The sequence below is a fragment of the Diabrotica undecimpunctata genome, chromosome 1 (genome assembly GCF_040954645.1).
Source record: "Diabrotica undecimpunctata isolate CICGRU chromosome 1, icDiaUnde3, whole genome shotgun sequence".
NCBI lineage: Eukaryota > Metazoa > Arthropoda > Insecta > Coleoptera > Chrysomelidae > Diabrotica > Diabrotica undecimpunctata.
The window spans coordinates 121,211,605-121,329,466 of record NC_092803.1 but is presented as its reverse complement, the minus strand read 5'-3'; the positions used below and the strand labels follow the sequence as shown (position 1 = coordinate 121,329,466).

Here is a 117,862-nt window from a genome sequence, read left to right as displayed (position 1 = left end):
ACATCGTAAAATTTTTATATTCATAAGGGTTACAACTATTATTTTTTCTAAAACTACTATTTTGTGGAATATTGTACAATCTAAGGTTTGAAGTGAATATATATATTATTGTGATATTTAAAGTCTTGGTGCGCCAAGCAATAATTAGCTAATTAATTTTTTTGATTAATTAAAATTATTTAAATGATATGATTATGACTCTATCGCAATTTTTAATTCTTTTATCTCAGGGTTAAATTCGTGCTTCAATATCTATGCTATTACATGTGAAAGGTAAGGTCCAGAGAATACCGGAATAATAAAAAAACACATATGATCTAACACTATATATTGAAATAAAAATAATGAAATAATTCACACTCAAAAGTTTTCAATAAACAAATCTCATATAAGGATTCTCAAAATTTTGTTCTCCGTACGTGAACAATCAAAATTAATGGTACAAACAATATTAATTGAAAACTCAAAATCCCAAACTATTCTAACTCTCCTAATCAAAATATTTATATCCTTTCTAAATTACGTGTAAAAATTGTGTTATCAATAAAAGAAAAAAACTGCAGAAAACAAAAATATCTCTCTCTGATGATGAGTGGTCCAAATCCTTGTTCCTTGTAGACTGTATTATCTCCTCTCAACCGCTCCCTATTTAATCAGCAATCTTACAACAGATTGTTGCAAGTATATCGTCCTTAATGATCTCCTTCAAAAGCAACAATCATTCAAATTATGATAGCCTTTCTCCTCTCGATAAACTGAATCTCTCGTTGGCCCGAGTGAAAAATGACTCTTGGAATATCTTCTCTTTACGATAAACTGAATCTCTCGTTGGCCTGAACAGTGACTCTTGGAATATAAGTAGGAAAATATGACTTACAATATTTTGCTGCTTCAGCTCCTGTCAGATACACTAACTCCACAAAAACTCACTAACATTCAACACTACTGCTTGCTACTCTTGGGAACCACCAGAGAACAATCACTGTTCGTCTTACAGACTTGGAAAACCAACTGATTATCTTTTCTCTCTCCTCAATCTCGCTAAACTTTTTCCTACATACTTCTCCCACCTTTTTCAATCTCCGCCAATCAAAACTCATCACAATTCCCCCATTTTTTCATTTCGATAACAAACAAATTTTTACCTAAAATTATAAAATTTCCTAAAACTTATTTACAAATAATATTTTCTATAATTCTTAAAAACTAACAAAAACCTCTTTCTAAAATCTCTTCTATTTGTCTCTAATCACTGCATTAATGTATTTTGGAAAACCCCGTTCAATTGTCTTTGGATTTCACTTAAAATTATGCGGGTCACTCAAGTATAACAAAGAAATAATTTATGCAAAGCTTACATTTTGTTTAGTACAGGTAATCCAAGAATTTAATAACTTTCCTTCTTCGAAATGTTTGTTGGATATTATCCTACTTATCTGAATTATTTTAATGTTTTTGAACTTTGAAATATTTTTAAACAAACCAATATTTTTCTCGATTTTACATATCATAACAAATCCCCGCCATTTGATCTGCCGAAAACTCTTTGTTAAATTTTAAAAATGACAAAAGTTTTCTAGGATCAAATTATTTCACTATGTTATTAAAATCTACTTATGATACTGATAAATGTCGTGAATGTTAAAACACCCCGTATATTGCCTGTCTTTATACGGGATTGGATATATTTTCGTTTTACATTTTTCCAAGTATTTTCCCTTAACAGAAAGTTCATAATTTTTAGCCACTCGGTTTACTTCATTAATAAGATCTCCATGGTTTCCTAAAATCTTCTCTATTTTCTTTCCCCTGTTTTCTCCACAATTTATTTTTCTTTCATCCTCCTTTTGTTCACATGTGTTCACTGTCCATAATACTTCTTCACAAAATTCTGGATTCTCGTCCATCAGTGCCATTTTTTTTCTGTTTTCTTTTTATCCTCTAATTCCCTTTGGTATTCCGAGCACCATGTTTCTATTCCTTTCATTTCTCTGATGATACTTTCTTTTTCTTCCTGCTTCCATTCTGTTTTATCGTCGGTTGCCAACAATTCTTCTGTACCTTCTATTTCCTGTTTTTCTCTGGTCTCCATCTTATTTTCCTGCTTTCTTTTCGAACTCTTCTTCTTTTTCTTCCTTCTCTTTTTCTATCCTGTTAGATCTTGTTCTTGTACTTTCGGTTTATCCTCTACAGTCATATCGATTTCTTTGCGTTTTTCCTGTGCATTGATCCTTCCAGAATTTGTTTTCCTATCTGTTTGCTTTTCTTCTCCTGTGTTGTCTGGTTCTGCTCTGATTTCCAGTTTATTTTCCGAAAAATTTATGGTGATATCTTTTTTCCTCTCCATTATATTGGTCATGTTGTCTTCAATTTCTCATTTCTTTTCTTTTCGCTTCTTTTAATTGAAGGAATTGGCACAAACTATCAATATCTTGATAGTTTCTCAAAATCACGTGATCTTCCAACGTTTCCTCAAAATGTCTGCTGATCATTTCTACCAGCTGTTCGGTAGAATATTTGTATTCCAGATATTTTGAATTGTTATATATCTGCAAAGCATATCTTTCTTCAGATATTCCCATTTTTTCGTGATATTTTCCATTCTGTAGCTCTTGGTTGATTTCTCTCTGTTTATTTTTCCCCCAGAAATAGTTGAGAAATTTATTTTCAAAATCTGTCCAATTTTCAAACTCATCTTCCTTGCTTTCATACCATAACGCTGCTCCTTCTTTCAAATGGTTTCTAATTGTTTCTTTGCAATCGTCAAAATATCTAATATGTTGTAATTTGGTTTTCAAATTTTTAACAAACGGTACTGGGTGTGTTTTCCGAATATCCCCGCCAAATTGTATTTTCGACTCGCTTGTTCCATGGATGATAACTTCTTTTCTCTCTACCCCTCTTAGTTCAATTTCTGCCATTTGTTTTTTATTTTGCTTTAATCTTCTTTCTATTTCCTTCCTGTCTTCTTGTAGCGCCATTTCAAATTTTTCTTCTAACTGTTCTAATTCTTTTTTCTGTACAGTCTTAATATCTTTCATTTTAGTTTCTATTTCTTCTCTCTGCATCTCTAGTTTCCTCTCTGTTTCTTCTCTGACTTTTTCTAAACAGACTTTTACCTCATTTTCATATTTGTCAAAACGCTTTTCCATTTTTCTATCATTTTCTTCTAATTTTTGTTCTATTGCTAGCCTTGTTTCCCGTTGGTTTTCTTCCATTGTCTGTTTTGTTTCTTGTTGATTTCTATCAATTTTCTTTGATGTTTCAATTTGGTTTTTCTCTATTGTTTGTGTCTGTATTTGCATCATTGCTAATAATTTTTCCAGCATCCCTGTTTCTTTTCTTTCCTCCATTATTGTAGCATTTCCTTCATTATCCGATCCTTCATCAATAATTGTTTCCTCTTCTCTGTTATCCTCCTTCCTTTCTTGCATTTTGCTTTGACTCCTTGTGGTCGACATGCTGTTTCTTTTCGTTACTGTTTTTGTCCCCGCCAAATGTGAAATTTTACAACACTCTATATGTTTCAGAACACGACAATATTTCTCCCCAAATGTATTAAATTTTCACGACAAATATCAAATATGCAATCAGTAAAATTCAAATAATTCAAAATAAATATCAAATGTACGATTGGTAAAGAAAATAAAATCAAATAATTCAATAGCAGTAAATATCCACTAACTACGATCAATCAATAAATCAAATTTATATTCCCTGGAAAAATTGTCAAAATACTTTCAAATTCAAATTCCCTCAATGTTATATGTTTTTATCTCTGGATCACCTGTACTTATTCCAGATCTCTTTCCCTTCCTTCAAATGTAAAGCTGCAATATTTTCAAGCCCCACGTTTTGGAAGCCAGTTATTGTGATATTTAAAGTCTAGGTGCGCCAAGCAATAATTAGCTAATTAATTTTTTTGATTAATTAAAATTATTTAAATGATATGATTATGACTCTATCACAATTTTTAATTCTTTTATCTCAGGGTTAAATTCGTGCTTCAATATCTATGCTATTACATGTGAAAGGTAAGGTCCAGAGAATACCGGAATAATAAAAAAACACATATGATCTAACACTATATATTGAAATAAAAATAATGAAATAATTCACACTCAAAAGTTTTCAATAAACAAATCTCATATAAGGATTCTCAAAATTTTGTTCTCCGTACGTGAACAATCAAAATTAATGGTACAAACAATATTAATTGAAAACTCAAAATCCCAAACTATTCTAACTCTCCTAATCAAAATATTTATATCCTTTCTAAATTACGTGTAAAAATTGTGTTATCAATAAAAGAAAAAAACTGCAGAAAACAAAAATATCTCTCTCTGATGATGAGTGGTCCAAATCCTTGTTCCTTGTAGACTGTATTATCTCCTCTCAACCGCTCCCTATGTAATCAGCAATCTTACAACAGATTGTTGCAAGTATATCGTCCTTAATGATCTCCTTCAAAAGCAACAATCATTCAAATTATGATAGCCTTTCTCCTCTCGATAAACTGAATCTCTCGTTGGCCCGAGTGAAAAATGACTCTTGGAATATCTTCTCTTTACGATAAACTGAATCTCTCGTTGGCCTGAACAGTGACTCTTGGAATATAAGTAGGAAAATATGACTTACAATATTTTGCTGCTTCAGCTCCTGTCAGATACACTAACTCCACAAAAACTCACTAACATTCAACACTACTGCTTGCTACTCTTGGGAACCACCAGAGAACAATCACTGTTCGTCTTACAGACTTGGAAAACCAACTGATTATCTTTTCTCTCTCCTCAATCTCGCTAAACTTTTTCCTACATACTTCTCCCACCTTTTTCAATCTCCGCCAATCAAAATTCGTCACAATTCCCCCATTTTTTCATTTCGATAACAAACAAATTTTTACCTATAATTATAAAATTTCCTAAAACTTATTTACAAATAATATTTTCTATAATTCTTAAAAACTAACAAAAACCTCTTTCTAAAATCTCTTCTATTTGTCTCTAATCACTGCATTAATGTATTTTGGAAAACCCCGTTCAATTGTCTTTGGATTTCACTTAAAATTATGCGGGTCACTCAAGTATAACAAAGAAATAATTTATGCAAAGCTTACATTTTGTTTAGTACAGGTAATCCAAGAATTTAATAACTTTCCTTCTTCGAAATGTTTGTTGGATATTATCCTACTTATCTGAATTATTTTAATGTTTTTGAACTTTGAAATATTTTTAAACAAACCAATATTTTTCTCGATTTTACATATCATAACAAATCCCCGCCATTTGATCTGCCGAAAACTCTTTGTTAAATTTTAAAAATGACAAAAGTTTTCTAGGATCAAATTATTTCACTATGTTATTAAAATCTACTTATGATACTGATAAATGTCGTGAATGTTAAAATACCCCGTATATTGCCTGTCTTTATACGGGATTGGATATATTTTCGTTTTACATTTTTCCAAGTATTTTCCCTTAACAGAAAGTTCATAATTTTTAGCCACTCGGTTTACTTCATTAATAAGATCTCCATGGTTTCCTAAAATCTTCTCTATTTTCTTTCCCCTGTTTTCTCCACAATTTATTTTTCTTTCATCCTCCTTTTGTTCACATGTGTTCACTGTCCATAATACTTCTTCACAAAATTCTGGATTCTCGTCCATCAGTGCCATTTTTTTTCTGTTTTCTTTTTATCCTCTAATTCCCTTTGGTATTCCGAGCACCATGTTTCTATTCCTTTCATTTCTCTGATGATACTTTCTTTTTCTTCCTGCTTCCATTCTGTTTTATCGTCGGTTGCCAACAATTCTTCTGTACCTTCTATTTCCTGTTTTTCTCTGGTCTCCATCTTATTTTCCTGCTTTCTTTTCGAACTCTTCTTCTTTTTCTTCCTTCTCTTTTTCTATCCTGTTAGATCTTGTTCTTGTACTTTCGGTTTATCCTCTACAGTCATATCGATTTCTTTGCGTTTTTCCTGTGCATTGATCCTTCCAGAATTTGTTTTCCTATCTGTTTGCTTTTCTTCTCCTGTGTTGTCTGGTTCTGCTCTGATTTCCAGTTTATTTTCCGAAAAATTTATGGTGATATCTTTTTTCCTCAATTCATCAATTCCCGCTATCATATCATGATTTAAATCTTCAATCACCACACATTTCATAATATGGAATTTGTTTCCCACTCTTATCTGTACTCCCAAACCTTCGTTTACTGTCGTCAAATTTTTATTGTTTGCACCCACTAAATCAACCCTAGGAATCTTATACACAAATCTGTCCAAATTTAATTCTTTTACTAGTTTTTTATTGATTAGCGATATCTCCGAGCCAGAATCAATCACAATTTTAATCGCTTTATGTTTTATAAATGCGTCTAAAAATATTAGATTAGAATTAGAAATTTGTCTTTCGTTTCCTATTGCTACATGATTCATCTCCCTTCTATTTTGTCGTTGGAATCTCTGATTATTTCTATCGTCCCTTTGTTCGTTCGTATTCCTATTCGGAGGATTTTGTGCATCTCTATTCCTGTTGTGATTTTCATTTGTTCTATTTTGTGTATCATTCCGGTTATCGTAATTTTGTTGTCTATTGTAATTATTGTAATTTCTCGGCCTATATTCGTTTGTTGATCTGGGATGTCGGTTTCTCTGGTCATAATTTGATGAATACCTTCTTTCCGCTCCATTATATTGGTCATGTTGTCTTCTATTTCTCATTTCTTTTCTTTTCGCTTCTTTTAATTGAAGGAATTGGCACAAACTATCAATATCTTGATAGTTTCTCAAAATCACGTGATCTTCCAACGTTTCCTCAAAATGTCTGCTGATCATTTCTACCAGCTGTTCGGTAGAATATTTGTATTCTAGATATTTTGAATTGTTATATATCTGCAAAGCATATCTTTCTTCAGATATTCCCATTTTTTCGTGATATTTTCCATTCTGTAGCTCTTGGTTGATTTCTCTCTGTTTATTTTTCCCCCAGAAATAGTTGAGAAATTTATTTTCAAAGTCTGTCCAATTTTCAAACTCATCTTCCTTGCTTTCATACCATAACGCTGCTCCTTCTTTCAAATGGTTTCTAATTGTTTCTTTGCAATCGTCAAAATATCTAATATGTTGTAATTTGGTTTTCAAATTTTTAACAAACGGTACTGGGTGTGTTTTCCGAATATCCCCGCCAAATTGTATTTTCGACTCGCTTGTTCCATGGATGATAACTTCTTTTCTCTCTACCCCTCTTAGTTCAATTTCTGCCATTTGTTTTTTATTTTGCTTTAATCTTCTTTCTATTTCCTTCCTGTCTTCTTGTAGCGCCATTTCAAATTTTTCTTCTAACTGTTCTAATTCTTTTTTCTGTACAGTCTTAATATCTTTCATTTTAGTTTCTATTTCTTCTCTCTGCATCTCTAGTTTCCTCTCTGTTTCTTCTCTGACTTTTTCTAAACAGACTTTTACCTCATTTTCATATTTGTCAAAACGCTTTTCCATTTTTCTATCATTTTCTTCTAATTTTTGTTCTATTGCTAGCCTTGTTTCCCGTTGGTTTTCTTCCATTGTCTGTTTTGTTTCTTGTTGATTTCTATCAATTTTCTTTGATGTTTCAATTTGGTTTTTCTCTATTGTTTGTGTCTGTATTTGCATCATTGCTAATAATTTTTCCAGCATCCCTGTTTCTTTTCTTTCCTCCATTATTGTAGCATTTCCTTCATTATCCGATCCTTCATCAATAATTGTTTCCTCTTCTCTGTTATCCTCCTTCCTTTCTTGCATTTTGCTTTGACTCCTTGTGGTCGACATGCTGTTTCTTTTCGTTACTGTTTTTGTCCCCGCCAAATGTGAAATTTTACAACACTCTATATGTTTCAGAACACGACAATATTTCTCCCCAAATGTATTAAATTTTCACGACAAATATCAAATATGCAATCAGTAAAATTCAAATAATTCAAAATAAATATCAAATGTACGATTGGTAAAGAAAATAAAATCAAATAATTCAATAGCAGTAAATATCCACTAACTACGATCAATCAATAAATCAAATTTATATTCCCTGGAAAAATTGTCAAAATACTTTCAAATTCAAATTCCCTCAATGTTATATGTTTTTATCTCTGGATCACCTGTACTTATTCCAGATCTCTTTCCCTTCCTTCAAATGTAAAGCTGCAATATTTTCAAGCCCCACGTTTTGGAAGCCAGTTATTGTGATATTTAAAGTCTAGGTGCGCCAAGCAATAATTAGCTAATTAATTTTTTTGATTAATTAAAATTATTTAAATGATATGATTATGACTCTATCACAATTTTTAATTCTTTTATCTCAGGGTTAAATTCGTGCTTCAATATCTATGCTATTACATGTGAAAGGTAAGGTCCAGAGAATACCGGAATAATAAAAAAACACATATGATCTAACACTATATATTGAAATAAAAATAATGAAATAATTCACACTCAAAAGTTTTCAATAAACAAATCTCATATAAGGATTCTCAAAATTTTGTTCTCCGTACGTGAACAATCAAAATTAATGGTACAAACAATATTAATTGAAAACTCAAAATCCCAAACTATTCTAACTCTCCTAATCAAAATATTTATATCCTTTCTAAATTACGTGTAAAAATTGTGTTATCAATAAAAGAAAAAAACTGCAGAAAACAAAAATCTCTCTCTCTGATGATGAGTGGTCCAAATCCTTGTTCCTTGTAGACTGTATTATCTCCTCTCAACCGCTCCCTATGTAATCAGCAATCTTACAACAGATTGTTGCAAGTATATCGTCCTTAATGATCTCCTTCAAAAGCAACAATCATTCAAATTATGATAGCCTTTCTCCTCTCGATAAACTGAATCTCTCGTTGGCCCGAGTGAAAAATGACTCTTGGAATATCTTCTCTTTACGATAAACTGAATCTCTCGTTGGCCTGAACAGTGACTCTTGGAATATAAGTAGGAAAATATGACTTACAATATTTTGCTGCTTCAGCTCCTGTCAGATACACTAACTCCACAAAAACTCACTAACATTCAACACTACTGCTTGCTACTCTTGGGAACCACCAGAGAACAATCACTGTTCGTCTTACAGACTTGGAAAACCAACTGATTATCTTTTCTCTCTCCTCAATCTCGCTAAACTTTTTCCTACATACTTCTCCCACCTTTTTCAATCTCCGCCAATCAAAATTCGTCACAATTCCCCCATTTTTTCATTTCGATAACAAACAAATTTTTACCTATAATTATAAAATTTCCTAAAACTTATTTACAAATAATATTTTCTATAATTCTTAAAAACTAACAAAAACCTCTTTCTAATATCTCTTCTATTTGTCTCTAATCACTGCATTAATGTATTTTGGAAAACCCCGTTCAATTGTCTTTGGATTTCACTTAAAATTATGCGGGTCACTCAAGTATAACAAAGAAATAATTTATGCAAAGCTTACATTTTGTTTAGTACAGGTAATCCAAGAATTTAATAACTTTCCTTCTTCGAAGTGTTTGTTGGATATTATCCTACTTATCTGAATTATTTTAATGTTTTTGAACTTTGAAATATTTTTAAACAAACCAATATTTTTCTCGATTTTACATATCATAACAATATATATATATATATATATATATATATATATATATATATATATATATATATATATATATATATATATATATATATATATATATATATATATATATATTGTTAAGCGCACCAAACAAATTATTGCAAAATATAATATCAAGCACTCCTAGTGTCCGTATATTTTATTGATAACATAGACCGCATATCCGCATTTTTTTTCTAATTCTCAGCAAGTTACAACAGCGTTAAGGCAAGTTATGAACAAACGAATTGAAAAACCATCGCAAACACGATGCACAGTGAGACCAAATGTTGAAAAGGTGTCCAAAAGTTCCGGAAACAAAGTACAGAGATTTTTAACTATTAAGTTGTCTACAGGAAGGTTGGCACTATTGAATGCTGGTCATAAAAACAACCGGTGGTCGATTGAGATTCAAGTTGAGAGTCTAACAGGGCATGCATGTCTAACAGGGCATGTTTTAGTGCGTCTTTAAACGTTAAAATATTTAAATAAAACGAAAATTTCTTTTCAACTAATCGACTAATAATAGGCCGCATTTCAACTAATATTAGGCCGCATTCGGCTAAATGTTAAATATTTCTATAAAGTAGGTATAACTAATTAACTTTCAAGATAACTTAGAAACCCGCACTACTAGCCAGTACTCCGTTGAAAATTAAATGTTAAAGTGTCAATATGTATGCAATGTTAATAAACTGGTATAAACGTAGGTATAGTTATTGTTTTATTTCCGAGATTTATGAGTTCTGTATTCTTCTAGCATAATAAAGGAACCGACATGAAATTTTTGGAACATCACTGGAACAAAATCTTTGCGTCGTTGTTACTTACACCACCCTTATACGAAGCAACATCCTCTAAGTTCAATAATATTGGCGTAATGTTAAAAACAGCCGTAAACGCTGATCATTATAAACTACATGCATGGATTCGGGGATTCGAATGTTGCATTCATAATAATATATCCTATCAAAGTGGCACACAACAATTGCAAGCGTGCAAAACCGATGACAAAGATGTGAAACAAAAAAAGAAATCTTATGATCCAGGATGGTTTCAAAAAAGAATTGGGACTCCTCATAGACATACCAGAACCCGGTTTTAACAATAATATTGATGGGAACATAGCTCCACGTTTCTTTTAGAATACGAATAGGTATATCAGCTCGTACAAGCGGAATCAACGAAGATATAATCCATCTTTTCTATATCAATCAAATTGATATAGAAAAGAACCGCAGAACACTGAACTCAATTTATTCTAAAGATAACCAACCTTAAATTATGAAGAGGCTATCTAAAGAAAGAAAAGATACCTACAGAGATATAAGCACCTATCATATTAACCGATCTTTCATCAGTGTTCTTTCTTATATTCCTATCCAGTTTTAGTACTTATATACCTACCTATTTTCCTAAATTATTCACCATTCTACCTTTAAAAAACATTGTTTTTTTTATCCAAAAAACCATTCTTTTCGGTTTTCGCATGTATTCAGGTTCCTCTTCAAAATAACATTTATTAATTATTATGTAATTAGGTATACATAATTTATAAGTTATAAATAATTGTTAATAAACAATTTCCGCTGTGGAAATCGAAACGTCAAATAAAAATTATAAAATGTAATTTTTATTACACTTAATTGTGACTTAATCCCATATAAACATAATTTTTAATTTCTTTTTTATCTTTGTAGGTAAATAAATATTTTTAAAAATTAGGTAAGTGGGTATTATCTATAGTTTTTAAAACGACGAAATAAAAAGAAATAGATATTTTAAACATAGGGTTTAATTTAAAACTCTACAAAATCGCCTATCTATGTATTAAAAAGGTAATTACACAAATGTACCGGTACAGCATACCGGTACCACATTAATGAGTCAGTGAGTGAGTCCGAGTCATTCCGAGTCCAGTGAGTCTATGAAAAAATAATCTACAGTGACATTGACGGTTGACATTTAAATGTCGGAATATTTTGGGGTGAAAACAAAAAATCTTACTTTTGTATTTTGTGTTTCAACGTTTATGATGTACTTTATTATAATACCTACGTGCACAAAATAAACATAATGTAGTTAAAGTGTGGATGATAGCTTTTGCGATAAGTTAAAACTTATTAGTTTCATATATATTATTGATTTGCATAACAGCCGTTAATATCTAATATAAATAAACTAGGAACATCCATTAAGTAAGAAATTTTATTACACGTTTTTCGTAAAACTTTAATAAGACTGTTAAAATATTTAGTACAACTTTATACAGGATTAACAAAATTTGGCTTAAGCTTTTTTACGAGTGTGTGATCTGAAAACATAGTTTGAATTCTATTGGAGTTTCCTAAAGCCATAAATATATCTGATATAACTGTAGAGTCTCCATAAGATACAAACATTCGATAAAATATTTCTAAAATGCTAGGTAACCAAAGCACTGTAAATGTTAACAAACAGATGTTTTGTTGTTGAGCCTTTTCAAAGTTTGTTTCCTTGGCTAATGTTTGTGTTGTCTTAGCATACAAGATTGCAATAAAATAACAAACTATGAATATAAGAAAGTAATATACCTTTAAGAAAACATTTGGTTTTGAACATAAGTTGGTAGCATCAGTAACATTTCTTGACTTTTGTGAAACAAAATAAATTACGTCTGTCATCATAGGTGTAAAGTGAGTTGTTTTTTGATCAACTTTTTCTTGTACTTCACTAACTATATCATAAATTTGGTTAACCACTCTATCTACTTCTGAAGAAACATTTGCTGAACTATATGCCTGTGGAATTGCATTAACATCCATAGGGGTCATAGTAAAGTTTGCTCTGGATAAAATGTTTTCTTCATAATTAGGGTATTTGTATTCCATTCTACTTGAAAAATATAAGATTGTGACTCCTAATATAGGTAGCAACCATGTTAACAAAATCTGTATAATCAATCTATGATTTTGATAAAAATTAATTTGTTTTTTAACCTCAATATTAGATCTCGTTGGTGTTCCTCTTACTTCAAATAGCTTCAAGTTTGGACCAGTTTGTGAACTTCTACTAGCTCCGCTCTCAAAAAGGGGACCCACTGGAGCTGACATATCATTTTTTTCACTACCACTAATATTAAGCACTTCACTGTTACTATTGCTATTATTGCCACTCACTGATGTTGTTTCATTGTTACTGTCCTTTCTAATACACTCACGACACTGAATAGTATTTTTTATTAAAGTTATTAAACAATGTACAAATGAAAAAAGAAGTAAAGCATTTTCAATAAAAAAGTTGTAGTTACAATTGTTTTCTTCAGGTTCAAGCTTAATAGCTCTAGAAGTTTTTATCATAGGAGGACCATACTTCATATTGGCAATAGTTTGGTTTAGTATAGAAGAATTTGTCCTTCTATGTTTAATCATTTCTTTAATAAAGTTTTGATAGTTTTTAACAAACTGTTCAGTTTTGTTAATTTCTGGAATCTGTATTGGTTTTTGAGTTGTAGTAGTACTTGTGGAATGCTCTGCAGTTTGTGTTTCTTCTTCCATATTAGCAGAAAATAAATCAATTGTGTAGTTTTCTATATTTTCTTCCATTTCTTCATTGAATTGGGTATATTCATGATTTGCAATAGTTTCACTTGTTGTTATATCTGGTTTTTTGGTGACAAAGAAAAAGTCAAAAGTGTCATTTCTTATTAGTATATCATCTATAGTATTAGTAAAATTTACCAGTTCTGTGTGTGATACATTTGATAAAGTCACAGCTGAATAGATATAAAAAATACCTATGACAATTGTAACTAGTGCTTCTGACACTGCAATAACCACTTCACTATTAGCTTTGTTTTCCAAAATATACTTCACAAATATGTAGACATACGCAACACCTGCTAATGTCAGGACTGCACCAATAACAGAGTATGTTTCTAACATTGTGCACCAAATACACTGCTGAATGTCTTTACTCAATATTTAAAATGTTTGTACTGTTCTTGTTAGGCACCCACATAATCTTTCTAGAATAATGGGGGTATATTTATCTATATAACTGTATGATTTATCAAACAAAGAGTACAGCTACACACATGTATAATTATAAACATTTTACTGATTTTAGTTAAGGTATTCCAATAATCAGGAGAAAACTGGGACATGGGTAGATAATAAAAACTCATTGCCACCTGGAGTTATTGTTTAAATTTATTTAAAATTACATGGAGAGTCTAAGAAACATTACATTCCTATAAGACAAATGCTTTTATTTTATAAAAGAATTAATAACTTTAGTGGCAAGTGAGAGATTTTAGTGGTGACCTAATGTTTTTATGCAATGGTATTTTTCCATTAATGTTATTTGACCTATTTTAAGTCTTTAATAGTTGTTACTGTGTCCCTTTGACTTAATTGATTTATTCACATTATCTCTCCAGCATTTTATATACATGTATGTTATTATTAGATCTTCTTGATTGCCTGTATGATCTATTTTTGTCTTTGTTAATGGTTACATGGTTAATGGATGTTAGTGACATCTTCTCCAGCATTGAATTCTCAGAATATTGATCTTTTGGGTCTTGTTATTATAATAATATATTTGTTTTTTTTTTGTTCTATTTTCTTTTACCTATCATTACAAAGTTGTTTTAACAGATTCTTATTTAATCTGTTATATGAGATATTATTGATCCTATATATAAAATTTGTTTGTGGATATTTTTGTCACTATATCATTAAACATTTTTGTTTCAAAGCTCCATTTAGAATTTGATTTATTATACCTACTTGCATTTACAAACCTATATTTTATCAGATTTCATTCAAATTCATATTCTATGAATATGTTAATACACTTTTAAAAAGCATCAGTAAGGTTAGATATATCCAATAATTTTGAAAAGTCCTTTACCATAATCTTACCAGGAAGCAACAAATGATAGTTAAATAAAATGAATCTCATAATGGCAGATCTGGTCATAATATCCTATGCTGGTATACAGATCGCTCTAAAACCGATGAAGGTGGAGTATGTGGAGGGAAACCAAGGCTAAGCCTTAGTAAAAGCCTAGGTAATCAATCATTCCACAATCTTCCAAGAAGAAATTTGTTCTATAGAGATGTGCCTGCAGGAACTAATAAAGAGAAACTGCAGGGACATATCTATAAAAATTTGGAAATGTCTTCAGAATCTAATTCAGATAAGAAAAAGTAACAATCTAAGTTTACTTTGGGTGCCTGAACATAACGGTATTGAAGGAAACAAAAAAGCGGACCTACTAGCTAGGGGAAAGGCAAAAGAAACATTCATAGGCTGAGAACCTGGAATAGCAAGAAACATAGACAGAAGAATGATATTAGATTTGCTATGATGGATGAAATGTAACCACTTGTAGAAACAAATGGGTCTTGAAACATTCAAAGGCTTTTGTACATAAACTTTCGAAGAAGAGATCTAAAGCTTTACTAGATATGAATAGGAATGATCTGCAAATTATCGTAGGTCTCCTAACAGGACACTGTCACCTCAAGGAGTACATGAATAAAATCAAACTGATAAGATTGCAGATTCTGTCAGGCTGAAGACAAGATGTCAGAACACTTCCTGTCCAACTGCCTAGACTTGCATAGAATAAGGCTCGATACATTTTAGCTTTATCAACCAGAGCCCTCCAAACGACAACTTTAACATAGAGATGAGCCATAATAGACCTCTTAGGTCGAGTAGAGGAGTCGTTAAGGGCCCACTCATATTTAATGTAACCTATCCTAACCTAGATGTATCCAGAAAATAGACTTTTACTCCAAGAGTCAAATGTTTTCACAAAATTCCCATATGATTATTACTTCATCTTTATGTTAATTATTGTATTCTAAAGTCAATGTGCATGGATTTTATTATTACTGTTGGTTTTTACTTTTTAATACAATCGAAACCTAAGTTACCTATTTTATTACACTCATGAAGAAGCTAGTCATATGTGTAAAGAAATGTTACCCCAGTGATAGTAATCATGATTATTTAATTTTTAGAAATGACCACTAGGAGACAGACTGATCCCATTCATGTAGTTAGAATATGGAATGCTATTAGAACAGCAAACCATCAACGCATCGCTGCAGATGTGACAAAAATCACAAAGTTTTTGCAAAACTTAGAAAGTGGTTATACTGCAGAAAAAGTTGATCTCTATATCAAACAAGTACTGAATGATAAGCTAATTTGGTAAGTATACAGTACATATAAAGATTATACCATAAAATTAATTATAATACAAACCTTTTGTGGTATGTATTGTCTTTCCAGTTTTTATCATGAGTATGATAGGAAAGAATATAAGTTTCATCCATGTAAATTATGGGCCGATTTCCTTCCTTATAATGTTTAATATTCATAAGAAACTTCTTTGAAGCACTTGTATATCAGGTTTTTCCATTAGAATTTTTCTGTTATTCATCGCTTTCCTCCTTCGAAATCGCATATCCACCATCACTGTTCTCAAAGTTTCATGTGACCACATATAAATATTATAGTTACTAATTTTTTTTGGAATGTGTCACAAGGTAGGAATGGTTTCTCTTTGACTTAAAAATTTGTTATTACATGACGATGTAAACCTAAAATTATTATAACTTCAAGACACCACAATCAATTTAAATAGCATGAAAACTGATTATGAACAAAAGCACTTTTTATTTTAACATCAAAACTCAAGCTAGAGATGTTTTGAAAACTTGATGTATCTTTGAAATATGCATGCCTAAAAAAAAAGAAATCTATAAACATTAACTATTTTAATCTCATACTGAATTCAGTATAAAGTATTAAAAATGACTGTTAGCAGAAAACCAATAAATACGCCATTTTACTAACGCAAAAACGATTCTGTCTTTCTATGAGAAGGCACTGCAGACAATTAAATGTTTTCATTAATGTCGGATTTCATAGTTTGGTTCGTAGATTGACGTTACCAAATTAATGACTCATTTTCATGGAATTTTGTAATATATATACCAGTATCAATCACTATCGTTTATTATACTTATACTACATCTTTGTTTAATCTATTCTCTTGTGGACGGAAAACAACTTACTTTAACATGCTGCCTTTCCACTTTTGTGTGACCTTTGTAATTATAACCATCTAAGAACTTTAGAGATAGATCTACTGATTCGATTTTTGTATATGTGCATAATAAATCTAAATATGATTCTTTATAAAACTGAATTTTAAATTTTCCTTTATGTGGATTCCTCCTAACTAATTCAAATTTCCGTCGCAAGTCTACGAATTTTTGGTCATTGATATCTGTCTGTCAATGTGAAAGATATGCGGTAGTATTTTAAGATTCGTTTGTTTGAAACTAAAGCGCCGAAGCTTGTAGTTTTTTCATCTACGTTTACTACTGTTGTCATTTTTGTTGATCGGTCCAAATATTTTTCTACCAATCCATAATTCATATATCTTTCCATAAAATTTTCATTTACTTTTGGAAACGAGATATGCGAGCGGCGCACGCCCAAATAGTATTTTAGTATTCGATAAAACCATAACTCGCTGGCAACTATCCAAAATGTTTCATAATAAGAATCTGCACTATTCTAAATATAATTTTTAATTTGAGTGGGGGAACATGTATGGTCGAGTGGAAAGATGAATTCTACGACACCTTAGACAAAGAATATGATCGATGTCCACGTCATGACGTGAAAATAATTGCCGGGGGCCTTAATGCAAAATTTGGCAAAGAGCAATTTTTCCTGCCAAGATGTGAAAGCTGGCATGAAGAGTCAAATTATAAGGGGTTGAGACTAAGAAACTTTGCAAGCACCAAAAACATGATAGTAGGAGGAACAAGACTTCCCCATAAACCAAATCCAAACATAGATAGTGAACACTTTCTTGTAATTACAAAAATCAGAGGAAGAACATCAAACCTAAAGGATAAACATATGAAACTCAAAAAACAATTCCACTCAAGAAATATCCAAAAAAGAACTAAAATTATTATATACAAAACATTGCTGAGGCAGTGGTCACATATGGCGGAAACAAGTACTCTAACCCAGAAGGATGAAAGACTTTTGGGAATATTCGAGCATAAAATACCCCCGCAAAATATTTGGAGCTTTAAACGGCCAAGGGCAACGTTGCAATAGATATAATTTCGAATTATATCAACTCTTTCATGAACGAGATATCGTAACGTTCATTAAAACACAGCAACTTAGATTGCCTGGACATATAATACAAATGACAGACCATACGATTGCTAAAAAACTAACGACACGAATACCTATAGAAGAAGAAGCAGAGGCCGGTTGCGAATTAGGTGGTTACATGGAGTTGAGACCACTTAGGGATACTAAAAATCAGAAGATGGCAACACGTCGCCAGAAACCGAACAGAATGGCGACGAATCTTAGAGCAGGCCAGAATCCTCAGAGGATTATCGAGCCAAAGATGATGATGACGGGGGATTATGTAAATAAACAAGAAAAAAGCAAATATTTAGATTTTTTAATTTTAATGAAATATTAGATTTAACTTGCGATATCTCTGCTGAGTTTAAATATTTAGAATTCTTATTTTAATATAATATACTATGGACATTTCCGCGAAAAAATGTACCTGAATTTGTAATTTGGATTATGAAGAAAATGGCGATTTTTTGAAAAAATCGTATGCTACTTGTCGGATATTTTTTTTCTAATTAAAAGTTTGTGTTACAAATATGTAACTTTCTCTTTTTAATAAATTTGACATTAAAATTTGATATTTAAAAAAGTATTCTGGAAAGTTTTATTTTTATACCTTTATTCATAGTATTATCTGTAATACGGGCAAGGAGAATGATTTCATGTTTGTGCGAAACTTGTAATTCTTTGATATTTTAGTAGACTAAATATGTGTATGATTATGATAGTTTGACAGTTTTTAGTCTTTGTTTTAGTTTTAAATAGTTCTTGTGAGAATATTGTAGTCTTCTTGAACGTGACTTTTATTTCAACATCATTCAGAGCATGTACATACACCGCAGCAGTCTAATTTTAAATTGATGCAATGATGCATGGACATGGACAATTATTTCGTCCGAGTTTTTTTTCTCTTAACTGTACAAAAATAATTTTGTAAATACTCCGTTACAGTATTTTGTTCGAAAAAATTCGGATGTATAGTCGGCAGTCGGCACGTAATTTCGTTGGAAATTTTATAGGCACAAGAGCGAGTAGGATACTATCAAAATGGCAACAATGTTAGAGTGACCAATACTTTACAGTTTAAATAAAAAATATCGGTGTTGTTAACTTCTGTGATATATCTAGGGAGCCACGTTTCTTCTTCTTATATTTCCTTCAAGGAGGAAGTCTATGCACGGTATGCCCATTACTGCGAGTACAGTTATTAACAACATATTCCTTTTGGTACTGTCTACTATAAACAACCTCCAACAACTGCTTTTTACTATATGATGCCTCAAAGTACAAATCTTTCTCAAATAAAAATTCTTGAATTTGTAATTTGTTTCAAGTAATATTTGGAATTTTCTCATTAATCTTGAATGATATGATGCGTTGTCCATGACAATCACACTATATTTAGGTAATCTCAGAAGAAGAGATTTTTCAAACCAGATTCAAAAATTAAACTTTCCATATCCTCATGATAATCTAGAGACGCGTCTTTAATTTTTTTTGCAGATATTAATAATTCATCGTCGATCCAACTAGTTTCTCCACCGCAGTGTAAAATTATAATTCTCTGTCCTGTCATGAGTATCACACCAGGTCTCATCTAAATAAACATTTCGTTTCATTTTTTGATACTCAGTTATCTATCTGATAGAATTGTTTCTTAAAGAAATAATTCTAGTACTTTCCATTAGTGTTTGGCGCTTGTCTATAGTTTTTTCTTAAAATTATGGGTTTTAAGAAATCATCAAAGTGTTGTTGCTGAATATGAGAGAATGTCATTTCGAACCAGTTCACTTTGAAGGCTTTCAATAGTTGGAAAAATATTAGCCGCATCCATTTTGTATATTGTTCTGATTGTAGGTTCCTTTAAGTGCGGTTCTATATGTCTGAATTTGCACAATCATTTCTCCTCTGTCTAGAAGAAGATGTTTCTCTTATAATCTTGTAGCAGGTTGCTTTTGGCACTCTGATAAACATGTTTCTGCAATTGCCTTTGATTTAGACAATTCAGAACACAATCCTTCATAAACATGTTTCAGCATATGTTTGGGATCGTCAAAGAGGTATTGAAAATGTCGCTTACGTTTTACTACACAGCTTTGTAAATATTCCAATTGATTATAGGGTTCCACTGGCTCTTCAGCTGCAGAATTATTATCACACCACGGGTGCCACATTTTAAAAGTCTCTTCGTAAAATTATAAAGTTTACTGTTTTTTTACAAATTTTTACGTACTTTCGTTCTTTGTGAGTTTTATAAAAACTAACTTCTGTTTTTTCTTCAAAAAAACATTGAACGTTTACATCTATGGTTCCTGAGTTCCTAAACTTTTTTTATACTTCATTTCCCTCATATTGATAGCTGAAAATTCTTTTGTAAGTTATTCTGTGTAATTTTGTCTATGGTTGTAACTGAATTAGAACACTTTTTGTTATTATTCGTCCAACTTTTTTTCAAGGTGTCATGAGTATCATACCACGTCTCATCCAAATAAACAATATTTCGTTTAAAAATAAAGTTTATAATAAAATAAAATATACCTACCTACCCAAGTGTAAACCACTGCGCGGTCGAAACGAAATTTTTTCGGATAAACTACTTTATGGTTTCGGTCGCTCAGGCAAATATTGTTATCTTACCCAAAGAATGCATAAGTTTGCCGATATAAGATAACGGATTGTGATTTGTCATAATAGCGATATCCGATGTTTTTATTGGGTCTTGATCCACGTGGACTGATCAACAATTCGATGATAACTTTAAGTGGGTGACTGCCCATAGTGCCCATATTTTCAAACATAATACCAGGCACATCTGAATGTAAATATCGATGAGAATATTAAAACTTTGTATTATTATACATCTCAGTAATTGATAATTTTGCAGTTAATAACTACTCCTGGTAGAGTACTTTCATTCTAATTTTTATTGCCTGCTTTTATTACAGATAAATATATTATTTTTACACAGTCTCACCGAAATACGAGGCGAGTATAACTTATCGTGTTGTTGAATCCATCCATACTTCATTACTTAATATGAATTAATTAGTGGCAAACTAGCCTGGTTTGACTCATTAATTTGCCAGACAGACCTTAAATATGACATTTTAATGCCGATTTCGAGGTAGGCAATTTATATATATATATATATATATATATATATATATATATATATATATATATATATATATATATATATATATATATATATATATATATATATATATATATATATATATATATATGTATTTTTATATATATATATGTATGTATTTTTTACAATAGCTAAATTGTACCTAAGTGACGTTACACTGTATCTATCTGTTTTTGATTTTTTCGAAGGGCTATATGTGAAGCTGACATATAACTAACAGTTCTTATATCTTGTCCTATCAGCAAACAGAATAAGCATTTTTTATAAGCTAAATAAGCTGTTTTCTTGCTAATTGAAAAAAAAACGGGATATAGTATCACATCCGCTTAAAGCAGTGGTTCCCAAACTTTTTTGTACCACGCCCCCTTTTGTTGAAATTCTCGCCCCCCACCCCTCTCAACAATAAATTGTATGGGCCTAGGAACAAAGCAAAAACAAATAAGTATTGCATTGAAAACAAAACATTTATTTATACTGCCATAAATAAGATACAAAAATATCAGTTTTCATAAAATACAAAAATTATTTTTATTAATAAAAGAAAAATAGATTAGGTTGGTTAGTGAGATGGATGGGCATGCATTTTCTTTACTAGTATACATATTCGTGGTTGAGTTTTAGTAAGTGCACAACGCAAGTCCCTAGCAACAGCAAGTTTATTCCGATACTTTGTTCTAATTGCCACAAGTGTAGAAAATGCTTTTTCGCACAAATAGGTGCTTGAAAAAGGCAAATATCAACGAAGATCTTCCGTGATACACTTTGAAATATTTTAACCAAAATGAAGGTTTGTCGATTATATTAAAGTTATATTTGGCATAGGAATTATGTTTTACTATTTGCAAAGCATCTTCTTGAAGTGATTCTGGTTAGGAGTCATGTTGACATGGAATGGGTCAGTTGACATTCTGCAAATACTGTCGTCACAAGTGTTTGGGAAATCTTTCTGAAACTCTTCAATTATGCTCTGCAAATAGCTTGATATTTAGATTTTCAAACCGGATCCTTTATAAATGTCCTTGAAGCGTGCTTCTTCTGAGATTGACTATACTTTTGGCATATTTGAATAATTGTAGGGGTTTGCTGATATTTTAGGCCTTCAAAGTTGCAATTTCTCAATATACATTTTGATCGCATTACGATGAGTAACCATTTTTGAGCCTCCAGCCTGCAGTTTGAGGTTAAGGCGATTCAACGAGTCAAAGATGTTAGTTGATGATAAGCCAATATTACTTGGGTACAATGTTTTTTGAAGGCCACGCTTAGTTCATTTTGCTTTTGATGTTCCAAGAAGATGATTGCTCTATCTCTAAGGTCAAATAATCTTGCCAACATGTTTCCTTTTGAGAGCCATCGTACTTATGTATGAAATAACAGTGTTTTGTGATCACTTCCTAAATCTTCACAAAGAGTTTTAAACAGTCGAGTATTCAACGCACTGTTTTTTATGTAATTGACTACTTTAATACACAACTTTAAGACAACATTTAATTCATTTTGAAGGGTTTTTGCTGCCTAGGCTTGTCGATAAAACAATGTATCCCAGTCACATCAGCATTTTTCTCTCTTACCAATTGCACAAAGTCTGAGCGAGAAGCCAGCATTGAAGGCGTGCCATCCGTACATACACCTATCAGTTTTTGCCAAGAGATGTTTGTTAAAAAAGTCTGACACTGCTTTCATAACATCAATAGCTTTTGTCGTGGTCTACAACTCTGTAGAAAAGAATAGCTCGTCTTTCATTCTTTCGTTTTCAATATACCGAACATAAACAATTAACTGAAAACATTGTGCTATGTCTGTACTCTCGTCTAGCTGAATAGCAAAAAATGACGATTATTTTACTGCATCAACTACCTGGTTTTGTATGTCTTCGGCCATATCATCAATGCGACGTTTCACAGTGTTGTCATGAAGAGGTATTTGAAATAACTTTTGCTTACTCTGCGCTCCAAGAATAATATTAGCTGCCTTTAACAGAAACGGTTTAACAAGCATCTCTCCAATAATATGGCACTTTTTTTCTTTAGCAATAAGAAGTGAAGCTTCATATGAAGTTTCAAGCACTTTTTTAGATGACTGCGCAGTAGAACCAGTACTATACAACTTTATCTGTTTTAAATTTTCAGATTTTGTAGCAAAAAATTCCTTTGGTTTGTCCTTAAAAGAGTTATGTTTGGATGACAAATATCTCTCAAGACGATGAAGTCTCATTGCATCATTGCTTAATACTTCATAGCAAATTACACACTGAGGGTGTTCGACATTGTCTTTGAGCATACAAATAAACCCTTCTTTGATATAATCATCATTATACTTGCGTTTCTTTGCTGAGCTCATCTTGACTATAATATCTTCTCAAATCACGCTATATTGAAAGTCAACTACGACAATTAAAATCTTACAACACTTACAATGCAAGAACACATACAGGCTAGGCCGAGGTATCTCAAACACTGAGTCACAATTGATTAGCTGGCCTGCGTCTGAGGGTGGCAGGGAAGGAGGGAGGTAGTGCATGGAAACGCTCGGTTGCCACATTGAACGGTTAACATTCAATTCTTCCAAGCCTTCGATTTTAAGTTTTTGATATAAAGTCAGATATTACAGTGGTTTGTTTTAATTTTCTAAAGATCATGGTTAATTTAGAATTTATAAAGACTACCTAAATTTAATTTATTGTTCAACTTGTTTCGTACCCTCCCTAACATGTTCTCACGCCCCCAGGTGGGCGCTCCCCCCAGTTTGGGAACCCATGGCTTAAAGCGTGTAAAGACAGAAGTGCGTCAATGATAGTGAACTAAGTTTTTTGCTAAAGAATGTATTATATTTTGTACAAAACTATATTCTTCGACAAGTTTTGAAGTTTTTTATGTATGTCAATTGTAAAAATACGTCTGTGCCAGAAGAATTTATTATAATTGCTTCATTTAAACGTATGTATTCAAGCTGTTTTGCTTGAAATAACAGCTGGGTATCTCCATCTATGTGGTTACATAAATCTGTATTGGCTCTGGGGATCCGGTGGTTGATAAATGATTAGTGGATTAAATCGTTTCCAGGGAACCCCGATTGTTTAAAACTTTAGTCTCCTTCCTTATCCCTCAATATGATAAGTAGTAGCATAAAAATATATTGCAAAAGTTTTCTATCCTAAATTCTCGTATTGACATGTTTATAATTTTTAGCCCAGTGAAGAAAAGTGAACCAAGTAACACATACAAAATTCCTATGCAGGAAGAAGTAAGTAAACATTTATTAAGACAAAATGTATAAAAGCCACACATTCTCAACCTAATAAACAAAAGCAAATGATTTGAAAGCTCCCAAAATTTAAAAACAAGAAACGCCCTTAAAACTTTATGGGGGGTTATGGGAGATACATGTTTTTTTAAGATCAAAAGTTTTTTTTTGGAAGTGTTCACTTCCTGTTTCTTCGAATTTGAAGTTTTCTTTATTTCTGTAGTAATATAAAAGATTACCTGATCTTAAATTAATACTGTTAATATTGATATATGTTTAATTTTATTATTTTATGACTAAATGGATTTGAATAATTTTTAGAGCTTTTGGCCCAAACTGTTCTATCCACTTGGGGCACAATCACTTTGGTTTTTAAAACTTGACATATTGCTGTAATGATAACGTTAATAATTATAATTATTACACAATATGATTGTGTCGTCTACTTAGTCCATGGCATTATTAAGACAATACAACAAACTTTGAGTTTTCTGTTTTGTGTCGACCATATCCTATGTTATTATTCGTATTCGTTCCGTACAGCTGAACAAGTATCGCCCTCTATAGGTTATTATATCACGATAAGATTTACACCATTGAAAAGAATTATAAATCTGCAGTAATTGTCAAAAAAATTGTCATTAATCGTAAATATTGTCTGTATATTAGTTGTTTACATACAAATAACGTTATCGTAGTATTTATGTATTACAAATAAATTTGTTGACAGTTCAAAATTTGGATATTTGTACAAACACAAGTTGAATTTATATATTATAATCATTTTACTAGCTTTTATGTATGTTTTGTACAATAATATTTAACAAAAAAGCTCATTTCTACATACCCCATATAACGGTTGCATTTCTCAGAAGGATGACGCATGTTCGGGAACCTACGAGATAGCGAGCAAGGTATGGCGAAACAGGATGTCGACTATTCCATATGATTCTAGTATTAGTATTCCTGTATATAAGAAGCGCTGTTATTAGTTTTATTGAATTGACAAGATATTATCGGTCTGTATGCTTATAAATAAATATCTTTGCTAAAAACGAGTTAAAATAATTATTTCAATAAGGATTTTTTGGGATAATAATTCTAACCTCACTTTTTGTGCAATTGTAAATGCAGATTTACTCTTAAGTATATAAATTACATTTATAAATTATTATAATAGTATTATTGTTTGACAGAAGCGTTTTATAAAACTAGTTATAAGTTTATAGTAGGTTGTGACAATATGTGGAATTTAATTTATAGTAATCATTACATAAAAGTTTCTTTCTACGAGTATATAAATTAGACGTTATAGCTGTAATCCACAGTTCACATTGATACGTTTTAAGACTTTGACTCGGAAATCGACAAAAAGTGCAACCACTTTTACTATTACTGTAGCAGTTTTCCATGGGACAAATATTACCATCGTTTTGAACAATAATTATATATATATATATATATATATATATATATATATATATATATATATATATATATATATATATATATACAATTATAAGTTATAAAAATCTTACGGTGATGACAAATTTGGCCGATATATCCACTCTCGTCAGCTGCACAGAACGAATAGAATTTTCTCTGTTGTTTTAAGTTTATTCTACAAATTGTTTTTTAGCCAACCAGTGATGGTAAAGACTGGTACTGTTTTGAGTGTCATTTGGCCGGTGAAGTGATAGAATGCACCAAATGCTGCCGTGTATTCCACAAAAATTGTATTAGGGCAGCCAGAAGGAGATTTGACACCCATAGAGGAATATTGAACTTTGCCAATCATGTAAGTTAACATTTTTTAAATTTGCTCATAAAAATTTATATAAAATGAATGGCTTCTTATAGAAAGAAAGAAATTGGTTCATAGTGAGAGCAATTTTAAGTAAAATAGTGAAATTTGTAAAACATATTAATTACTATTAACTTTAAAATACATTTACTGCTAAAAATGTATGCAAATTTGTGGGTTAATTTCTTTTTGCAAGATTTCTAATTAAAGATACTTTATTGTCGGTGGAGATACAGATTAAACAAAACACAAGGTAACTTTCACGATTATTTGATAATTCCACTTCAAAATCTGGCGTGCTAGAGAAGTCTTTTAGGTGCAATTCCATGCTATCAGTGCCCGTAATATTCCTAAAAACGGCTTACAATTGTTCTGATTATTTATTTATTACATTATGTAATATATATATATATATATATATATATATATATATATATATATATATATATATATATATATATATATATAGATGTCTCTTCCTTAAGACAAGAACGAGAGTCTAGTAGTACTCTTCCCCAAAAATGAGACAAATGTGACCTAACGAATTATAGATCTATATCGTTACTCAGTCAAGTATACAAACTGTTTATGAGAATTATTAACAATCGGTTGACTTACAAAATGGATAATTACCAACCGGTTGAACAGGCTGGCTTTCTCAAAGGATATAGTACATCAGACTAGGGATGCCACATCGGTAAAAAACATCGATGTTGAGCATCGATAGTAACGATATATCGAAACGAAAACACCGATGTTATAGAAACATCGATGTTTTTACAAATGTTGAATAATGCTAAAATAATAAATTAAATAAGTATTATATAAACGTGATATAATTGCTGAAAAACGTGGTGTAACTGTGTAACCTTAACCTAATATTAAACAATTAAAAATAATCTTATAGATATCTTAAACACAACCAAATTATTAGAAAAAAATACAAATAAGTGATATATTAAAATTATAAACCCCAATAATGCTTATCAATGTCTTGTAAAAATACTGGTTTTTATGACAGCTTTCCTGTTATCCTGTTTCATTGCTACGATTTACCGGGTTAAATTAAAGGAAAGTACAAGCTGAATATAGCCGCAAATGTCAACCATGGAAAAAAATATTTCGATTTGGCAGTGTTGGCATGTTTTTATAATGTATATGTTGTATTCTTCAAATATAAAGACAGAAAGCTTTAGAAAAGTACATTTCGATTATGTATTATGTTATGAATTCTGCAATTTTTAATTTATATAAAACAAGAACGCGTTAATATTTGTTTCTTTGGAAATTTATTGCAGTTAATTATTAGAATTTTTTTTTTTTGGCAATTAATTTGATTAGCGAATAGATTTTGCAATCGTCAAACCACCAGTTACCAGATTGCAACAGATGCAACCAGTGAAAGCAATAATCTATACTTGAATGGTATTCGATGTTTTTATTTAACATCGATGTTAACGAATACCTAAATATCGATTGCAAAACATCGACCATCGAGCGTTCAACATCGATTTTTTTAAATTATTAATAAACATCGCGCATTCCGACATCAGACCATCTGCTAAAAATGAGAACACTGATAGAGAAGGCAAATGAGTACAAACTACCCGTATTTTTGCCTTCATATACTATGAAAAGGCATTTGATAGTATCGAGATGTGGGCTATAGAACAAGCTAATAATAATTGTAGAATATATTTAAGATATAGGCAACTAGTACATAATATATGTGAAAACGCAACTATGATAGTACAACTAGACGAAAATACAAATCCCATCTCATCATTAAGAGGTCTTCAAAACTACAAATCAACATATGACATCAACGTTAATGGCAACAAGTTAAACCACCTAGATTCGCTGACGAAATCCTGATTATAGCGAGCACATTCGAGGAATTACAAACTGTGATGAAGGAACTTAAAATGAATATGACAAAAACAAAATCAACACAGGCGATCCCAGACGTATAACTATAAATGACAGTGAGATAGAATAAGTCCAGGAATATATCTACCTAGGCCAAATTCTGAAACTTGACAAAGAAAATGCAAAGTGCGGAAATCACTAGAAGAGCAAGACTGGCATGGGCAGTTTTTGGAAAACTCAGTTGGATATTGAAGAACTGCAAAATACCTCAATACTTGAGGAGCAAAGTCTTCAACCAATGCATCCTTCCTATCATGACATATGGATGTCAAACCTGGACCCTAACCAAATATGAATAAACTAGCTACAATAGAAAGGGCAATGAAAAGAGCAATGTTAGGTATACGAGTGTCAGATAAAAAGAGGAACGACCGAGTAAAATCAAAAACACAAGTTGATGAAATCACAACAAAAATTTCCAAACTCAAATGAAGCTTCGCAGCTCACACTGCTAGACAAAAAGACCAATCTTCGAACACCACAATACAATATTGGAGATCTTACAACGGTAGACGACCAAGAGGAAGACCACAGATGAGATAGGTTGACGACATCAAAAGAATAGCTGGAACAAATTGGAAGTGTGTTGCTCAGGATAGAGATCGATGGAAGGAGGTGGGAAACGCCTATGTCCAAAAATAGACGAGAGAAGGCTAAGAAGAATATATATATATATATATATATATATATATATATATATATATATATATATATATATATATATATATATATATATATATATATATATATTAAATCTTGATAACTAGAAATTCAGAAAACAACACTACTCAACAGGCCTGGACACATTCAAACAAAAACTATCCGTTTATTCAGACTGCCGAAAGAGATAAAAAGTTAGTAACAACCGCAAAGGCGGCAAAACACTTTTTGAGCATTTAGAAAAGGCGTTCAATAGAATACTGAGTTTCACGGATAAAAAATGAAAATGAATCGTATCCAAGCCAAGAAGAAATTTATGAGTTTTGGTAAAATCAGCTTTCAACGCCAGCTACTCTTAATACCGATATAGTAATATTCCTTACGAACTCTTCACCACTGAAGAAGTGTAGAATACAAGATATCAAAACATCGAGACTCGGGATTAAAACTATATGTACAAATACCTCCGAGTAAGCTAGCTCAAAAAATTGACCATAAATAAATGAAAACCGAACTAAGTTTTGATTTCGTACGAAGAGTTAAGGTAAGCGTGTATTTGACCGAATCAGCCGGCAACAAACGCACCACTACAGCAAGAAATTAAATGCTGTAACGCGCATTTCTCGGCAAAATCATGTCAGCTTAGCCGTTGGATTTACATATGTCATGGAAGATGAATCTAAAAATTATTAGTGTTAGTTTGTTCTACCAAGAAAAGGAACGACAAAATAAACTTCCAAAAAGAAAGCGTAATAAATGGATATATGAAAATTGTAAAAAACGAAACAGGGAAAGTGAATTTGCTTCTTTATTTCGTGATTTAATCGATTAAGACAAATTAGTTAGAATGAGTTACGAAAAATATCAAGGACTCTTATTGTAAAAACTGATACTCAAAAAACAAAATACATTTTGACTTTAAAAGGTTTTTTACGAAATTTTTAAAACAAAATCTTGGTTTATTCCCAATAAACATAGTAAACTGTATCAAGATGCGACAATAAGATAGCTTTAGAGCAATATGAACATTTAGAAACCATTTCGTCGAAACTAGTATCCGCTGTGTGTGCTGATACATTCATACATGTACAAAGATATTAAATTGCCGATCGTCGCGCGTCGTGATGCGTTCCGTTGCGGGAGTACACGTAAACTCATTACGGATTAGGATAGATGCACTCATAGATAGTGCAAACTCATCATCACAAATAAACCAGGATTTTAAAATAGACTTGGAGAAATTTGCAAACTGATCACTTGTCTACCTGTATCCCGTGGCAGGTAAAGACCATAAAATTAATTTTTACCGATGCTTAAATCCAGGAAACTGCACTTGAGCATTTTGATGCATTCTGTCATAATAAATAAATTGCTAATAACTCAAATTTAAAAAAAAAAATTGCCATGAACTGTAGCTTTCCCGTGTAGAAAATTAATTTTCTTTCGTCTTCTATTCAGTTTTTATTTTCACCTGTATTTCAGATATTTTGTGTCCACAATCCCTTATTATTTCTGAAAAAGTCAAATAACGTCAAAACGGTAAGACTTAAATATATCAAGTGTATGTTCAACAAAGTACCCCTAGAATTCAACGAGAAATTCAAAAGTGTAATGCAAATCTAATAACGGCATTTATACGACCCCAAAAAGGTGCAAAAAAGTTTACAACTTTTACTCCCTGGCTTCTTCCTTAAGTCCCCCTCATATCCCCCCACCATCGGTTTGGGTGTAATTTGTAGCAGAAGTTAGGTACTTTTGAAAAACGTTCTATTGTAATTGAAAAAGAACAGTTTTAAACGTTTTAGATCGTTTTTAATGTGAAAATTTAAATTCAGCGTTTTTTAAGCATATTTCAAATGCCTCACAATTGTTGCCAAAACTAAACATTAAAATTTCATGCTATAGGTTTAAAAAATTAGGCTCTAGTAATCAAAACTCCCTCACTGAACGGTCAATGAAGGGGATAAATTGTATTGATCTCATGAGAATCATAAAAAATGCCAAAAATCGCCATTTTATGCAGCACGGTTATTTATGTAACACATTTATAAAAACTGATTTTCTATCTTGGTAAATCGATTTTTTTTTTTTTTTTTTTTTTTTCGTTTTCTCCCTTTACGAAAGGTGTTTTAACGGAAAGCTCGGAGGTAAAAGTGGTAAACTTTTTGCATCTTTTTTGGCGTCCTAAAATTGACATTCTCGGCAAAATTCATCTTGTTTATATGATTTTTAGAGGTTCAGTGGTATTTTCGTCTATGACGACTGGAGTAATTGTTGACTATTTCCGATATATAGCACGTGTTCAAAAATATTTTCATTAAAAGTTCACTATCGAAAATCTATGCAGCTGAATTTTCAGATCTTAAATCCATCTATATTGGCAGATACGTCTAATAGGCTACTTACCGTGAGACATCCGATGAAAATGTACCAGTTAAATTTTAAAGAAATTTGCTTAAAATAATTTCTGAATTTAATAGATCACCACGTAAAGAAATGTAACAGGTATCAGGCAATCTTCCGCATTAGAAACCAGTGCCTTGGGGCAAAAATGCTGGTGATGAATTTGCTGGTGATGAATTTACCTAACTGAGGGGATCAGTATAAGGGTCTCCAAAGGATGCCGGTGATCAGTTTGCTATATCTCGGAGGGTCTATTAATTTTATGGGGGGCTATAAAGTAATGAGTTCGTACACGTCCTAGTTGCGGGCTGATCCGGACAAGTGCGTGCTTACCTTTATTTAGACAGCTAAATCTCTCATTCTTTTGGTGAAACACTGCCATATAAATTACATATCTATTCCCATTCCTGATTTCTCTTCAACTTTAGCTGATCTGAATTATTATTCAAGAAAAATATATATGAAAACACAAAAGTGAAATTTATCATAAAACCGTAAAACTAAATGGATAACTATTGATAATTTCACGAAAGCATTTTAGAATTATCTCTTTGTTCCCATTATATTTTTAAGAACTTAACTTTCCAATGAAAACGGAATCTATAACTGTTTATTGTTTTGATAGTATTTAAAATCATGAATAATACAAAAATGTTTTTGTCTCTTCAATGAGTCAATTGGAATGTTACTACGTTAATTGATACTTACAATGAATAATGCCTTTTTAAAGATTTTTGTGAAATAATGAAGTTGAAAATAATTAATTAACTGTTCTAAATATTTATGATTAATATGATCATGAATTGCATAAAATACTTTATGAAAGTTTCTTTCGATTGATAAAATTTTAATAGTAACCGAAAAAACAAGGTATTTTATTTTTTTAACCCTTAAACAATTATTGATAGGATCAAATCTGAGTTATATAATAAAAAATTACAAAAGACACAATGCATATGAAATTATTTCATTATGTATATGCTATAGACTTAACGAGTCTACAAATTGTATTGAATTTATTTAGTTTTATATAATATATAAAATTTTTATATAGGGTGGAAACTATTTATAAATATGCGCTTTTTAAACGTAAATTTAAATGTACAGGGTAACTCACGTAAGCTTAGAATAGTCCATAAGCTTTATTTTTAACACCCTGTATATTTTTATATTTAAAACGATACTTAACAGCCTGATCTCAACGAACTATATCATGCAGGGTCTATTATGAATATTATAGGGTGAAATTTTGAAATTATACAGTGGAAGTCCAGTGGAAACCACTTATGGAATAAATCCAAATATTCGTTTTTTAACCATATGTACCGGATGATTCACACAAATCTAACATAGTCCATCATCTTTATTTTTAAGAGAACACCCTGTATATTTTTGTTTTTAAAATCTGCTTAACAAGCTAATCTTCTTTTTATATAGACATTACTCTGTCTGTTTTTCAATGTGCCTCCAGTAAGTTTTCGTTCCATCGTTTTCGTGGTCTTCCTTCCTACCGTCTTTACTAATCTATTTGTTGTCATTCGGCTTATATGATCGTTCCATTTTACTCTTCTATTTCTTACCCAATTCTTGATGTTCTCCACCTTGCATCTAGGTCGTATATCTGTACTTCTAGCTCTGTCCCATAGTGTCTTACCATCAGTTTTTTTAAGTATTTTCATCTCTGCTGTTTCTAACATCATTTTCGTCCTCTCTGTGTCAAGTCTTTGTGCCGCGTATGTCTTTATTGGTCTGATGACTTTCTTTTTCTTCTTTTCCGATATTTTTATTTCTCCATATTGTTCCATTTAGGCAGCCTGCGGCTCTGTTTGCTCTATTCACTTGATTTTCCACTTCGGTTTCGAGCTTTCCGTAGCTAGATAATGTGATGCCTAAATATTTAAACTCCATCACTTGTTCTATTATCTGACCTTCCAGCTCCAATTTACATCTTAATAAATTTGCTGTTGTAACCATGCATTTTGTCTTTTTTGGGGAAATTAACATATTAAATTTTCTGGCGGTTATATTAAATTGGTGCAGCATACGTTGTAAATCATCTTCACTTTGAGTGAATAGTATTGCGTCGTCTGCATAGCAGATTATTTTAAGTTGTTTTTCTCCCATTTGGTATCCTTTGTTAGTTCTTACTTTTTTTATTATTTCGTTCATAAACATATTGAACAATAGAGGACTCAGGGAATCTCCCTGTCTTATCCCATTTCCAGCTTCAATAGGGTCGGTTAGTTCTTCTACTTTTACTTTTATTGTATTTTTTTGGTAGATATTTTCGATCATTTTGATTATTCCTAGAGGTATCTCTCTTGCATACAGTAAGTGGATAACGTCTTTTAATTTGACGCGCTCAAATGCCTTTGTAAGGTCCACGAAACAGATATGCCTGTTTGTTGTATTCTAATGATTTCTCTTGCACTTGCGTCATTATATTTTATTTTATTCCATAAGTGGCTTTAACACTGTATATTAATATAAACCATTTTAAGTGTTTTATAAATCTTCATATATTAAAGAACCTTGTATTCAAATAAAAGGCTGAGAATTTACATAAAATCCCCGAGTGTCTAATCATGGCATACCGTTATGCTATATATCTTAGCTTATTATTTAGTAGCATTTTGGAAGACTCTTAAAAGTAGCGTGCCAATGATTTGTTGTGTCTTTTATTTTATGTCAAAAAAAATCTCCTTTTTATTTTTAGAAAGTGCCTCAAAGGGTAGCAAACACAAAAGAGGTACAACCAGGGACGTCTTCAGACCCCGACACAATTGTCCTTGATGATGAACCTGAGAAAGGTGGTAAAGCGGAGAGTTCGTCGAATTCAACAACTTTCGATGAAAGCAAGTGTTCAATATGTAATACAGAAAAAATAGACATATCTGCTGTCATGGACAAGGCCGAACTTAATTATGTATTGAAATTTGTTTTAAACAGGATTAGAAATTGGGTAAGTGTTTACGATTTTGGTTAACATTAAAACTGGCATTGTATAGATAAATCTTTTCAATGTGATCTATACTAATCGTTGTTCTTTTATTAGCATGAAACCTTTCAGTCACGCTACAAGAAATAATACAAATAAAAATCTGAAACTTGTCAGTCTTTTTCTATTATTTTTTTGAAGATTTTTACCACATAGAATTTGGCTATAGCTCTTTGGTTTTTGATTTATTGAATGTCCTTCTACAAGGACAAAGTTACTTTAGGTAGTCACAGTAAAACATTAAAAAAGAGTTAAAAACTGAAATATATTGAATTATCACAAAAAGAAAAACAAAATTATTTGTTATGATACATATGAAAGTAATAGTTCCTTTCCTTGAACATACAAAAATGTATCTTACATTTTTGACACATAGTAAAAGCATTTTTCCGTCTTTCACTTACTAAGATATTTATTGTTATCAAAAAAAAAGCCAAATGCATATCGGACGCTACATTCATTTTTATTTGAGGGAAGTCCTCATTTTGGTGGTTCCTTATGCTCTATCAAATATTCTGCAAAAGTTTGTAAAAATTTCCAGAGATCCTGAATGTGCAGTTTAGGTATTCTGAGACATTTGGCTTGGTCTTTATACTCTAACCAGGAATTAGCCAGTGTCATTTCAATGCCAATTGTAATCATACGAATAGTCCATTTTCTAGAGCAAACTTACGAACTATATATACTAAGTAAAAAATCAAGCTTATTAATTCTTCTTGTGTTTTGGTTATACAACCTAACGACCTCAGGTTGAAGTACATCAATATATTTGAAGTATATCATATATATTTATTCTTCTTGTCCCATTTTTGGCAATCAACCTAGCAACAAAGTTAGATGCAACAATCACTGGTTTATTACCAAACCATTTCGTGATGATCACTCTTTACTTACAACTGTATCATAAGTACCTCTTCCCTATTTTCTTCATGTCTTTGTCGGTTTTTGGTGTAGGGTTAGCAAATCTGTTGACTCTTACACACCCAACAGCAAAAATATTTTTTGAATTGTTGAACTGGAAGAGATTATGTACTAAAATAATTATCGAATTACAGCCCATGTTTTTTTCTGTAATTCTCTCAGCTAGCTGCTACTAGCTACTGCACCAAACTTACTATATTCCTCACTTATCTTGGTAGTCGTACCTTGATAAAGTCCTACACTAAACCGCTTTGTCCAGAAAAACAAATATTTTTATTCGTGTCACAATATGTGTCATGAAGTTCGTTTGTCCTTAGGTATAAGAAGAACGGTAAGTGTATATTTAAATAAAGCATAGATTATTAAGCTTCTTCTTACAATCAAACTAATTGTATATATATATATATATATATATATATATATATATATATATATATATATATATATATGTCAGCTTTTAGTTCTACTTGTAAATTAATTACAAATTTCCACCCTTTTGGAGATGAGCGCGAAACTTTCTCATTCGTACTGCGTTCGCTCATAGGTAACACCATCATTCATAAATGAGTACATACACTGTCCTTCTTTAGGACACATGTTAGTTCGGAAGGTTAAATGCTACTATTCGACAATACGATGCTTAACAAGTTTTTGTCCGCGAAGGAGGACGCTGTGACTGAATGGATTAAGACATTGCATGATATTCAGTATTTCTTAAATATCCAGAATATTCCAGTCATTTTTTGACTACAAATAAATTTTACATAACGTCTAACTTCTTATCAATTAGATTTTGTCTGGCTCTAAATCGACTACATCATTATTTAGAGCTGCTGTCAATGATCGATAACGGTCATGGAACTAGGAGATGAAGAAGGAGTAAATCTGATCTTTGAAACAGTTGACTCGCAGAATGTAAATGAAATAGTTTAGGATAGTGACAGATTTTACGACCTCCCATAAATTCATGAACTACTTAGAACCAATGAATTTTGCAAAGTAACCAAATCACTGCATTAAATTTACTCTGCATTAGCTCTTGAATTTTGGAATCGGTGAAAAGGACCGCTAATCGCATTCGCTGTATTAAAATTTAATAATTTAATTACACTTTAGGCCATTAGATGTTCACTTATACAGTATATACATAGAAATAAGGTCACTTTTAACGGAAATCATAAGAAAACTTTATAAAAAAACAAAAAAAGTTAACATGGAAACATGTATGGAACTAACAATTGAAAATTACAAGATGGAAATGAAAAATTATATCAGAGAAACCGCTTAATGTTTACGCTATCAACAGCATAAGGCCCGTCGTGATTTGATTAGATATTAGATGAAAACTCAATTTGACAGTTGGCGAAATATTATTTTTGATGAATGTGCCATAAATCTTAGTGTCGCCAAATTCATTTTGAACGTCGATATAAGCAAAAATTCCGATTGTCAAAATAAAGATTATATACCTGAACATCACCTGCTGATAGGGATAATAATATAATAGAGATCAAATAGACATCATTGTAAATAAGTGATGGATTCGACCGTTACTTGATGAAAATTCATTTTATCTAACAGTAAAACACTGAAAACTTTTTTGTCAACAATTCCATAAAATGTATTATAATTTATTGTCACTACAGCTGTTTCGGCAGAGTGTCTTTCTCAAATTAGCTATTTTTTTATGCATTTACACTTTATAGTCTTTAACTGAATAAGTTGAGAAGGGCAGAGCTGTTTGTCGTAAGTTGGTCATTACTTAAGACAAATACTTACGTAGAATCTGTTTTTCTATTATTGAAAGCCGTTTTGTGTTCTGCTATACTTTTGTTAGAGGATCTACCCGTTTGACTGATATAAGTTTTTGGGCACTCTCCACATGTAAGTTTGTATACACTTCTGTGTAAGTGCTTTTTTTGGCTCTTGTTCTTAATATATTTGTTGTTGTTGTTTGTTCTGAAAGCTGGCGTTATTCCTTTCTTTTTTATATGTTTTGCTACTTTTGTTGATATCTTGCCTGTATATGTAATCGAGTAGAAAGTACTGGGTTTTTTCTCTGTTTGTGGAAAGACTAATTTTAGGGCTTTCTTATGAAGTTTTTGGTTTAAAATTTTGTTTATTGTCTGCTCGTTAAACCCATTTTACATTGCAATAAAACAAAGTAATAAAGGAAGTAAGAGTGTAGGCGTCCCGACGAACTACGTATAGAGTTCATAAAGCTAATTGATGATAAATCACCAGATACATTAATCTAACTTTACAATGACTTATATTTGATGCGCATAATGCCTAAACAGTGGTTGATCTCAACGTTTATTCTAATACCAAATAAGATTAATGCTAAAGAATATTCAGAACAAGAACGATTGCCGTAGTGAATCATGTACTTAAAACTTTTTTGAAAGTTATACACAACAGAATCTGCAAAAAAACTAGATCTAGAAATAAGTGAGTCTCAACTGGGATTCAGAAATGGAACTGGAACAAGAGAAGTAAATATACTAAGAGAAGTTAAACGGGGCTGTGTATTATCTCCCATATTGTTTAATGTATATACTTAAGATTATATTCCATATCAGGAAGCTATATTTGAGCGAACTCAAGCATCATAAAATGTGAAGCAGTCTAATTCCATATAAGCAAGCTATATTTAATCATAATAAGTGGATCAGTTATCAATCATATTCGCTATACTAATGATACAGTTATAGTTGCAGATAATTTTAAGTGATTTGCAAAATATGATACAACATCTAAATAACACATGCAATATCTATGGAACAACGATAAATTAAAGAAAAAAAACAAAATCTATGAAAGTATCAAAAAATTTTATGAACAACAATAATGAAGTCTTAACCGTCTCTACTATAATAATCGAAAAAGTAGGACAAGCCACCTTCTTAAAAATGAAGATCTAAAATGTTTAAAACTGATTCTTTTCGATTGCACAAGTAGTTTTTTCGAGACAACACAACTTAAGCTACAAATTCCAGTCAATGCCGTCTTCTGGAAGCACATCCCGTGACGTGCGATCGTTTGTAATGTGAAAGTTAAATTCGGCGTTTTTTAGGCATATTTCAAATGCTCCATATTTGTTGCCAAAACTTAAAATCGAAATTTCATGTTATAGGCTTTGCAGATTAGGCTCCAACAATGGAAATTCCACAGCGACGGATAAAAAATATGCAAAAATCGCGTTTATTTATTTAACAGATTTATAAAAACTGACTTCATTTGAGGCAAAATACAAAAATTGCATACTAAAGCTCCAATCTTCACCTTTAAAACGCATTTTGATTTTTGTCGCTAGAACAGTCTGATCAAAAGATATAGAATTTTTTCCGTCGAATTGTGGGGTAGGAGTGGTATACTTTTTTTTGGGGTCCCAAAATTGACATTCTCAGCAAAATTCATTTTGTTCGTCTCATTTTTAGAGATCAAATCTCCGACGACTGGACTATTCGAAATTGTTCTCAAAAAAAAAAAACAATAAATTAAACAATTTTTTTTTTGTTTAATTTATTAATGTTTTTTATTTTGAGAACGATTTCCGAAGCGGAAATCAAAACGTCAAAGTAAAATTCTGACTTATTCCCAATACAAAATATTAAATTGTATTGATGCCACAGGAAAATAGCTTCAGAACAATGTTCGTCAAGCGGAGAAAATGCATTTTATTTGCAGAGGACTTGGTCAAAGCAGAATTAATGACAATAATTAAGGAGCATCGTGGGAGATATGTCATTATACTGATGATTCAATGTTGAATTCAATTGAAGTAAATTGAGCTCAAATAAGGGGATTGTGGCCTGGAAGAATTGGAAGAACGCTAGAATGTTACGTATACCATAAATAGACCGTATTAAAAATGAATAGTTGCGGAAAATTAACAAAGAACAGGAAATAATGCATTATTAGGGGAATCACACAATGGAGGCTGTAACTGTTAACTTTATTTTAAATAGTCAGAAGGTATATGGAATATAAATATTCTAACGCTATATAATAAAAAGTTATTGCCAATTTTCAGTACCTTAAGCACTGATAGACTTGGCCCGTCCGATGGAGTATTATTTATTTAATATCTTGACAATTGTTGCTAATAGATCAATAAATACATTTAAGTTTTCTAAAGTATGTTTAGTATTTTGTTCTAAGAAAATATTAGATATTTTATATTTCTTTGTTCGTCATACGTATTTTGATGTAATAATTATATATACATATTATGTACGTATACCAAAAATGATTCTATCAAAATCAGAATTTGATATTGTATCGAAAAGTAAATCTTCGATACCTACATAGTGTTAGCAGCCAAACTATAATAATTATAGTAGTTATACTATAACTACATTCCTATTTACTATGAACTATCATGCCTTTACAATAATCCTTACTATAATTTTCACAAACCATATTTTAAGACCCAAAAACAAATTTTTCTTAATTAATTTCAAATTATTTTTATTTGGCGCCGAAATGATGATTGTTGATGCAATAGAGTACATTTCAATATAGCGCTATTAGCGTACAACTCATCAATTACTTCAATTGTTCCATGTAAACATTTTTAAACTATTGAACACTCCCAACTTCCAGTAAAATAACCTAACCTCGATTGTGACCTATATACTTGATATTCTGTGTTTATATTACTTGTGTACCAGTAAAAACTCGGGTATAATAATCTCAGTCTCCAAGGTTGCTAACACTGTACCTACCTTGTTCTTTTAAAAATAAATTAATAAGGGTGGGCGCATACCGGTTTCTTGATATTGTTCGCAAACTATTTTCTTGTGGCATTTTAATATGATTTATTATCTTTAATGGTAATTAACCACAATTTCAGTTGAAAATATGTTTATTTTGACGTTATGACGCAATTCATGCATAATATCGCATCAGTAATGACACTAGTCTCGCCAGCAATATGTCAACGTGTTGGTAGTTGGTACTATAGACGTATATATGCCAGCAATGAGCAGTGACGACATCTTTTGGCGGTTGTTCGATTTTGTTGTTCTCTCTCTAGCGCATTGAAACTCCTCACTCCCTCTTTCCCGACCAAAAAGAGACGCTGCTATACTTACTTAATGTAAGATAAAGACACAACGAACAACGACAACAAAGATATTGTCGTCACTCAGTTTTACAGACTGCTCGGTCTATGTTAATATATACGTCTATGCTTGGTACCAACCTTGGTTTAAAATGAAAGTATTGCCGGCAGTCTAATCGTCGGCATCTATAAAATCATATTTTTCTAAATAATTGTGCACTACAATATAAACAACCTATTTGATTATTTACGTTGTTTATATGATTAATTACCAAACTCTCGACCTCGTGTTCCATATCAAGTTCCATCGTGAAAATATTTTATTAGTAAATAAAAAAATTTCTTACTATATAATAATTTTTATTTTAGCTGCCAAAAAATATAACGCGAACAATGGCACCAGAAGATCAGCCTGAGTGGATGTCAGAGTCTGAATTGGCATGGAGAGCGAGCCAGTTATTTTGCGAACATACTGATATGTCTGTGATTGAGGTCAAGCTGAACACGGAGACTTACACGAAGTTTGCAGAATTTTTAGGGGACATTTTAACTGTTCAACATAATATTACAATTTTCCACGGAAGTAAGTCTTTCAGTATATCTATACGGCAATTACTTCTTTAGTTAGGCCACGCTTATGACGAAAACTTAGATTTAAATAGACTCCCAGTATTTGAGTCAAAAGTAGAATATGTAATTTATAGTTTAAAAATCATAAGGGAGTTGGACCAGACGGTGTAAACGCGGAAATCCGTAAGATCTTGAATACTAAATTCTTATGCGAATTTTTAACATTGTAGCACGGGGAAAAGCCAACAGCTTTGATGAAATCAACCTTCGTTGCAATAAGAAACGTTAGACAGAAACCGCTCCTAATCAGCTTAATGAGCCACTCATTAAAAGCGTTCCTTAAATTTGCATAATTAAATATATAACAAACGCGAAGAACGAACAAGAGACACTAAATTTGCTTCACTGATTACCAACCTCCATTTGACAATGTAACGCATGAGCAATTGACGCAGAGGTTAAACGAAATTTGGCTCAATGGCAAAGACATGAAAATGATACAACGATACTGGAATCAAAAGCAGAAATAAAGATCGCAAACGGTCTGTGTACCGAACAAGTGAAACTAATATCAAAGGCGTGAGACAGGGTTGCATTCTCTCCCACTGTTGTTTAACATTTATATAGAAAAAAAAGCTGTTTCAGCTTAACATAATAACAAGGGTTTCAAAATCAATAATATTCCTATTTATAATGTAAGATACGCAAACATGCGGTTATAATAAAGGGCAATATAGAGCAAGTGAGAGATAATCAATATCGTTAACTTTTAAGTAGTCGCTTGACTGTTGTGACGTAAGCAGTACATGGCGCCATTTCTCGCTAATATAATGAAGAAACATTGTTTATATATTTTTAGTGTTTCCTTATTTTTCTTGCATTATGACATTGCTTAATACATATCGTAATTTAATGGGTTAAATAAATTGAAAATTTGAAGAATTTACTGAGACCCAACCTTTTATGTTTTCTAAGACGTTTTTTGGGACGACTATAGTACTAGAGAGGATAATAGATATCGCCTGGATATGTTCCATTATCCATTGTCTCTATATGAATTTCCAGATCTCTGTACTTGCGATATTTTCGTTATGTTTAACATGTAGATTATTGTTCTTACTTGTGTGAATTGGTGATGTTTGTATAGCTACTTTATTAATAGTATGAGATCTGGTTTATTTATGTGCCACTAGTTGGTCTGTGGGCACAGTGCGGTCCCTAAATAGCTTTTAGGTGTCTCGGTTCCCAGTTTGTTAGCTATCGGTATTTCCGGTTATCGATAGGGTATTTCCTATTGAGTCATGCAGCAAATGCCTGTCCCAGTGCGGTCCCTAAATAGATTTTAGGTGTCTCAGTTCCCAGTTTGCTAGCTATCGGTATTTCCGGTTATCGATAGGGTATTTCCTATTGAGTCATGCAGCAAATGCCTGATAGCCGCCTGTTAGATGTTGGATGGTTTCTTGGGCTTGACATCCATATCGGCATTTGCCGTTTTGGACCTGAGGGTCTTTAACGATATACTTCAGGTAATTTTTGGTTGGTATATCCTGATCTCAAATGACGATTAGTGAAAGTTCTGTTTTAGAGAACATCTTTCCCGATGTCAACCAATAGTTCGACGCTGTATTGTCAATATAGTCTTACTTCATTGGGTATTGCTGACTGTATTATCGTCCATGCAGAGGTTTGTCCATCCAGGTGCACATTTTTTCTTCCTTAGAAAGGTTGTTTATGCGCTTTTCTGGTTCCATCAGTTCAAGTGGTGTCTACTGCGCAAATCACGCGATGTAAAGTAGATGTCTCAGCCTGCATCTGAAAATAAATTCTTAAATTAGCAATATGTTTTTCTGTATCCATGTAATATGAGTTTATCTCTCGGTTGTTGATGTTTTGACATTTTACATTAAAATAGTAAATTCCTAATTAAAAACTAATTTCTTGCAGATGTTGAAAGTTGGAAGTAATGAAATATTTAACTGAGACTTACGGAATTGAGATTTTAATGAAGATCGGTTTAGAATAGGACAAATAAAAATCCACATTATTTACTGATTTAGTTTAATTATTGACATATTTAGACAGTTTTTAGCTGTTCATTACAAAATATGTTAACAAAACCCAATATATTGATACTTAGTTTAGAAATTTTATATCTGTATTTAGCTAATTAAAAAAAGCGAGATTAATTATTAATTACACAATTTTATTTATTTACTGCCTTGACGAAAATTATACATAATTTCAAAAGTTCACCTTTTAATATTCATAATAAGCCCTACACCATGTAGTTCGTTGAGATCGGCTTGTTAAGAAGTTTAAAACATAAAAATATACAGGGTGTTTCATTAAAAATAAAGATTACGGACTATGCTAGACTTGCGTGAATCGCCCTGTACTTTAAAATTTATATTTAAAAAGCGCACATTTAAATTTAAAAGTTGACGGGTTCCAGCGTTTTTTACAATTATCTAAAATAAGGACCCAATTTTATTCCAAAAGTGGTTTCCACATAGTAATTTACTTATCTTCGTAGCAGTTTCAATAAAGGTTTGTTGCATGTAAAAACTTCTTGTCTTTCTTGGGCCCGTGTCATGTTCACTGTATTCCATGAAATTGTGTCTTTTCAAGTTACGGTAGACTGTATGGAATTAAATTTCGTCGACTGGGCACTGGTTCCGGTCAGTGGCGACTCATATCACTTAAGAAGGTAGTGCCAGAATTTGGGCAGCTACCTAACTTTTTAGTGACAGATTCACGATATTGTCAAAAAAGGTATAAAATATAAATTAAAAAAAAAGGTGCGGACACTTTTACATTATGTAGGTGTCTACTATTTCTGGGTTGTCAAGAAATTCTACAAATTTATTAAAACAGTTCCATAAATTAATTAACAATAAAAAAACTCAACTTACCACCAATATTTACTGCTGATAGTACTTGAAGTTTGTTATTACGATTGAGTCTCTAGAGTCTATTTACAAAATTATAAAAATAACACTATTTCAGTATTTACACAAACGCACAAAGTTGTTTAATATCACTTTTAAAGTTTCCGATATATGAAGTCCATCCTTCTTTCTTTTTTGGTTGCAAAGTTTTCAATGACTTGTATTAGTAAAATTATGAATGCTATTTACAAAATATGTTTCTGCAGATAGCATACCTAAAGCACCAAGTCGTTCTTTCTTTATAGTATATCTAAGGAATGTTTTAATTCGTTTTAGCATCGAAAAATAGCGTTCTGCTTCAGATGTTAACATAGGAGTGGTAATTAAAATACTTAAAAAAGTTTAAATTTTCTTCAAATGTACATTTTAAACCTTCCTCATTTAATAAAAGTGATAGTGGAACAGCCCCAGAGGTAGTACTTAATTCGTCTCTCTGATATAGTACTAGTTTAAGTCGAGTTTTATTTAATAATAAAAATTGTCTGCGCGTTACATTAACAAATTATTCAGAGAACTGAAGCTAATAAGCAGAAAACTTCTCCGACCTAAATAAATTAGAAAGCAACTAAATGTCCGGAGAATGTAAACCTTGGTTTTATTTGCAACAAAACTGCATCGCATATCTCTAAGGATTCCCGTTTTCTGCTGGGACTGTTCTCTTAATTCGTGCCTTTTTTGTTGGTTCACTATTATCAGTTTCTCTCTGTGACGTGTTTATTCTCCTTAAATATTGTCAATAATGACTCCCATTTTCTCCCTTATACCTTGAATTCCTGCTTCAAAATTCTCCAAATCTTTTTTCACCTTAACAAAATCAGTGCATAATTTTTGCAATTGATAAAAAATAATTTTTTATTGATTAAAAAGAAAATAAATAACCAAAATATAAAATGTTTATCGATTAACTGCGATTAACCATCTCATCAAAAATTTTTGTTCTTTGAGGAGACGTAGAAAAGAATGAGCACAAACCAGATATATTAGAGAAAAATATCCTAGCCTGCTTATTGCTAGAACATACACTTGTCATAATTAAATTCATTTGGTGTGCAAAGCAATGTACGTAATTTGCAAGAAGATTTGTTTCCTTAATAATTTTTTGCACACCATTTAATCCACCACTCTATAACTATAATTATCTGAAGTTCACCAGCAACGTCTATCGTTTTATCGGCAATCACTGCAACACAAGGAGAATTTTCAATTTCTTTCCTAATTTCCTCGTTATAAAAGTCTAACATGCACTCAAGGATTTTATTTTGGGTTGTTTTTGAGGTACCTTTGAAAAATTTGGAACTTTGAATATGAATATTTAAGTCGTCTAATTCGGCGCTTGATCAATAATTGACCAGCTAATTAAATATGCCTTTATTTTCTGAATTTTCCTTTTCATCGTGACCTCTTAGAGCTAACTCGACAGCTCCACAAAACCTTATACAATTTATAATTTGATTCAAAATATATCGATTCTTATCCACTTGCTTCTTGTGTTTTATTAGAGTATCATGATAAGCGGAATTTAACTGGGTTTTTATATTTAACTTACCAAGCATTGAAAAATATTTTATATATATATATATATATATATATATATATATATATATATATATATATATATATATATATATATATCATCGATGCCTTTGTTTCACCAAGTCGCGTCACCTCTAAACAAAACGCATACAAATCAACAGTTTATTAGTTTGTTCACAATCACATAACCAGCTATTTTAATCGTAAATAGTTTTATTAAATTTATGACAGCGTTTTTGTCCACTTCCACTTTGTTTTTCAATTTTTAAATGTATAAGCCGACCTAGTTCTTTAATTTGTAGTTTTTTTTTCTAACGAAAAACCATCAAAAGAGTTTTTTAAGATACTAGTTTGATTCATTTCCAATTAATAAATTTAACCTACAAAATAATCAAAATATTATTTATATACTACAGTAGACTCCCTCTATAACGAGAACTGAAATGGCAGACTAATTACCTCGTTATAAGCCGATCTCGTTATATCAGACAACAATAATACTGTGCATACATATGAATATATAGTTTTCTAAAACATTAACTTCCTATAGTGAAGCCATTCGGAGCAATATAAGATGCTAAATATTGTTTGAATGGCGTTTTTGAAAAAAGCTGTTTACTTTTATTATTAATGAAATACATTCAAAAAAGAGTTGTTTATTTTTATTGTCAATGATATACGTTAAAACAAAAATCTGTACTTACATTTTTTTCCAACTAAGTATATAATGTATAAAACGTATTTTCAATGATAACATAAACTATTTCTTCTACAATTGGAAGAAGTCTGTCATTTTTGACTGCTTTAAATTGTCCATTATCATCCTATCTATCATATTTTCTAAAGATGTGAAACAGTTGTATGCTTCTTCATTTGCGTTTAGTCTTTGGACAAAGTTTCTTACAACGTTTAAAGCACTTTCCACGTCTTATCTATTAGGACCTTCTTGCGTAGATTCACCGCGATTGTCTTCTCTATCTTCATCACTTTCGTCACTGACGATAATGCGCTCCGCCGGTAGATTTATTACTTCCGCGATAATTTCACTATCCGTCGGAAGATCACAAACAATGACGTCATCATCAATGGCAATGAATTCAGCAAACTCGTCATCATTGTTCAGTTGGGTTAGTTCGTGACCGTGATGTTGTAACCTTAACCACTCTGCTACAGGATATTCATCTTCTTCGTTTTCTACCTCAGTCTCTGTCCACCCGCATAACCGGAAACATTTTCTGATGGTTTTTTTTTATCTACGAGTGTCCATGCTTTGTGGATGAAATTTATGGCATCTTATAAAGTAACAGGGGATTCAATACGGTTTTCCACATTATTCAGAATCCGCTTAACTAAAAGTTTTCTGTAGTGAACTTTAAAGGACCTTATGATGCCCTTATCCATCGGTTGCAGAACAGATGTGCAATTTGGGGGTAAAAAAAGAAGTTGAATGTTTTTTAAACCGTTAACTTTCGGATGGGCTGTACACTTGTCAACAATTAAAAGAATCTTTCGATGTCCCAACTCTCCGTCCCACTTCAAAAGTTCTCCACTAAAAATATCTGCTATCATCCACGATTTTTTATTAAATATATATGTGACAGGAAGCTGATTCACACCTCTGAAACATCGTGGTTTTTGAGATTTCCCAATGACGACTAACTTTCTTTTTTCGGAACCGGACATGTTGGCACACGCGAGTACAGTTACCCTTTCTTTTGATAACTTGCCACCTATTCAATGTTCATTTTTGAATTTGAGGATCTTATCTGGAGTAAGTTTAAAAAAAGTCCTAGCTCGTCGGCATTGAAAATATTATCGTCACTATAATTTTGTCTTATTGTAGGCCATGACTTCAACCAGTTGTCGGTGACTTCTTTGGAAACACTCTTCTCTTCACCGCAAATTTTTCCACACGTAATTTCGTGCCTGGCCCTAAAACGGCTCATCCACCCACTCGATACTTTAAAATTCTCATCACCACCTATCACATTAGAAAACTGTGTTGCTTTTTCTTGAAGCAGTGGTCCACTTATTGGAACATTCGCAGCCCTGTTTACGGTAAACCATTTGATCATTGCAGTATCGAGTTCTTTATTAGTTGCGGCACGTAGTTTTTTCGATTTTCCGGAAAAAGACGAACCTGCTTCTAAAATCTTGTGTTTATTTTTGAGCATGGTAGATAGAGTGGAACTTGAAATTCTTCTTTCACGACAAACTTCTTCTTTCTTCTTACCGTTCTCAACATCTTTAAGGATGTTAATTTTTTCTTCTAAAGTAAAAGCTTTTCTTTTAGGAGTCATAGTGTGTAATCTATGTGACTATGTAATCAACAACACAACTTTCAAGACGCGAAAGCACAATCAGGAACAAACGATAAACATCTACGATAAAAACAACTGTGTAATGAAATTCTGGTGAAATTTGTTTCGTCATGTTTTTAAGCCTCTTTACGTAGTTTATTAGAATGGTCAAACCCCTACACTGATACTTGTGAATCATAAATTGTAAATTTCTACACATAATATCGGTCGGTAGATTAAACAGAAGAAATTTATTGCGCACAGCCGTTAAAAAGAGTATTTATCTATAGCCAAGGCCGGGCCAAAAACGTAAAAAACACGTTTTTGAGTCTTATTTTCTCTCGTTATAACAAAATTTGCCTCGCTATAGAGGGTTATAATTCAATAGAAGTTTCACGGGACATGTAATGTACCTCGTTATAAGCGAAACCTCGTAATAACGGTGTTCGTTATAGAAGGAGTATACTGTATATTCACCCACGACCATGACGCAGTAAGAGATTAATTGTAAACACAATAACTTAGTAATAGATATTCTCAGTAATAGATAATAGACATAGAATCTCATTTAACGTATTATTAAAAGTCCAATATAGCTCTATATGTGTTTCTTACATAGAATGCTCGTAAAATCTTTCTTTTTTCATACGCGCCAGTATGATAATGGCACAAGATTATCCCGTCGATTAACCACCGCTGTGGGTGGTGGAGGTTGTATTACGCCACAGTTGTCAGATTTTATGTAATGTATGAAGATAAAAAGAAATACACAGAGAGAAATGAACAGGCATTAAGACGTTTTAAAGATAAAAATTGTGTTTCCGTATAAAAACAAGGTAGTGCCATGGTTCTAACTAATGGCGCTAACTCACGAGTCACCACTGGTTCTTGCCATCAATCTATATTTCTATTATTTTTGTTTGAAGAAGCAATTTCAATATATGAATGGCAAATCAAACTAACGTAGATCCAATTTTATATTACATACCGTATCAATCGTAACTAGTCACAAAACTAAATCTATTTTGTTATCGTTACCAAATGTAACAGCGAAAAAATTAATATCTTCATTCAGTGTCATAAATTGAACCTGCATGATAATAAGCAACCCCGTAGGGTTGTAAAGCCAGAATGATAATGATGATTATTCACCATCGACTGGTGCCGTGGTATCAGTTTTTTACTGCATTAAAGTGGTAAAACTTGAAAATAAAATATTAGGTCACTTGCACATTATTATTAACACATCACTAGAGGAATAATGGGAGAGTTGGGTATTCAATTATTTTTTTAAAAGATGCGATCACTTGAACTTAAGTTGGCGCCACGTGGAACCACTTAAAGGTTAATAGAGTGGGAGAGAAATACGGACTTGATATCAACACTCACCTTAAGTTTATGATAATTGATAAATAACATAGTTGGAGATAAATAATCGAGCTACAGAACAGATTGAAAAATTTAAGTTTCTTGGAGCACCTTCTTGAATAACAAATGGAACTGCGACGTAGAAATAAAGAAGAATAGAAATGGTTAATCCTCACTTCGGTAAATTTAATAACTACCTCCAATAAGAATCCATGCTATATATGGCCCATCCTGATGTATTTAATTAAAATATGGTTACTTTAAGTAAGATCTCTGAATCGTGTGAAAAGTTTCCAAGTCTGGTGTATTAAAAGGTTGCTCAAAATTCCGTGGCTTCACCAATTAGCTTTCCTTGTAAACTTTCATCTTGGGTTATACTAATATTGATCTCTTTTTCAGAACTGTAACTGATTAATTTGTCACCTATCATTTCTATTTTAAAGTTCACTAGATACTACATTAGTGAGAATACATATGGGCTTAATAGAAAGCCAATTCATAAATGAAATTTGTAGGTTTTTTCTTTTAACCCTCGTGAATGAACTTCTGGATATACGCCTCTTTAAGATTTTTCCATGCTTTTCAGTTTTATGTTTGAGTTTGTTCTAACTATTTTCGAATGCCATCTACCCCTTTTAGTAGACGTCTTCCAACAATGATCTGTGTTACAGGTGCTCTCCATTTGATCATTCTGACATAGACTCAAGAATTCATAAGATTTTCGATTCCAATTAAATTTGATTTCAGATGCGAATATAGATTTTATATCACAATCTAAAATCTAGGGAATGCCGCGTCTATTTCGCAGATATTTTTTTATGCAGTACCTGACATTACTGTTTTTACCCATATCCCTGAAAGAGCCAGACAGGAATTAACCATATGAGGAAGCGAGAATATGACTCTGTACTCTATCGTCCAAGTCAATGAACACCTGTGTATAGATGTCCAGAAAAGGTGGGTGGATGATATCTAAACTAGATCAGGAAACTACGGACACGAATAGCACAAAACAGAGATCAGTGGAGTAACTTGGGTGAGACGTATGTCCACAAGCAAATGAATATAGCTTGAAAATGAAGAACAATTCATTCGTTTTTGTACAGGTTTAAGATGCTTCTTCCATATTCTTTCCATAATTCTATTAAACCCGTCAGCTAGCTATTTTACGTATCGCTCAAGCAACTTTCTTGTGTTATTTTGAACACCATTGCAATTACTATATCTTCCAGATGGTTCTATTGGTTATCTACGTTTATTCTTTATATATGTTTAATCAGTCATCAGGGTATTTCTTCCAGTAAATTTTTATATACATCTCGTGTATTTCTTTGTTTTCTTCTCGAATACATCAAATGTGATTAGTGTTTTGCTTTGTGTGCTCTACATGTTGTTATTTCAGATACTTTTATTTCATCCTCTGGTGTCAAATTTATATCGCATAAATTTTTATATACTTTTCCTTTATCTTTTATTAGGACTAGTATTTCCATTTTTAACAGCAAGGCAACATTTTACAATTATTGTCAGGTTGATTTTGTTGCTTACTACTCTTTTTTTGTTTTGTTTCTTAGACTACGCTGAAATCACCAAATTTCTCTCCTGTTGCTTTTGAAGTATTTCAATTAAAATCTCTCTAATAATATTAGATTTATTTCTCTCAAATTCACTTGTTGCCTCATCTTTTAACATCCACAATTTTTCATTATGGTGTCCTCTTCAATATTTTGTTTTGTTTTCGGATCTTACTTGTGCTACTAGCGTAAAAATTTGTATTGCTGTCTAACAATCTCGAGTTATTATCTTGCATTCCTTACATATACTTTACTTGTCATCAAATTTTCTTTCTGTGACTACTTTGTTTTTCTTTTTCCAGATCAGTCACAAGAATATGGTGCTGCAGAACTTATGGTGAGAGACACGCTGCACGATCTGACTGAACTGACAAATTGCGTTGATTGTTATAAACATAGTAACGAAAAAATTAATGCAAAATGGTTTTGTTTGCCGTGTAGAGTACCTCATGAGTTAGTTTGGGCAAAGCAGAAAGGTTACCCTTATTGGCCTGCAAAAGTAAGTTCATAGAATATTTATTAATGTTAGTAACTATATTGAAACGGTGAGAGAATGAATATTTTTGTGCAGTATTTAACTTTTGATTTTGATTAATGTAACATAGAGTAATTAGCATTTAACATTACTTTATTTAGTGGTAAAAAAAGTTAAATAAATAAAAGTTGGTAAGTATTTAGTGTTAGCGAAACACGATTGCCAAAATCAGGAAAATGTACTATCGACAAATCCGCCATATACTACTCAGGCAAAAAATTACCAAACCATCCAAATGGAATAGACTTTACCTACGGATACGGGCATTAGCTCAGACAATAACCCCGTAAATAGAAATCTAAGATTCCAACTTATGAAAATAGTAAAGAGAAAAGCGTTAAGGCTTGAGTGTGTATCTCCGATTGTCTAAACAACAAACCAAATAAAATCAAAGGAATTATCAACTAGAAAAAACAAGAAAGAGAAGATGGAATTAACCACCTAGGAAATAAGCATAAAGATGCCTTAAACACCACATAGGGCCAACATCTGAAAACAACTGACAATATCAGTGGAATTAAATGGAGGACCACCGAAATTCTTGAATTAATGAATCAACGAGCACTAAAAAACAGAATATTGCAAAATAAATAACATCATAAAGCAGCTACAAAATAGGCATTGCCTATTTATCATATAAAGAAAAATAAAATAAGTTACAGGAAATTTGAGAAAAGGCTCATATATGATAAGTTACACAGGATGACTAATCAAGCAGAAGAACAAGAAGAATGGACCGAACATATAGACATACATCTTATTTTAGAGTACGAAGCCATGATGGCAGCCTATCATCTCAACTGCTCCGGATACTGTTTGGGAATGAATGGAAGGAAAGGCATTGTGACATTTGGAGACAGGCCCCCGATTGTTGTCCTTTACACTCTATGGTACAGGACAGCATGACTCCCCTATTTGAGTTCTCATCCTCCTTCTTGATGGAGGAGAAACTCCCTCATTATGAGGGAGTTCTGGCTTTCTGTCAGGCCACAGGGTTACTAGAGGATCAGACGGGACAGCAGAAAGAGCTCAGATTTGGAGCCCCTGCTGATTACAGCAGATATGGGAGCCCGGAACAGCCTAGGCTCCAAAAATGCGGAAGATTAGGTCCTTATGGATCTAGTCCCTATGATAGGAGTGATAGAATGGACCCGTTTTAGGAGGTCTAAATGTATAGAGAAACTATTTAGTGACAATAACACGACCCAGCTAACAGCAAAAGGTGAACCTATTCCACCCTTCACCTATAATAAAAAGCGAAATTGTTAAGTCTCTTAAATAAATCAAATCTGCTAAAATAGCACGACACTAGTAGTATTTCAACAAAATATATTAAATAGGAGAACTACCGGACATATTGGCTAAAATCTATTTTCATACTTATCCCGAAAAAAATTTAACTCCAGCAAATGCGAACAGTTCCGTCTGATAAGCCAAACCCTAAAACTGTATCTAAAAATCATACATCTCAGAATATACCGAAAATGCGACACCGATATAAGATTAGAACAATTTGGTATTTATACCAGGTCTTGAGACCAGAGACGCGTTCTTTAGCCTGTCGGTTCTTCTACAAAATGCGGAGATCTGAAGAAAAAAGTATAGATTTGTTTGATGGATTACGCAAAAGCTTTTGACTGTGTCAAACATTACGAAATGGCGTCAATGAGACAGGAAAACGGCCTACTAATGGAAACATATAACTGTGTAGTAAGACAGGGATGTGTCGTATTGTGTTCCATGACTACTTAAAATGTATATTTCAACGACAACTGGAACACGCAAAAAGAGTTATAAAAATAAATGGTAAACACCTCTCCAATATAAGATAGGCTGAAAACGGCGGTGTTAGAAGATAGCACATAAGTCGACGAACTCGGCCTGAACATTAATGCGACTAAAACCCATATCATGCTCATAGGCTGAAATCCCAACTTGCAGACAAACAGAACTATCTACGACAAATGATACATATACTCTGTATAAAGAAGAGTCATGAGTCATAAAATTCGATACAATGAACCGCCTTGAGGCTTTCGAAATATCGATATACCGACGCATGCTTAGAATATTCTGGTTGGATCACGTTACAAATGACGAAGTTTTGAGAAGAATGGGAAAAAACAGAGAACTGTTAACATCAATCAAGATGAGAAAACGCATGCCTGAGACAAATATCTTCGCTCAGATATCACAACCTCGCATCTCAATTCTCGATGGTTTGTGTTTTTTGGATTGGCTACACTAGGAAGTCGAACCGCATCGATGACGTAAGTCAAAAGGTGTGTGCAAAATTTATAAATATTGAACTTTTTGGTGCAAGTTTGGAAAAACCGTATGTTAACACTGGCCTTATTAATGTTTTATATATGGTAACTTTAATTTTTCTGAGTAGTTTTGGGGTCATTTGTTTCCTCGAGCCATAAGAGCACTTATTGGCGTCCGGAGGTGTCCACACCTTCCAGTTCCAGATCATCAATTAATAGTCTAGGTATCTGGTTACCTGATCTAGTACAATACATATACTTGGTTTTCTGTGCGTTTATTTTTAATCCCATTCTCAGTGCAGACGCCCTTAGTGATCAAAATGCTTTGATCAGAGATTCTGTGGACCTAGCAATAATGTCTAGGTCATCTGCATATCCGACCACTTGTACAGATTTATTAAAGATGGTGCCATTCGTATTAATATGGCACTCTCGAATTACTTTTTCTAGTGCAAGGTTAAATAAGAGACACGACAGTCCATCTCCCTGTCTCAGTCCATTTTTACAATGGAAGGGTCTTGAAAAGTCGTTTTGGATTCTGACTACACTCTCTACGCCTGTGAGTGTAAGTTCCGTTAGTTGAACAAGATGAAGCGACATTTGAAATCCACGAATATGTGGTGGGTGTCGACTCCGAATTCAAGCGTTTTCTCAAGAATCTGCCTGACTGTGAAGATTTGATCCGTTGTTGATTTATTGTGTCGGAAACCGCATTGGTAGTTCCCAACTATTTTTTCAGCATAGGGGATCAATCTTCTGTACAATATGTTGGACAATACTTTATATGCCACGTTAAGTAGGGTGATGCCTCTATAATTATCATACACTAATAACATATATTAAATATATAAATATCTGTTCTTTTTTTCAGATTATTAGGGTAATAGAATCAAACTATGACGTGAGATTTTTTGGTGGAAAATATGAAAGAGCTACACTTAAAATTAATTGTATAAAAGATATAGACACACCGAGAGAACAACTGATGGTAAGTTACACCTTAATGCTCCATATCCCTATTATCTCTGTTATAATCTCATTTAATGAAGTTGTAGTTTAATATAATGGATATTTCTTTACTTATATCCTTATAGAAGTGTAGACAGTAAGATGAACAGTGGTTTAAGGAAAGGTACATCTGCAATAAACTGAAAGAATTGTCATCAAAATAGCTTATATTGTATAATTCTAGTATTGAAAAATTATGACATGTTCTTTAGATGAGTGTAATTTTTAAGTGAATTATTCAACGTGATTTGGTAATATGAAAAAGTTCAATACGTATGGATGCGCACATGTGCACTGTCCAAACATATATATCACCATCTTGGATTCAGTTCCTAGACGAGATTGACTTCTTTAATTACATGTTTTAAGTCGTTTCAATATTGCGACATCATAGTCAATTGTCTTTCCAATCATACATTGTAGCTGTTTTATCTCTCTTTTGTCGTCCTTATAAATAAATATTTTATCATTTTGGCTCTAAAGCTACCACTAATATATCCGTTTATAATTTTATACTTTTTTCTCATTCCACTCATTATTCAAAACAATCTCATTTCTGCGATATGCAGTTATTTTTCTGGTAAGTCTTCTGTATCACATACATTAACTCCCGGGACTCACAATTGTACCCTGCAGACAGTGATCCTATGTCTGCAGGTTAAAATTTAATTTGGTGTTATTCCTTTGAACAAAACTAGAAAATACTCATTAACTCATAAACTATGATAGCTCGTTTATCTTGCTTTTAGGGTTTCTGCTGTGACTGATCATTGAATTCTCCGATATGTCTTTTGAATACTACTGTTGTTAAATGGAAAGAAATTTAGTAACTGTAAACTGGTGTTTAGAAACTTTATTTAATATTTTAATATTGTTCATCGTGTTGTATAATATTTAAATGTGGATTTTAAAAAAATGTTTTGACTTACTTTTGTTTTTAGATAAAACCATCTACTGCTGCGGATAAAGCTCTTGAAGAACTACGATACCATCAGCGACTGATAAATGATCCTCTAGAAGTAGAAAGATTAACATCAGAATCCAAGCAGAAACGCAAATCATTGCCCAAGCCCCAACCTAGTTTACCCAAATCACCTGCTAAAACCCCTGTTAAACCAAGTAAAATCAATACTAGTATGCCAAGTACTAGTAAGCAGGTATATAAAAAGATCTATCAGAATAAATTAACAGACTACCCACGCTTTACATGTCATTGAATCACAGTAGTGATGTATTCTCTCCCTCATCCAACTCATCTATCAGTCTACTCAATTCACTCGAGAATTCTGATGATGGGTGTCGTTGTTGGGGCTATAATTCTGAAACTTTCACAATCTGTTTTTAGCCCAAGCTGAAGAGAAAAAACGTGCAATAATTACTGAATTTTTAAAACCAGCACATTGTTATGAAGGGCAATGCCTTGAGCCTCCAAGTGCGTGCAACTCCAAATTGTTGGTTATAATTTTTTATGGTAATTTTAAGATGCAAAAAAACGGTGTTTGATTATTTTTATTGTTCAAATTAATATTTTAGGGTAAAATGAGCACAATATTATGAAAGTACATAAAAAAGCTTAAATTTTAAGTTGTGGTAAACTGGTAAATTAAATTTGGCCCAATAGTTTATGCAATATTAACGATTGAAAGTCCAAAATCGAGATACGTTTAATTGTTTATAAAAATTCTTAAATCTTTATAATTTTTACAGAGCGAGAACTTTTTTTTATAGAGATGTAATTCTAAACAGATTCTCTTCTTGGTCGAATATTATAGGAATTCCCTTATGTAGGAATAAAAATATTTGCTCAAAAAAATCGGTTGCCTGTAAAGTCGGTTTTACGGGCGAAGATTTTGCGTGACAACGTCTTTTTCTCGGTAGAATATTTATTGATATGAATATTATTAAATTGCACAATAGGAACAAGGAATTGAATGAAAATAAGAATTGCACAAATTTTAACTATAGAAATATATTTTGTTTACTAAAACATTGTACATGTAAACTTAAACTTAACTAATTTCTATTTGAGTGATTTTGTTGAGGATAGGACGATGATAGGAGAAATATGAAATGAAAGGAAGTGTTTCTGCTGTAATGTGTCTTGAACGCCAAGAACGCTCGAGAAAGACAGAGACACAAGCACGGAAGCACGCGCCTAATTCTCTAGTGCTGCGCGCGCAGCGGACCGATCATGTTTGAGTGGGCAAGGCATTCGCCGGTCCGGCGGGCCTCTCTCTCGTTCGGTGACTCACTGTAACAGACGTGAGCGGGCGTTACACTTTTTCATGAATGACTCCGAGCCACAACCTAATTTAAGACGTTGTCACGTCAAAAATGTTTCCCTTATTTATTGCTTTGAAGTAGGGGCGACTTTTGAGTTATAAATTAAGTTACATAGCTCCCTATACATTACACAAAATATTAACTTATTGATTCTTATAGTCGAAGTCAAGTCAAAGATTAAAAAAAAAGTTTTCTACTACCAATAGAAGTGGAATTAGCTTAATTTATGTAAAAAATCATAGCTGCTTTGTTTATAACAATTAATAACTAAAAACGGCGCCATTCAATAGTTAAAGGTCTATATTTTAGTAGGATATAATGTTTATTTTTTAAAAATAAAAATGCGATGAACTCTTCTTTCTATCGGCCCGGAGAGAAAAAAACTTATTCGGAACTTCAAATCCGCGGCACTCGGATAAGTTGATCATATCTTTGTTAAATAAGGACCGATTTCGCTCGTCTTTTTTATCTGGGGTAGCGGAAAATTTTGTGAACATTGGCGATATTTTTTTTACTCCGATTAAAACTTTAGTGACTATTAACTTTTCTTTTTAAATTACTTTTAATCATCGTAATATTACATATGATATATTTTTTTATATCAATAGTAAATATTCATATTAATTTTATTTTAACATGTATTTAGTGCATGCAGTATCAAATATTTTTAAATTAAAGAATAGAGAATAGTGAATATTCAATTAAAGGATGAAGTGTAAAATGATAACTATAAAATACGCTCAAAAACAAGTTTATTCCTTAATTTATTATTAATATTGTAATCGGAGAATTATCGCAACTATCTCCGTTACAATGTTCGCATATTCGCGTACATTTTAGACATGTACACGTTTGCAACAACCACATGAATATTCGATTCGATTTTATTTAAAATATATTTAATTTTTATATGTATACTGCAAGGAAAACAAAATATATATAGTGCACAAGGTCGAATCTACATGAGAATCTGAAGGTAGACAACCATACCTACGAATATGTCTTCACCTTTCCCTACCTAGGTTTAATAATAAATGACAGCAACAACGTCAGTCAATAAATACAAGCACGGATTTTTAGCGGTAGTAAGTGCTTTTATGCATACAAAGACTTAATGAAAAGTAAGTTACTGAATCGTGAGTCTAAGCTCAGAATCTACAAAACAGTGCTTTGACCAGTGGTTAAAGTCCTTTTACCCTATGACGGCCGATATGCAATTAAGATATAATCAGTGGGCCTCAAACAGTGGGGCGTTAATATTTAATTCCGATCGCTTGAAAAGTAAAAATATTTAATTTCCTGTATTTTATGTTCAGTAATAATATTGGATTTTACTGTATTAAAGTAAAAATACAACTTGCCTCGGACTATCAGACGTTTTATTGTTCATGTATTTTCTTAAAAAATGTCACTGTTTTGGAATAACGTTAGAGAGTTTAAAGTATATTCGTTTACCAAATTCCCATCAGTAAACATGAGCACGTGTTGATATTCGCCGTCTCATTCGTCAAGAGGCAATAAAATATAATTTATTACCGTAAGCGAGACAGATTCTCATGTTACAGATCCCAACTTGTGATTATTTTAAATTCTAATTGTATCGTGTTGATTTTTAAGTTATTATATTGTGTTATATTTATGTTATAGTTATTGTTAAGTTATTTACTGGTCGTGTTATTTTTTAGAGTTTAGTTTAATTGTGATATAATGATTAAATTTCAAGAAATTCTTACACTAACAGTTTCAAAAGTAAATATTTTTAAAAATCATATGATACATAGGTCGTACATCAGTACGACCCTGTTTGGCTTACACGTGGTTCTGTTGACGACTGGGAATTTGTAGAATGAATAGGGTTTACACAATACTCGTCTATTATTTGTCTTTTTATATCGAAAACCTAAATGTTTCAGCACTCTCCACAAACTTGTTAAACTAATATCACACAGTTCCTTGTCTTTTATTTTTTGTAACACAGCACTAATTGTATGCAATAAAATATTAACACCAATTAACTTAAACTTGTTGAGCAGTGCTGATTGAAACAACAGAGCAGTAAAATGTTATTCATAAATGTAGTATAAAATATATCGCTGCTTATCTGGTCCGCTAGTACTAAAGTTACCAACATTTAATTGCAAAACGGTCTTCTTAGGTGGAAAATACTTTACATATGAATATGAAACGTGGACCTTTTCAATGACTGATGAAAATCAATTGAGAATATTTGAGCGGAAAATATTAAGAAATAATTTGGACCAACCCATTTTAGCGATGGTTCGTGGAGAATAAAAATGAACTATGAGTTGGACGAATTAATACAGAGCTCATATATCGTTAGATTTGTAAAGTCACGAAGACTAAACTGGCTTGGACACTTGAAAAAAATGCCAGATAATGAGGCTGTAAAAGTAATCCAGAGATGGAAACCCCAAGGAAATAGAACAAGAAGAAGGCCCCGTAAAAGGTGCATAGACGGAGTAGAGAAGATCTTAAAACCATGAACATTAGGCAGTGGCGAAGGAAAGTATCCCATGGGGCAGAATGGAAGAACGTTGTTAAGCAGGCCAAGACCCACAAAGGGTTGTAGCGCCATTAGAAGAAGATATGTATATCGCAAGATGCCTCTAAAACTCGAGACACTGCACGTGTCTCGAGTTTTAGAGGCACGCTAAATATTATTTCGAAAACGTGCATAAACATTATACCGAGCGATAAGAAGTATTCAACTCAAAAAATTTTTATTTAAAAGCAATTGAGTATAAAAACTATAGCATATGTAAAATAAAGATGATTAAGATTAATTTAAAAAGAAATTATAATAGTCATCAAAGTTTTAATCGCAGCCAAAAAAAATATCGCTAATCTTTACAAAATGTTTTGCTCCCCAGTAGAAAAAATTGGTCCGTATTTAACGGAGATATAATAAATTTTTCAGCGCGCCGTGGATTTGAAGTTCCGAATTAAGTTGTTTTCTCGCCGAGCCTATAGGAGAAGAGTTCCCTACCACCAAGCCACTTGGGCTATCTAAAAAACAGTCAACTTTACTCATGTTGTTTGACTATAAATAGTTGTTTTTTAAAAATAAATAATATATCCTCATAAAATATAGACCTTTAACTATTGAATGGCGACGATTTTAATTCTTAATTGTTATGAACGAAGCATTAAACAAATTAAGCTAACTCCACTTTTGTTGGTTATAGAAAACCTTTTTGTTTTAATCTTTGTCTTGACTTCAGCTGTAATAATTAATAGTTGAAAAATATGTGTATTGTGCAGGGAACTCTGTAAACGCAAAAGTCGCCCCTAATGCAATAAATATAATGCTTTTTGCATAAAAAAAGAATTTTTACAAATGTTATTTCAAAAATTGAAAAGACGAAAAATTGACATTTTTGCACCTTCATTATTTTGCATAAACTATCGGGTTAGATTTAATTTAGCACAGCTCAAATCAAATCTTTTTTTATGTTCCTTGTTAGTTTTGAACGTTGTCTTTGATGAATCTCACGGGATAAGAAATTTTTGGAAAGAATTATTCTTATTCTAGTTATTGATGAAATATGAACTAATTTTTTTATCTGCAGAGAGATAAAATCGCAAATGATGATAAGTCGCAGTTAAAACATTTTAAGATGCCAAACCAAACAATTACGTCATCACTACTGGCATTCATTGAAATATAAATTGTAGTGGGATATGATTACTAATGAAACCTAATTTTAATATTTTAGGCCACAAGTAAAAAGTCTAAGAGCAAGCCCTCAACAAGTTCCTCCAAAAACTCTCCAAACATCTCGAGTACCCGGGCTTCTAAAAGAAGGCTAAGTGATACAAATAAAACGGTACATAATGGTACAAATAAAACAGTTGGTAAGTAAACAGTTTTTTGACAAACACACGTAAACAACTGACAAACATACGTAAAACAAATAATTGACAAATTAAAGAATCTCAAATCCCCCAACAGAGAATCTAATAACAATGAAGCTCCCGATTTCTCATAAAGCAGATTGTCTCCAAAATACAATAAATCAGATCATGTCGTTATCAACAGGTCCTCGAAGACACTTTGTCTCAGGACCAAGTAACCAATGTAGAGCCATACGTTGCCATGTTACCAATTCCAACGGTAACTTAGACATCTTAATTTTTAATAGTATATAATGTAACATATTTGTAAATTTATATCATTTAAACGGTTTTTACCCATATATTTTAGTGGCTCACAGCATGTGCACTTTGTTACACTGATAATGGAATTTACATTCCGAAAACGTTCTGTATTTGTGTTATAGCCCGTTTGGGTGTTTTACCTTTTACTAAAAATTTTGAAATAAACATTTTTTCAGCATTTATGTGTCTGATAAACTTGAAGAATGCCTTTGGCAGAGCAAGAATTAAAGATGCTCTGCGCCTGTATTAAAAATAGGTACAAAATATAAAGATAACGGCATATACGGGATAAGCGGTATAAATATAGTTCTTATATCTCCTGGCATTTTTCTTTATTTGTAAACATATCCTCTGAATTTTGGCTTTTGAATTTCTTGCATTATCGTATTATACAGGGCTGGGATGAAGTATCTTCTTCTTTGTGTGCCGTGCTTGTATTCAAGCGTTGGCTATCGTCATATTGACAAGCTGATGAAATTATTCTCGGCCGGCAGCTAGATGAAACAGTTCCTCGACCGTTCGACCTGTCCATTGCCTAATGTTACGCAGCCAGGACAGTTGTTTTCTTCCGACCCAACGTTTTCCTTCGATTTTGCCCTGAATGATTAACCGGAGTAAGCGATATTTAGGTCCTCTCATTGTATGACCGAAGTATTGGACCTTTCTCATTTTGATGATGTTGATCAATTCTCGCTCTTTGTGCACGGTCTCTAAGCACGCGTTCGTTAGATATGTGTGCTGTCCATGGGATTCTGAGCATGCGACGGTAACACCATAACTCAAGCGCTTCTAATTTGTCAAGATTTTTTATTTTTGTTGTCCAGGTTTCACATCCATAGAACAAAGTGGACCAGACGTACAACTTCAATACTCTTAGACGTGTGGTCAACGACAGACTTCTACTGCATAATACAGAACGCCAGTTAATAAAGTTGTTCAGTGCGAGTTCTATTCTGGTCGAAATTTCCTCGTCACTTTTAACCCTGCAGTCAATCCAGCTACCCAGATATCTAAAGTGTTCCACCCTTTCCAGGATTTTGTTATCTAATCTTAGTACTGAGTCTTCGGTATTATGGGATGAAGTATGGAACTAAGTAAATATCTTTGAAATGAAAAAGACGATATTCATAAATCTTTGCATGCAAGTACACTGACACATAACGCATCTAATGCCCTACTGTTCGTTGCAAGATATTTCGGATTTAATCTTCTAGATATAGTTGTATACAGGGTCGGACTTATATACTGATACATTTGATCAAAATTACGGCAATCCCATAAAGTAAAAGAAAAATACATATAAGTAATACTTTTATATTAAAATATACATTTAACATAGTGAAAAAATACAAAAAAAATAATTTTAAACTTTAATTTAATTTAGACTGTCGTCTACATTTAAATCGGTATCACTATCATCGCTATCGTTTAAATCTATAACTACTCTATTTATGTTTTGGAACTGTAAGTATTTTTCTTTTAGTTTTTTGACATGCTCTATACATTTTTTTCCAATTATCTGCTGTAATATTATTACATTTTGTCTTAATTAAATCTACAAAAGTCGGAAATGATTTAGGAGAATTATTATTTTTCCTCACATTACTTTTTAATTGAGACCATAATAATTCTATTGGATTCAGTACTCAATAGTAAGGAGGTAATCTTAATACTTTATGGCCATAATTCTCAGCTAGCCTGTCGATAACATAATCTTTTTCACATTTAACTAATTTTAATAAAAAAAAAAAGAGGTTAGTCTTTATATGTGGGTATATTTTATTTTATAAAAACCCTTAAAAGGGCAACATTAAAAGCACGAACGTTTTCGGAACAACTGTTCCATCATCAGGTTAAAATACAGGTTACCATGCCTGAGCCACCAAAATATTTGGGTAAAAACCCTTTAAAATGTAATGTGTTACCAAAGATTGTACATGATGTTAATAATATTATATGATGTTTAATATTTTAATTAAATTTTACTTCAGGTAACATACACCCATGCTTAAGTGAGTTCCAGTGTCCGGAGAGTAAACCTCTTCAAACGGACTTCGGCTGGTAACTGTTACCAGCCGAACATGCATATGCACATAAATTAATAACAATTATGAAGGATCTTAACCTGTGAATTTTTATAATTGAATAGACAGCGAATGCGTTCTCCGCTGCTCAGACGTTATCCATAATGGGCAAGGTCATTTCAGTCCATATCGTTCCCAATTAAAGACCAAAAAATGACCCAGCTTAAACTAATGGTTTTGTGAACTGCATTAAATAAAGATTTAATCTAAACTTTACTGGTCGAAAGATAACGGTCTAACGGTACTCTGTAAGGGTACAACAGATCATTATTTAGAATATTTTAAAATTAATATCTAGGGCTAACGGAATTTTGTATTACTGTAAAAATTTTAATAATAATAAAAGTAACAAATAAAACTTACTTGCTTAATCAGTAGACCCATTTGTACCTTTCAGTGTTGGGCCGTTTTTAATACAATTGATTAAATCACAATATTTTACAATCTTCTTAGGTGTCCTAGCTCTTAACGAACTTTCTCCATTCCTTCCTATTGGATGTCATCTGTGTTGCTTCCTGCCAAGTCTTACCCTTACTCTGCAGTATCTGCACTGTTCCATTCTTTAATGGGTCTTCCTCTTCTGTTCTTCCATATTGGTTTGGCGCCCCACACTCTTTTTACTTGTCTATTATTGTCCATCCGGGTTAGATGTCCGAACAATACCAATTTTTTCTCTTTGATTGAGTCGAGTATCGGTTTGATTTTGAGTATTTCTCTTATTTCTTCATTTCTGATTCTATCAGTTCTTTTTACTACTATCGTTCTTCTGAGGTATTTCATCTCTGCTGCCTGAATTCTGCTCTGATGTCTTTTGTTTAATATCCAATTTTCTGCTCCATATGTCACTGTAGGTCTACAAATCAACAGATCAACCAATAAAAATGGCCTAAAAAATATCGTGAGAAAGGACCGCAGAGAAATAATAGACTATACGGGATGTGTCACCAAATTATAAAAATAAAGAGAAAATAAATTAATTAAAACGTTTTATTAAAAATAATGTTTTTAAATATGTTTTAACAGATGTTAATTCTGAGGAAAACAAAAAAATTAGGACATCAACTGCAGAAGTTAATTCTACTAATGTGATAGATATTTCGGATGGAGAGATCGAAGACTGTGAAGAATATTCATATAGACAAAATAATCCGACTACAGAATCTTTCAAGTAAGTTTAGTCAGTAGCGCACCTAGATTTTTTTCTTTGGGGGGATTTTGGTTGGGTACCGAAATTTTTTTTGTGCTATGCATTTTGAGTCCTTAAAATTTGTAAGTAACAGTGTCTGAATAGTGCCTTGGGGAGGTTTTAACCCCCAAAACCCCCCTCTGGGTGCGCCTCTGAGTTTAGTCATTAGTTTATTATTATAATTATAATTGTACATATATATATATATATATATATATATATATATATATATATATATATATATATATATATATATATATAACGTCCTTAACTGGTTCTTAAGTAATTGTACAAACACTGGTTACTGATGAATGTCTTATGGGAAAAAAGATTCTTCAGCTTCTTCTTTAGGCTCCGTGTCCGTATTCAGACGTTGGCCATCATGTTTACAATTTTTCTTCTCTATCGCTTCTTAAGTTTTTATACTGGCGTTTTATTACTTTTTCTCTATTGTAAAATGCTGAAAACCCAAAAAATGTGGTTTATGCAAGATGGTACATCACCACATTCTAGAGAGAGGACAGTGAGAACATACTTAAATACAACTTTTCTGAACGTTGGATTTTAATCCAACGTTTTTATCTGAATAATTATTTAATTCATAAAAAATCCCAAAAGAATACTTATTATTCATTAGGTAAATTGTTTACCAAGTTTTTGAAACGTGTTTTGAAGTTCTTAACAGGTATACCTTTTTTTTTTTGTTAAAATATTGTATCTTTAATATTTTTTGTCACAAATACAAGTAACTTAAAGAGCAAAAAAGTTAAGTGCAAATTTATGCCACATATGTGGCGCCCCTTATCAGCTACATTAAAGTGTGCATCAAATTATAATTTTTCATATTTAAAAGTACCCAGTTGTAAATTTTTATACATAAATGTTTACAAATATGGAAGCAATAGCGAAAAATAAAATTTTAGATTTGCCCTTTACACCCTGTATCTTTATTATTATCAACATTTTATTAAAGGAATTTGGCTTAAATCGTAATATTTTAAAGTGTAGAATCTAATGTTTCTTTTTGTACAATTACTTAAGATCCACCCTATATATATATATATATATATATATATATATATATATATATATATATATATATATATATATATATATAGTGCGACTAGAGTTAGAATTATCCTAGCATAGTGGATAAAGCTTCATATTTGATTGTATTCTGGATTTATCTGGTGAATACTATAATATCATGTTTAAATAAATAACCGTTTATAATTTGGAATAAAAATGAATATGATTTTTATCGAGGTTAGTTATATTAAATTCTTAATGCATGTATCTTAAATTCTTATGTCTTTTGCACAATAATTATCTAGGTAATAAAGAATAGAAAGCAAATAAAATTTGTACATAGGTAGTGTTATTTATACCAAAGTTTAAAATGTACTGCTTTATCCATTTGGCATTGGATATATCTAGAGTGAACCGTATAAATCAAGGAGTTATCATAATATTGTTCTGAAGCTATTTTCTTGTGGCATTTTAAAGTAATTACTATTTAAATGGGAATAAGCCACAATTAAAGGTTAAAGTACGTTTATTGACGTTTCAATTTCCACTTCGGAAATCGTTCTCAAAACACAAACATTAGTAAATTCAATTTACGGTTACAAATTGGAGCTTTGTAACCGGCTTAATAATTATGTCTATGGTCCCAACAGTTACTTTATAAGAGGATGACGTAATTTTCTTAACTTTATTATATCATCGTTCTTATCGTTTATAGCAGCTCCAACAAAAACGTATAGAACACCGAGGCTATATACAATTAATGACTGCATTTTATATGAGTTATTATTATTATTTATTATTTCTTGAATATCAGTAGGGAGGAATCATACGAGCAAGTCACAAGTTCTACAGGAAACTTTGGCAAATCTGGTGAATCAGGTATGCTGCCCCTAGATCAACCATATAGTGATTCTGTTGAGAAGGTAAATATGCATTGTTCTACTTTTAAGATAGTTTTTATCACTTTTTATAAATTATTTTAAATGCAGTTAATACTTAGATAAAAAAAAATAATAAATTATAGCTCAGCTGCAACAATAACTCGAAATACTTTTATAATCACTTACTGAAATAGAGCTAGTCTATTGTTATCATTAGTTGTATAAGTTATTAACTTGAGTTATTAACATATACCTAATTAAATACAAATAAATGAAAGTAATAATTTACTTCAGCATTATTTGTAATGTGAAAGTCTAGTCTCTACAACCTTTAAGACTATATTCTTATATGATAAATTCGTGATTGTTGTTGATCTATTTATACACTGTGCAGTCATTTTTACTAATTAACCACTAATTAATTTCTAGAAACTGCCTTGAAATAATAATAATAAATAGTCTTCAGTATTAATAGTTCTTGATTCTGGAATATTAGTCATATATTATAGTAAATATCTGGGTTAACTTTAACGAAAATACAAGTTACCTATAGCTGCAAATGTCAACCATGAAACAAAATATTTAGGTTTGGCAGTGTTGGGATGTTTTTATAATGCATATGTATGCTTCAAATATAAAGAGAGAAAGCTTTTAGGAAGTACATTTTGAATTTGAGATTGGACTGAAATGCGAAAAGCAGGTCAACTTTTTTATATGGCAGAATAACGGATACTGCGTGGTGATCGGGATTGGATAGTTCTGATATTACACATAGATATTTATGGACATACAGACATTTATGGTTCTTGTGACTGGCCTATTCTATTTGTGCATTTGATTTACAGCCATTTTTACTAATGAGTCACATCTACGGGTACCCTCATTTTTAATAATTACAGTTCTGACGGATCTGTTTTTTGGTCTATTCGTTTATGTCGTCTATCCCACACTTCCTTGTAAATTCCTTATTGCTTATTCTTTTCGTTTTGATATTTATTTATTGTATTATTTATTATTTATTACTTGTCCTACTATTTTGTTATTGACAATCCATTTTCATACTCTTAGTTGCACTGCCATCATTATCGCTTTAGTTTTTGTGTAGAAATTACCAATTTTTTGGTATTATTATATAATAAATTTATGTCTCAACCGAGTCTTTCTTATCTCTTTTATTAGGAACATTACCATGCCTGCTTTCCTCTATTCTCCTGGTATTAGGTTATTGCATAATTACAGAACTAAATGCGATATACTATTTTTATTTAAACTCATAAATAATGATATTGATTGCCTTAATTTATTTCAGCTCTTAACAGTTTATAAAATATTTCAGACATAAATATGTTAAACAAAAATATTTTACATATAAAAGTTTATATATAGAATTTAATGCAATCAATTTGAAAAAAATATCTAAAATTTATCTTGATAAATAAATGTTCATAATAGTGTTTCTCCATATAAAGGTATGAATCATTCTTTTTTAGATGCGAAGAAAACTAGAGGATCTTCCCAATAAAAAGGAAATAATAAAATGTGCTATGGATTGTATGCAAATTGAAATAGATAAAATTGGCAGTGATCATAATGAGTACATAAAAAGATTATTTGAATCTCATAACCAGCAAATTTCTGATGTCAAGAAAAGGCAGTGGGTAAGTAAACTATTGTTATACTATTATAAAACATTTATGTATTAATAAATACTTTATTTTAATTCGATATGAATGAAATACTTGAGAGTAAATATCTTAATAAAGTTAAAGCCACGTAAGAAGACCGCTTTGCCATTTAATGCTGATAACTTTATTACTTCTACGGAACACAAAAAGAAATGTGGAGAATGATCAGACGGCAAAGAAAAGAGACGAACGTACTAATAAAAACTAAACACATTCAGGAGGAAACATGGGCAGACTACTTTCGATCCCTATTTGCTAAAGTTGACGATAATTAACCACCAACACCAGTCGTGACGACAAACAAAGAAATAAATATTGAGGAGGAAGAGGTAAAGGAAGCATTAAAAAATAATAGAACAAAACAGAATTCCTCAAGAATGGAGATCAAGCATCCTAATACCTCTCTTTAAAAAGGGAGACAAATCGGACACGGAAAATTACAGAGGACTTAATTTATTAAACACAACACTAAAATTTCGGCTAATGCATTTAGTCCACAGTCAAAAGAAACCAACAGCACACACACAACATTAAAACTAACAACCAAAGTAATAACAAATAAATTAAATTAAATTATAACACTAGCTGAAGAACAACAAGGTGTTTGGTCAGGAAGATCATGCACCGACGCTATATTTATAATGAGGTCAGTGCAAGAGAAATCATTAGAATATAATAAACCGGTATATCTATGTTTTATGAACCTTAAATTAAAGGACGTTATCCACTTATTGTACGCTAAAGAGATACCTCTAGGAATAATCAAAACGATCAAAAATATCTACTAAAAAAAACACAACAAAAGTAAAAGTGGGAGAAGAACTGTTGAAGCTGGCAATGGGATAAGACAAGGAGATTTCCTTAGTCCTCTATTGTTTAACCTGATTATGGTTGAAATAATAAAAAAAAGTAAAGCAGAATTAACAAAACAGTCATCAGACCAATAATGACATACGTGGCAGAAACATGACCTGACACAGAAAGGACAAAAAGAATGCTAGAAACAGCAGAGATAAAAGCACTTAAAAAAATGGATAGTAAAACACTATGGGGCAGAGTTAGAAATACAGATATACGACGTAGGGACAAGGTGGAGAACATCAAGGACTGGGTAAGAAACAGAAGAGTAGAATGGAACGATCATATAAGCGGAATGACAACAAATAGAGCAGTAAAGACGGCAAGAGACGGTTCCCCAATAGGTAGACGATCAGTAGGAAGATCATGTAAACGATGGAGTGACAACTTACTGTACGCACATTTAAAAACAGACAGAGTCATGTCTACTTAAAAAGAAGAAGAAGTGAAGAACTTTATTACTAGTAGACCAAGTAAGCGAAGATATCTTTATGTATAATATTTTACTGCTCTGTTATGTCAATCAGCGATGCATAACAAGTTTTATTGAAATAGTCCCAACCGAATATAGTATATCGTATTCATACAGTTAATTTATTAACAAACATTATAAAAATTAATGATTTTTGTTTAATTTTGTGTGACGTGTAATGTAGGTGGACAAATTCGATGTAAATATCAGGATCGAATTGTTTTCTAATGCCCCTTTGTCAGATTCTTCTCGATCGACGATGGTAAATAAATGGTTGAAGTGTGGAGTAAAAATTATGGTTTTATTAACAGCTACTGATAATTACACTCTAGTTGTTGGTTAGGTAACTTTCTATAATAGACTGCGCTCAAATGAGCACAAATCCCCAATTTATAATTTCACAAATAATGTATACCTCAGCACAGAGGTTAATGCTTTTATCATACTAACAAACTTTGGACTATGAGCTTATAGTACAATTCAATATAGGCCGTTATTGCAACACTTAGGAAGTTCAATAGGAAGAAAATATATTATTTGGCAATTCATTAAGTTTGCATTTTTGCAGGTTGAATGGAGTCTAATTATTAAAATATTACTCGATATGTTTCACAATGTTTCAATTATACACGGTGAAACTATAAAAGGTTAAGAATAATGTGAGATTACAAATTAAGGGATTAAGTAGGTTTGCCAAATAATCAAAGTTATGCCTTTGCAAGACCATATTGTTATTAGAAAAATAAAGTTCATCCACAAACATATCGTTTAAAAATAATTCACGTTATCTAAACACTTTTATCCACAAAGAAATATGTACTACGGTGGCGATATCTGTGAAGATCGTATTACCATCAAATTCATACTTTGTCATCATAATATTACAATTTTGTTGATGGTTAAAAATTAAATGGTCTGTATTGTTTAACATCTTAGTGGAAATTACATTTAGCTAAATGGTCAATCGTCAAAAATGTTATTCAAAACATGCAAAGAGTTCTTGCAATCTTAGTGTTTGCCGGTCCTGAATCTTTTCTCACCAGTTTCCAATTTGATATATCCTCTGGTAGTTGGTCCTTCCATCTTATTTCTGGTCTTCCTCTTGGTCTGTTTATTTCTGCCTAATATACTTAATATTCGGCTTAATTGATGAAAGTTTAATTCTCATGTCAGTTTCGGCATAAAAGTATGTTCCGGTATTTAGTTTTTGTTGACAAATAAGCTGAGAACCCCGTTTCGCACATATATGTAGTTACAAATGGTAAAAGCACCAATACTGCCTTTTGCGGCAATTAAGGGTATTTGTCTTTTATACTGCACCCGAATTCCGTTAATGGCATTCATTTAAATTTATCTTGCAATGATGAATCAGATGTCATTTAAATAAAAGTTTCGTATTCTCCCGTTGACATGGTGGAAGGTAGTGCATTAAAAATAAATGGGTTTTTTATCCGCAATTCAGTTTAATATTTAATCTGCTGTTCTTCTGGGAAATACCTGTCAAAAGCTACATTCAATCCTTTCAGATGTTGAATAATTTCTGCAATAAATGCCTCTTATATTTCAACCCCTTCTTCTTCTAAAATCCTTGTATTGTTGGAAAACGATCGAACTCGTTGGAGCGCATACATATTGTCAATTTTTTTATTGAAAGCAAGAATTTTTTTGTGGGCAATAAATAAATTTACTTGTCTGCCCTGGAGGATTAAATTAAGTACATTTATTTTTTCAAAAATGTCGCTTAAATAGGCAATTTTGAGTAACCAATCAGTATCGAATAATCGACATTTTAGTTCAAAATTGTGTTCTAAAAAAAGCACGCACCTCGTAACTTAACTCAAGAAAACGGGTTAGTATCTTTCCTCGAGATAACCACCTCCAACTCCCCATTAAGACCGAATAAAGTTAAAATATATCAAAGTAAGATTACTTACTTTGATATATTATCTTTAACAGTGAACTATTAAACACAAACAATTACAATTTCTGGGTTTTAAAACGTTTTGTAGACAGTTTGGTTTTAAGCAATTGGTTTTAGACTGAACCTATAAAGTTTATCAATAAAAAAAATCACTATCAGTAACTTTCAATCAGTTTATTTGTAAGACACACACCGGCAAGTGACTAATATATAAAATACTCCAATACTCGCAGAGTAATGATAAATATGTATTGTATATCAATAAAGAATTCAGCCGGGGAATCCGATACCGAGATTTCCCGTAATTATATCACCAGGGCGGCTGCTTTAATACCCGAAATGATTGTGCTGATGGTGCCGTACAATTCGCGACGTCAGAATATCGCATTTCCACTGAATGAGAATATCCAGAATAGTAAGTGGAATTTAGTTGTGTCTTGTGTCGTTAAATTTTTATTACCTTTTTTAATATGTAATTACTTGAATGTTATTAAAAAAGCACGTAGCTTTTGCGGAACCCCTGAATTATCCCCACGGAACACCGTTTAAGAAACGCTGCTCTATAGTAAATTGTGTAAAAATACAAAGATTGCACTGGGCAGACCACCTTATAAGAATTTATGATAATAGAACACCTAGTAGAACACTTAGTGGAATTATGATGGGACATTGGCCAGTAGAAAAACCAAGGAAGCGGTGGATAAACGAAGTAAGAATCGATGCTAAAGAGATAATGAGGGTGGATAACTGGAGGATAGTAGCCAAGGAAATGGATGCTTGGAGGCAGATGCTGGTAAAAGACTGGGTCTGATGTGGGCTGTAGCGCCATAGTAGAGGGACTTTATTATGTAGAGAGTTATAGTATAGTAGGGTATACTGAATGATTATTATATTATTTAAAATGGCATTAATAAATCCGTTTTATTGTGTGTAATAAATTATATATAAATATTATATTCATTTCATTTGCTTTTAACGTAACAAAAACATTATTACTGAACATAAAATATATGGAATTACTTTTCAACTTTACAAGTGATTGGAAAAACTACTTTTCAAGTGATTGGAACTAAATTTTAAATTTTAAAAATTGTTTGATACACACTGATCATCGCCTAATTACTAACCGGTCTTCTTATATGGCTTTTACTTTACTTTGATATTTTTACCTCACAAATTGACGAACAACAAATAATACCAATCGCACAGAATGAATAATCAAAAGTCCTTATTTACTCTTCAAACAATTTAAAAAACCAATATGTATATATATATATATATATATATATATATATATATATATATATATAATAAACTTCTTATGAGACAAATACATAGAAATTAGAAATGTTTCGAAAGGTTTTCTAAGCCCCGCCCATTGTGACGTCAGACTTAGATAGTCCATTAGTAACTTATACATATCTATAAATAGGTCGCTATACTTTGACCCGCTACAATTTTCTGATTAAAAAAATAAATTGATAGGTTATGAAAGTAGCGATATTGAATTCTATATTTTGAAAGGTTTTTAATAGTCATACTCGTACTGTATCTCGTACATCAAATATTAATGCCAAAATTTATTTTTTAATAAAATTAGACCAATATTTTTGTTAATAATCGATCTTACTATTTTAGTGTTATAATTGCGAACAAGAAGCCATTTACCACTGTTGTTGGAATACTGCATATTGTTCTCAAACTTGCCAACAGCAACATTGGATAGCCGAACATAAGAGAGTATGTCGTCGTAAACGTTGAGAAGAATAGAAGTTGATTTTTAATTAAACATGAAACGTTTAGATATAAGTTCCTTAGTAATTATTGTTAGTTTTTAAATAGGCTATTTGACTTTTTGTTAACCTTAACGGGGATTATCACTGTATTTAGTCTGTTATTAAAATTCGTTCATTTGATCATAAACGGTTGAGAGTCTTTTTCTGATTTCTATCTTTTTTTTTCAGTATTAGTCTTGGTAGGTACAAAATAGTAGCTAAGACTGTATACTTTATCTAGCGATATATTTAATTTCTCGCTAAAATCGTTTCTTTTTATTGTTTTTATTTATTTCATTACTGAACGTAATATTATTCTTACATTCCTCCGAGTTAACAATATTATTAGAGTCACCTGGTAAAAAACTACAAAAGGTGAAAACTGAATAACAGCTAATCTGCTGGAATCGTATTTGTTAAACAATTTCATAATTAACGTGTCGAATATTTCGCGAAATAAGCATCGCATGGAAAAAATAAAAAACAGGTGTCATTCGATAGATTTTTGAAAAAATATTGAACATCGGTTTTTCAGTTTTTCGATCCGATGTTCCTTCCGCGAAATATTCGACCGTCCCGTATATATATATATATATATATATATATATATATATATATATATATATATATATATATATATATATATATATATATATATATATATATATATATATATATATATATATATATATATATATATATATATATATATATATATATATATATATATATATATATATATATATATATATATATATATATATATATATATATATATATATATATAAGAAAAAGGTTAATGAGAAATGATAGTAAAATAAAGGTAAACGGTATCGGTATATAAAATATGTGTATGATGGAAGGCAACCATATATACGTATTTCTGACTAGGATTAACTTGGAAAAGGATCACTACAGGAGATATATTATATCCTTTCATCTTATACACATATTTTATTATTTTTTTTCCTTTGTTGAGAGCTATGCCGATACCATTTACCTTTATTTATTATATATATTTACATATATATTTATATATATATATATATATATATATATATATATATATATATATATATATATTTCTAAAGTATTCAACTAGTGAATTCAGAGGTTTAATCGGTCATTCAAGTTGGCAAATAAAAAAAGAAGTCAACTACTTCATAAGTTTATCGAAGACGTTTCGCTTTATATTTCTAAAGCTTCATCAGTTCTCTAAAATACAATAGATGACAGAGTTCATAAGAAATACAGATGTTAAAACTTACAACTCAATATGTAGTATATTATCGATGTTATTATATAACGTACTGTGAACTTTACTCATTATTTAAAACTAACTTAAAAAAAAAACAAAAAACACAAACTCTGCAGAAAATAATGTTCATATTCGTAGATAAGAAGATTTAAAATTTTTTAACCGGGCAGAGATGGTTCTCCACTGAAGACAAACAAAGCACTGATTTATTGCAATCTATGCAAACGACGTGACACTATACCGAAAATTTTTTAAGGGCCATATGTCACCAAATTCCAAGGTTTGAGACAATCATGAACTTCTACGGGGATCATTGAATGATTAGTTGTACGGGTGGATTTGTATGGCGGAAATATTTGATATATATATATATATATATATATATATATATATATATATATATATATATATATATATATATATATATGGAAATAGGGAAGAGAAACATATTTTGTTGCTGGTTTTTTGGTTAACGGGGAATTGTTCGTCTGTATGCTATTGGATATGGAGGCTAGTATTGCACCGTTAGGTGCTTCCGAAATAGAATGACCAAAACTTATATTATATATATATATATATATATATATATATATATATATATATATATATATATATATATATATATATATATATATATATATATATATATATATATAAATTATCGATTGTTGCCGTCTGTGGCTTGCCAAAAGGTGAAGCTACATAGTGCGCATGATGCGCGGGACACTTACCGTAGTGCTACAGTGGTAGAATGTTAAAATATTTATTACTAAAAGACACACGTCTTATTTCTGTATTGAAAAAAAATCAATTTTATCTGTGACTCTAATAATTTGTAAGTCAACGTCAAATTTTGGTTTTACTTTTGAACAAATTAGTTTCTTCTGGAATTATTATCTTCTGCAAATCTTATACTGTGACTATCAGACCTACTCTGTAAGTTTTACTTTATAAGAGGCAAAATTTGGATAATGCAAAAGTTATTTAATATTATATATAATAATTGCATGATTTTATCAGAAATCCATCTAATAATTCCACAATTGACAATTTTTTTTTCGTTCCTGTCATACTCAGTATTTATATCCGACTGTTTCAGTGAAATACAGGTAAGACAGATATCTGTTAGAAGAGTTAAATAATACATCTTCTAGTAATGTTAGATTAGTGTTATGTTTCGAAATATATGTGTTGTTAAATATGTTTCACATATATAGTGTTGTCAATAAAAAAAATCAAGACAAAATAAGCTCACAAATTGAGATGACCCTTTGCATCAAAAATTAAAAGAATTTGATTTTACTATTATTTTTTTCTTATAATTAGAAACACAGTTGAGGCTTATATATTTTTGTTGAGTTTGGTTTGTATTTGTGATTTCAAAATGTTTTCAGATAAACATACTATATTGTAAAAGTGTTGCAGTTTCATAATCTAAGTAAACAATAAACATTTAGTGGAACGGGTTTGGTTTTTATCGGATTCACAGAAAATGCCTTTAAGTTATTTAATTTAAATGAGACACCCTGTATATGTTTGCAGATTTTAAAATCACTTGTTATTCTTAATTCATAAATACCAAATTTGGTAAAAAATTATTAAAACGAGAAATAAATCTACAATTAAATAATAGGTACGTATATTTCCTAAGACCAATGAGAATAATAATTTAAAAAAAAAAATCACTTCAAATTTTCAAAATGCTCTCCCTTAACCCCCTGACAATTTGCAAGCCTATTATTAAACTCTTTACTCTTTCCAAGTCTTCTCCACGTATTGGTTCACATTCATCAATAATTCTGTGTTTCAAATTCGATTTTAGATAACTCCAAAGAAAAAGATTTAACGGATTAAGGTCCGGAGAACGAGAAGGTTTACTCTATGAATCCTCTACGTCCAATCTGTCGATTTGGAAAATGCGCATTCAAAAAATTTCTAACCCGTCGATAATAATGGGGAAGCGTTCCAGCTTGTTGAAACTAAAAATTTTGTGGTAACTGGCCAATTTTTGGACAATTTTCATTTAAACATCTAACTTTTTTGGATACTGTTCTTACAAGATCACCATAACCGATCACCGATCATAGTTAATATTTCAATACTATCTTTTTCACTTACACGAACCATTTTTATTCTACAACTTATTATTATGAATTGGTTTGACAATAGTTACCTACTAGATAGTACTCGTTTATTTCTTACTACATTGTTTTAATACAAAAAAAAACATTTTAACACAACAACGACTTTACATTTTTACTCTTAGACTAGTAAATAAATTAATAGACTTACACATTAATCTTTCGTGAGCATTTTGAACATTTGAAATGTTTTTTTTTTAATTATTATTCTGATGGGCCTTGAAAAATAAACGCATCTATTGTTTAACTGTAAAGTGATTTATTTCTCGTTTTAAAAAAAATCTTGTACCGAACCTATATATACTGAATCTGAATTGGGATTATTAAGTTTTTTTAAAATGTCCAGGGTGTCGTATTTAAATTAAGTAAGTTAAGGGGATATCCAGTGAAACCAGAAGTAAAGTAGTTACCAAAAATTATGGTATTAGATGCGCTCTGTGTCATTGTGGTTGCAACATTTAATGAATAACGTATTTTTTGTTACAAAGATATTTACTTGATTCCATACTTTATAGCAACCCTGTAGATAGTTTACACATAAAATACTTTAATAATTTTATTATTATACCTTCGTCATTCTCGTCTATAAATCATCAGTTGGCGCTACAGCCCATCATGAGCCCTGGTCTGCCTCGAAACATTCTTCCATCCTTACATGTCGAGTGTCTGTCTTCGCCAGTCTCTTACTCCAATCTCCCTTAAATCATCCTGCACATCGTCCAGAATCTGAGTTTAGGTCTCCTTCTTCTTCCGACTGGCCTATTTAGCATGGGTATTTTAGAAGGATAACTTTCATCCATCCGCATAACGTGGCCCACACATCTTAGGCGGTTTATTTTGATGGTTATAACGTGCGTGGCTAACAGCTGTTATAATATAACAGCTGTTAGCCACGCATATTCTTTTTCTTATTTCTTTAGATGTAGCAGACCTCTTCCACCGGTTCGTGTTGCACCCTTAAGTTATTTTTTTTGCATCCTTGATATAGCCGGCATATATTTAGTTTTCTGTTTCTTCTTCAATTTTCGCAGTATCGGTATTTAGCACTTATTTCCACATTGTCCTATCTTGTAGCTTTGGCTTTTTTGACTTTTTCGGAATTTACTTTTTATGCACTGCTATTAGTTTCTTTTTGGATTGTAAGTATTGTCCTCTGCATTATCGTTTTGTGTAATATTGTCTTGTAAATTGTCATTCTCCATTATGCTAGTGTAACTTTGCTACACTGCTTTGAAGATCCGAATAATGCTGTTTTTATTAATTTTATAGTCTTCGAATGATTCATAACACCAAAGTGACTGCTCTTCATTTATATTCATTACACTATGAGGAAATATAGGGTAATGATTTTTTTATGTCTGACAAAAAAATGAGATTCAACTGTATTAAATTACAACTCAGCACGAGGTTAGTTGAAACCCATGGCACAAACATATGTACAAGAATTTTGGTTACCCAATCCTCTTGAACGCAAATTTATACGTGCAAGTTTACTCGTGAAATATAAACTCCTGGACAAAATTAACGCACCACTTTAAATAATCTAAATATTTACAATATGAACACAAAATAAAACTAAGTTACATTGAAATAATAATAAACACCTACAAATAAGTCCAACATGACTTTATCATGACCTTAATTTGCCTTATTGTTTCTTTAAAAATTTGTTTTTGTCGGAAATGCGTAAATAAGCTAGCATAACTCCAAATTGCAAAAAGAAAAAAATCAGTAAAGTAACATAATAAAATGCATCTGGGTCATCACTTATACCGCGTAGGCCCTCCTCTACTTCTTATGACTGCATTTATGCGTCAAAGCATGCTTGATATCAAATGTTTAACAAAAGTTTGCGGAATATTCTCCCATTCTTCAATAATGGCCTCAATGAGTTAATTGTGATTGGCAATAGGGAGTCTACGACTTCGAATCTTTTTTTTTTTGAGATAGTCCCATACATGCTCTATAGGATTCATGTCCGGACTGTTAGGTGGCCACTCTAATAATGGAATATCAACATCATTTAGGTAGCCAATAACCTGTCGAGCCACATGAGGACGAGCGTTGTTTTGCATGAATAAAAAATTAGGTCCAAGAAACGGAGCAAAAGGCATTACATGCTCGACAATAATGTTGTCTAAGTTATAATGGGCATTCATAGACCTCGTACGTATGGGGATCAATTCCGTACGAGTTTCAAAACAAATTCCCCCCAAAACATATTAGAGCCACCACCAAAAGGTACTTTAAGAGAGATATTGCAGCTGGCAAACCTTTCTCCTCGCCTTCGCCAGACACGCTCACGACCATCTGGAGCTTTTAGGCTTACTCTAGTCTCATCGGAGAAAAGAACTCGTTTCCAATCATCGATGGTCCAATTTTGATGCAATCTTGCAAAATTCAATCTCTGAACCCTGTGTTCTCTGGTAAGCAAGGGTTTTTTGGCCGGTCTTCTGTTGCTCAATTCTGCTTCATGTAAATGTCTTCTAACTGTTCGAGACGATATCGTGACATTTCGAACATCTGCTAGTTCATTTTTTAGCAAATTGCTATAGCAAATTGTGACTCTCCTATCTCTGAGCGCACGTTGTCTCAAAAAACGTTCATCAATTTGATTAGTGCAACGTTTTCGCCTTTGCCCTGGTCATCGATGGTACTACCCTGTTTCATTATATCGCCTCACCTTGCGACTGATGCTGAAATGATGTCTTCCTAACAAACCAGCAACGTATCGCATTGAATATCCTACATCTAGGAGAGTCGATGCTCGCACTGCCTCCTCCATCGACAAATTTCTTTGGCGGTTTATTTTTTATTTGATTTTCATGCAAATGAACTTCCAAACATGCATGTGATGAAAAATATCACAATAAAAAGCTTGTTTCCCACAATCACTTTTATTGAATCGGTACTTTTTATGAAAAGTTTAACTCACTTTTAGTCTAAAACGAAGTTTAATACAAATTATTGTTAAAACAAGACTATTATTAGCTTACATAACAACTGTCACTGTCAGACAAGGACCATATGCAACTTGTCGTACAGTAAATTATCAATAAATAAAGATTATTGAGAAAAATATGAGTGGTGCGTTAATTTTGTCCAAGAGTTTGTATTCCGTATATACAGACAATCTTTGTAGTAGACTAAATAAGACTTCATATGCCACTTTGAATAGTTTCTCACTAATTCCTATACTTTCATTTACATTTTTCTTAGATATTAAAAAAATGTTATCGCTGTCCACTCCTTGAACGCTTATTCATAGTTTCAGATATCGCAAAGTAACTTAAGCGGGGTAGTAACCAAACTTTGACCACCAGATTTAAAAAGATCCGCTACAAGTTGATCTCCAGGTGCTTTACCGTTTTTTAACTTTATGATTGTTTCCTCTATATCCTCCAAGATCTTAACGCATACGATAATTTAAATTATTGAAATCATTGTCAGATTTTGTAAAAAAATTGGTGGTCACTATCATAAATTTGTGACTAACACCTGTGCTGAGATCGCCGTTATGCAAAGATTTCGATGACGTATCGGATAACGAACATTATAAATTTACTATATTTGAATTAGTTGAACGTATACTTAGCTCCACACTCCAGTAACTGACGAGGATATACCGGGTTACAATGTTCTCCCATTTTTCGATTTCATTCCATCGGTCATTCCATAAGTCCTATTTCAGATTCCTTTCTGTTATCTCTTTATTAGTTATTTCCCTCCGGAACATTCTGGATCTTCCTGGTTCTTTTTCCTCTAGTTTACATCACAGGACTTGTTTTGTGATTCTACTTTTGTCACAAACTATCTGTTTATTTTGATGTCCTCGCCAATTGCTGATATCCTAAACGCATATCTCTGGCGTTGCGCATCTTCAAATAATATTTTTGAATGTAGTATTTTTTAATGGTTTAGTTCCATAAAACGTCATTTCTGCGCTCAAATTTCCATTTACTTGATCGTCGCATTCAGTGTTCCGTGTTGTAAAATTTTTACACAAATAGTTATTTTTCGGCAAACTGTTATTACTTGTTCATTTTCTACTACTACCAATTTTTGTTGTTGCCCTATGATGCATAAATATTTTGTCTTATCTACATTTATTTCTAAACGTCATTAGTTGTATTGTTCCAGCAATTGACATGTGATATCGCTATCATAATCATGAACAACTTGCGTTGTTCATGATGCGATGCGATGCGATGAACTGGCTTTTTCTTATTTTCTTCCTGATAATGACTTGTAATAATAAAATGTAGTAAGTAGAATAGTAATAGAATAACTTGTAAACAATAGAATGTCTTACTATCACTCTTGAGATTTTTGATATCTGGCAACGAAAACAATGAGTATGTATTACAAAGCAATACCTGATTTTAATATTACTACCAGCAATACATTTAGTTTCGCTCAAAAACGAAACCTGAAATCCGAAATTACAAATTTCAAACTTAAATACTTTTTTGATTTTCCACGTAGACCTCCTTTGACATAAATTGTCAAAGATGGATTGCCTTACTTTAAAAATTACAAGAATTTGCTTTCATCATTATTTTTTGTTTCTAGTATTTTCATATTCTTCTTTGTTAAAACTTTGTTTAAGAAGTAATATTCATAGAATCAACTGGTATGCACGGTTTATGTAATTTTGTGGTAAAATATATTTAATGTTTTTTTTTACAACTATTGTGTACCTAACTGTTCTTTTTATATTATTTAATTTTTTGTGATTATAAATAAAGATATAAGCTAAGTTTATTTTGTTGTTTATTCGTTTGACTTATGTGGTATGTCCTAAAAGTATCCAATCTTCACTAACTTGCCGTGTATCAACGGGAAGTATCTAGTTCATAATAGCGTGTATCAGATTGTCTTTTTTACGTTAGTCTCATTTTGTTATTTCTCAAAATGACAGAGATACGAGCAACGAATTTGCATTACGTTTTGCTTTAAACTCAAAGTGTATAAGCAAACCATAGATAAAAGAATGGTTCAATAGTTTATAAATGGCAGTCTGTTGACAGTGACCCGTTTTTTGGTGTATCTTCCAACAGCGGAAAATATCAAACTAAAAGTTTTCGTAATATCAAATATTTCTAGTTCGCGCATATAAACCAGCCGGTAACTGTTAAAATTACCACATTTGGATGGAAAATATATAAAGGCAGTTTTTGCATACATTGCTTCCAAGTATCACCAGAAATCATAATTTTATTGCGAAGAAATCTTGCATTTTAAAAAAATGCAAGAAATTCAGTGTTTTCCTTGTTTTTTCCCCATATATCTGAAAAAACTGTTAATTGGTCAGATAATTAAAGTTAATAATCTAACCAATAAAAATTACAAAAAATAGTTAAAAAAAGCTTTTTTGTGATTTTCTTTATCATACTTATAAGTAGCTACGTTATACTTTGCGAAAGAAATCAAATAGTTTTTGCACAATTTTGCAATCCTACTGTTTTGAAAAAAGTTAATTATTTACAAAATTATGCAGGAGATAACGCTAGGAGATACCCTTTTATCCCTGAGGAAGCAAAATAAAACTCGGGTGCTTCATTAGATGTGCTTTTTAATTAATAGTCTAAGCTTTCGTCAATGATTACTGACATCATCAGAGACATCAACTACAGACAAACAAGAGAACAAACAATGAACAGGTGGAAACTAAGTATAAAAATAATAAAACACTTACCCAAATTATAGCAAAAAAGTCAGTGACTTGGGTGGAAAACAAAGAAAGTGTTATCTGTGTATATACTTAACATATTTTTAGATACATGATGAGAAGTATCCATAGTTCACAATGTATTTTTATTAAATTAAGATCGATCTATTTACATAAAAACCTAACCACAAATAAATTGGCATCTTACACGTTATTTAAAACAATCTTAAAGTATTAACAATTTACGGCAGTGTCACTAAACTTGTTTGAAATAGCTGGATAATTTGAAATGTAAAAATGACAAATATTATCTTAAATGTTAACAACAAATACTTAAGTAACATTAGAACTACAGAATGACAAAAACACAATACAAGTAAATAAAATAATTAAAATTGGTAAATTAAAATAGTTAAAAAATCTAACCTATATCTGGGAGACAATTTTTTAATTCCTGAAATATTTTGTGTGTAGAGGGAACTTAAATTATCCACATTCTTTTTGTGATTGATGGCATTTTTCGCATTATAAATGTAACACATCTCAAGGATTTTTCGTTGAAAATCTCTATTAGATGCATCTAAGATGAATGTGTCATTATAGAGGACTCTGTGGTCTTTGCTATTAACGTGAATACTTTAATACAAACCAAGATTATGGTTTGAGTTTGCAATCGCTTTTATGAAGGGCCAATCTTTTGCTTAATCTTCGGCCAGTCTGACCAATATAAACTAAGCCACATTCACATGGGATGCCATATTAAATTATGTTAGAACGTTGAAATGTAGAAGTAGGATCTTTTAATCTGGTGTAAAACAAGTTAAGCGTTTTTTGGTTATAAGTAGATATTTTTATATTAAATTCACCAAATAAACTAATGAGTGATCTAGATAGATTTTGTATAAAAGGTAGTATAATCCTTCTATATATTCGCTTATACGCATTTTATCCTACCAGGATTCATCAGAAATTAAAACATTCTTGGTGAACTGGTTTCTTGTACTCATAAAGAGTAAACCGGAATAATAGAAAAGACAGTTAAGATTTGATTCCACGTATAATGCCTCTGTATATTCGCTTATACGTATTTCATCCTAACAGGAATCATCAGGGAGACTGGTACAGAAGCTCTAAAAGTGAAATCAAATATTTTTCCGTCAAAAGAAGCAACAATAAAATGGCTTCAATATGGACGCTATAGCGACATCTGGGAATAAATCACCAAACTAGAAATGCGAAGATTTCTTTGACGAAAACAAAATTCAGATTTTTGCTTTAATCTCTGCCTTCTATAAATTGCAAGGCAAAACAGACGATGCTAAAGGTGTAAGAGAGATATGAAGAATCTAAAAGTTGCATTCCACAACGTATCTCTTCATCTAAGCAAAAATTTTTGGCGAATTGGTTTCTAATACTCATAAAGAGTAAACCGAAATAAAAGAAAAGACAGTTAAGATTTGATTAAAAATTTTTAGTAGGGAAAAAATTCTTAGTAGATTCCAGTAGTTTTTACAGGCAGAGACATTTATCAGTACATTTTTCATTTTTTTTTACACTTTTCGAGAGAAGTGTCGATAAAATAGAGATAGATAGATTTGCCAAACATATGCTGTCTCTTCCAATATATAATGTTAAATGTGAACGAATCTTTTCGGATATTAATAGAATTAAAACCAAGGATCGGAATAGGTTTGAAAATTAAAATGTTTCTCGGATTATGCATGCCAATGAGGTTTTGCGAGAAGTAGAGGATTGTACTAACTTCATCTCTAATCTCAATATGGTAAAATCAATGAAAGATTCAAAATGTTATAGAAAGATTTACCAAAATTATAAGAGCCTTAGTACTTACGCCTAATATTTCAGAAGTCTTTATATGTAAAATATATATAAGGTTCTTGAACTCCTAAGTGGAGCATAGAGCTTCAGTGAAAACGCGCCATCGGGTTCTATTTTGCGCTAAGGCCTTCACCTCATTCCAAGACTTTCCTTGGCCTCTTATCTCGTCCATGATGGATCTTCTCCAAGTTTGTACTGGGCGACCTCTTTTTCTTTTCCCTTGGGGATTCCACTCTAGGGCAGTCTTTGCTATACTGGAACTATTTTTTCGGAGTGTGTGACCGATCCAACCCCACTTTCTGGACTTAATTTCATTTTGTACCCTCTTTTGTTCGGTCAGGTGTAGCAGATCTTCGTTTCTGATGGTGTTAGGCCAGAATATACGAACAATTCTTCGTAGACATTTGTTAACAAAGACCTGCAGTTTGTCTGTGAGGGCGTTTATCACTTTCCAGGTTTCACATCCGTAGAGTAGAACAGACATGACATTTGATCGGAATATTCGGATCTTTGTCCTTGTTGTGTACTCGCCAGATCTCCAAACAGGGTTGAGCGAGCTGAAAGCTTGTTGGGCTTTTCGTATCCTCATACGAATATCGTCTTCTTTACCTCCGTTTTCTGTTATGACACTTCCAAGATACGTAAAGTTTTCCACATTTTCAATCTGCATATTGTCGATAGTAAATAGCGTGTTGTTCCTTGCATTTATTCTCATGGACTTGGTTTTACTAATATTGATTTTCAAACCTATTTTATTGGCTTCAGTGGAAAGTGTTTCCAATTGGTAAGCCAGATCTTGGAACCTTTGACCTAATAGGCAGATAACGTCCGCGTATTCTAGATCGCTTAGGCGTGTTGTTAACGTCCATTGTATCCCTCTTGTGTCGGAGTCTAGTTTGGAGAGAACATAGTCTATAGCTATATTAAAAAGAAACTGAGAAAGCACGCATCCCTGTCTAACTCCAGTAAGTACGTCGAATTAGTCACTGTTGATCCCATTGTGTGCCACGCTGCATTTCGCATCAGTATATAGTGACTTTATAATAGAAATTATTTTTTGCGGGATGTTTCTTAGCTCTAAAATTTTCCATACAGCAGCGTGAGACAAGCTATCAAAGGCACGTTCAAAATCAACAAAAACCATGTATAGGGGTGTGTTCCATTCAACTGATTGTTCCATTATTACCCTCACAGTATTAATGTGGTCTATGCAGGAGGATTCTGGTCTAAAGCCTGCTTGATTAGCTCGAAATCCAACCTTGTTTGTTATATGTAGTAAATGTAAATAAATAGAAATAAATGATTAGAACGAGTCCTTTTTTATTTTTAAAAAGATTTCATAGGAAATTGTCAAGTTTAACATTTAAACTGCTTATTTGCAATAAAGGGAGCTACTATTAGTTCTCACGTCAGATATATTTTATATAAACCATTTTTTGCAATGGCCCATGCGTATTATCAGTTGGTAGTTCCTGATTGTTGGTAGATTCTCTAAAAAATACATGGTCACAGTGGATAACATCGAAGTTCTTCAATGTCTTTTAAATGATCTAACTCTGCTTTGTGCAAGTGAAGCTTTGGGTTTGAAAATAAATATCAAGAAAACAAAAACAATGATTATACTTAGGTAGAAATAATTACCCAAACGCAAAGATATATGTAGATGAAGAAGAAATTGAGCAAGTCAGTAGTTTAAATACTTGGGTTGTCTGCTAAACGATCCTGAGACTGAAATAGAGAGCAGAGTAGAATAAGCCAGAAATGCTTTTTGTAAACCGTAAATTTCTGACTGATCATAAGTTGGATTTCAACCTGAGGTACAAAATACTAAAGTGTTACGTTTGGCCTGTTTTCTTGTATAGACTGGAAGCATGGACGTTAAAGGCCAGATCCATTTTGAAATGTGGTGCGTGCACCGAACGCTTAGAATATCATGCAAGGACAGAGTCAGAAATGCGGAAGTATTAAAAAGAGCGGGCCTCCAGAATAGGGAACTTTTTGATTATGTTAAAAGTAAGAAGACTGAATATTTAGGGCACATCTTACGAGGAGAATGAAACACTTTTTAACAACTAGTCTTAGGACAGATAGAGGGTAAGAGAGGTCTAGGACGTAAAACGATGCCATGGCTGCGGAGTATTCGCCAATGAACATGAATCGCCTTGTAAAACATGGGTGGTGACACAGAAATCTGCCAATGCATTGGATGTGTTTGAAAGAAAAATATTACGTAGGATACTGGGCTAAATAAGTGAAAACAACAACTGACGAATTAGGTATAATAGAGAAATATACGAGCAATATAGCGAACCAACTCTAGCACAATACACTAAACTGCAGAGATTACGGTGGTCAGGGCACGTGGTCCGCATGCATGAGAATAGAATCCCCAGAAAATTACTAAATGCAAGAATGCAGGGAAAAAGACCTGTTGGAAGACCTAAAAAGAGATGGGAAGACGAAGTCGATGAGGATGCCAGGAACTGCCTGGGAACGCGTTCATGGAAAAGAACAGCGGTAAATCGAGATGATTGGAGAAGCTTGTTGAAGGAGACCCAGGCCCGATTTGGGCTGTAGTGCCATTGGATGAATGGATGGAACATGAATCGCCACAGTTATGAAATGCTGCGCAATGTTGCTAAAAATATAATAGTTTAATCCTGACTATCTACATAATGTACGGTGGAGGGCCTCACAGAATTGCACGACACTTGGAGAAGAAGAAAGGTGTGTAGGAAATAGCCCAATTTACAATAGTGACAACTCCTTAGAATAGACAAAAATATATATTAAGGAAAGAAAAAATACGTCAGAATAGAACAGTTAAACAAGAAATAAATATAGAACCAAAAAATACAACCTGAAAGGACTTAAAGAACAAAGTATAAAATGGTTGCATCAAAAAGGGTTGCACGAAAAATTACAAGAAAATTTTATATTTGAAAATCCTGAAAATCAATCTCAACATATAATACTTTGTTTTCATAACGCAGCATTAAAGGCTCTGAGCAAGTAGAAAGGATATAAAATAACATACAACAAAATATTAATATTAATAGGTTTTTATTATACCAATATGCATTAAGTATAAATTCTTATAAAACGGTTTTTTTACACATCTAAAAGCTTTCACACCAATATGCATTAAGTATAAATTCGTATCAAACGGTTTTATTTTACACACTTAAAAGCTTTCATTTCGACAGCAAGTGATTACAAGAAATAATAAACATAAAAAGCATATAACATTCATAAAAAATTAATAACAAATTTGACTTCCAGTAAATTCTTAAAAGTGAATTTTAGATAAAAAAAACATTTGATCTATACGCTTGGTGTTCGAAATGGTTTGACATCTAGGATCAATTGCAAAGTACTAATCCAACAATGTTAGCTACATGCTTTTGGAATTATTAAAACACTCAATACTAACGAGCTCAAAATGACAGAATAGTTATACTCGTATGAAGCAAAAATCTTCATTCAGACTCTGAAATCTGAGGTTGAACAAGAAAACTTTTTAAGGCAGCAGATAAAGTGTTGTTAGAAGAAGGTAAGTAAACCATTGCGATGTTTAAATATTAGTTAAAAAGTTATAAATTAATCGCTCTAGAAGTAATACTTAATAAATTTTCGATTATAAGGATATAACCAGGTTAATTTTTAGTGAAAGTTTGTTGAGCGAATATAACATGCAAATGCTCTAAGATAACTCTTGTATATGTATGGTTCCATGATAGTGAAGAGAACAACTCAAAGTAAAATATCATGGTGGTTAAATGCTGGTAAAGGATTTTGGAGGCAAAAGGAGTTACCAATATCCCGATTGTAATAAAACTTTGAGAAATGCTCACTGGATCCCAACAAATTGGTTGGGAGTTCTAGAAATACAACTCAGCTCTGCCACCAAATAATACTCTCATGTCCTCAAAGACACAATGTGAACCACTGGGTACATAGCGTACAATATGTGTGCATTATGTAGCAGACGTGAGAGGGTAAGAGGCAAGTATTCGGTGCCTAAAAACTGGAACAAATTGGCTAAGGTAGACAACTCCAGTCGCTGCAAAATATCTATTAGCTAATGTAAAACACGACCTGGTACTGACTGGGGCTCTAATCATCAACTCTGCAACACTAAGGCAAAAATTTAAAGCGTGTACCAGGGGCTGAAACAAGAGACTATCAAAAATAAGATACACAACAATTAAAAAACCAAGGTAATGAAAGATTGGAAAATATTCTATCAATCATGCGCACTCATGATTCTGGAAAGATTTGGCTATCTTTTAAAAATACCTTGATACAGTTATTGACTGAAAATACTTTTGACCTCGTTGAAGAACGCATAAAACTCAAAATTGCTGGAATTGAGAACCCTGTTAGGTATTTCCAGTACCTACAGCTATCTAGACCCATTCAGGCTGCTTGTAGACGAGACAATAACAAGCAGATAGAGAAAATTTGCAGAGAGATTCAGCTTCAACATGTCGGCACAAATAACATCAAAGAACTCTTCGATAAAATCAGACTACTCACACGTAAATTCAAGCAGAAATCTTGGTCTATAAAAGATGATGAAGGCAACGTACAGACGAATTTGCACAAGGTTACAGATGTTTGTTCATACGCCGGTAGAAATCAGCCTGCGAACACCCTGTATGTACCTGAATGTTAGGCCTCCACTTTCCACTCTCCTTCAATAGAGACACATCACACTCCTCTCGCAGACACCGAAAACACAGTCTTTTGCACGGAGCACATAATTTGCTAAGTTAAACAAAGCAGAAGGCTATGGTGTAATGAAATCTGGCACACAGGCGTCTGGCCTGAGGATTGGAGAAAGACTAGTACTCATACCACACAATGTTAAATTATTATTTCAAATTCTTTTTTGATATAGTTAAAAATAAAAATACTTTACTCTTGAACAAAAATTACATTTTTTATTACTTTTACATTACTTTTTTTAAGATTCTAAAATTAAAATAAAATACAGGGTTTGCTTTAAAAAATATAAAAATTTATATCATTGATCCAAGTTGGTACATCCTGTAGATGTATGAATTACTAATTTAAATTTGTAGCCACTGCGGATCTACGTATTTTTACCGAAGGAATTTTTAATATCACTGACAGTTTCCCTAGTAGACTCCGTTTCGTTGTCACACCCTGTATAATTTAGTAAAAAAATTTCAAGGAAAATGTTTTTATTAAATTTTGTGTAATTTGCAAAAGTCTTGAAGTTGTAAATGTTACATTTACTTCTAATATGATTGCATGGTTTATTGTTATCGTACATGAGGGCGGTCCTGTTTTGTACGTGCCGATCAAGAACGTGCGTAGCTTTTAAACGGCAACCTCGCTTGCCATAAGGACAACACTGAATTCTTCTCGTGAATCCGACTATAGTAAATTTATAATTAATTTGGAAGTGGCTGAAAGTTACTATACAACCAAGCACACGTGCTCTTAGCGAATATTCATTGAAACTTAAAAAATGATTCACATGAAGTTTATCAACAAAAAAAATTCATCAGTCAAAACAACGATTTAAATGTTTATTTTTGAAATTTCTAGTCGTTTATAGATTAGTATTTATAAATGGCAAGTTTTTATTCAAACTGAAAGAATATTCACTTATTCTGGTGTATTTCCTGAATGCCTGAAAACTGCCATAGTAACACCTGTTTACAAAAAGGGTGATCCTAAATTAATTAATAACTATAGACCAATTAGCCTTCTATGTTCCTTTTCAAAAATCTTAGAAATGACTATGTATACTATATATAACTATATATAAAATGTCATATTATTAGTGCAAATCAGCATGGTTATCAACAGGGAAAATCAACTCGGACTGCGATTTTTCAATTTGTCTGGGATATTTTGAAATGTACTGAGATTGGTCATATGGCTTTGGGTCTCTTTTGGACCTATCAAAGGCATATGACTGTTTAGTGCATGACCTATTATTTGATAAATTGGAGAAATATGGTATACGTGGACCAGCATTGAACTGGTTTGTCCTACTTGGCAAATAGGAGACATTTAGTAAAAATACATAAAAACTAAAGTGGTATGGACATGTAAGAAGAACTAGCGACAGCAGATGGATAAAGAAAATAACCGAATGGAGCCCCATAGGAAGGAGGAAAAGAGGACGACCCCGAAAATCCTGGAGGAACGAAGTAGACGACGCCATGAATAAGAGAGGACTAAACGATGGAGAATGGAACAACAGAGAGAGATGGAAACGGTTGAGCGAGGGAAGGCAGTGAATACTGTAGAATCCCTAAATATATATACATAAAAACACTGAAATAAGCATCTCATCTGAAAGCACTATCAATATTGGAGTGCCACAAGGAAGTGTGATTGGTCCTTTACTGTTTGTGATCTATATCAATGATCTTCATAGTCTAGTGGCTAATACTACTTCCAGCATAACAAATTATGCAGATGATACAAACATTTTAGTCAGTGGTAAAGACATGTCTGTTCTAAGCGTTAATGCTAGTTTAGAGTTCCAGAAAGCTAAAGACTGGTTTTCTATGAATAGGTTGGTTTTAAATCAAAATAAAACAGATCTTCTTTTGTTTAAGACAAATTATGCACATTCAGATATGCCAAACAGTATTATTGTAAATAATGACACTTTAAATATTAGCAGCAGTACCAAATTTTTAAGATTATATATTGACAGGTTTTTATGTCGGGATAAACATGTTGACCAGTTATGTATGTCTTTGAGTAAAGTGATTTACAGCTTTAGAGTTCTAAAAAAATACATGAATAGTCACTCATTAAAAACAGTGTATTATGCTAATTTTGAAGCAAAATTTAGATATGGTCCAATAAATTTTGGCCACAGTAGGGACATAAATAATGTATTTCTGGTTCAGAAAAAAATAATCAGAGTTATGTTTGACTTAAAAAGTAGGGAATCATGTAGAGGGCATTTTAGGAGTAATAATATTTTAACAGTTTACGCTGTATTTATTCAAGAATGCTTACTGTTTCTATATAAGAATAAAATACTCTTTAGGAACTTTGAGCCCTATAGTATAGTAAATACCAGGTTATATAATTATAAAATTCCAATACACAGGTTAAGTATAACAGAAAAAAACGCTCTTTATTGCTGCATCAAATTGTTTAATAAACTGCCTGAACCTATTAAAAGGGAGGAAAGATTAAGTTTGTATAAACATCAAATATTTAAATTACTGGTAGCTCTTGAGCCATATTCTGTGGAGGACTATTTGTATATGTAACGGTTAGGAATAAGTAAATAATATTTTCGTTTGTGACACTGTTTTTTTTAAATAATTTTATGTTCACGGAATGTATATTGTTTTCTAAAAATAAAGATATTGTTATTGTTATTATTAATATTCTTCTTTTTTCAATTAAAGAAGTCGGCAGTAATAATGTTTATTTCAGCTATTAATACTGAGTGGTAAGAATTTTTATCTTATGTTATGTTATGAAAAGACTATAAAAGAGTTTCGCAACACCAACTTTTGTCATTGAGAAATGTTGTTTTTGCACTTTCAAGTACTTTCGTACTCATAGATCGTTTTCAGTGAATAATCAGTGACGTTCCGCTTAAATGTACCAGGTAGATAGAAAAGAACATAAAATAAAGGAGGAAATGGTTAAAACCAGTATTAATCACTATTTCTACTCGCCAGTTGGTGTAGATGGCACTATATTGTTTCTTGGTATTTCTTTGTTTAACCTCAAGATTTTCATATGGTATAAGTGGCTATAGAGAGAAAAATAATGTTCGATGGTTTTTATTCCTCTACATTTACAAATTTATAATATTCTTGCCTATAAGTTATAATTACATGAAAGGCAATAAAAAAGAGAAGATCGCGACATCAAGCTGATTTATCGCGATCTCAGAGACTAGTGTCAGTGATTCAGAATATTACATGCTTAACCCGTCCCATGCCACTGTATTTTACAAAGAATTTCAGCAAAATCTAGCGTAAGAGTCATTTCTAATAGTAATATGTAAATATATTTTTTTGCTGAAAAATAAATTTGTTAGAGAAACAAAAAATACACACGTGAGATATAAATTTGCACATTTGTAGGCAAGAGACAGAAAGTGAGATTATCACATATCATTAGGGGATTCCCTGAAATAATAACACGTAGGTTTTTATGATTATATGGGTGTTACTAAACTAACACATTTAGTGTACACCAGTAAGTAAGTTAAAATTTTCGCAATACTACCCTATCAAAAAGCAAACTGTTTTGGACATAAAAAAAAAACAAAATAAATAAATGTGCATTCATGTGTGATGTAGGAGAGAACAGCAATCTCAGAAAACGAATGAAATTGGCTTGTAAAACTTCACTGGAAGAAGCAATCTTAAAATGGTACGGCCAACAACTTTCTAGAAGCCCAGTCAGGGTAGTCGAATTGAAATCTGATGCAATTAAATTAGCAAATCACATGGACATACCATTCAGAGCAAGTGATGGATGGCTCTAGCGCTTTCGCAAAAAGCACGGAATCATGAATAAAAGAATTTACGGCAAAGCTTCAACTGTCCCAAAAGAAGAAATAGAACCCTTTAGTTAAAAATTAATAGAACATTATAAGTAACGAAATGCTATTAGAATCTCAGATTTACAATATGTACTGACGAAACTGGTTTGTTATGGCGTCCTTTGCCTGAAAGCACACAATCCCCAAATATGAAAAATCTAATTCTGGAAGAAAAATCAGCAAGAAGAGGATCTCGGCTTTGTGCCAACGCCGATGGATCGCATAGATTGACTCCTGTAATGGTTGGCAAATCTCGTAAACCTAGCAACTTTAGCTGTATGTTTTTGTCAAAACATACAACATTGCTTATTCAACAAATGGATCAGGGAATAATTTTGGCAACCAAACGAATATATCGCAGAAAGTTTTTAGAGGATGTAATAGTTGTATTGATCGATGGAAATAATGTAGAAGATACAAGAGGGCAGCGTACCTTGCAAATTACAATTTAAAGTCAATAATTTTTAATTTTGCTGCAGCATGGGAGGAGGTGAAAGAGCAAACAATGAAACATGGTTGGAAGAATTTGTTTGATGGCCTAGATGCATACACAGATTTAGAAGGGTTGTAAGTTACTGATATCTGTAGGACAATACATAATAATGCCGGACAACATATAGCTGAGGAAGGTATAACACCATGACTGAAAGTGAAATAGCAGATGACGTTATGAACCTAAAAAATGAGGATAGAAGTGATGATACCAAAGAAGGTGACAAAACAAGACTACTAAAAATGAAGTTATCAGAGGTAAGATCGCATCTCGACGATCTATTAACAGTTATTGATTATTCATCAGATAAAGAACTTCAACTGTGTTCTACGCATTTTCGTAATTTTAGAGAGTTGATCATAAAAAAACAGCAAACATCGAAAGTGCAAACGAAACCTGGTTTCTTTTTCAAAACTGGATTACCGACAGCAAGCGCGTCGATATCAACAGCAACGTCACTTCACGACGAATGTCCGAAGTCAATTAAATAGAATTTTGTTTGTATTTTGAATTTTTTATATACATCTAAATACGTACATATTTAAAAAAAAGTATAACATATTTTTATATAACGGACTTTCGCCTTTAACGGACACCCCGTCCCCCCAAGTAATCCGTTATATCGAGGTTTTACTGTACTATTTTTACTATTTTCACTGAGTAACTATCGCTAGAATCAGAATACTTAAGGCTAATATGTACTTGCAAATTGCTGTAACTTAGCAAAAAGAAAATAGACTTGCTTGATTATGACGAAAATAGTGTCTCGGGTCTAGAACGAAACAAGCAAAAAGGTTGGGTAAACTATCAAGCATTATTCAAGCAGAAGCTTACGCTATTTTAAGATGCGCTCAGTTAACTTGTACAACAAACAATATCGGGAACAAGAGATTAGTATAATAGTCAAGTCAAGCAGCTATGAAAACATCGAAATCACATGTGATCAGCGTGTTGTTAAATCGAATGGTGATAAATTTGAAAGATGCCACGACATTTTTAAACAAAAAATAAATTTTATCAGATGACTGTAATAATTTGATCAGTGTACACCACATAGTTTTTATTTATGATTAAAAATTCACTTTTCATATTTACTTCCTATTCTACCCAATGGCTTATATATTTGGTTACGTATAAAAGTAAATATTTAAACATCAAATCCGTTTATTCGTCATCCGGCACTTCTATAAAGTTAAAATCTAAAAATGCTTTGGCAATGTGGTTATGTTGTTCCAAAAATCTTAGTTCCTCTGTGGTCAATTGTTCGTTTAATTGTCTCAATGCAGTTAAAATTTCAGCCTAAAATTAATATACATACATGTAAACTACAAAAAAAAATTAAAATTCAGTTATAATTGAAATGTTTTAAACTTAATTACAACCTCGTAAACAGGAAATATCAAATGCAAATTGTCGTCAAATAGAACAGTCACTCAAACATTTGGCTACCATTTTTTTCTGATGGGATGGATTGGCGTGAAATAAGAACTGTAGCTAGGAAGTAGCCATTCGACAGAGGCATAAATTCTAGGCAAAAATTTTCTTTAAGAATATTGGCGCCTACATGTGGTACTTTTAGCCCAAAAAATGCATGTGTTTGACTAATTTTTTGCAACTATCTTAAAAATTACAAGTTTGATAAAAATAGTCATAAGTCCAAATAAAGATAATTGAATAACAAAGAAACTGACATTTTTTTATTTTTGTAGGTGGTATACAACCTGAATTATGAAGTGGTTTTTTGAAAAAAAAAACACTTACACGTTTTAAAGTACTTGAATAGACCTTTAAATATAATATGAGCTCTGGTAAAAGTCATTATCATAAAAATTAACGGAGGTACAATCAAAGTAAAATAGTTGTCCTGACTTTTGAGAAAAAAAAGGTATTAAAATTAATATTACTTGACGGCAAACATTGAAATTAAGCGTAAGCAGTAAAGAACGACATACTGATATTTAAAATGCAAAATTTAACGACGCTGTCGAAAGCCACAGTCATAGGTGTAGAAGAACATGCGGAAATCGGCGGAAATATACTACCTGTCAATAAATTACATAATACTTCATAACGGTTAAATACCTTCTGACTGTCTCTAGCTTCTAAACTGAGCCTATTTAGTTTCACTTCTTCGTCTATTATACACAACCTTTCTCGCAACTGTTGAGGTTCTTTTTTGCCAAAAAGTCTTATGACTTCTGGTGTCTTAAAGGCCTTTGATATGGCAGCTTGTGTAGCCTAAAATAAAATAAACATTTTAAGTTTACCTTAAATACAATATACTAGAGTGCACTAGACTAATTGTTGTTTTAAATAGCTTGATAATAATCTTTGGAACGTAGTTATGTAAAACGCAACATACGACACTTAGTGGTGTTATGGTGCCACCCGTTGTAAACAAATAATATAAAAACAAAATTTAATACATTCGAAAAATCGAAAGAGTGTCCTGTTGTGTTAGCATGTGTGGCTAGGGAACATCTATCAGTGACATTAGATTACACCCTGATAGATGTTCCTCAGCCACACATGCTAACACAACAGGACACTCTTTCGATTTTCCGACTGGAAAAATCCTATCCACGGAGAGTAATTATTTAAAAAGATTGTTTCTCGAAATGGCAGTCGTTTTTCAAGAGAAAGAAACCATTGTTGTACTCATGAGAACCAAGTTGTACTCATTACTATTAACTTTAGATAACTACAAATCTGGTAATAAAGACAATTCATCGTCAATAATATAAGTTTCATTATATAAGTGAAATATAATATCTCTTCTACTTCATAAAATAAGTCTTTTTGCCTCTTCTTTTTCAGAAACTCCAGCGCCTATCAGGTATACTATTAACTTAACATATGTTATCATTCTAAGACTAACATCCAACGTTCTGTCGTTTTAAGTTAATAATTATGAATTCACAACCAATTGTTTTCCAATTGTTTTGTTTCTAATTAAGTATATGTATAACCTAGAATTTTTATAATATGACTACATTTTCTGTGATGATTTTACAATAAAATTTTACTTAAATGTTTGTAAAAGTTTTTTAAATGTGTTTTGAGTAAAAAATTTTTTTAACTAAAAAAATTTTTGAATAGTTTTCGCTATTATTTGTAGGAGCCAGATGAGTTGTATATTCCAGTTTCTTAACACCTTGACAACTAACCTCAATTATTAGTAATCATCATCATTGGCTTTTACAACTCTTCGTGAGTTTTTGCCGCGTTTACTATTGCCTTCCATTGATTCCGATCCTGTGCTATTATTTCCCACGGTCTTACTTCCATCTTCTCCAGGTCTTCCCTGACTGCGTCTTTCCACCTTTTTCTAGGCCTTCCTGTCGATCTTCTACCATCTGGTCTTTCCCAAAATACATTGCTAATCAGTCTGTCGTCATCACTCCGTACCACGTGGCCTGCCCATCTTAATCTATTGGCTTTTATGTATCTTACGATGTTTCCTTTCCCGAATAGAGTCTCTATTTCATTGTTGTATCTGCTCCTCCATTCATTTGTCACGCTGTCCCTGCAAGGACCATATATAATTCGCAGGATTTTGCGTTCCCATACTAATAGCTTATTGATTTCTTTCTTTCTCAATGTCCATGTTTCACTTCCATATATCACTGCTGGTCGTATTATGGTTTTGTACATTTGGATTTTGGCACGCCTTGAGAGAAGCTTTGACCTCATTAGATGTTGAATGGCAAAGAATGATTTATTCCCCGCCAGTATTCGTATTTCAACCTCCCGTTCTCCTGTGTTTTCACTGGTAATTGTTGCTCCTAGGTATTTGAATTCTTTGACCACCTCAAAATTATGATCGTTTATGGTAATGTTTTGTCTTATTCGCTGTCGTTCCTTTTTTGATACGACCATGTATTTAGTTTTTTCTTCGTTTATTTTCAGGCTTACGCTTAGTGTTGCTTCTTCAAAGTTCGATACTATATCCTTAACTTCCAGTGTTGTCTGTGCTACTGCATCTACATCATCTGCAAATGCGAGAATAATCTTTGCTCCTCTGGCAGTTATGTCTGGTTTGACTCTGGTATAGATTTTTCGCATTGCATATTCCAATGCTAGGTTCAATAGTAATGGGGACAGCGGGTCTCCCTGTCTGAGTCCGGTGCTTATGCCGAAAGCCTTTGAAGTTTTGCCTCCTATTCTAATTTGTGCAAAGGAATTGTTGACACACATTCGCGCAATCATGGTCAGCTTCTTTGGTACGCCTAACTCCATCATTGCACTCCACAGTTTTAAGCGATCTATGGAATCATATGCTTGTTTGAAATCTATGAAGATCTGGTGTACTTCTTTATTATATTCCCAATACTTTTCTAGCATTTGTCTGATAGTAAATATTTGGTCGATTGTTGATCTTCCAGGCGTAAAGCCGCATTGGTAATCGCCAATAATTTCCTCTGTATATGGCAGTAATCGTTTTAGTACAACTGAAGCTAATATCTTATATGTAGTACCGATTAGTGAGATTCCCCTGTAGTTGCCACATGTATCCTTTCTGCCTTTTTTATGTATTGGCACGATAATACAGCCACTCCATTATTTTGGCATTATTTCTTGTTCCCAGGCTTCTTTCATTAATTGGTGTATTTTAGTTCATGCCCTCCTTTTTTAATCAGTTCTGCATCAATATTGTCTAGTCCCGGGGATTTGTCATTTTTTAGGGTTTCTATCGCCGTGATAATTTCTTCCAGGCTTGGCGGGGGTACTTCTATCTCGGCCGTTTGGTACTCACAATTTGCTTTATTTCCATCCGCGTCTACCTGGACATTTAGAAGACTTTCAACGTATTCAGCCCATCTTTTGATTATTTTATTTTCAGCTGTAATCATTTGCTCATTTTTATCTCTCACGAAGTTCGGTGTTCTTATATATGCACCTTTCTTATGTTGTCTTACTTCTTTGTAGAATTTTTTATTTTGCTTGCTTCTGTGTTCACGTTCTACTTTTTCAATTTGTTGTTGTAAATGTTGTCTCTTTTTTCTCCTTACTGTTCTTCTGGCTAAGGCTCTCTCTCTATTGTATTGTTCACGCTTTTCATCCGTCGGGTTTGCTAGGTAGTCGATTCTTCTTTTGTTTGCTTCTTTTAAGGTATCCTCGCATTCTTCATCAAACCATTTATTTCTTTTTGCTTTTCTCTTCCGACCTATACACTTCTCTGCTGTTTCTGTAATGATCGTTTTAATGGAGTGCCATTTCTGGTCTATATTTTCTCTTTCATTTTCTTTCGTTTCCAACACCTGGAATCTGTTTCTCAATTCTAGTTGGTATTGTCTCTTTCCCTCTTCTTCTTCCAATTTAGACACATTCCATCTTTCGATCTTCATCTGTTTGTCTGTTGTTTGTGTTGAGATTCTAGTTCTGAGCTTGGCCTTTACTAGGAAATGGTCTGTATCACTATCTGGTCCCCGTCTAGTTCTTACGTCTATTATACTACTGGAATGCCTCCCATCAATTAGTACGTGATCAATTTGGTTCCTCGTTCTTCCATCATTTGATCTCCATGTTACCTTATATATGTTTTTCCTGGCAAATTGGGTGCTTTTGATAATCATGTTGCACCCTGCTGCAAACTCAATCAGCCTTGAACCATTGTCATTGGTAATGTCATGTAGACTCTGATTTCCAGCTACCGGCCTTATGTGTTCTTCTTTGCCTATTTTTGCGTTTAAGTCCCCTAATATTATTTTGATGTCATGTTTTGGGGCTTCCGTGTATAATCGGGTTAGGGAGTCATAGAATTCTTCCTTCTCTTCCTCTGCTGCTTCTTCGGTTGGTGCATACACTGAGAATATCGATAGATTGAACCATTTGCCCTTTATTCTTATGCTACAGACTCTATCATTAATTGCTTTGAAATCTAGTATAGCAGATTTAATCCTTTCGCTTATTACAAAACCACATCCTCTTTCATGACGTGTTTCATGTCCAGACCATAACACTATTGACTTCTCCATTTGGATTGTCCCAGACCCAGTCCATCTGACTTCTTGGATTGCAGTCACATCGTATTGTAGTTCTTCCAGCTGTTTTATTGCTCTTGTGGAAATTCCAGGTCGATACCAACTTAGTACGTTCCATGTCCCTAATAGAGTGACCTTTATTCGTAGCTTACGTCGTTTGTCCTGATAATCTGTCCTATTCCGAGGCAATAGTATTCGTTTCGTAGCAGTGTATTTTTCCGTGTATGGATCGCTGGTCCATAGCACAACCCCCAACCTGGAGGACCAGAATTTTCTGTCTGGGTTTATTCCCATAGCCGATATGTTCCAGTTTTAAGGCGCCAGAAACTCGCCTTTCACCCTCTCTCGTCAGCTACATAACGCACACCCATTGTGCGCCATGCACCCAGTGGTTACGCGGCATATTGCCTTCGAGGACGTGAAAGTAGGATTTGTTGGCAGAGCTGAGTTCTATTCCTAGAACTTCCGACTTTTTCGTCAGAAAACAGTGGACGTTTCTCAGAGTTTTATTGCAGTGTGAGCATCGACAACTCGTACTGTCTCCGAGGTCCTTTACCAACCTTCAACCACTCTCAATTATCAGTGTAAGATACAAAATAATTTTTTATTCCGTAATTTGTACTAATCTTGCTTATTGACTTGTAGCACCCTGATGATGCAAATAAGGATTTGCAAAAGCTTGGTCAACTAAAAAGAGTACTTCTTTGGCCTGTCTTCCGCTGCATACCCAAATAGTTGTGTTTGTATACATAAGTTCTTATTTCATCTTATTCTTTAACAGACTGTAAAAGTAATAACTTTGTCTTATTGTTATTTTTTTAATTAGTATCAAAATTTAAACTCCGTATGTGAGTATTAGGAGGATGCATTCTTTAAAAATGCAGCCCAGTATTCTTATTCTATATACACTCATGGACAAAAATATGGAATATTTTAGTTGAATATGTCAATTGGACTATTAAGCAGTGAATACTGTCGTGAAAAATTTTGTGTTCACAGATCAGACGAGAATTCAGTTATGAAAGCCACATGGACGAAACTTCGTCCAGAGAACGGTATGACAGTTATACCCTCATATAGCGCGTTATATTTGGTAATGGGGCATACTGCTATGGAAATGTATTGCTTGGGAAGGACATACCGAACTTGTGGAGGTGATTGGGCGAATGACAGCTGACATCTTACAAGATTTTACATTTACAAGATCATGTTTTGCTATATGCTCTCCATATTGGATATGACATATTCGTGTTAATGCACGTCCTCATCTCGCTGGAATATTCATTCATTAGCTTGATGAGGTTCAATTTGAAAGATTTTATGGGCCATCATACAGCCCAGATTTAAATCCGATCGAAAATATGTGGCACATCTAAAATGTCGCATTTGGAAAAGAAATCCTGTTTCTATGACACTAAATGAGCTAAGAATTGCAGCACACGAAGAGTGGAATGCAATTCCTCAAGCATACATTCACGATTTAATTCAGAGCATTCCATGACGGTTACAAGCAGTAGTCAACGCTCGATGACAGAATACTCGCTATTAATTTTATTGTTTTTTAAACAAAACATTAAAATACATCGTCATAAGTAATACTTAATTTAAAACTATCTTTTGTTCATATTCCAAAAATGTCAATTTTTAATTTTTTTTAATTATTTTTTATTATATATTTTATTGATTATAATTAATCTGAAAGGTTTCTGAAGAGTGTAAAAACAAATATGTACACAAAATTATACTTATTAGAACAGTTAGAATTAAAATTTCTCAAAATATGAAGGTGACATCATACGACGTAACGTTACTATGTTATTGCAGTTTTTGAAAGTATTAGAGAAAGATAAAAAATACTTCGGCAGAGTTTGTAAAACAGGATGACGATGTTTATGATTAAGCACCTTACGAAATATTGGTGGGTAGATTGTTAAAACCTGTGCATTGGAGCAGAACAAAAAGATCTCATATTAGACGATAACACTACGATAAAGCACTGCTGTGACTACAAATACCTAGGTATCACTATTTCACAAGATGGAACATTAGACAAAGCCATAAGAGAGAGAAATATGTCAGGGAGAAAAGCCATCACAATGTTAAACACCATTTTATGGGACCAATCCATCAGGAAAGAAAATAAAAAGAGGATATATGAGACTATAGTAAAAAGTATCACTTTATACAGCTGTGAGGTATGGCCAATGAAAGAAAGAACACTGTCAACGCTGAAAGCGACGGAAATGGATTTTTTGAGAAAAGCCGCAGGAAGATCTAGAAAAGAAAGGATTACCAACGAACGCATTAGAGAAATAATGGGAATCAAACGAACAATCACAGATGACCTAACAACAAAACAACTTATCTGGTTCGGACACAGACAAAGAATGGACGAACAACGAATGCCAAAAGAAATACTAAAGTGGCAATCAGAAGGAAAGAGAAAACGAGGTAGACCGAGAAAAAGTTGGAGCGAAGGAATAAATAAAGAACTGAGAGAGAGGGCCATAGAAGAAGATTTATGGAACAACCGGTCTAAGTGGCGATTGGAAGTCGGAAAACGGCGGAGAACGTTATAAACCGATAAGTAGTAGTAGTAGTAGTAGATTGTTAAATGAATTATTTGAGGTTATTTGAACATTTTAGATGAAAGAATTTCAGATACAGAAGATCTTGAATGGGGAAGGTAAGAACAAAATAAAGAACACGAAAGGAATGATAAACTACTACTTTACTAAAAGGTATTAATCAATCATAATATATCTGTGGGAACACGTTGGCACATCAATATAGACAAAATAATATATGAAAATAAAACAAAACATTGCAATCGCGGATGCAATCGTTGCATCTGCAATAAATTGTAGTAGAAGGTACATGAGCGATTAATTACAGGGACCCGATCCGTCAATCATTCGAGCTGTGGGTGTACAGAAGAATTCTGAAAATATCATGGAGAGAACACGTCACAAACAAAGAGGTTCTGGGAAGGATGAACAAAGAAATGGAAATTTTAAATACAATAAAAAGAAGAAAATTAGAATATCTCGGACATATTATACGTGGAGAGAAATACACCTTGATCCAACTGATTATGCAGGGAAAGATCCAAGGAAAGAGAAGCATAGGGAGGCGTAGAATGTCATGGCTGCGCAACCTGAGAGACTGGTACGGATCACGGATGTACATCAAATGAACTTTTCAGAGCAGCCGTCTCAAAAGTCCGAATAGTTATGATGATTGCCGACCACCGCCGCGGAGATGGCACTTGAAGAAGAAGAAGAAGAAGAAGATCCGTCAACTGCGCATGTGGGAGACGACTGCGTTCGAAATATTTCGAACCATCAAATGAAAATGTTAAACGGTATCTTGCCTTGTCGAATATTATACTTTGATCTTTAATATTGTGTTTGCACAGGTATAAAATCAGGGCAAAGAAAATTGTTTTTAATAGTTTCCTATTTACGTAATTAGTAAAAATGTCAGTGAACTGTTTTTATTGTGGTAAAACTTTATGAAATCATCAATGTTACATTTTAAAATCAGTGAGTGCGAAAGGTTTTATATACAGAAGAGTTCCAGATCTAACAAGATACTAGTAAAAGGGGAACCTGTTTATCGGCAGGATATGATTAAACATAAATCAGTCACAAAAAAGAATGGAAATATGGACCAGTATTATCCTGGTATAATACCAAAGTATAGTTTACAAGTAAAACAAGAAAAAGCAGTTGATGTTAGAAAAACATTATGTTTTTTTAACATCAACATTCCCTTGAACTGGAAGAGTATTGAATAATTAAGCTACTTTAAACACGTCTTAGAACGAGACAACTTTGGAAAACATCCTCCTGAAGACAACGATTTATGCCAACCTAACTTATACAAAATTAAGTTGGATAGTCAAATATTCAAATTTTAGTTCAAAGTTTAGTTAAATAGTCAAATAAATAATTTGTTTACTTTAACAACGATAAATCAATTTAAGTTTATAATAAATTATTATAATACTTATCTTCACTCATAAACGTATATTACGTTAAATATTTTAAATTATCTGGTGCAAAATTAACAATCTCCATACATAAACGTATATTACGTTAAATATTTTAAATTATCTGGTGCAAAATTAACAATCTCCATATCGATACCCTAATGCTGATAGGTCGTAACTCAATTTTAGAAAATTTTACAAGAGGCACAAAAAACTGTATAGCATAATTATAAAAGATTGCTTGTGTAATGTTTTCTTAAATAAATAATTATGTAATGGCTACTAAGTGAGTTTATTGTAAAAATATAAATTTGTTTAATTTTGATCAGGGTACTAAGGGATGAAGCACAATGAAGAGAAAGAACAAAGCGGGTTCCGTGCAGGAAGATCGTGCACCGATAACGTATTTTGTCTTAAACAAATAATAGAAAAAAGATCGGCTAAGACTCTAGAAACTCATATTACTTTTGTAGACTTGCAAAAAGCATATGACAACATCCCCTTAACAAAACCGTGGACAACGTTGAAAAGATCTAACATCAACCACACATTGATAAATGCTGTACAAGAACTATATAGAGACTCTAAGGCACAGATAAAAACAGGAAAATATCTAACGGAAGAATTCCTGGTTACAAAAGGCTTGCGACAGGGATGCTGTATCTCACCAACCTTATTCAAGATATATGTTGCAGCGGCATTGGAAAGATGGAAAAGAAAGGTACATAGGATGGGTATAGAGCTTAGCAATGAATGTATATATACACTCCAGTTTGCTGATGACCAGGTAGTGCTAGCGACCGACAGGGAAGACATGCAGTACATGCTAAGAAAACTGATAGAAGAATATAACGACTGGGGAATGAATGTCAATACAACAAAAACCAAATATCTTTGTATTGGAAACGAGTCAGATAACATAGACCTCGAAAACGGACAACATATTTCCTGCTGTCAGAGCTATGACTACTTGGGTGTTGCCTTTGACAATACAGGAACTGATACACGGGAAATAGAAAAACGAATCACTCAAGCAAAGAAAGTCTTAGGATGTCTCAATAGTATACTGTGGAGTAAAGAGATAACGAAAGGAAGGAAATTTAATATATATGAGACCATGATTAAAACTACTCTTCTTTATGGAGCTGAAACATGGAGAATTAGTGAAAAGAACAAAAAGCGAATAGAAGCAGTAGAGATGGATGCAATGAGAAGATCTTTAGGTATTTCCAGACGAGACCGAATCAGAAATGATGTAATAAAACAACGTATGGGAATAGAAGGAAATATAACTCAAGATATAGAGAAGAAACAATTAAGGTGGTATGGGCATGTTCAACGGATGCCAGCATCAAGACTCCCCAAAAAAGTAATAGAATGGCAACCGATAGGTCGACGGAAAAGAGGAAGACCCAGATTAGAATGGCAACACGGCGTAAACAAGTCCATGAGCGAAAGAAATTTAACAACAATCGACTGCGAAGATAGGAAGAGATGGTGTTTAGGTATCGGACAACGTCGAAAGACGTTCTAAACCGATGTATATATATACTAAGGGATACGACATATTGTAACCAACGTCATGGCGGCTTACGAGTATATCGAACTCTTAGAAAATGTAGTAAGTTATTATAACTCAAGGTGTTCTCATAAAAGTGTGGTTTACGTCATTTTAAATCATAATCCTTATTTTTTTATTTTTATTAATTTCAAATAAAAACAGATACAAATGTGTGTTTACTTTAAATAAAATGTAGCAAACTAAGCGAATACCATTTAAACAACGTTACAGTTAACATTTTTAGGAATAATTAAAATAAAATAACTAAATAATAAGTTTAAATCTTGGCTTTCTTTTTTTGATTTTTGTTATTGTCTTTGGTGATTAAGTCTTCGTGAGGCAGCGTATCATAGAAGTAGTGCACATCTGCAGGTAATACAGACTTTAGATCTTGAAGGTCCTTCCATTTTTTTGTGGTTATTTTTAATCTATTCGAATAAAGTTGATCGTAAACCAAATCGTGATTGACGGTGTTCTTTCTCTGAGGAAGGAGTTCATATTTTTGATCATGGGCCACTTTGTATAATATATCCCCATTTGGTAGGTATTTTAAGCCTCAAGATCTGTTACCTTCAAATCTCCTTTTGATTTACCTGGACGAATTGAGCTGTAGCGAAAGTTTTTAGAGTCATTGTAGTTTAGAAAAAAGTGTGGGTGAGATAGGATACTTCCAAAGGTGCAGGATTCTTCCTGGCTTCTGATATTACCGAAATATAGTCTGAGGGTAGGAATATTTGCCGATTTTTTAGTCTTCGTTCAATTAGACTGTGCGTAGAGTCACACTCCATCTGAGTGTGGCCTCTTTCTAGAAATTCTAGATAAACCATTCGCAAGGACGACATTCCTATTCTGATAACCACAGCCGTCCGAGAATATTATAACATTTTTCTTTTCAAAGGTCAAATATTGTTCTAGATGTTTTATTAAACACGTAGTGAATACAGATGAATCAAGGTCTGCCTCAGTCTCATTCCAAACGAAATTCATGCTGCGATGGTTTTACAAGTTATATACTGTAAAGTTATGTACTTGTAGCTTTGTTTTATAGTACAAAGAACTAGCCTGTAACACTGGACACAATTTGACTGCCTGCACATCAACGACAAAACAGTAAATTTCTTTATCGATGGCTCTGGTTTTATCGGTTCTTTTTCGACGCGTGCTAGGTCTTTTGCTCTAATGTGGGATGCGTATTGTTCATCTGTAACCTGTTTCATCTTGTAAGATGAACATATATCCTTGGTCCTTGCATGGTTTAAACAAGGCTAAATTCATTTCGTCAAATTCTGTAGAGAATTTACAATTTGATAATGGTACCTCCCTGTCTTTACATTGTTCTTTATAAAGATTATATACTTCAGTTTTCGATTTAAAATTATGTTCCAGGTATAACTTTCCAGTAGACTTGCGGCAATAGTGGCTCTCTATTTTAGGCAGGCTGTTCAGAAACTCTCGTAAATGCTGTACTCGCAAAATGTCCTGTTTTGCTTTTGGTGTAGACTCTCTTTTTTCTTTGATCCTTGTTTGCATCATGTCACAACTTTCTAGAAATCCATCTTTTTGTGCCGCGCTTACCCAGTTCTGTACAATCTTTTCTCCTACTCCTAGTGTGTTAAGAAACATCAATTTGCAGACTTGTAATTTATCGCCTTTTACTGTCAGAAAGTATTCGTAGGTACCACTTCGCCTGGAAGGTCCATTTACATAACATCTTTTTTTCTCCTTGTATGTAACCATATGAGCGAAGAAAATCCTTTTTTGTTCCCAGGACATTTCCCAAAATTTTAAAAATATTTCTTAAGTTTTCTGATATTGTTTGGCAAAAGCGAGTCGGCGCGGTAGCGCAAAACTTCGAGACACAGGCTGGCTTCATTTTACGTTCAGGGCGTAGAATATCATGTTTCACAATGTTTTGTAGCCTTCTATAACCAGTATATTCCCTTCCTAACATTTTTGACTGTTTTGTCTTATTTTTATCCCAAAACGTCAAACGAATTACTACCAACACGCTTTGCCATTTAAGCTACACTGTGGGATAAGATGAGTTGGAAGTAAACAAACAACGCGAGCGGGTTAGGACTTGTTAGAAATCGCGGGAATGGCCACCTTACTATTTTATTTAGGTTACGAAAATTTAACAGCATATAGGGATGCACGGTTGTTTGCCTTTGACACAAAAATATGAATTTTCAGTTTTTTGTGGGTTACGATCTGTCAGCATTAGGCTATCGATATGCTACTACAACAAAATAAACAATCTTCGATTATTCATGTCAAAGTCGTCAATATCCACTAGATTAATGTGATTTTCTTTCTTATTACTGAGAGTACAAGTTATTTATTCTCTATATTTTAGTTATGAATGTAAAAACTATGTACCTGTAGAAATAAATATTTTAAAATTAATGATTTTTATGCCTAAATCGTTTTTATATTATAAATTTGCTCAGATTATTTTAGATGGGAGATTGTCACTTTTGATGTCATTGTCATTTCAAATAATGCACATGCGTAGTTGACGGATCGGGTCCCTGTAATTATTAATCGCTCCTGAAGGTACCACTATATACCGACATTGCTTTTTAGACTCCATTAAGCCATGTTATTTACGGTCTTCCTCGTTTTTTTCGCTTAAGTGGCTACCAATCCAATATTATCTTCGGTAGGCAATGGTCTGTCATTCTGTATACATGTCTGTACCAAATAAACTGTTATTGCTGTATTTCTTCGAGTGGTTAGTGAATAGGTTAGTGGTTGTTCTGTCTTTCATTTGTTAAGTGCATCATTCTGGATATGCCTGCTGATCTGCGCCAAGAATCCATTTCCAGAACATGGAGTTTTTGTGGCTACCAATCCAATATTATCTTCGGTAGGCAATGGTCTGTCATTCTGTGTACATGTCTGTACCAAATAAGCTGTTATTGCTGTATTTCTTCGAGTGGTTAGTGAATAGGTTAGTGGTTGTTCTGTCTTTCATTTGTTAAGTGCATCATTCTGAATATACCTGCTGATCTGCGCCAAAAATCCATTTCCAGAACAAGGACTTTTTATTCCGTTCTCTTGGTGAATTGACAGGTTTCGCAATCATAAAGTACAGCGCTTTTAGCTAAAATGCTGTTATATAGCTGTATCTTTTTAGAGATAGTTTTTGACTAGACAAGTGAGTTCAGTTTTATGATTTTTTATATACTTTTATGATTCGTTCTTCGATTTCTGTTTCAGTTCGTCCGTCTCTTTCCATCTTTGCTCCCAAATAGATATATTCGGAACAGGACCAAATTACATTTCCATCTTGTAAGTTTAGTTTATCATTTTCAGTTCCTCCTATGAACAAGTATTTCGTTTTTCTTCAGTTAACATTTCCCCATCGCTCATATTCCTGTATTAATCGCTTTGTCATAAACTTGAGATCTTCCTGGTCTTATGCGGTGACTACTTGATCGTCCGCGAAATGAAGCGTATATAGAGTTGTTTCGTTGTTTAATGTATATCCATTCCAGAACATGATCTCCTCCATTTCTTCAGTGCCTCACTCAGGTAGATTTTGAAGAGTATTGGAGGTATAGACTGCATCCTTGCCTCAGTCCTTTATTTACACTAAAATTCTTGGAGAACTGGTTGTTAATCTTTATTTTAGATCGAAGATCATTGTAGAATCGTTTTATTGCTTTCACAAGTGTAGTATTAATAGATGAGCTTTCGAGTACTTCCAATAGTCTACATAGGAGTATTGTATCATAAGCTTTCGTCAATAAAAGGTTATAAAAAGTTATAAGGTTATAAAACAAACTAGCAATAACTACAATACTTACCAGCTGAACAGCACTTAGTGCACTAATTAGAGAAATATCCCCTTTTACTAATTTACTTAAACTATCATTAAGCTCCTTAAGTTGATCCATAGTGTCATTTTTTGTTTCTTCGTATTCCTCTTTATCCAGTTCATTTCTACAAATTTAAAATGGGTTATATACCAGGATAATTAAAACATAGACAAAGAAGTAACAGTAGAAAACAATAAAAAGTTTACATGAGACAAACAAATAGATTTTTTAAAACTGAATTTTGGAACATAAAAATACTGAGGTAATATTATTGTCCATTCTATGAAAGATAGAAAAATTAAAATACTTAAACTAAACAAAGGATTTATCAAATATTGTACAGCATACACAATGTGCGAAATGACTTTCAGAGGTTTATTTGGAGGGGATTTATATGAAGTAACTAGTTAATATTATATCTTCTTCTTTCTGTGCCATGCTGATTATGGTGGGTTGGCTATCAAATTAGCTATACCAATTTTGTTGATGGCAGCTCGGAAAAGGGATACAGAGGAACCATTCAGTTTTTCATGCCATGACGTTCTTCTTCGCCCCGGTCCTCTTATTCCGTCTATCTCATCTTGTATTATTAAATATATTATACTATGAACTATATTATACCTATCTGGGTAACATGTAATGGCCAATAATGGAAAATAACATGGCCAAAATAGTCCAGTTTGCGATTATTTTTAACTATTCTGACCCACCCCTTAAACTTCTCACCAAACCCTGAAAATCGAAACGAATACTTCGATAATGTGAGTAAAAATATAACATCAACTATTTTGCCGCAACTAGATCCTATTTCCTATCTTCCCAATTCGAAAAAGGTCTCGAATTCATTCTTGACAAGACAGATTGATAAATCTGAACTGATCCAAACAATCAATAGTATCATGCAATAGTATCGTGAAAAATCGAATGCCTGCTACTATAGACCTATTGCCTTACTACCGGTACTATCCAAAATTGTTGAGAAACTTATAAAAGTCCGACTTATGTCTCTTCTCGTTGAAAACGACATTTTATCACAAAATCAGTTTGGCTTTTTATCTAAAAAAAAAGGACCAGTGATGTTAAGTTTTCTGTGCAACATAAGGTTTACCACTAATTCTGTTACTATTTTTTGTGACTATGCCAAAGCTTTTGATTGTGTAAATCACATCATTTTGATAAAAAAACTAAATTTCTACAGAATTCGAGGTATTTCTTTAAATTGGTTCCAATCTTACTTGGGGAATAGGAAACAACTGGTTAGAGCAAACTCGTATATTGACTCTAGTCACAAAAGCATTGTATGTGGAGTACCACAAGGTTCAGTACTGGATCCTCTACTTTTCCATTTCGTTATAAATGGCACCACTAATGTAAAAATCGATTAAAAATTTTTTCTGTTTGCTGATGATACCAGTATCACCTGGAGCAACTCCTTATGCAACTATAATTTCTGATCTACTTAAAATAAAAACCTGGTCCGACTCTAATTTACTCTCTTTTAACGTGGATAAGACAGTAGTATTATCCTATAAAGGAGCTCTTTAACCCTTGCTTCTTAATAACAGCGAGATTAGTACCGTTAATTCTGTAAAATTTCTCGGTTTTTTTATAAACGGAAACCTTAATTGTCCCTTGATTTGTTATGTAAGAAACTAGCCTCAGCCTGCTATGTAATAAGATCTGTTTCAAAGGAAAGCAATTTAGCATCTTACAAAATAACATACTTTTTTTTGTTCCAGTCTCATCTTCGATATGGTCTTCCTTTTTGGGGTTCTAGTACAGCTGCCCAATCTTATTTTTAAATTGCAAAAAAGAGCAATACAGCATCTGTTTGGCCTCGGAAGATCAACACATTGCAGAAGCTACTTCAAAAATCATGTGATTTTAACGCTTCCCTCTTTATATATTTTAGAAACTGTTTGCAGAATTCGTAAACACCTACATGTTTTACCAGCAAGACCAAATCATGACTACTCCACCAGAAATTCAACCTTTGATGTTTATTTACCGATCCCGTCCACTGAGTTAGTAAAGAAATCTATATTGTATTCTGCAAAAAAAACTATACAACCATCTCGCTTTACAACTAAAATCTGCAACATCTTTCACCAAGTTCCGTAAGATGACAAAAGCATAAATATCTATCTGAAAGACCAAATTATTCAGTAGAAGAGTTCCTTAATGAATAACTAAGAAATTAGAGTACCTTTATGTACAAGTAACTAAAGTATTTTTATCTATAATTGGGTATCATATTCAACCACTTCAACTTAATAGTTAAGCTTTTATTATGCAATTTGCAATTTATTTAAATTTTGCAATATATTGTTCATTTTATCTTTTATTTTGTGATATTTACGATTAATTTTCAGTAAATTTTAATTGTTACTGTTATTGTTGCGTTCTGCACATACGATGACCTAAATTTAACAATTGGGGTCATCAGAAAGGGAAGGGAAGATATTCTGTTCAATCCAGAACTCGCTGGTTTTCCCCTTTCGCATTAGGTATGTATATTTCTATAAAAAATGAAAGCCAGAGGACTATATAAAACTCTATTTTAAAAAGAAGTGCAATTAAACATAAATATACATAACCAAACATACAATTATAACTAAACAAGAGTTTATACAAACTTAAATATTAGTTACTATGAAACGACACCAAAAGATAACCATTTAAGGGATCGAACACTGATGGCTCAAACAAAGCGACAACTACGACGTATTTAACAACTAAAAGACAAACCTGCCATATCCGCAAACATACTATACATAAAAAGATAAAAGACAAATAAATAATATTACAAAAAAAAAACAACCTAATTACGGATACATATGTCAACGTTGTAAAAAACAAATTAATAATGCATTGCATACAATAATTAATACAATTATTAATACAAAACACACATGAAATAAATCGGTGTTAACAAAATACAAATGTACAATACAGTAAATAAACCGAAACAAATGCAAAATGTTCAATTAACAATAGTTCAAAGCAAATATGAAGTAAATACCAAGTAAACGTACTTGATATATGCAGCAACATAGATAAATGGTGTATTGGACCTTACCCAATGATATGATAGCACCACCGCTATCGCATACTACGTCTTCAGCGACATACACAGGAACCACAAAGTTGATAATGGACATTCCACCCCAACTGCATTTAACGTCTGTCCTGGTCACAGGACCGATGCGAAGTGTCAGGTACTCTTAACCCAAAACGCATACACATATGTGTTCGTTTGAAGATAAAATTCGACTCTGATTTTGTAGATGATGGAATCCCTTATCTCACACACACACGTGTTATTTCGCAGATGGCTCGTTCTTGTAAATTAGTTCTTAAAACCGCTGTGCCCTTGTACACGTTTAAATATACTACGGGGAGAATCAAAACTAACAAAAAGTCTATTAATATTATATAAATGTGTATATATCGTTGCGAAACTGCAACAGTTATTTTTTGGCTTTTTGTGAGTTGAAAATTGTAAAATTGAAATAAAGCATATTTCTAATTCTAATTCTAACTAGATTCAGAAAAATTGAACATTATATTGTTCATCCATTTTTGGCGCTTATAGACTTCACTCATATCAAACATGAAAGCATTAAATTTCAAAACCGAATTTAACAATTGATGAGGTTGACTGCTATTAAGCTATTCAAGTTTATTTAAAAAAATTATCATGAAGTTCACTAAGTTCTTTACAAAGCAATGGAACTTGTTTAACCCTCAGAGTAGTCTTTACAAAAAATGTCATTGAACCTTTAACCCTCTAACCTTTTTTTAATGGTTGAAAATATCTGAGTTCTCTTCTTCTTGTGCCCTGCTCGATTATCGTGCGTTGACTATTAAATTGTCTATACTAAGTTTGCTGACGGCAGCTCGCTGATAATTTCTAATTAGGGAAATATGAGTGTTAGAATTTATTTCATGTTCATCTTTTTAATATTTATTATAGTTTGACCTTCAGATGAGAAAGGAAGTAGACCGTCTCTAGATTTTCATAACGGTTTAGGAGTAGAAAATTAGAAGGGGTCTTATTTGAATAGAATAACTAAAGAAATGATTTTTATTGTTGAAATAAAAATAAAAACGTAACAAAATATAAAAATAAGAAGGTAAAACTATGATGGAAGTCAAAGAAGCAGTATGTTGTTATACATAACTTGAGATTAACCCTTTGTGCAATACAGCAGAGCACGGATGACCATAACCATCCGTGTTATGGTTATGGTCATCTGTGACCTGAGTATCAGACTTCTTACAATATTTACACCTTCTCTTACCGGTTTTGTCATGCATATCTGAATCATGATCTATACCGTCATATCGCACATCATCTGGTGGATGAAACGAGTTTGTTCCAGTCCTAGACATATTCGGTTGTGCTGTCCGATTTGAGGGTCGTCCTACTGCACGGATTGGTGAGTATTTGCAGAGACCAGTAGCTATTGGCTCGCGAAACAGTGGTAATTTGATCTTTTCAGAAGGTTTTGGATAAATTCTATGATTAAGAAGATAGGCATTGGTCAGTGCTATGTCAATCAAGTGATAAACTTACATTAGACCGTCCATAAGATCAACACCACCCATATGACTGTTACACTAACCATATGACACATATGAATTCTTTGACGTTCTGTGGACAGTCTAATCTAATAAATTGTTTTTTTTTTGGTTGTTGTTAATCAAGTGTTCGTTTGAATGGCTGCTGTCCTACGTAAGTGGAAGCTAGACATACATTTTTTGTATCTTTCCAAAGTACAGTACTTACTTCAATACCATATGCCATCGCTATATATTCCACAGTATATCGCCTGTCTTCTTTGGTCAGCTGTCTAATAATTCCCAAGAAATAAATAACCCAAATGCGAAGATAAACTAGCAGTGGCAATGAAGTGAAAAAAATTATCGAAGTAGATAAAGTAGTTTTTGAAGTCAGGGATAGTATGAGAAAATTGAATAACTATATTTGACGATGCACCAAAATCAGGATTTCCTGGAAGGATGGCGTTATTTCCAACGTCATTGTAAATTTCAAAATCTATAGGAGTATCCGTAAAAATCGCATAGGACAACTAATTTGATTCCCCATGTATGGGGTTTATTAGACATGTATTGGCGTAAATGGTGTTGCATTTTTGTTGAACACATTTGTTCATCTACGCAAAGATGTGGTGTCTTTGGTATAGAATCAAAACATTCATTTACATTATGTGAAATTATCCTGATACGAAACAAAGGATCATATCCTGGTTTGCCTTTTTTGAACATTGTTGTGGGTCAGCAAAGCATAAATACTTTGTTATATTCTCGAATTGCCTACAGGTCATTGTATTGCGAATCTGTTCAAATGAGTGTGTGCTCCAATAGCTTACTAAACATGGATACCTGTACAAAGACATATAACAGTATACCAATATAATGTCAAATTTGTACTTCAATCAGAGAAAATGTGATGTTGATATTCTCTTGAAGGGCAGCTCTGTTTCTTTAACAATCAACTGGAAAATGTCTTTCGTAAAAAAATAAGTAAAATATTTTTGTCAAAAAACTATTTCATTTACATACAGTTGAATTCCTTTTTGTCCATGCAACCTGCAGCTCTAAATCCACTAGCAATTGAATTCAAAAGAGGACCATCATGTTCTACCTCTGGTAATGGTAAATGAAATTTCTGCAGTAGTCTCAGCAGAGTATGATGTTAATATCATAGCTGTACCAGTCATAATAGGAGATCATGATGATGATTTATATCCTCAATATTATGCTTGTGCAGTACTGTGAAACCTCAATTTAATAAAATTACAGTATACTTACCAAATGCATTTTTATGTTAATTGAATTCAACACTAAGATAATGTACTTTTAAAACTGCACAGTAAGCTGATAAACTATTCTGTATTACTAAACACAAACAATACTAAATTGATGTACTGCAGAATGCTCCTGATAAACTAAATTTTATATAAAATGTTTAGTTTACTACAAATCATGCATTAATGCTCCTAACTGCTGACACAAAATCTTTAAACAACTTCAAAGAATTTTAAAGAAAATAAACTAAGCATTTCAAATAAGTGCAAAGTGGTTTGTTTTTGAAACATAATATATATTTACCAATAAATTCTATTATTCTATGTGTTGTATATTTTATATGTGTGAGATGCAAAAATAACAAACACTGATACACAGATTAGGGTATTATGACTGGAGTTTAAAACCACATTTAAAAAATTAATTTTTCTATTTTACTATTTTGTATAACACTATCACAAAAAAAAGCTCATTATTGCGTCCACTGCAGTGCATCCCTTGAGCTCATTATAGTTGGCCTTGCCAATTCGTATTTGTGTACCAAACTATTAGTTTAGTACACTTTAATGTAAAACTGTTAGTTTTAATTAGTGTTTTTAGTAAACTTTTGTTTGTAATAATTTAGTTTGTCAAAATATTTTTTATAAATGTTGTGCTGTGAGTACACAAAACACAATAAAGAATAGCTTTTATATGGATTTATAATGGTAATGTTTCATTTGCCAGATAATTAAAAAATTGTGTGTAAAAGTAGTTTTAATGAGAGATTGTTAACAATATTAATAACTAATATAGACACATATAGAAGCATACTTAAATGCAATTTTTTGGTATATGCTGGTTCAAAAAAGGGAATAGGAACAATTTACTTTTTTACTTCTGTTCCTGTGGCACCAGGGAGCACTTATGTGATCAGATCTTTACCACCACATCATCCCTCCTCAACAAATGACTACTGCTTCTGAAATACGAAAGAGTGGGGCTGGGAATGCTTAACCTTAAATTTTTGCATTTAAAATTAGAAATCTACTCCTACTCATGCACCATTTTTTTTTGTAGAAAATAAAATAATATTTTAACTTTTATTACTTTTTAGAACTATAAACAATACTGTGATTCAAAATTTTTAATACAAATGTGTAGAAATCTACAAATAATATAATAAACTTTATGCAGTTACCATCTACAGGAGTATTTTGAAGTATACTAACCCTGACCCTTTGTCCCATTTGAAATGTGCTTCTATATGCATCCATATTCCTTGATATTAATATAACATAACAGCAAAGTATTTTTAATTGGACATTTGTAAATTTACAGATCTTATAGTCTAGGACCAGTGGAGGAGAAAGGAAATAACAGCAAGGAAAAGTTATTAAAGAGAAACTATTCTTGAGAACTGGACCTTCCTATTGAATCAGTAACAGCATAACTGTACTAGAAGTGGCACCAGAAATAAAACATAAAAAATTTGGGAAATTTTACAAGTAATCAAATATCAAAATCTTTCAAGGAAACCAGAACCAAAAAGTATAATTTTTAACTCATACACCTGAATACAACCTCTTTCGTACAGTAAAAGAAATAAAGGAAACTACAGAAGAAGAAAAATCGGAAAGTGCTGTGATAATATGGAAGAAAAGATTCATAAACAAAAACCAGACATTTTATGGATACATTAGACCTTTAAGTTAGCACTTAGGTTTCAGTATTCTGTGACGTACACCTGCAAAAATAATTGAATTCCACCATTCCTTCTTTTTAACTTAACAATACAGGAAGGATTAGAACAAAAAGGTTTTAAAGCCACTTTTTTTACCTACATATCTCTATAATCAAATTTTTAATTCTGTATTCATTTCGAATTTAATCAAATAACTTATGAAAATTGCTGCTGCAGTAACAATATGTCATGCAGGTGAATGTAATCAATACATTGTTAATAAATCCATTGCAGGCAATATAAAGATATAATTAGACAATATTTTATAAGAACAAGTAATCCTTTTAGATCGCTCAGTTTAAAACTATTTCCGTATTCAGGTTTAAATAGATCTGTGATACATCAAATAATTCATTTTGAAAGTCAAGTATATCTTTCTTATCTTCTAATAGTAATTTGAAAGAAACTTGCTTGCAATTCTCCAAATCCTGCAGCTGTTCCACTAATCTGTCCAACTGATTCTCCAAATTTTGCTTTAGTTTTTCAGTTTCCGCTTTTCCGTGAGAAGCCATAATAATTAAAGATATAAACCTAAATTCTTGACATTTTTTAATTTTGAGGTTAGTGGACCGGGGTTTGTTTATTTTGACATATTTGACAGTTGTCGGTCAATTTCATACTTCATGAAAGAATCACAGATATACGTAATAGTTAGGCCAGCTATTGATGTATCTGTTAAGATAATGCTTTATATTTTTTTACATGTTTTAAAGTAATTATTGTTTGTTTGGGTTTATATGACTGATGTTCTAAAGTAAATGAGATAATTATTAAGTTTTAACTGTCTAAAATGACATAGCTACTAGAAAAACATTGTTTAAATTTGATATGTTTATTGAGAGATATAATCAAAATAACTTCATAGGCTTTAGACATTACAAAAAGAAAGCGTTATTACACCACAGAACCTATCGAAAAACTCTAGCTTATACTTTCCCAAGATTAGTGAATTGAGTGAATACCATATGAGCGTTGTTTCTTTACTTATGTATTATTCCATAATTTGCCTTATAATGAAAATTGCACCTGTTACTGATCTGCCTTGCATAAATCCAAAATTATTTTGGGATATTTTGGTTTCTTGACGTATCCGTGTATGAATTACTCTTTGTTATATTTTCATGGTGTGACAAAGTAGTGTTCCGGTCCTGTAGACTGTGGATTGTTCTATATCTCCTTCGCTTTACTAATGCACTACTTCTCTATTCGTCAGGCATTTGTCCCACTTCCATAATTATATCAAACAAACCCGTTAACCAACTTGTTCCTGTCTCCCCTAGGATGTCAGTACTTCCCAGGAATATCACCTGATCCAACCGCTTTAACTTTTTTTTATTTTTTTGAAATGCTTGAACAATTTCTTTGTTATTTTGGTGGCCATTGGTTTTACTGTCTCCGTAAGCTCAACTGGTTTTCTGTCAAATTCTTTATTAATTAAACTTATTATTTTCGTCTCGGAGAGATCTTATCTCAAGTTAAGCGTATAGATCTGTATATGTTTCTCCTTTAAATTTTGCTATTGCCACTTTCGCTTCCTTTTTGGCGACCTTGTAGTTTGTGTGACCACCATAGGTATCTTTATTTTCAAACTTCTTTCCTGAGGATTTTCAATAACAATATCTCTAATGATACTAGCCACTTTCCTCCATTGTACATTGTACAATACAATACATTGTACATTGTACCACATCAATTGTATTAGGACTTTGTTTCATGTTCCAGCTCATTTTTTCTACTATTCTTGCCCTGAATAGACCTGATCTCTCATTTTTTTTATGGTCCTCTGATAATTCTGTTTCGTTTCGCGTTTTACTTCGATATCTCACAAGCAACTTTTTTGTTGGCTCACAATCTCACTAACTATTACCTTGCAATCCTTACATTTACGTAAATCTTCTATTATTGTCAGGAAATAATCTAGTTATTTGAGAAAGATAAATTGACTTTCTCTCTTTAAAGAATGTGTTAACGATAGCTACATATAACGCTGTTACTAACTCCAATATATTATTTTTAGCATAATTTCTACTGCGAAAGTCTAGTCCTCCATGTAGTGCTTTATATCCTCTCTTAGATATACTCACATGTGCATTAAATTCCGTCCTGTTATGACTCACTCTTCTGATGAAATATATCTAAATATGTCTCTTAATGGATCATAGAAAAAATTCTTTCATTTTTACCCAACCCTGTTTGAGGAGCATACACGCACATAACATTCAACACTTTTTTATCAAGCAAAAAATTCACTGGAATTATTATTCCGTCCCTTTCATTTCGTCTGTTGAATGCAAGCAATTTATACTCTCCTTCTGCCAAGTCCATAATCTTACGTGTAAGACTTCCATTATTCCAAGACTCTATCCCGATTTTTATAACCTGTAATAATGATCCCCTTAAAATAGTCGAGAAATATAGGAATACGATGAGTGAGGAGACATTCTTGAGGAGGCTAGGACCTACGCAGGGTTGTAACGCCAGAATGATAAAATAGCCGATATCCGGAAATCTGTACGGTGGTTCAGTT

General features: G+C 32.4%; 2 protein-coding genes across 2 annotated transcripts; one reads left to right on the top strand and one right to left on the bottom strand.

Annotated features, from left to right (window-relative positions):
• The first annotated feature begins 11,479 nt into the window (after positions 1 to 11,479).
• Positions 11,480 to 72,599, top strand: LOC140431240 (zinc finger MYND domain-containing protein 11). The gene is made up of 14 exons (XM_072519176.1): positions 11,480 to 11,818; positions 15,638 to 15,830; positions 24,147 to 24,201; positions 25,841 to 25,999; positions 33,714 to 33,959; positions 40,354 to 40,567; positions 50,580 to 50,776; positions 53,951 to 54,067; positions 55,029 to 55,244; positions 60,108 to 60,246; positions 63,657 to 63,801; positions 65,663 to 65,771; positions 67,220 to 67,387; positions 72,304 to 72,599. Exons 2-14 carry the CDS (start codon positions 15,640 to 15,642, stop codon positions 72,424 to 72,426), a joined length of 2,079 nt encoding a protein of 692 aa, XP_072375277.1. The 5' UTR covers positions 11,480 to 11,818; positions 15,638 to 15,639; the 3' UTR covers positions 72,427 to 72,599.
• Positions 72,600 to 86,395: 13,796 nt separating this feature from the next.
• On the bottom strand, positions 86,396 to 115,937 carry LOC140431234 (protein LZIC-like). Its single transcript, XM_072519171.1, has 4 exons — positions 115,747 to 115,937; positions 107,766 to 107,901; positions 94,497 to 94,652; positions 86,396 to 93,713 (listed from the first exon to the last, which is right to left on the bottom strand). The coding sequence occupies exons 1-4, from the start codon at positions 115,845 to 115,847 to the stop codon at positions 93,579 to 93,581; spliced, it is 528 nt and encodes a 175-aa protein (XP_072375272.1). The 5' UTR covers positions 115,848 to 115,937; the 3' UTR covers positions 86,396 to 93,578.
• Between the last annotated feature and the right edge of the window lie 1,925 nt (positions 115,938 to 117,862).

Bases quoted from the DNA above. Each gene is read 5' to 3' on its own strand.
- LOC140431240 (XM_072519176.1), top strand. From the start codon at position 15,640: ATGACCACTAGGAGACAGACTGATCCCATTCATGTAGTTAGAATATGG. The intron at 33,960-40,353 runs GTAAGTGTTTAC...TTTTTATTTTAG, and splicing joins TAAACAGGATTAGAAATTGG to CTGCCAAAAAATATAACGCG. The intron at 67,388-72,303 runs GTAAGTAAACTA...TTACTATTTTAG, and splicing joins ATGTCAAGAAAAGGCAGTGG to TGTTATAATTGCGAACAAGA.
- LOC140431234 (XM_072519171.1), bottom strand. From the start codon at position 115,847: ATGGCTTCTCACGGAAAAGCGGAAACTGAAAAACTAAAGCAAAATTTG. The intron at 94,653-107,765 runs GTAAGTATTGTA...ATTTTATTTTAG, and splicing joins CACTAAGTGCTGTTCAGCTG to GCTACACAAGCTGCCATATC. The intron at 93,714-94,496 runs GTATTTAACCGT...TATTAATTTTAG, and splicing joins AAGCTAGAGACAGTCAGAAG to GCTGAAATTTTAACTGCATT.